This window comes from Liolophura sinensis, chromosome 1 (genome assembly GCF_032854445.1).
Source record: "Liolophura sinensis isolate JHLJ2023 chromosome 1, CUHK_Ljap_v2, whole genome shotgun sequence".
Classification (NCBI taxonomy): domain Eukaryota; kingdom Metazoa; phylum Mollusca; class Polyplacophora; order Chitonida; family Chitonidae; genus Liolophura; species Liolophura sinensis.
Genome location: NC_088295.1, coordinates 49,485,871 through 49,630,049, shown reverse-complemented (window position 1 = coordinate 49,630,049; position 144,179 = coordinate 49,485,871). Strand labels below are relative to the sequence as shown.

Genomic DNA, 144,179 nt, shown 5'->3' with positions numbered 1-144,179 from the left:
GTGTGGTGTAAGTTTTGTGAACTTGGGCTGGACCATTCTTGAGATACCATGTTTACAAGCCTTTAATAAAATTTACCTTAAATAATCCCAATTACCTTGAAGTCACTGAAAAACAACAGGGTTCTTCTTCAAGTCCTTGATAAAAAAGGTCAAGGCTGCTGAAAACTGATAGAGTTCTTCCTCATGCCAAGATGTAAGTGTGGTGTAAGTTTTGTGAACTTGGGCTAGACCATTCTTGAGATACCATGTTTACAAGCCTTTAATAAAATTTACCTTAAATAATCCCAATTACCTTGAAGTCACTGAAAAACAACAGGGTTCTTCTTCAAGTCCTTGATAAAAAAGGTCAAGGTTTCTGAAAACTGATAGAGTTCTTCCTCATGCCAAGATGTAAGTGTGGTGTAAGTTTTGTGAACCTGGGCTAGACCATTCTTGAGATACCATGTTTACAAGCCTTTAATAAAAATTTACCTTAAATAATCCCAATTACCTTGAAGTCACTGAAAAAAAACAGGGTTCTTCTTCAAGACAAAGTGTACGTGTGGCGTAAGTTTGGTGAATTTGACATAATTGTTCTGATTTCATGTATTGCACGCCTTTTATAAAATTTAACTTAAATGAACCCAGAAAGTAAAAGGTCCAGGTCACAAAATATCAATAGGGTTCTCCCTCATGCCAAGGTGTAACTGTGGTGTAAGTCTTGTGAACTTGGGCTAAACTGTTCTCCAGAAAGAGCGTTTGCAAGTCTTTTATAAAATTTCACTTAAATGACCACAATGACCTTGAAGAAAAAGGTCACTTAAAACCAATAGGGCTCATCCTCATGAAAAGGTGTAAATGTAGTGTAAGTTTGGTGAACTTGGGCTAAATCGTTCTAGAGATAGACACAAACCTTTTTATAAAATTTAAATTAAATGACCCCAATAAGCTTGAAAAAAAGGTCAAGGTTGCTGAAAGCCAATACGGTTCTTCCACATGCCAAGTTGTAAGTGTGGAGTAAGTTTGGTGAGCTTGGGCTAAGTCGTTCTAGAGATAGAGCATTTCGACAGACAGATGGACGGATGCATGCACGGACACATGCTACTACAATACCTCTTGGCCAGTATTGGCAGAGGGGAAAAACATATACAAGCACACATAAAGATATGCCAAATTTTAAGGCATACTTTAATGCTGAAAAGCATATACTTCATGTCATTCATTGTTGTTTTATGCCATACTCAAGAATATTTCACTTATATGACTGAAAAATATATATTTATTTGATTGGTGTTTCAGAGTGGCCAGCATTATGGTGGGGGCAAACAGGACAGAGCCAAGAAGAAACCAACCTGAGCTGAACTCACAGTGACCGCATTGGTGAGAAGCTCCTGGGTCATTGTACCATGCTGGTATGCTAACCACCAGGGCAAAGAGGCCTCAAAAAACATATAAGATTGTCAAAAAAAAAATTAGGATCAATTTTGACCAGTATACATAGCTTTAGAACCTTTGTTTTAAAAATCAACAGAATTACCCACCACAGCTCTGGTGATTTTCTGGGATCCTGAACTGCCTATTATTTCCAGCTTCCCATCTAAGGTTCCTACTGGCATTCGCTTTGTGGACAACGTATTTATAATTAATGCTTCTTCTTGTCAGAGATCGAGGTATGCCAATACTCCCACACATTTTAAGGAATCCATGGTCCAAAGTTCTGAAGAGAAGTACAAATTTAATATCTTAAGAACACCACAAAAGTGACATGTTAAAAGCTGTAAGCTCAACTGTCCGCTTAATTATACTTCAGAGCTAAACAGAATCCTGAAGTATGAGCATAATCATAATCATAGGTTAATTACCACATTCTCTGCATGAATTCACAATAACAAACTAACTTATATGTACTCAGGAGAACTGTAAGCATACATATAATTTTATAAGTGACACAAATATGCTGATAACCTCTAAATTATTGTTGGCTACAGTTTTTAATACACACCTTGACACAGATGAATTATACATAAAACATATACATGTGTACATGACATACTACCAGTATTTGCTCTTTTTTCTGCTATTTTAGCAAATTATTATAGTTATAATAAATGGCAATCTTTTAGCCTATAGTGAATTTCCATGAATAAATCTAAAGTTACATTGTGCCTTTGTAATCCAGTTCTATACAAGTAAATACATGTATTCCTTGTTTCATTTCACCCCATTTGCAGAATCAGCAGGAAGTTTATCATGCAGGGTTCCAAAAATTTCTGATTTCAAAGTGTGTGTTGGCTGGGGTTATTTTACTGACCATACCACAGCCCCCCCCCCCCCCCACCAATAACAGGAAAGGTATGAAACCCACTTGTGCAGGATTATTCTGTACAATTGGATTACAAAAGCTCAAAACTGCCCATCAGTTTGCCATTGCCATATACCAAACCTGGTTTTATAATAGAGGGAAGTCTGTATGAAATTCCGTATTAATGAAAACAGCACAGTAAAGATACTGTGGACACAAAATCTGCCACTATATATACACAGAAAAAATGATATAAGACAGTTATCAGAGAAAAATATGCATATAAATTCTATAAAGATTTGATAGCTGAGAAGATGACGTTCAGCATTGGGGATATGACCCTGAAAGATAATTCACTCTGAGTAGCCATGTTGTAGAAGTCCTTATGAACTTGGTGAATCACTAGCGCTGAATGCGTCACGTGATAATTCGCTGTCAAATCAAAAAACCTATTAGCTCTCAACTGTCAGTGTGGTTTCTTGTTTCTGTCTTGGATAGACAGATATCGATACTATAAATTGGACTTTACAGTTAGCTTAAGTGTTAAACAGATGCATTTTGAGCCACACAATGCGTAGATGTTGGGCAGGAGAACTTGTCTGGGTGAGCTGGCAAGAAAACCACTTTGAGAGAGTCATTGCTTGAAGAAAAAAAAATGTGACAAAAGGGTCTGTTATCAATCAGATGGCTCTGCTATGTTCAGCAAATTCCCTGAATTTGGTACAGCCATCTAGGCCAAATGCTTCCACCCATTCAGGACGAGGATGAGTAGGACCGCTAAAACATGACGCTTGCGTCCACAAACATGGCCCTAAACTAAAAGAGCTGATACTCTTTGGTTGGCTATCAGGTGTTTTTGTTTGTATTTTGTCACTGTCATGTTATTTAATACTGATATGGCATGAGAGAGCTCCTAGGTTTTGTGACGTCACTTTACATAGCAATAGCACAGCAAAATGGCGTCACCAAATGAGTGGATAGGTACTGACGATTGTTTGCTATTTATTTTGTTGATAAGTGGTGTAGAAGTTTAAAAATATTTTTAGAACAATTCTACTTTATTAATGAATTCAGCTTTAGTGGCTCACTTTATGTTCACTTTAAGTAGCTCATACCTTTCTGGTATTAGCACTATGCGGTTTCCACCAGATTCCCATCCCCCGAGTCTTTCTACATCAAAGCGGATGCTAGCCATTTCATTTGCCAGGTTCAAGTCCATTGAAGGAGAGAAGAGGACATGGAAATGAACAGTCACACAGTCTTCTCCTGGTCTGTTATGCACATCTCTGAAAAGACATAAATAAATTTCCCAACTTGTTCTTCATCAGTCCCCAAATTTGCCATCAATGTTTATTTTATTCAACAAACTTCTGGCTTTGGAAGGCTTCACTCAAAGTGCAGATGTTAAAAAGAGTATATACATATAAGTGCCTGGCATGCTAAAAGGGCTCTTACTGAATCTGGATATTCTGAGCATATCCATAGAACCCTAAGAAAACAAACTCACATTTTAGCAGGGAAGAGGTGTATTACAATTAGCTTAAAAATAGTCCAAAATGGAAAGGCCATGGTTTTGTAAATGGAAGAGAAATCTGATAAGCCATAACATGTTGTTGTAAAGTTACAGCGACTAAATTAAACAGGAAGGTTAATACGGCACTAATTTTACCAAATTCGTGAGAGATCAGTGGACACCAGGGCAGTGCTGTCAAATTAGTTTTTATTTTGATGGAAATAAAAAGTATTCCCTCCCAGCTAGAGCCTAGAATCAATAGATTTAAACGGTCTGTTGTGGAGTGAGTATGTGGGCAGGAATATAGTTAAGCAATCTGTGAGACTCTTGGCATTGTTATAATTACTTGAGTCTGATAATGTCAATGAATCAGGCTTTAGCACTACCACGTTCATCACAGCATTATAAAGATCTGAAAGTTTGAAAATTTGTCCAGGTGTCAAAGCTCAGTTTAGGGATACTAGTATTGATTCAGGCATATTACATTCAGCCACAGTTTTAAGCAGGGCTAGTAAAGTCACTGGTAGGAATAAACTTTCATGATTATGGTATGATTTGCAGTATTCAAAACCTTCGTATAAAGCTGGTGTAAAGAAATCTATTGACTTGAGTAGAGTTACAGAATTTTAAAAGGTAAAACAAATAACCAAATTAAGTGATGAAACTGTACTTGAGGTTTCTGATATTGACCTTTCAAAAGCCAAATATATCTACATGTCATCTTCATCCCTTGGCAAGTGTATAATGTAGCTCATTATTGTTTTCTTATCTACCCAGGCACATCCAAGTTTTACAATCAAAATTTCCCTTTCTAACTTCCAACCTACTCTAATGGGGATGGATCATGAAACTGAGGTCAGTGGAATAAAATTCCTTCAAATCTTACAGTAAAATCAATACCATGTCATCAAATCCTGATGAAAAGATTTTCTCATTAACAACACTTGATTCATATTAGTCATCAAACCCATGACACAGAAGGTGTGAAATGGCATGCTGTTGCATGTTCACCTTAATCTAAGTGTTTAAAATGACCCTCTTTTTATTTCAATCTGAAATTTTTTTCATTATTTTTTTGGTCAATAATTATTACATAAGTGATAACTTTCCCAAATGGTCCTCATCAGTCTGTACACAGCTCAGGCTGATTATTTCCTGACAAAGCTGCCAATAAAACATATTTCAATTCAAAACGATATACGTCTGTAATGACTGATTATTTCAAAGGGTAGGTCAGTGAAAACCAGAACCCATTCCATCAATCGATAATTGGAACATGGAAATCACTCTTGCACAAAGTCCTAAATGGAACGCAATGACCAGGGAGCCTATCACCAATGCTGTCGCTGTCAGTTCAAGTTCAGTTCATGCTGGCAGTCAAACGTGTGAAGGTTGTATAAGTGAAATTTTTTTGAGTACGGCATAAAACACCAATCAAATAAATAAATATATAGACTTATCATGGACCTGTAAAGGAGCAACAAGTAACTCTTGGTCTTTAGAAGGTATATTATGTACAACACCGACAGAGCAGGACCAGGGCTGTGTATTAAGTTCTTAGAAGACTATAATTTTGGTTTTATGATAACACAATACCACTACTTGCTATACTTTAAAAGCCATCACAAAAAATCTACTTTCTTTGACTTATGTGTTACAGTAAATAAACCTCTATAATTAAAATATGCATATATAGTACTATAATGATCATACATGCATAAGTAGTGTATTGTATAATTAGGCCTATTTCTCACAATATGTGTATACATGATGGGGTGTTTGTCAGGCAAGTGTACACACAAGGTGTTATCTGACAACAAAAACTGTACTCCTCATTAGTGATCCTATAACCTCTTTACTTAAGACAGAAGTCACTCATCTATTCTTCATTTTCAAAAAGAATATAGGCTGCTAAATTTTGTAATATTAATATAATGAAGCAATACAGATAGCAGAACATAATGATACAGAGCTCTTTTTGAATGATTTTGTCTTCACAGATCTGGCAAAAACCTGCTGAAACATCTTCATTTAATTAAGTTGTCCTACTACATGGTACCAAACAATGCTGCCCTGGTAGAGTTCTGAAAACAACAGTGCTTTACAGGTTGGCGAGACATACATACCTGTAAGACGCCAGGAAGCCAATAAACATTTTACAGAGGTGTGCATTAAGAGGTCCATCAAATGACTGTATATATGCACTCAATACGTTGTGGCTCCTTCTCTTTATAGCTCCATGCACTTATAATAATAAAGTGTCTGTACGAATATTTTAGAGGTATTCCATTTTCACCACCAGCTACCAAATATCGTGCTCAGTTAATCATAACTGAGTCATGCTGCCCAAATCAGGCTAATAAAAGGGTACCCAAGTTAAAAATCTGTATTTGTTCCAGCTATATATTTTTGCCTTGCTTTCCTGTATCATAATTTTCAGTGTGCCTAAAAATCTTTTTTAATCTTATGGAAAAGTATCAAGTCATTTTAATTGCTCGGCCCTTGACATATCACTTTTGGGAATGTGGAAGTTTAATAGACTTAATTATTTTATCTTTATTCTTACCCTCTGGATATCGCTTGCAAACCCGCGATGTTTTCATCTGCATCAAACTCCTTTCTTGCCTTCTTTGCTGGCTATCAAAGACATGAGAAAACAAATAGAACATGTCATCCACACCCTAGATGTACCTAACAAGGAGCTAACACAATAACCATTTTCTCAAGTAAATACATGTAGAAACATTTAACTAGAAGACAGTGAGATACATGTACATGTATACTGACATCACTCTATAACAATCAAATTCATTTCAATATATGAAATAGGCTGGAGTATAGCAAAATATATTGAAGAAATATAATAATTGTTAGAAGAATTAAATGTATTAAAAGGACAAATTTTTTACTGAGTATTAGTTTCTACATTCTCTTTCCATAAAACCAAGACCCACCCCCAATAGAATCAGTTTTAATACCAGCTATTATTGTATTTCACCCAAAGTTAAGCACTTTTGAAAGAGGCACACTTTGCTTGATTCTGACTGATTCATCCACCTTAAATGGCCTCTTGGGTCTGATAATTTCTTGTCAGAAAATTTTTTTTATCATTTTTAGGCCTACATGCCTTTCTGAAAGTGCATCTTTACATACTAAACTTTAGCTGAAATACAGCAATTAGGTAATTTGTTCTTTGTTGAATGTTGTAAAGATTCTACAATGCAAGAAATATAACAACAAAAAATATATGCCATGCACTGAACACTACACCGCGGTGATACTGAAACACATCTGAGTAGCCTACATATAACAATCCTAAGCAAATTTGTATGCGAGTCATACATGTCATAACAAGATGCTCTTCCATCTTTGACAACCCATTTATCTTTCAGAAGTGGATGAAGGTCTTTGAAATCCAATTGGGTTCTTACACAAATTACTTAATTTCATGTTTTTATAAGCTTTGTTATTATCATGTCTTTATATATAGTTGAAGCTCAGTTGGTTAGCGCACTAGCGCAGTGTAATGACCCAGGAGCCTCTCACCAATGCGGTCGCTGTGAGTTCAAGTCCAGCTCATGCTGGCTTCCTCTCCGGTCGTAAGTGGGAAGGTCTGCCTGCAACCTGCGGATGGTCGTGGGTTTCCCCCAGGCTCTACCCGGTTTCCTCCCTCCATAATGCTGGCCACCGTCGTATAAGTGAAATATTCTTGAGTATGGCGTAAAACCCCAATCAAATAAATAAATAAATTATATATAGTTGAAAACATGAGGAGTGTTTACAATGGCATGAATACAAGCTTAAAATATTAGCCCCAAACTGATCATCATGTTCAAGTCTAGCTCATGCTGGCTTCCTCTCCGGCCGTAAATGGGGAGGTCTGCAAGCAACCTGCAGATGGTCGTGGGTTTTCCCCGGGCTCTGGCCAATTTCCTCTCACCATAATGCTGGCTGCAGTCGTATAAGGGAAATATTCTTGAGTACGGCGTAAAACGCAAATCAAATAAATAAATGAAGTACTGAAGCCTTATATATATAGTGATATATATATGGGCCAACAGTCGGTCGATGGATTGAGTTTTTGTCAGCGCACAAGTCTTTTCCAAACAGTCTGCAGTAAATCACAAGGGTGAATTAAATTTATAAAATTATATTTCCTGAATAAAAATCCTTCAGTGCAAAGGAATATCATTGGTCATTAGTATATGCCCCATTTTGCACTATGAGGAGCTGTAGCCTGATCAGTTGTTTACTCATGACGTCATGCGATCCATATCATGCTCTGCAAGTGAGTGTGGCTGTGTTCCGTCCAAGTATTAAACACACTTAAGTGAAATTCGAGGGACTGAATATATTTTATAGTAATTGAAGTTCTGCTGCCAGCAGCCACTCAAAAGGCCAGCTTTTGGGCCAATCAGCAGGCTAATTTAAGATCTACAATAACCAATCACACGGAAGGTTGACCAGGAAATCAAAGAGCAGGCAGTCTCCTCAAGAACCAATCAGATGAGGGCAGGACACTTATAGATCAGACACATGAAGCGTATGGCCCAGCCTATTTAAATATTAAAAAAGAACTTTGAAGGGAAATAGCTAACTGAAGCTCTCAGCATGCCCATCAGGAGGACTGCTCCTTACATTTCTAGTGCTACAACAACATGGGACCAACATTGGACAGGCCAGAAAACTGGACCAGGTCTGAGTTAAGAGCAAAGCCGTCTGACATTGGAGTCACAATATCTTCTTCTGGATTTAGCAAGTCAAAACTAGTTTCCCTGTACAGTTGAACAAGGGAGAAACACGTAAATTTTTTCCTGCAGAGCAAGGTGGGTTGATCAGAGACTCCGAGTGAAGCTGACGGCAGATTTAGCAATGTGCTACTGTACTGAGCTGCTAGGTCAGCTTCATGCACTCCTGGAATGACCCAAGAATAGCTCTCTGTTCAACCTTAACACCAGCCTTAAATCTTAAGAATTGAATCTTAAATAAAACCCTGATCTTGCAGATTTATGCACTGAGGACAGATAAATTATGTCTGCATACATGTTTTTACGTTCTGATCAATGGGTAGAGTAAATCCTTGCTGTCTGACAAAACGTTTTCGCTTCGGCATATGTCTGCCATGTTTGGGCTGCTTTTTGTTTGTCTGGATGCAATATTCAATTTCATGTCACGTGACATCGTAAAACCCCGGTCTTTGCATAACACGGTTTTGCATACTGGGCTACCCCAACCTTTGGCCAAGGGTCACATGCAGTCCAGGCGAAATGTCAGAAGAGCCAGCTGTCAAGTGAAAACTGTATTAATTGCGGCTGTCATTTTGCCACAGCATGGGGACATGTCCAAAGAGTTTCTTTGCACCTACTTGTCAACAAATCAAATGAACCAAGGGATGTTCAAAGTAATTTATTTGTAGCCTTTGCTGTCGCAGTGAAATGATTTATGAATCTGTGTGGCACATAATCAGGCAAAAAAACTGGACGCTTATGATGTTTTCAGACACAATCCACGGGGTCACTTGACAACGAGTATGGCAGTCAAAAATGGTAACCAACACATCGAAGTGGAGGCAACTTGTGTGCTGAAATCATTTGATTTTGTAGTATATATTGGAGTACATACCGAGCATGTTTTTTTTTGAAGCACCACTTTATGTGTTGTTTCTTCACAGAAACCAGTTTTATGCAGGTTAGGGCAAAATAACATTGTTAACAAGCTAATGTTCTGCAGCTAGTTGATCAGCAGCTTGAAGATGATTATGCCCAACTTCATGGCATGGACAATTCACAGAACATTTTCACCCAGCGGATAAGCAGGGTGACGGTGGGAGTTACCACAAGAACCAGTATCTCACATAGGCAGATGTACAGCAAGGAGACATGTAAGAGATACAGGAGCATGGTGCCAGTATAAGTGATTTAGAAGAAAATTCACAGTGTGCAAATGTAAGTGTTACATGAATCAAGTGCTGGAGCAGATGAATCAGTTGAGTTATTTGATTTATTTATTTGATTGGTGTTTTACGCTGTACTCAAGAATATTTCACTTATACAATGGTGACCAGCATTATGGTGGGTGGAAACCGGGCAGGGCCTGGCGGAAACCCACGACCATCCGCAGGTTGCTGGCATTTCCACCTATTGGAAGACTTTCTAATATTGATAGCCCTATATTAGAGGTTCTTTGTACTAGAAATGCCAATTAACGCAACAGTTAGAGTATTTGGGCTTTGTTCTGGACACAGTAAACACGGTTACCTATGAATAAGCCCAGTCAGATTAAAGAGGTGTTTCACATCACTAGAAGGGAGTTACTTTGTCTATTAGGTCATCTTAATTTTGCCAGCAATGTTATTATATCAGTAAGAGCATATGCCATGTGTCATATCTCTTGGAGGTAGCTGTGAGTGTGAAAGAGTTGCATCACAACGATAGGCTGAGTGTAGATGCACATGGAGATCATAAAATGTGGTTGAGTTGCTTCCAGAGATGGAATGGAAAGGGGGTATTTTTGGACTGACTGCCCACACCATCACCGATCCTCACATGCTAGTGAATTAGGTGTAGGATATGCAGGCTGGTACAGAGGTGAATGGTTCGGTTCTACACGGCATGGGAATATTTCAAGTATCAAAGAGTGAGTGAGTGGGTGCTTGGGGTTTAACGTCATACTTAACAATTTCAGTCATATGACGACGAAGGAATCCTTAGAGTGCATGTGATATGCCTCCTTGTTGCATGACGGATTTCCACCACTCTTTTATCTAGTGCTGCTTCACTGAGACGCTTTACTGAAGGCAAGTAAGCCATCCCACCCGAACCTTTACACTGATACAGGTCAACCAGTCACTGCCCTACCCATTTCATGCAAGTATCCAAGATGACAAGATAATAGCCTCATATGCTGTAATATATCCTTTGGTTACAGCAGATTTTCTCTGGGGTAGTCAGCAGTCAGACAAATGTATAGATATGTACTGTGACAAAGTAGCAACAGTACAGATCATTCAGAACGGTAGGTCAAAGTCCACGGCCATCATGCAGTTAATGCGACGACTGGTGTGGTGTCAACCTGTGCATAATTTTATGACTTACGCAGAACTGTTGTCCAACACAAAGAGTATGCTCATTTCTCCGTCTGCTTTGCAGAATCTGGTGTTGGAAGTTCACAGCACAAGTAATTCCATGCTCACATCCTCACCGATTTGGTGTTGACTTTGACACAGCAGTAGAAGAACTATGGCGGTGAACCTTGAGTGGTAACACCCACCAAGTCTATAAACAGGACTTGCTGCATGATTAAGATTTTTAGCGATGAACTGTGTTAAATGGAGCGACAATTTGCCTACATTAAAGGAGGACACGCTGATTTATTTTGCAGCTTATTGCTTCAAATTTTGTGGCTTGAAGTACACAACCATCCGATATAATTTGGCAGGTACATGTATTAGGTTTCCTTACCTCAAGCCAGGCATCCACAACCCCATTATCAACAAGCAGCCACAACCTTTGTTTCGCTTACATTGCCTACTCGATCAGATTGTAGGTAGGGAACACTTGAGACAACCTTTATTTCTAACAGCACAGGGCAATGCTCTCTCCAGAAAAGTTTTTGTCACACATGTAAGAACCATTCTAGCTAGGATGGGGCTCAAGAAACAGTTATACTCAGGTCACAGTTTTAGTAATGGGGCTGCAACAGGTCGCATATGGTTGGCAGATCCTATGATTAAAGCTGTGGGCTGCTGGAAATCAGCATGCTATACCAGATATATCCAATACTCAGACAGGGACAAACATTCAGCATTAAAAAAAAATATGACAGCAAAAGTGGGGTATAGTGTTACTTTACAATTTAGTCTTTATGTCTGAAAGATGTGCTCAGGTTTAGTAGCACAGCCTGTGTAACATTTTATTCTACCTTGGTACAATGTTCAGATTGAGATGTCATTTTCTAGTTTATTCTATTGCCCTATTTGGGAATTTTGTTACTCTTATTCTTGGGCATCATTTTACGCCTGTTACATTCAGTCATAAAACTTCCTTTCCCCAATAAGGTATTTCATGTCAGTCATTAATTGTTGTGTGTGATACACCTTGAAATTGGTCAAGACCATGGCACCACTGACATGGACCGCAGTCCACCACATCATTATGTAATGATCAACTACTACCCACAAGTACATGTCATTATGACCGTGAACCATAATGTTCACTTGTACTGTCCCCAGAGGACTGTGGGCCGCAGACCACCACAAGTACATGTCATTATGACCGTGAACCGTAATGTTCACTTGTACTGTCCCCAGAGGACCGTGGACCGCAGTCCACCACAAGTACGTCATTATGACCTTGAAGCGTAATGTTCACTTGTACTGTCCCCAGGGCACCATGGGCCGCAGACCACTGCACGTCATACTTACAAAGGGGGACCACTGTCCATATACTGTACAATGCCCACATTCTTTGTATAGCATTATGAGTCTTTTCATTACAATAAAGCTCCTCTCCGGCCGTAAGTGAGTAGGTCTGTCAGCAACCTGCAGATGGTCGTGAGTTTCCCCTGGGCTCTGCCTGGTTTCCACCCACCATAATGCTGTTGTATAAGTGAAATATTCTTGAGTACAGCGTAAAACACCAATCAAATAAATAAATAATAAATAAATAAATTACAACAAAGCCTTAATGTCAATCCCACTTCAAGACTTGTGTTTTTATATAAGTCACCAAAACAGCTCATACTCATATAATTTTTGCATTTCTGGTATGAATATGTGTAGTTATGTCCGTTACTAGTGAATTTTGACATTTTGTGCTGTTTGGCCAGTCACCTGATTTAACGGCCATTCTGATTTTTATAGATAAGCTTAAAATATCTTCTGGCCAAACCTATGAAAATAAAAGTTTCATTTGCAGTTTCTTGGTGGATAGCCTTACAAAGATTTCAAAAATGTTTGAGTCTGGTTTGTGCTTGGACTAAAACTGACCAATGAAATTAGCTCAAAAATAGGTCAACTTTAAAACCTGCACAGCTGTATCAAACAAAACATTTCTGAGAATACCTTAACCTCAGGATTACCAATTTCAAACAATTTTTCCGTTCAAGTTCTGGTTTTTCAGGTAACTGCCCAAAAACTTATCAGAAATCAATCAAAATTTTTCTCCAAAATTCAACATGCAAACTTTATGTAAGACTGCATGAAACTTGTCACTGCAGTTTAACATGCCTTATGAGCATCAACATTGCAACAATGTATTCTTTCTGTCTTTTGTACTCTGGCAACAAATTTGCAACCATGTATTGCTTCTGTCTTTTGTTCTTGGGTATTAGCAGAAGATCAAAGCTGCCTAATCTCTATGCTAGTCCCATTGTACCTGATGGCTGGCAGTCTTGGATTCAAATCCAGTGCATTCCTTTCCATCTTTTTCAAATTTTTTTCTTCTTTCTTTGTTCTTATTTTCATTATTCAGCATACAATGTATGCAGTGCGTACAGAGCCAATCCCCAGAATTGCTGTCCACGACAGCTACACTGTATACATGTAGCCCAGTACTGCTATCCAAGAGTAATGTTCACTTTCATTTCACTGGTCTTCACATAAGCCCCTAGAGACATTGTATATGGCTGCCTATGGTTCAAATTCAGATACTTCCTTTTTTTCTCCCATTATCATGAACACAACAGACAAAGGGCTACCTGGGGTCGATTAAACAAAGCTATTTCTGACATGAAATTTAGAATTTCATCGCAACGGTTAGTTTTTGGCACTGAAAGTTAAGATATTAACACATATGCCTCATGCTGACATTGATACAGGGGTTCAAATTTTAATTTCTAGAGCTCAAAAATAAGCTTTGAAATTGTATTTTAGATTTTGACTTGAGTCAGAAAGGTCATGGTTGAACTGGACCCAGAATCAGTAAAATACTAGGAGGATGGACCCCAGCAATGCTGCTGGATAGCAGCTTTAAGTGTGATTTGGGACCACTTTTGTGGCCTAGAAGTCTACTATGAACCTTTGACATTTAAAGTACAGGTGAGTGACCTAGGGCCTGTTCACAAAACTAAGGTCTGTTAGTCAGCTAAGTGTTATTTTCTTTGTGATACTGATTAGACAAAACTGCTCTTCGACCAACTGAGTTAGCTATCTAAGCTTAGCGTATAGACTTTTTGTGAAACAGTCCCCAGGTGATGAATGTTTTGATTATCACACTGAATACATCTGCCCCCAAAACGAGCAATTTTTAGCCTTTATTTACTCAGTATAGGAGATTTCTCTATTTCAGCTCCTGCTAAATTCATAATCTCTGTGTTATCTACTTTAAAGGGTGCCTCAACCATGTGGCCTCTGCCCAAAAGGCTGGCAATCAGTCACCATAAGCTACACTTGTAAATCAATCGGATTTGTTGGCATCACAAGTTAAATACCGGTATTTCTGAGTGAGGAGCATTTTTATGGATGCATATTGCCCTAGGGTTTGGAGTCAAATGAAGAATATTCTGTTGTAATGACAGTGATTGTATGGAAAGTCGACAGACATTGACTCAAATCTTACCTGGTCATCTTTTCTTGTGGCATCTGTACCTGATGCTACGGCTGAAGTTCCACCATCACTGCCAAACAGCTTCTTATGTTTTTTCTGTCTAGTTTGCTCCTTTAGTAATTTTTTTCTTTGCTCATTTTTAACCTTTCTTTCTTCCCTCTTTGCTCTGTCCCTTTCACTTTTTTTGTCTGCAGCTTGATCTCTATCATCCATTTCTTCCCCCCCACTTTTGTCAGATTCAGGCTCAGAATCCTTTGTAGATACCCCTTGCACCTCTGCTGATCCCTCTGGACTGTTCTTTTTTTCACTTCCCTTACTCCCCTCAGATTTCAACTGCTCATCTGGGCGCTCACGATCAGCTTTATTCTCCATTTTGGAGCGAAGAAGTTGGGCATGAACCCGCTCCGTTTCATCTGACAAAAGTTTAGAACTGTTCACACCATCATGGTGACTGTCTGTATGTGTCTCTGAAATAAGATCAATCGGCTTACATGTGGCGTCCTTCTTTACAGCTGTTTTACCTCAAAGTGAAAACATAAACTACATTATGTTGAACGGCATTCCATATAAAACATGTAAATGCAAATACATGGAGCGAGACTTACCACTGCTTACCATTATATAAATAAAGCCTGCAATAATGTTATTATAGCATGTAATCTTTACCTCTCCTCTTCACCACAGCACGTTGTGATTTCCATAGTAATTTGTAGATAGTCAACGCATTTTTATCTATTTATTTGATTGGTGTTTAGGCTATATTCAAGATTATAAGCACAGGGCATCAATGACAGACTATGGGTTGAATTTCATATTACTTGATTGACAGCTGTCACCACTTTAATATGAATCTAAAGGGCCCACCTGATTAACCAATCAGAGTGGTCAATAAATATTTAAATATCTATTTCAGTCCAACAGTTATACATGAATCAAGAAAACATACTTTTCCTTGACAAGTACTGTACAGAAGAGTTTATATGTTTTCAATTCTCAGACAGCTAAAATGTTACAGCAGTCTCCCAGCAGCCCATCAGCACTTGAGGAATGAAGTGGCTTCTCACTATACATGTAGTTCAGCTACCAAAAGATTCCCAGAAGATGCCATTTAGAACAATCAAATTGAAATAAATAAAGAAATTAAGTAAGTAGGTTTATGAACAACACACCTTTGTCACTTGGTTTGTCCTGTGGTTTGCCAGACTGTCTGTTACTCCCACCTGGATGGCAAGACAGTGTTGGAGACAGAGTTAGTGTCACTGATGAGGCAAAAGTTGTTTTTAATGGATGATCATCCAGTTTTGTGCCATCTGTGCTGATGTGAGGCATACTGTGTTCTCCCAACATGTCGCCATTTGTATTTCTTCTGACAGACTGTCCAAAACACTGACGGGATGTGTCACCTGATGTATGTGTAGTACCAGTAACTGATGTGCATTTATCAGTGTCACCCTTTAGAGTAGTAACATCTTTTTCACCAGGTACATGTGTACTGGCAACTATACCCTCCTTCTGGGTAGCATCAACTTTTTCACTAAGCACATGGGTACTGGCAACTATATCCCCCTTTGGAGTATCTTCTTCACTGGGAACAGAGGTATCATCAGTGTCACTGGGTATTTGAGTGGCGCCATTCTTGACGCCTGTTTCATGGCTCACATTAACAGCATCTTGGGCTGGGTCAGCTTCAGTAATCTGCTTCACTGATACCTCTGAATGAAAAATACAACGAAATCCTGATTTATACCAGATCATTGGTTTGTGAATTACATAACTGTTCATACTTCCAGTCCAAAACAATGTTTAGAAACATGTCCATAAGTTCAGCAGATCAAGTCAAACTCTTAATCAGATTGTTGTCTTCATACTCAGCAATGTTATTTATTCTAAAGAAGAATAACACCCCACTTACCACTGAATGTATTGAACTTACTGGGCATGGAAGTCTTGATGGGTTATGCTATATTCGCACCTGTAACTGGCACATTTATGTAAATTGTGCACCCACAGCTAAAGAGATAAATTCTAGAAAAAAAACCTTGCACTCACATCAGTTGTGAAGAGTAATTTGGAGGATTTAGCTCTTTCTATACCCATCTGGTTATCACTGTCCACCAGACAAAGCCTAATAAAACTTGAGCCAGTCCACTAAAGGTGTTTAACAACTGGTCTGCCCAACTTTCAGCTATATCTACCTCTGTATTACAACCAGTATTTATGTTTTTTTTAAATACCAATGCTTTATTTAGAGTTAAAAACTGTACTATTCTATACAGATCACTTACAAAAATGTTACACTGTCAGAAAATTTGCAAGAACTGTAAACGTGACAGGTGAAGTATATGTATGAGACACACACATAACCAAATGAGACAAGGTCAAATTTCTTTGATTTTTGTGAAGTTTTAAGCAAGTGTTGGCTCTCAAACACAAACCAAAGGGCCAATGATCAGGTGAAGTGTTTTACAAAATAACATAAAAATAGTGTGTAGAAATTCAAGATAGAATCTTTTTACGCTTTATGGAATCCATGAACATTAGCATGTTGTTTTTGAACAGCTTACATACAATCCCAAGAGATTTTTGTACATTAATTATCTAAGATGAATTACAAAGTCAACAATCTATGTGGGATATAAAAAGGCCATGTTTTTTTATTACTGATTTCAACTTGGCAGACAGAAACCTGTAAAGGAACGGCTATAACCATACAGACTATACAGACTCAAAAATGTCATGGCTGTTAAACGGCCAAATGCATGATAACCATGCTACAGTCATAGGTCAAATGCATGGTAAATGTGCTACAGTCAATGGCCAAATCACTAAGTAACCATGTAACAAATTTATCCGGCGAAGATTTAGTGCAAATGACCGATGTATAGGTGAAACGCTTCAGCAATGTGAACATTTTATTCACAACCCAACAAAGGAAGATAACCAAGCAGACAAACTTGACCGTCGTCTGCACTTGACCATTGCTGTCCAATGAAAAGTGGAATATTTTGTCTGATGCGGGACAAATTCTTGAATCCTGCAGATATTACAAGGGTAGGATCATGCGATAGAGACTTCTGGGATAGTGCATCAGGAGCAGCACTATCAAAGGTAGGCAACATATATATCAACCAAAGCTCTGCATCATAGGAAGCTCTAGAATTATTTGGCTCCCTAGCTTATTTCACACAAAACTGCCCATCATAAAAACGCCAGCCTATAACCCCATATCTTACTGCAGCAGTCCTTATGGTTTACACACATTCAACAAGCCCCTGAACTTTGTGTGAAAGCTTAATGAAATAAAATACTAGTGAAAATCAGAGCGCCGGATGACCATTTCTCCACCGTGTTCACTTTAAGACTTTGCGCTCACCTCTAGTTTTGACCATTACCTGACAAAAATATTGCCGACCATGCCATGTGGTCTAATAACTCCCCTCTTAACAATAAGGCAATATCCAAAAATTCGTTTTGCCACATTCCCTTAACTGACTGGTGAACTGATAGCCCTGAGTCAGTGATATTAACAAAAGTATTAGGGACTGCCACAGGTAGAAAACTGTGGTCAACAGGCATATGAGCAAAGACAGCGACATTGATGAAGCCGGGCAATCACCCACACCTGGTTGATGTCCAACCTCACTAGCCTATAGAGGAGTTGAAGGAGGAGAGGTTATAGGAGGGTTAATTTGAGGGAGAGACACAGGGTGAACATCAACAGGTTCATGCAAGGAGTCAGATCTCCGAGATTGCTTAGATGCACTTGCTGTCTTTGGCGCCAGAGAGGACGCTATTATACCTTGGCACCGCCACTTCCACTGGTTGCCCTCATCAAATCACAAAATATATGTGAAAACATGAAAGGAAATAAAAATCCATGCAACCTAGAACTGTTCAACTAGTTGCAGCCATTCAACACAATTGATGAAGACAAGTTTTAGCAAGAAAACTAGATTTCATAATACCTGGAATGAATTGAACACATGAGCTTGCTCAGCAAAGGTCAGTCGAGAAAGACCGTTCTACCGTTAACTAATGCATGGCTAAAGGGAGATAATTGTGCAAAAATTTCCTCCCTTTTCCAATATCGTTCCTTTGTCCAAACAGATGTAGAAAATTTCACATTACCCATGGAATCTCCTATTCGTCTCACAATTAACCCAGCTTATCTTTCAGGGATAGCCCATATTATATAACATGCTTTTATTTGACATTTTATTGGCAAAGGCATGTGGTATCTATATTACCACAAGTAGGTCCATTAAAAACATAAAAAGATTTGGTAGCAAGGCCACCAAAGAGAATTAAATGAAGAAAAATGGGAGCAATGGTCATAGTTGATGGCTACTGAATTAATTCAGCATTCTTATGTTATCGTGCCTTAATACATATACACAGAACCTCAGCTCAATACATGCAATACATTTTGAGTACACACGTTTGATGTTTGTAATTTCTGGGCTCGTAAAATTTGACATAGTCTGACAGCTCCTGTAAGGAATCCACCAATGGCTCAGTAGATTTGGAGTTGTTTTGGAGATTAAATGATATCTCCAAAACATGCATTCGGACCACAAAAATGAGGTAAAATAACAATGTCTGACGATGTCCATTTTCATACTGGATGAATCGGTTCTACGACAGTATCTTTTGGTCAAAGTTGACCAAAGCCGGAATAATAGAATAACCCACCAACCTGCCAAGCTACCGCATCCAGGGCAGAACTTTGCTCCAATGGCCAACTCTGTGTCACAAGTCTTGCCGTCAGGACAAATACTGCCACAACGTCGACGAACTATTTCTTCAAAAAGACTTCTTGGCAGCTTGAATCCACAATCTGAGCAGAACTGGCATGTTTGGTCCACTTCAAAGCCACAGTATCTTCCATCAACTAGATTTGGGCATTTTACAATCTTTTTGGTTGTTTTCGTTGTCCTATCCACTGCTTCTCCACACTTAAGACAAAACTTACTGGATGGTGACAATGCCTGTCCACAACACCTCCCATCCACAGTGTTGGAGCAGACATCCATTATGGGCTAAACCTAAAAAATATCCAAGGAAAGAAAATTTCAATAAATGGGAAATTTTCAATAGCATAGAGCTATGTTTATATGTACTCTGTCAAAAAAGTAATTACTATGCAATAAAATGTCATGAAACTTAACAATTTTGAACAAACAAGATTATAACAGCAAACAAGATTATAAAAGCCCATTCCACATTAAGGGTAACGTGCAGACAACATCAGGATACGGAGTGACAGAAAAAAATCTTACGTGTCTGAAGGGTAATGAACTATGTGCCATGGCACAGATGATGTTAAACTACAGTAGTCAAGCCACCGGAATGCTTGACACAACAGGGAGTTGCAAGGCTTTCTTTCTTGAGTAAGTACATAAAGTTACAATCACAGCCCTATCTGCAAGCAGTTATCTCTGTGGGAGTTAAATGATATGCTTTGGCTGGCAAACATTTTTCTGGATACATGACCGACAAAAATCATCTGACATTCACTCACTGTGTGAATGTCCCAGTTAATCACGTGGCAAAACTATTAACTTTTTGGTTTCCCAAATTTGGTAGTTCTTTCAGGAAAACACAACATTCCAACATGGCAAAATGGGCTTTGAGTGTCATGTATCCGCAGAAGATTTGGTCCAGTGCACATTTTAAAGACAAAACATGTCACTAAACTGCCATACATTGGAGGCAGAAATGGATTACAGTCAAGCACATTTTGTGGCAAGGTACGTCAAGCCAAGCCAGCAATTCAGAACCCTTTTTTTCAACATTGAAGACAAATTGCGCCCAGCATGGGAGACCTAATCCGGATGATGAATGACAAAACCATAGGTACCAGTACCATAGAAAATGAACGGTCCTCAATATGAACAAAACAAATGAATGTGAGTTATATCACCTAGGTTGACACTGTTATTACTCTTCTATGGACCAACTACCCTTTGAAGTATAGGTAGGCAAAATATAGTCTGATCTTTTGTATCAGGGCACACAACCCGCTGTCAAAAGCAATCAATTTCTTGTCATTTTATAAGCATCATTGCTTCATATCTTTGCTACACTAGTTTTCAAAAACAACATCATTGTCCATTTTCGGGCAATAAACACAGCCACACCTCCGGATAATATAAACAAGTGCACCCCCTATTATTTACATGTACAATGCATGAAGGTATTTGCCAGGCTACGGGGAAACCGACCTTGACAGATGTTAAAAGTTAAAATGCTGTTCATAAGTAACTTACTTGACAAGCATTCATGCAGTGCCACGCTCATGTTCATTCAACAGTGTTGAATATCTAGAACTTTTAGATCAATGGCATTTACAGATTATCTAATAGTTACAACCGTGGACGCCTTTAGTGTAGATGTCAATGAGGAGAATCTAACCTTTAAAACAAAGCATGAATAAGCTTCATTCTTCCTCTTCTAGCTTTTCCGAAACCGAAAGCACCTTATGCAAGAACTCCCTAGTGGAAAGACGTGGTTTGCATTCAAGGGCGATAACCCCGGTCAGTTATACGTCTAATTGTCACGTGAATAGGAACGTAATAGTGTTTGATCATCGATAATCTGGGTGAGTGAATAGTTAATGTACACAAATTCACATAATTGTCAGAAAGTTAAAAAAAAGCGTTTAATCTAAATATATAACTAATGTCAGCATTATTCCGATCAGAACAAAACCAAACTGTTTTTGGTTTCACTTTGGACTCGATGACGCAATTTGCCTCCTGGATGTGAATGATTAGACTAACAAAATAGAAAATAATTCAGAATCTGTGTTAGACCTATATTCGACACTGGTCTACGTTATGTAAATGTACTGGTCCATAAATGAACTCACACGCCACAACGTGTACTTTATTTCCCGGCTGTCACAATACGTTTTTAGGGTTTTGTCTGCGAAAATATTCTAAGCAAATGTGTCGTTGAACAACAATCAAATAAACAGATACATTTTAAAGACTGCTTAATTATACTCTGTGTACTTAGGCTGTATACTGAAACATTAATCTGATTCTTGCATAATGCTGAAAATACTCTGGTCCCGTGTTAGACCTGGGCAAGTCCTCCTAATTTCCCTTCTATAGTAGGGCCCAGACATTACTCCATGAGCTCCAATTAGCTTTCATCTTCACATCGCGTGTGGTCGGAGCGCTTATATCGCTTCAAACTAGCCTGTGCGATGTACACGGAAATTTATTGGCCCTGGGTACATGCCACCCATTGCTTTGTACATGGGACTAATACAATATATCTGTTATATTAGTCCCAGTTTGTGCATGTGTGTTGGTATTCAAAGCTATAATAACCGTACAGATAAACTTAATTCCATACCCCAATTGTAAAGCCTACACACTATTACGATGGCATTATAACATGCGCGGTTTTCTCTGGCAAGTCATATTTTTCGAGCATCGAGAGTGTATATAAGCATACGCACGTATACCTCCACGTACGTACGTTTGGTCCAAGCTGTTTCGGTTTCGCTTTGAAGAATGACGTATCCCCCCACTCTTTGGTCAGGCCCACAATAATAGCGTGCTGTGAATAAAACTTCTGTCCATGTGCCACATACTTCAGTCTTCCCTGAGGAAACTGTGCAGCCTACATGGCTGAAATAACTGATTTAAGCTATATTATTTAAATTTATACAACCCTACCTCATGGAGTATTGCGCAAGAGGAGCACGCGTCTCGCAGACATAGGCGTATGACGTAGCTGCTGTGCATCTCTTCAGGGACTCCAGACAACTGCGAACTTACCTGGACTCCGTTATCAATATATCCGTTTTCTGATAAATAGTATATACTGCATGGCTATCCATCAATGTATGTTACACTAGCACTTTCTTTATATGCTTCTGTCTATAGTCTTATGTATTTAGTAATTCACTTTTCGGGCGCACTTTGTAAATTTCTCAACACTAGTCCATGTATATAACATAAAAATCTGTTGATCCACCAATAAACTTAGCATAGTGCAAAAGCATAGACACGTATCCTGGAGATGACAAATAATATTTTGTTGAAATATTGAAACTTCAAATATGCGACTTCTGAGTGTTTTTCTGGCCAATGCTATTGCACAATGTTTATTACAACTGAAGGATGACGGCCCAAGCGTCATGCTGGTCTCGTCACGAGAGCATATCTTTGAAGGAGGACGGCCTCAAGCGCTATGCTTGGTCTCGTCACGACAGCGTATCCTAGAAGGAAGACGGCCTCATGCGTCATGCCTGTCTCGTTACAACAGCGTATCCCTAAAGGAGAACAGGCCCACGGTTGAAATCGAAGTATCCCGGGCACTCCGGTTTCCTGCTTTTATAAAACCGAACACAATCGTATATTGCGTCATGCTGGTCCCGTCACGACAGCGTGTCCTTGAAGGACGACGGCCTCAAGCGTCGTGTTGATCTCGTCACGACAGCGAATATCCTAGAAGGAGGACGGCCCCCAGCGCCGGGCTTCTATAAAACCGACCACAATCGTATATTTGAAAAACTCTTATGTATGGCTTTAAACAACAATCAGTCAATCAATCTAAGGCAGTGGTTGAGCTCGCACCTTGTTTTAATGGCACTGGTCTAGTAAATCTTTTTATCTTGTATGTAAGCTCTAGCTACATGTATCCCAATCTGAATAAACTCTGTTGGATATGGGAATATATGAACTTTTCCAAGATTGGTACAAAGCAGAACTTGCTTCAAAACAATAGCCTTATTATTGAAACGAGATAACGACGGACTTATAGCACACACAACATCTGAGATAGCTTACCGGGTGGAAGGTGAACAGAAACTGAAATTTTAACGTTGTGCCTCTATTATGTCTCTATTATTATTATTATTACACTTTAGTAGAACACAATTTGATTCAATCACTTTAAAGAACCAGTTCAGTGACAACAAGTCCACAAACAAGTTGCATGGGAATATGCCTTTGTAAAGTTGCTGTCTCAGTGAATACTTTGACTTCGTTAGTTCAAGTCCAGCTCATGATGGCTTCCTCTTCGGACATACGTGGGGATATGTAACAAACACCTTTAGTACTCACACTCCCTTCGTTTTTATATCACGCGTACTCTTACACAGACTCTTGAGGGTGCTCCGTGGCATGCTAGACTCACACCAGTGTGGTCGCTGTGAGTTCAAGTCCAGCTCATGACGGAATCGAGATAACAAGTAATTGTTGGATGCATGCAATCTCAACATAATTCGCCACCTAAACTTCAATGTTTTAATTAGTTTAGGCAACGTGTGGTTTTCATTCAGCTATATACATAATGAAACTGACATTTTGAGCTCTGACTCCCTTTTTTATCTTTTGAACTGGAGGAGGGAACAGTTATCGCTCCTTTATACCAGAATTTCATACCGGAGTCACATCGAGGGTGCGTGCCAATATCGTCGAGGCCATTCAGAAAACAGGCGAAATGTCATTTTTGAGGACTGGTGGAGAATATTAAAAAGTTATTCTACAATCTTTACTCTGGTCAGTGAACGATAACGCCAATTAGACTTGTCCTTGACATTTACTACATTATGCTTCATCTCCAGTGCAGTTCAAAGATTAAACTTCTGTTAAAAGCTATCGCTGCCAGCCGATTTCTTTGAATCGACTATATTTAATGTATAGTGAGTTGAATGTTTGTAGTTCATCTTATCATCTTCTCAATATTCCAATTCAACAGTTATCTTTTCATCATAAAATCAGTGATCTTCATGACCTTACCCAGCACTTACTTATCAGAGAAATGAAAGAAGGCATGAAAAGGCTTAATAGGCGATACGATACCAGAAAGCTATCGTCACCATTGATTAGAGCATGTGCCACAAGCCAAGAGCCAAGCCAAAATTGTTCACTGCGCCTTATAGCATAGCATTTTTTGTTTGTTTGTTTTTTTCTTTTTTCACCCGGGCGAGCTGGTATTTAACACTCTATCCCTGGACCAACTGTATTGCCATTGCGGATGTGGCCATTAGTGATGAAATGAATTCATCTTTTCTGACAGTCCCGTCATGTACATCGAAGACTGACCAAACAAGAAAGTCAGTAACTGTCCACATCAGTTCAGTTCAGGAGAAGCATGTATGCCCAGTGACATGCTACTATTCCACTTGCGATCAAATGATACGTGGAGGCATTCCAAATTGGGGACATAATATCTTACTTTGCCACAAAACTACCAAACTGCGTCATTTTCTGGTCAGATATGCCACCACACCTTGGCATGAGGAGCAAAATACTGCTGCAATAGAGAGGGGGATAACATTGGTGAAAAGAAAGGGGGCAGTTGCCGTCCGTTGGGTTGGGGGTAGAGCTATTCATCACCAAGAAATAATGTGAGAAATAACTGGATCATAAAGACACGATAGTGTAGAACTGTCTGATTGTAACGATATTTTCATCAGTTCCCTTCAAGACATATTAGAATCTCTGTTAAATTAAAATTACATTTTTCCTTATGACTGATTAACCTGGACATTCTCCAACCTCGTCCAACAAACATGGACTTTGTCTACGATTTCCGTGAACATGGTCCACCCTTTTCCATGGTTTCCATTGGCAATGTCCATGGTTTCGATATGCAAAATAATGTGTGGACGATGTCCAGCCTTGTCCATGGTTTCCAAATACCTGAACCCTTCTAGAATTTCCGTGGACTTTGTCCATGGTTGTCCATGGTGTAAGCTTAAATAAATATGCCAAGAGCTCATTTTTCGGCTACGTTTTGTGGGTTGAGAGCAAAGGGACATTAGATGGACTCCAAGGGGGAATTTCCTGCGGATTTACACGTGTGGCTTAAAGATGTGGGGCTTCCTGCATAGTGCACAGGAGGGGCTTCCTGCATGGTGCACAGGGGGCTAGTGCTACATAGGGGTAGGGACTTGCGTGATTGATTTACACACAGGGCAGAGAGTGCGCAGCTAAGTTTTTCAATTACTGACCTTGGGTTATTCTCTAGTGTCACAAAGAGATGTGGGGCTTCCTGCCCAGTGCACAGGTGGCTGTTAAATGGAGGTGTCAAAACCTAATTTACTGGTACTACGCAGGGATGTGGGCTCGCCTGACTGACCACTCATGGGGTCCGGTAGGTTTTGTCACGTATTTACTAGTACTACATAGGGATGTGGGCTCGCGTGACTGACCACTCATGGGGTCCAGTAGGTTTTGTCACTTATTTACTAGTAGTACATAGGGATGTGGGCTCGCGTGACTGACCACTCATGGGGTCCGGTAGGTTTTGTCACTTATTTACTAGTACTACATAGAGATGTGGGCTCGCATGACTGACCACTCATGGGGTCCTGTAGGTTTTGTCACTTATTTACTAGTGCTACACAGTGATGTGGATCGCCCGTTTGGGGTCACGAGGCATGATTATTTAAAGTTCCCTGGGTAAGCAGTTGGTGTTCAACTTGCTCACTGGGATCCTGTCTACCAGAGCAATGCAGCTTTTGTAAATAAAAGTCGCAGCCATATCTAAACTGTTCAATTAACTGCTTGTTGTTAGTTGTCAGTATTGTTCCTCCTGTTGTTTGAGGGTATTTTAACAATACCACTAAACCGGTTACCTCTCACCATAATGCTGGCAGTCGTCGTATAAGTGAAATATTCTTGAGTACAGCGTAAAACACCAATCAAATAAATAAATAAATAAATAAATAATACCGCTAAAGATAATTCAAAGGTACATACACCATTGGCTTAGAACATGAGCACTCGTCATGCGCATATAGAGAATAGATGTAGAGAATACATCTAGGCAAAACATTTACATTACTATTTATTTATTTATTTATTTATTTCATATCTGACCCACCATCATCCGCAGGTTGGCGACAGACATTCCCACGTACGGCCCTTAACATTTCTACAATCCATGCTTATTTCCACAAGCACTAAACATACTGAAGTATATACTCCTTTTACACTATTTAGCATCAGTTCGTTATTGAATGGTGGTCACTGAAGAATAACTTTTTTGCCAACATGGCAAGACATGAAAGGGAAAAATCCGAACGCGGCCACAAAAACAAGACGAGATTTGAGTTCTGGTAATTTGTACTATGACTGCACATGTAAAAGTACCTAATACTGTCAAATTTGTTCATGTGAAATTTGATTTGATCTTCATGAGTTCTTGATTATTTAATTACATGGTGTGTTGTTTATTTTTCCATCTTCTGTCTAGAGGGTTTTAACATTGGTTTCTATACACTCTGTGTGTTTACTATACTCGTTTATATACATGTACCATGCAAGAGCAAAAGACGGCCCTAAAGAGCAATCAACCTGTGTATTTAACATGTACACCCTATAGAAGGGCTCATGCAGAGCCTGGTGATCCCTGCTATGAGTGACATATATGGTCCGCAATGTGTAGGCCTATCGCTTATAATCCGCATTGAAAACACTGGGGAGTCGACTGATATTGCCTACATGTGTACCCATATTTGTATGCATTGCAATGCAATATATATAGTATATAGCTGGGGGGTGTACTGAACATATCAGCCACACAACGGTTTCTACGTGGACCTAGGGAAAAGGACGCAGAACGAGACTGTTTACCAGTGTAACTAACTTCACAAACATCCAATGCCACACTCATTTCATTGAGTGTCTAGGCCTTATATTTTTAGTTCAATGACATTTTGACATTGTGTAATAATTTCAACCCTGGAAGCATTTAGTGCACATGTCAGTGAGGATAATCTTACCTTCAAAAACTAACAATAAGCAAAGGTGAGTTTATTTTTCGTGTCTAGATTTCCACTTCGGCCTTCCGAAAACGAAAGCAGGTTGTGAGGGAATTCCCGGCTGCCCTGCCGGATAGCACTGGTTTGGCTTCAGGAGCGATAACCTGGCTGGTTCACATTCTCATGGTCACGTGAATAGAAACTTAATAGTATGTGAGTAAGTGAGTCCTTGGGGTTAACGTCGTACTCAACAACTTTTCAGTCATTTGACGACGAAGGAATCCTTAGGGTGTATGTAATGGGCCTCCTTGTTGCAAGACGAATTTCCACCGCTCTTTTATTTAGTGCTGCTTCACTGAGACGACTTACCGAAGGCAACTAAGCCGCCCCGCCCGAGCCATTATACTGATAAGAGTCAACCAGTCGTTGCACTATCTCCTTAATAGTATGTGATCATGGACACTCTGGCATGTAGTAGCGCAATTTATCTTTTGAGAGTATATAGTTAGTATACACAAAGGCGTATATTTCTCAGACAGTTAACAAAATAAAAAAGAAACTGGAATGTTTGTGTTTAGTCTAAATATATAACTGATGTCAGCGCAAAACCAAACTGTTTTCGGTTTCACTTTGGATTCGATGGTGCATTTTGCCTTATGAATTTAAATGACGGGACTAACATTATACAAAATATTTCAGACTTTATTTTATACCTGACATTTTATACCCATAATGAAATGAACTCACACACCACAACACATATAAGCCTGTAGGCCTACTGGTAGTTTATTCTTAAGGTAGGCCTACTTATGACATGCAATACGCGGTCGTCAACGTTACTGGGGCTGTTTGCGCTGCAGTCTAACATTCGTTCAAAACCTCTTCCAATCAAAAGAAAATGGCGAGTATATTAGTGACATAGGAGAGTTAGCTCTTCACATCTCGTATGGTCGGGTCGCTTATATCCCTTCAAACAATCTTGGGCACTACTACAGATGATCTATTATAAGACCGCTAAACACAATACCTTAGGTAAAGCTTGCACACTGTTATGAAGCCATCATTATTCAATCTCGCTTTTCTCCGGCATGTCAGAATTTCAAGCAGCGAGAGTGTATAACCAAACGCATCTATACCTCCACGTACGTTTAGCTAGACCTGTTTTCGGTTTCGCTTTGAAGAATGACGCGTCTGCAGCCTTTGTGTATTGGCCTACGTACGTCACATAGCGTGGACTGGCTGAGCGGCCATGAATATTCTGTCCATCTGCTAGAACTTGAGTCAATCCTCTTAAAAATGTCCAGCCTACCTGGTGAAATAACGGATACATGTATATAAGCCTACCTCATACAGTGTTGTGCAAGAGAAGCACACATCCTACAGACATCGGCGTTTGGTGTAGCTCCTGCACAAAACGAGCCTTATCCATCAGTGCCTCAGGGTAACTGCGAACTTACCTGGATTCCGTGATGAATATATAAGTGTCTGTATAGGCAGTATAGGATCACGTGATATATACGAATGTAGGCTGTGTCATTTCTGGTAAATAGTCTGCTGTGTATGTCTACCTATAAATACATGTTACTCTTGCACTTTTTTAAGTCTATGGACTTATGTTTCTGGTATATAGACTCGACGAATGAAAGTAACAAGCTACATTTTTTCAAAAAACGTGTACAAGGCGGGATTGGTCAAATTAATGCTATATATAGTATATAAAAAAAAACATTTGCCTTATGTTTATTTGACTAGCCGACGAGACTATACGACTCGTGAACATGGCTTAATATAACGATTGTTTAGTGCATCTAACGGGGTTACCCTTCTATAAATTCGCCATTAACATTAAAAACATTGAAGTAACATCTGTTCAGTGAAAATCTAAGCTTGTGCCAAGACCTCTATAAAATCAGTGTAGATCTGAAAATAAGTCCAGAATCTAACAATTCAAAGATCAAAACCGTCAAGAAGATATTTCATGAAAAAAAATTATTTACAGCTGGGACACACTTTCCAAAATTAATTCCATCTTCGATTGTGTCCGGCAGTTTCCGTGACAGTGTTTCCGGTAAGGTAAGAGCCGCAAGTCCAGTGATGATAGAAGCAGCACGGAACACGATGAGCGGTTAGGCTGTCTCCATATCTCCCATCAATCAGTTTGCCCTATAAAACCATAATTACGCAGTACTATGAATATAGAGATAACTCTGTCAATCAACTTTAATCAGAAATCATTAGAAGGCCATCGGATGCGCCATGGGATTAGATCAACGGGAAACACGATGTCGCGTCACTCCTACTCCACATTCATATAGTTAAATGGCAAAGGAAGGAGCGGGTGACGTAAGAGGAAGCAGGTGCGTCCTTGGGTTATAGGAATAACTCGCCAGCATGATTCTTTAAAACTGATAAGATGGCGACGCTTTAGAGTTTCTTAACGTTGTGCGATTTTACTTACTTTGAATCACGGTGTCTCGGTTGTGATACAGCACATAAACAACAAACTATGCTTCCTGCGGGTTATTTTATCCATGCATATATACCTTTGATCTAGCGTTTTCTTTTCGTTTAATTTATTTTTTTAGAATTGTTCTACTGTGAAAAGTGTTTAGTAAAAAGAGATTAAATATGGTGGCTTTTTCCGAAAACATCTGAGAGATGTGACGCCACAACACTTTCTTCACAAGATTTTCCTCCATATAATTTGAGTACAATTACAAAAATGTAATGAATAATTTAATGTACTTCTCGACGATGTTCTCCACTGGCTTTAATTTGAGGCACACTTTATTTTTGACTTTATGTACACTTTAAATACATGGAAAACGTCAACTGCCATACTGTACAGTAAGACAACACACAGCACCAAACCTCCCTTCAACGTAATAGAGATATCGCTCTAAAGAAAACGCATATAGTAATACTTTTTAGAACATATCAGATGTAATAAATACGAAATCTCCATAAGCATAAATTTGCTATCCTCTTTTCTTTGTTTTTGTAGGTATATAGTATCCACAGGGAGATTCTTTCAATTGCATCCATCCGGGGCAAAGCTGTCACAACGCCACGTCAAGCGCATTTTAATGTCATGGTGACGTATCTCCCCACTATATGTTGTCATGAACGTTACACCAGTCACGACCGTTTCGTAAGACGGGCCCCAGTCCATGGCATTTCTATACAGAGAGCAGCTATCTGATAATACTGATAGCACTATAGCCGAGCCTACATGTCACTAACCTGCAGCAAACGTACTCAGAGATGGTTTAAAACAAGCGATATTAATGGCGTTTTAGTGAAATCTGATGCCTGGTGCAGAATGACGAACCAGATCGGCAATGAATAGAGCAATCATACCGCCGACTCTGGTAATCATACAGCTGGCGCCCATGCCGCCATTCCTGATCATGGTGGGGAAAAGCTCAGAGGAGAAGACGCAGATGACGGCGAAAGCTGCCGAGGCGCCCATCTTACCCACCATCATCTGTAAGAATACATGTACTACAACATTAAACACTCCAGTATATAACAATCAGGATACACAATGTTAAAAGGAAAACACGTGTCCTTCCACATATCCAATAAATAAATAAACGAAAAGGTAAAAAATCGACGTCTTTTACATGCACAACGTCTTACTTCTTGTTTTCAGAGGTCAATTCTAAAGCCAAATGAGCAGTTCCACCATTTACTTTGTCCATTGTCTAAAGCCCATTCACTCAGGTAAAGCGTTAAGAGTATACCAAACCATATCATAGCCTGACATAGCCTATTGGGCTAGGCGCTCTGGGTGACTGGTCGCATTTTGTCTACTTTTTTAAAATGGGATTAAACTAGGTTATGTAGTTTTCTACAGATGCTATATCAACATAAACATATTCTACCCCTGAATTATAATTACACTCAACTTGCACCATATATTTTGCCCGAGTACTTCACATGTTAATTTCTCATGCGCAATACAAAAAAAGAAATCTTCGTTTGAAATGAAATTTAAATGAGTCTATAAATTCCTTGAACTTGACACAGTACAACTCTAAAATGGACTCTCTGCAAACACCACAAGGGAGGTAGAGGACTGTGAAGACAGAGCAGCAGCTGGCGATACCACAAAACAGCACGGAGGCGCAGAGGAGCCACTTCCGTCCCAGGCGGTGTAGCAGAGGCAGACAGAGAAGGTAACCCAGAAACTCCACGACGATGGACAGGAAGACGTTCAGGTAGATATTACCGTCACTGTTTAGAGACAGGCAGTAGTAGGTCAGTGTCACAACAACCCTGCAAGTGAAGCAAGGCTGAAAGAAGTTAAACTTTATTGTTAAAGATGGTAAATTATGTGAATTAACAATGGAATATAAGCTGATGGCAATCATTCCTGTTATACATTGTATTAGCAAGGTTAACAACATTATACAACAGCAATAAGCAGTTATAAACATTGATCGATGTGGTTTTTTTTTTAAACGAACAGGCAGCGGAAAGTCACTGTGCTATCAGGCAGTAACGGTGATAGCGAAAGAGACAGAACAGCCGATGGATGTAGCCTATGTTGTTATTGTTTCGCCACTAATTTCTATCGAGCCTATTTTGCCTCAAAATGACCGTCCCCTCGATGTACAGAGAGATATTTTTTGCACTAGCACTTCTACGTCTAAATAAATTTATTGCATACACCGCATATTTCTCATTACAGCCACATCCCGTGTTGTTTTGAACTCCTGTGAGTGTCAATAACTAAGGTGGAATCTGATTGGACCATGGATCATGCATATTTATGAAGTTCAGAGCGTTGAAGCGTTATTGTGGCCCAGTAAATCAAAGTAGATGATGTCGGACACCACAAACCTGATTACATGAAGATGCAAGAAAAGTGATAGGAATCTACAAATATACCCTTTCCAAGACCGGGTTTGAAGCTGGACCTCATCTGTCATAGCGATTAAAAGGCAAGCTACTTATCAGCACTCGGCCAGGTATAGTCGTATAGGTGTGATGTTAGACATGCTTGCTGCTATTAAAGAAGTTGTGGACATCGGCGATAAAGGGCCAAATGATAAATATGGTTTTCTCGGAAACTGGACATACGGGAAGAATATTTCTTCCACTGCTTGCCTATCTACAGATGTTCGGCTTGGTATTTCCTGGTTCAGGTTGTAGCCTCCGGAGGGTTTGTACTGTTGATTTTGACCCCAACTAAGTGTCAACGAAATTACAATAGGAATGTTGTATAACTAGATTCATGCTCGGTTCTGAAACAAATGGAAATAAATCTAATTACCACTGAAGCAGATCTAGGCATTCGACTGTCGCTGGATTTTATGTTTTAGTTTTGTGGTGATGATTTTAAGATGAAAACAGTCCTGACTTAGACGTCAGAGAAAGCAACTTGGCTTGAACTCGGTGTTGCAATAATTTTACTGTACTCTATAAAAGAAAGTATAAAAAAAAAACATTCCTTGTATGCGAGAAAGACGAAAGAGCAAAATTAAAATTCTTCACTTGTAATATATTTAGAGAAAAAAGTTATATCATAAAGATTTTTAATCAGTTTTAAGCGTTATCCGGGGAGATGGAGTCGAACCTAGCTTCAACATCCCTAATGAATCTTGTACTCACTCGGATATTTGTTATTTAGAAACTGCTGACTAAACGCTAAAAAGAAAGACAAAACATGTATTTGGGGAGATAAATGTGGTTTGGGCCGAGACGGCATGCTACTCTCTGACATAATTTGTGATATCATCGCTGAGATTACACGGCTTGTAAATCAACTGATGTTACGCCTGTGGTGGTCCATAAATGATACAGACCTGTCCCACAACACTTTGTGAAAGGCTTCGGCTATACACGTAACTAATTCGTTGTAAATAATCTCAAAATGATGTCCTATGCAGTACTTTTGTGTTATCATATGTCCACATCATGGAGTGAATGGGTAAAGGCTACTTCACAGATTAGGCCGCGCAATCTGATAACAACGTGTTTGATTGAACAAACTTCTCAAGATGGCTGCCTCGACACCATTTACGCAGTATTGTCATTTTGTTTTTCATGTTATTCGGGGAAATCTCATGAAATAATAAGTATGATACTTTTTAGAAAGCATGAGTATCCTGCTTTGGACTGAAATATGTTTTAACCAGGCACTGTCTTGTCCTTAAACGTATTCTGTGGGACATAAGTTCAACGAAATTTACGACCGAAATGGACAAGAAAGTTTCTTGTCTATTTTTGGTCACTGTTCTCGAAAATAACCTTGACAATTTCGTTGACGGAGTAACGTTACGAGAAATTTGACTTACAAAGTCTTGCAAAAGTGGTCTCTATGTTGAAATGACTGATCTGCCCAAGCAGACCTAGTGGCGAAAGTGTCTTGCGTACTTTAAAACATATTAGTATAAAAGTCCACGGCATGGAAGGTAAATCCGGAGCAACATCGACAATGTGACAGTTGCCAAATGGTCACGCGTAACCTGTGAAATACGGTCCTCTCGTCAGTCTGCTTCATTTAGGGTTTTCATTGTAAACTTTTTATGTGTGCTTAAATAGTAGCAACTTACACTAACCCTATAGCACCATGGCAATCAGAATTAGGTAAAAAATGCAGTAATGTGAATTGCAATTCAGTAAAATGTCACTGGTCTGTGATTACTCAAAAGCTGTGTTGCCATCAGATTTAATTAAAAGTAAATGAAAGCAGCCCAGCCCCAATTTCCAGTAATTTTTCTTACCACCAGAGCTACTGACACAGACATAGCCAGCTGCAGATGATGCCAGTCCGGAACAAAGTAAGCCACGAGCACAAGAAGGGCTTCTAGAAAAACTCGATTCCCATTCCCGTCCATTTTCGTTTTGAAGGTCTTTATCCCTGGATTGTTGAACACAAATACACGCCCTTGATGTTACATTATTACATGTCTATTTTCTCGACTGTTGTCCTACTCAGAAGAATTTGACTTTATATGAGAATATTACACCAAAATACGACTTGTAGTTCATAAAACACTACAGTGGTACTCGTATGTTATAAAGCGACATGAAACATGATGGGAAATAGATTTTTGATTCATTTTTCTATGCCAAAACGGTACATGTATGATTGTTGTCGATTTGACATTTACATGGCCACATAAAACCCATGATGTATTGTCTATATGAACCGTATTTCACCACTTTCTTTCATCCATGGTGGCAGAAAATCGACAGTGTAGAGATTGTCGAGCTATTTTGCGCCACTTAACTAGTTTTATATCTGTGTACATGGTTTTAGGAAATGGACCTTTTTCACCACTTAATTGCTTTATATCTTTTTTGCATGGTCAAAGATCATAATGCAAAGGCTCAATGTGAAAACATTTTCATCACTGCTGTGGTACATGTCAACAATACATACGTTCACTCTTTGCAACGTATATTTATTCATTTGCTTGATTGTTGGTTTTAGATCGTATACTTATGAATATCTTGCAAAGAAGCCAACAGCTAGATTTATGACTGGATGAAACCGACAGAGCTCATTAGCATCATGCCCCATGCAGAAGCTGTATGAGAACCAACCGGAGATAGATATAAGTACGTACCAGGTCCGTGATGACAGAGCCAATAAGGGGCTCTGTGTACAATATGGAATCACGCAAACTTATCTCTGAGAAGCATGAGAAAACTTACCAGTGGTGAAAGCATTGATGTAAATGCCTGAGGTGGAGGCCCCGTGAAAGAAGCGGAGAATGGCGAAGCTGATGAAGTAGGGAACAAAGGCTGTTGTTACCCCAGAATTCAGTAACAGGAGCACAGAAAACACAATTTCTTCCACCCTAAACTAAATACAAAATAAACCATGGGAACAGCAAGAAAGTAGAAGAGACACATATATATATATTTTTAGAGTTTATTTATTTGATTGTTGTCAAGGCACCACAAACAATACATGCAGTGAATCTATAAATGCCAATAAATCAGTAAAGGCACAAAACTGTTAGGAAGGGTTCACCTACATGTCCCCAGAACGCCAAAGACCAAAGACCCGGCCAGCTTGCCCAGCATGAAAGCCATGGTAATGTGGGATCTCTTCAAAAAGTCATTACACACAAAGGACATCTGAAATCACAGTGAAGTCCGACGTTAGACGCAAGTTCCATCATTTTATTTTCGATCAAGGAACCACACATTTGTTATCATCACGTTATACATAAAACACCTACAAAGCCTTGGATACCTGACAAGAATTTGTTGATCAAACAGACTCACCTTTGTGAAATATTATGGCGAAAAGCGTGGGGTTTCTCCAGTCTCTGGCCGGTTTTCCGCAATAAACTCAGTAAACAAGAAAATACAACATCATTGCGGCATATATACCTGCGTTGTGCCAGTTATCAGAAAATCCGATTGGTCAAAAACCCATCTGTCACATCCAATGGTTTCGTTGGAGTGTATGAAGCCCGGACCCCAAGCAGTGATGTTATGCATTTCGCATTCCAGCATATTCTGAGCCTGAACGGGAGTCTTTTACAGGAATGGTCACGTTAACAAGCCATTGGTGAAAGTCATTCTGGAATTCGTAAGAGTCGTTGTCCAAACCAGGGATAGAACACCTTGGAGAAAACAAAAAGATGATGTACACAAATCATTCCCTGTAAGAGACAAAATCTGCACAACTGCTATCTTAATCTGGATCCCAGTATATTTCTGGATAGAATATAGGCAATATAAAATGACCACGGTTAAACATTTTACTTGCTCATTCGATTTATCGGATTTGTGCCTCTTTGCAAGGGCATTGTGGTGTATACCTATAGTCTTGTACAGTGGGCCCAGTGAGGGATGGCATATACGAAAGCCACGACTATACAGTCTGTCTCTTCTTGATCATATGCCCTTTGGTAAAGTGCAGTTAGATTACTTTTTCTAATTTATAATGTATGCATGGTATATCTGCTTGTGGTTTTACGTCTTAACTTTTTGTCTTATTACAATGAAAAGTAATTGGGTGTGTTTACATATAATATGCGTGCCTTGATAAGCTGATTTCCTGGACGAAGACTTCATTGCCCCGGATAGCACAGCTGGTAGAGCGTCCGCTTCGGGAGCGGTAGATCCAGGGTGAGTCCTGGGTCGAGTCACACCTAAGACTTTAAATTGTAAATTTAAAAATTAGAAATTTGTAACTTCTTCACTTGGCGTTCAGCATGAAGGGGATAGTGCAACGACTGGTTGACCCGTATCAGTATAATGGCTCGGGCGGGGCCGCTTACTTGCCTTCGGTAAGTCGTCTCAGTGCAGCAGCACTAGATAAAAGAGCGGTGGAAATCTGTCCTGCGACAAGGAGGCACATTACATGCACCCAAGGATTCCTTCATCGTCATATGACTGAAAAATTGTTGAGTACGACTTAAACCCCAAGCACTCACTCACTCATTGCCTCGGATTACATCATGACTATTTAAAGACAATGGCATGCGCAATAGTTGGGTGTGTCCAGTATGTTTTGACGTTATGGCCGAGAGCGACACCAGAGGCCTCTCCCTCAAAGCGATCGTAGCCTAAGCTGACGGTAACTACTATGGCAATATATGCTTTTAACATGTGCCGCCATGTGTAGTTACAATCAACTTAGCCAACGATTGTTTTGTGCAAGCGGCCCAACTTACCTAAATTGCTATCGATTTTACTCTAAACCCTGTTTCTGACAACTGCTATATTTGGAAATGTTTAAATGTTGTTTCAAAGAAATTTCGAGAAAAGCTTATGGAATTTTACATAATGAATCAAAAAGTATCCTAACTACATTTAATTTGCAATAATGTTGATAAAAGTGTAGAGCTTTTGGTAGTAGGTGTCACTGATGAAAGGCAATTTGGCAGCCAGTAAGCCTGGTTTTACAGACGGCTGTATATAGGCAACAGGTTAAAAGAAAAACACTATACCATTCGAATGACTGTAGCTGACAGCAGCGAATGTGGGATACTTGACAAGGAATGACAAAAAAGAAATTATCCCAAGTAAGAACGAAATATTTGGCAATATTCATGTTGTCTTATATTTATATTTTTTTAATCCAGTGTGAGTGGACAACAGTGGTGGAGATTAAATGTGTTTATTAATTTCATTTATTCCATCGTTTTAAACTATTATGGGAGGTTCGACTCTTGAGGGACTTTCCTATTCTCTGTCATTACAAAATGAAATGATTAATGTACATGTATTTCTTAATTGCTTTTTAAGTGAGTTTCGATTTTCTGGGAAAGGGTGACTCTTGAAATTATTGACTTTCTTCCCATCTATACACTGTGTTTTTGACAATAGTTTCCTTTTTTGCCAGATTAAACTTAAACAAGCTCACAGAAACAGATTTATTGTTTAAAAAAGAAAGTTGCGTTTAGTTTTTGGACTGAGTGTGACACAATCTTACTTTCAAGGGCCGATCATAACAAAGACTGGCCATACTAAAATTTTACTTGTTGCTGCCTCGCTTGACGCTCAGCAAGGTTAAAGCAAGGAAATAGGACTGATGTTGAAATACTTGTTTTAGGGTCACTTCCCTTTTGAATATCGTGGTCCGTCAAATCGGCACTTTTATAAATTATTTAGATTGGTAATTGTTTTTTGTTTGTTTTACAATGCGAATTATGTATTTACATATTGTACATTAGTTTTATGATTGCTTTTTATGACAGGACTGATTGGCCCGCTGTCAGCATATAATGTGACTGGGTTAGTTGTCATGTCCGGTGTCTTCGGCATGATTGCAATCAGTGGCATGGGCTCGCCTGCCACAAGGAGAGAAGGTATATGTAGAGACACCCAAATGACTCCTCGTCGTCACATGACTGAAAAATTGTGAAGTATGACGTAAAACCTGTTTCATACATACATATATATTCAAGTGCAATTTATTTAGCCATTTAATTTAAGTGCTGGAGGCTAGATTGCCACTCATCCGATCAATATACATAGTCTGTTACCTCACAAACACGGCCAGTGATATAGCTTTAAGATGCAGAACACTATTGTTTTTATTTTAAACGTTTGCGTCTTCGATCTAGCTTTATTATTTAACAGTACATGCACTCTAATATCTAGCATGTGAAATGCATGGGCTCTTACTTGCGGGTAATGCTGGCGACATAAGGTACGCAAATTCTCGTTTAACCATTGTTGAGATCAGTCGCTTGGTTATGTAGTGGTCGTTTGACACAGTGGGGAAGCATATAAATTGTAGCCTTGTAAAGTGTTATCGTAACATAGCTCTGTTAATTGCATATATGGATTCAAGATGAAGACAAATATATATATGAGTCGTTTTTAAACTTTGGAAAAGTTTGATATCGTCGGTGACCACTTTTCTGGAACGCTTAATTCTATAAAGGGATCATACTACCCTGACATTTTCTTCTCACGGGACATCTGTTGAAACTGAGCCTTTGAGAGCACTGCTCTTTTAGGCAATTCAGTATATAAAGGCGCCATATACAACTTAACAATTTCGTTCATGAGGCCACGTATTGATTCGCACATAAATCAAATGAATATGTAAAAGACACTATAGCTAATAAATTCGTCCTCCGTGCCTTGGTCACTAAGCATTAGGCGATGATGGAAATTTTTCTGATGGAAAATGTAGACATTTGTGATAATTTCGTTCTCAAGGTACCGCACTTCTGTGATAGCCATCTTTCATCGGACACTTAAACTTTCGACAGGTCAATTCCAACGAAGATATTTTTCTATGAAAATCTGGTTACTTCATAAGAACTTATTCTCAGAGTACACATGCTTTCTGGACAATTATACTTCTATGGACAGCAACCTTTCTCAACATATCTGTAGCACCATGGCTGTGTTTGACGTTTATATTCTTGCAAGGAAAATGAAGTTAGAACACTCTTTCTAATTCATAATGTTTCGATGGCAAGAACCAATTGCCTCATGCAGGTGAGGTCAGAATAATTCAACAACTAGGGGCATGCGGGATATTGGGCTGAGTTCAACATGTTTTGACGGCGGGCGACACCAGTGACCTAAACTGCTATGGACTTTACTGTAACCCCTGTTTCTGACACTGCCATGTTTGAAATTGTTTACACGTATTTAGTATAACATAACTTTAATAAATGAATATTACTTTATCTCTTGTAGTATATGATCTCACGGCGGTATGGTTTCAGAGATGGATGTTAGGTAATTAAAACGAGGTAGTCTATTCACAGAGACAGTAGGTTCTTATTCCGTGGAGTTTTTTCTAACATGGAGGTGATATAGTGTATTCTACCTCCCTGATTCTAAGCGCTTGTTGGCGCAGCCATTGTAAAACAAATTACTCTCCACGCTTACTCGTTTTTTAAATAATTATGACGTCACCAGAGGCAATAAGTTCTCGGTGTCGAAACTAAGCTTATCACTATGTAGTTTAACATTACGAATTAGAAAAAGTATTCTAACTGCATTCTCTGTGTAGCTTGTATACGGACGTCCAACATACCAGTGTGTAGGGCTTGCATGGATTATTACATGTCATTGACTAAAGGCAATTTTGGTAGCGAGTATGACTGATTTTACAGATAGCTGAATATAGGCGACTATCGAACTTTTTTGTTTCTTCCATTTCGTCCGGGGGAAAAAACCCATCATTGCATTGAAATTCACACCAAATATTCAAGTTATCACCTATACACACACCTAAATTCGCCATCTTGGACTTGATGTCAGGCATTGTGCCTGTTCGTACAAAACTGATCAATACTCTGTACAAGAACACCCTCTAATTGTTCTACGTACTCGGTGATGAAAGCTTGGGTTAGCGGATCCAGTCCCTTCTGTTAAAACAACATAAACGGATGACAAAAACCAGAACTGAATTTGCCAAGGAGAAATTTCCATACGATGTCCTTTAATGCAAAGTCCGCGTTAAGAGTATTAATCTCCATTTTATGTAATTAAATCTGCTTATGGAGGAATGACTGACTTATTTTGTAAGACCATTCTGAAGTCCTTTTCATTGGAACGATAGAGGTCATTTATATGAGAGGAGGAGACCGGAAACCTATAAAGGAAGGAATCTATATATGGGTGCGTGTGTGCGTGTACATGTACGGGTGGGTGCATGTATATGTGTAAGTAAGGGTAAACCTTTCGATTTTCTCCACATCCTGTCATCTGATGAGCTTCCTATTTGTGGACCCATGCAAGTGCCGTGTCGAGTATTGGAGACTAGGTCATGATAACGCCACGGACGAGTACCGCACTAGCTGATATATAAGTAAGAAGTATGTAGATAACAGGATCACCAGCTTGCTCATTCATTTGCAAACGTACCTGAGACTTGGCCTGTACGTCTGCCTGTTGATCAGCGATGATGTCCCCATAATCAGCCAGTTGGTCAGTCAGCAAACCTCTTAACCTCTGCACAGTCTGCATGACGAAGAAGCTCAGACTGACAGAACTGCCCATATGAATGTGAAATAAATAATACTGCCATGCAGTGGCTTTTGGGGCCGGAACCACGAGAGAATTTTTACGACATACTGTATGTGGCCTTAATAATATTTGTAAAGTGTTCCTAATTTTAAGCGTTTAAATCAATCCTCGAACCTTGACTGAAATCCAAACGCGCTTTGTAGAATCGGTTCTTAATTTGTCTAGTCGTCATGTATACCAGGTATTATGATCAAAATATGCATGCTAGAATAACTGAAATTGCTCTGACTTATTTTTTAGACAATACAACAAAGTATACCTTGTTCTCACCCTTCAAAGTGCTCATATTTATGCCGATACCCAGTCTTCGGAAAACTAGCAAGATAGGTTGAATTTATAGTTATGTTATAGTCCAGATATATATATATATATATATATATATATATATATATATATACCGAAAGTGTCTTTCGTTAAATGTTTCCTATATTAGCTTATTATACGTACGATTTGTGAAAGATTCTCCACGTCCTGTAAGGAAAATTCCCCATCTGTGTCCACATCCAGGGACTGAAACAACTTCAACAACAGAGTGCACACATACTTGTACTATCACAAATCCATTCTTTTTTTTGTTGCTGTTTTTTTGTACATGCACATATCCTGGGTATGAGTTTTATTGAGTTGTCAAACTTAGTCCAAAATTTTACATTGTCAGCTAAAAGGGTGCAAAGACACAAAACCTGCTACTTCCATAAAAATTACGACAGTGCATGTTGTCATTCCTATAATAATTTTATGAAAAGTATCGTGGAACTAAAATTTCTTCATTAATTTTCCGTTCATCCGTACCCAAGAAGCAATTCAATGTGTACAGTTTTGCGATGTGAAACTCGCGATGTAAACAAGGCGTGCATCATAGGTCCCCATTTTGGTACACATTTAAAGTATAACGTCCGAAAAGTACACAAATATGTTTATGCAAGGTAAACATTATAATGTATGCGTATAAATGTGTAACAATTTACAGTTACAGTCTTGTGTATGTTTTCTATTTACATAGTTGCTTTAAGAAAGTAATATGGCACAATACTTGTAGACTTAATGTGTGTACTATACTAGTATGCTATGCTGTCACTACTGCATTTTATAATGATCTTCGGACGATGATGTAGTCGATCGTCGGTGGGCCTCAAAGGAACAGGCCACATGCCTCCCATGGGCCTCTCTGGCCCCAGTAAGCAAGCACAATGCTGTAGTTTGCCTAGCATGATATTTCTGGAGCTCGGCGGATTTCCTGAAATCTATTGTCAGGTAGGCCTGTTAATACTTGTCATATGTTTGTACCTCCTGTGTGATGTCATCAAACTCTTCCGTCCATTCCGTCATATTGGCCAACAGAGAACGATCCTGTCACATAGTTTGAACCAGAAACATACATTACTCAGAAAAATCAACCATTTATGGGCAATAAGAAAAATCTTTTCTCTATCTTTTTTTTCTTGTTAATTTTAATATTTTTAAAAAATACACATTAAGCGAAAATAACGTACATCTTGTAATATCGTTGAGTTATCACAAGTGTTTTATATTTGAATATATAATTAATTGTTTGAGCTTAAACCAACTAGTGCGTATAAGACATTTAATTACGACATGTTTATACATATATAATGCTTTATCGTTGGGGGTTATTTCGTACATTAACAATAGGATAATGAGATACATTTTCCCGCGCAATGACGGCTCAGGTTCAAGCTGTGTTGACCATTCTTCTCTTCCATTGCATGGGTAATACGCTAACAGTTTACCCACAAAAACGTCATCGCAACAACAGGAATGAACAATATACTTGAGGCCGATTTCGATTTAAAGTCTAAATTTAAAAAACTGTGTACGATGCTTAGTTTTAGTTGAAATTTGGATACATTTGTCTTAAGACAACATTGATTAGGAGAGCAAAATTTTAATTTCTAAAGCCCAAAAACAAGATTTGAGATCGTAAGTCAGAAATGGATTCTCGGAATCGGCCCTTGGTCCGGAAATCACCCCGATGGTTTTGTGACGAATGATCACACTGGCGTCCCTACCCGGTTTTTGCTCTATGTACTTTAAATCTTCTATTATATTGCTTTCATATAGCGATGCACGTGGTTGTTTCCTGATGGTCGCACAAAGGAATTACAATAGAAAAACAAATTAAACATTATCCTCCTTTTGGAATGAAAGTTATCTTCTTCAAGATGTCCCGGAAAGTCGCATACTGCAGCTTGACTTTGTTCAACACGTACGTAATGAAATGATGTCTGTTTACATCAAAATGAAGAGAAAAAAATCAAGTTTCATTGCATTAATTGAACGGTATATATGGATTTATGTCTTTCGCCGTTTGCTACGATAAATATTTTATGAGGAGGATTTAGGGCCCATGAATACTACAACATATGTCACCTGTTTTTTTTTTGTTTTTTTTTTATGCCTTATACACAAACGTGAACATAAAACTGCTGACGGCATCTTGCTTTTAAACATCAGCGGTCTGCAGTCAAAGTGTATGAGTGGCTAACAGATATGACCTCAGCGAGATTGTAAGACTTCGGATGACTCACAGAATGATGTCTTGGTCGGTAGTGTAAGGCAAAAGCTGATCCTGAAAGTGGTAGTTTCCTAACGTCTGATTGGCTGAAAATCCGTGTCTTTCTCCGACACGGACTTATCATGGCGATGAAGTGTCACGTCTACCGATATTGTTCTTCCGTACGAGTTGACTTGCTGAAACCTATATAACGGTTACAGAAACAGTTAATAATACATTATACAACGCCAAAAATATACTGGATATTAAATGTGCATGTACAGTATTTACATGTACACATAAATAGAAGTATTAATGTGTATGCAAGTGATACGAGGACATTGGGAATCTGCTTGTGTTCACTTGCCCTTTAACGTTAACCTCCATGGTTTCCATGGAAATTGCCGTCGTAGTAAAATTCCAAGCGTTATGAATACATGTGCAAACGTACATAGAGATGAACGTGAGAGAACTTCGTGCAAGTGAACCCAGTATACTGTGGGCATTTTGTCGCGATCGCTCTTAAACCGGTTGTAGTAACGCTACGAGAGCTTGCAGACTAGCTATAGTAACTGTTGTAAAAATAAGCCTGTACATACTCGCGTATAATTGTACTTACCACTGAGCAGGTAAGTAGATGCAATCTCCAGGACTAACTGAACTGCGGACAAACCCCACGTTCCGTAATCCTGGAAATCGTGTCAGATTCACGCGTTTGACGTCAATGGTACTGACATCGTCTGGCATCTAAAATGACAGGATTTTTTGTTTGGTCTCTTTTTTTTCAAGATTTGCTGGATTAACTATGATGTATGAACAGTCACTTTACAGCATTAACTCGGACAAAGATTCAAACTGAGCGAGTGACTAAATCTGCAGTCAGTGGGGACAAGCCGCAATATTTATTCCCAACAGATGGCGCTTTCAGGATGAAGTTTATTAAGATCTCATGCACGTATCTGATTAAAACGTGTTGTGAGATGTGATGGACTGCAGAACAATGACATAAAGGTCTACATTCTTTGTTGGACGTTAATTTATATGCATTTAATGGCATCTCGATATACAAGATGTTACACATACATATAGCCGGGGACTCCGTATCTCAGTTGGTTAGCGCGCTAATGATCCAGGTGTCTCTCACCAATGCGGTCACTGTGAGCTGAAGTCCAGCTCATGCTGGCTTCCTCTCCGGCCGTAATTGGGAAGGTCTGACAGCAACCTGCGGATGGTCGCGGGTTTCCCCCGGACTCTGCCCGGTTTCCTCCCACCATAATGCTGGCCGCCGTCGTATAAGTGAAATATTCTTGAGTACGGCGTAAAACACCAATCAAATAAATAAATAAATACATATAGCCTGGGCGGGTCTCTCCATCTACTCCAAAATTAAGAATGTGATATACATTGCTTATGTACTAACAAGGATAACTCCACAAGAACCCGCGCATATACAGCGACAACTGGGAAAGGAAAGAAGTCTAACAAGACTTGTTCACCATGATATTTTGTATAATTATATATATATAGCCTGAATATGTTAGCAACATATTTTTGTATACTTCTAGTCCCACCTTTTGCGAGAATTGGGCTGGATCAACCAGGGTGACCTCTACAGTGCCAGACATGACGCATTTCATACCGTCTTTGACCCGTTGCACAACTTGCTGACAGCTGTCTCTCCCAGAGTACCATAGAAGCTACAACACGCGGAAACTTTGTGTTATAAACATATACAACCTTTAGCGTACATAACATGACGGCCATTATCTGTGGTAATGTTGTGTTAATAGATACATAGATAAACATTAAGCGGAATCGTACCAATTAAACAAAGTGCATACACATTAATCGCATTTCTACTTCTCCATATTGTAAACAGGCTACTTTCACCATTATATGTGATGCAAATGTGAGAAGATGCCCAAAGTCATTTATAATTTATACTGAGTGCCTGGCGAAAAACCACCGATCAGGAGCAAGTTACTGACAAACATTCAAATACGTGACCTACAGATATGCACACCATATTGGTGGAAGCGCAAATGGCAATAGGAGTGTCGTGGACCGCTTGTTGTCACCAAGGCAACACGAACAGTGAGAGCGGGGAAATCCACAAATCCCATGTACAAAGTAGGCTATTACAATGACATGTATTGTGGCTACTTTATAAGAAATCGCCCGAAGTAAGCAAATTGTTACGTTTGTCACTCAAAAAGAACATCTAATCCACTGACAGATAACATGTCTTATTCCGGTATATATTTTGTTTATCTGTATGTGCATTTTAAAACGCCGTACAAAGATAAGCACAATAATACCCTCGCCCCGTCCCAAAGGTCTCTGCCACGTTAATCTATACTCACGTTTTGAGACATCTGCTTCATGACAACGTTACATATCATACAGTCTGGCAAGTACATGTCGTCCCTGCAATCACAAATGCTTTTCTTTAAAGATGTTAAATATACTGGAAAATTTTTGAAACGCAGTGATCAGCGCAAATTCATACTATTTTCTGCTCAATCAATTACTTTTAACAAAATATCTACATGTACATCATTTGTGCAGCTGCATGCGTGTTAGCCTTCAAAATCGGTAACAAAGCTCGTAAAATTTATAAAGCGGGTTGCTTACAAAGTTTTTCATACGTTAGAATCAATTTAACACCAGGAATGCGTACATGTACGAGTCTGATAGTTACTGAAAAACATTATAGCGAACATAGCCTCTTTAACGGGCTACCTCAATGGTGTTTATAAGTCCATGACGAAATGAATACTCTTAGAAACCAGAAAAAGACAGCACTGACGCATGGTTCACTGACGGTGTAATTCCTTGCTTTGTTTCTTTCTTCAACCCTAGTTGTTTGTTCATTTAAATATGGCCTCTAGTCGCTGTCGTATAAATAGATCGCAATCCAGCAATGGAATATTCTGTGTGGGATATGGTAAACTCAGCTGACATGCACGTTTTAGGTCCCTCGTTCCTCGGGTTTATGGTGCGGGTTGTTCACTCATTGTGCAATGGGTGTTCATCCGAGCATTCGGTCATTAATGCACATTATATTGTTAAAGGGGAAAGAGGTAGATTTTTTCATGCATTTTTGTCACCCTGTAGAGCTTACAACTGTCATGGTGGTCGCCGTGTTCGTCTTTTGATTTGGCTAACAGATTTGTCATATCTCTTTTCTGCAGATTTATGTATGTGTGGGACCACTGCCGCTTAAATGACCAATCCGGAGATCAAAAATAAAGAATGGCTTATTCATGAATTCCTTTACATAGCCACATGTTCCAAATTGGAATTGAACACCTTATAATCAAGGGGAAAAGAAAGTAAAACTTAGCAAAACGAAAAACGAGCGACGTTTCAGTACAGGTGCTAATACCGTTAGCAAGCAGACGGTTATTGCGTGATAACAGTATTGGTACCTAAACTGAAACGCCACTCACTGAACAAATAGAAGTGGTGATCCGCATATTCGTTTTATTATCCAATTAAACTTCTAAGTGCCATTGAAAGAAGTCATTTGTCAAACTTACCACATGAATAGCGGCACTTCGGTATTTATGTGCCAGTTCTTTTTAACGTATCTCTGCAGAAAGTTTCGTACTGTGACTTCGCGTTCCGTGGAGGACTCGTCAAGGGCGCTAACCCATGATGTAAAAGCCTGTGGTCGAGAAATAAGATGGTCGTTCCTTTCCCAGAGGTCAAATGCCGGGAAATGCCGACTAGATCCTTGGAGGAGAACGGGTTTCCGGGCCAAAACATATTCATTTAAAAACTTATGTGGTTTTAAGTCGGGTGAAACAGACTCAACATCTTTGACTGTACCACTTGCCCCAAAGAAATCCATATGTCCCGACTCTAAAGTCTCGTCGGCACCAGACGAGAGCTTATCACGGGCCTGTCCATTGTCCGTCTTGTCGTCTGCCGTTGTCGATCTCTGCTCTTCTGCTGCAGATATATTACACACTAAAAAACTAACAACAATGATACCTGTTAATAACAATAATATTGGCACAGGCACGCCTTGCTTACGTGGCCCATAGCTGGGTGATAAATATGTTCATGTAGCTCCAAGACTAATAGGCCAACCTAAAACATGGTGGACTTGGGAACTTGACACCTGCATGGTTTCTGTCTATACGCTCATCTGGTTTCGGGAGATGTATATAGATAGGCATATAGATAAGCCTGTTCCACTATACCGATAAATTAGCCTACATTTACAAACATATCATATACATCCGACGGACAAATATGTATATATAATTTGTGTAATAATAGCTGTGGTGATAACAGAATACATTCCCTAACTTCACTCACACAACGGGCTTGCTGTTTACATGTATCAAATTAGTTTTTTTTTCGATTAAGTTGCCCTGAAGAACTCCCAGTGTATAAGATTGCAGGTGTTTTTTTCCGCGGAAATCTCCATTTAAAATAGTAGCGAGAAATGAATATATATTCCAAGTTTTGAATGTTTCATGCATTAGGCGTTTGCATACTATTCTATATCTCGATTCTACTATCTCGATATTTGTTAGTACACAGGTAGCGCATGTAAGAGCGGCCTCGTTGAAATGACGAGGTTATATAAAATATCTTTGTCCAATAAAAGCTATGTTTCTGTTATGAATCTGTGGGACTCGTATGTGTTACGTATACATGTAGACATTGTATGCACGTTTGTGGTGTACTTTTAAAGTAGATCCTGCATGAAGCACTGATGCGTTTGATAGTTTGATGTCCCCAAATCAATTCCGATCATTTAAAGCACAGAAAACAGAAAAAAAAGGCGGCAGAATTTGGTTTCTGAGAAAGCACACTTGTAATGGGGTTACTGTCAGTAGCGATTTGTGTTCAGGCTAATCCTTTCCAGGGATTCTGAGCGTACATAACACTGGCACAGCTTTATACATGCCGTAGGGCTACATTACCCGGTCAAGGCTTTGCAGCAGACAGGATGTAGGCAGACGATCCAACTTTATATTGAGTTATTGTTTAAGTGGAGCTGGTTAACGTTTTATTTTATTAAATGCATTTTACTGTTTAATGTGTAGGGAATATTTAATGTGAAAATATGGGCGTTATAGATCTCCTTTAAGAGTGTGTCCAATTATTTTCGTGTACCTCGCTTTTGCTTTCACGCTTTCAATCCTAAAGGTCAGATTTTAAAATACCCAATTCTATATACAAATGAAAGATCCAACACCCACTTTTCAAAGTGTAAACCCCCAGGTCAGATCTCTCCCCCTGTAAAAAGGACACGGGAAGCCTCCAACTAGAGCGACGTGGTCCACTCAGCCAAGAAGTCAAGTGCGTGCTGCCAAGTTAAGCACTTGCCCACTCACCCAAGTAGATACTCCTGTGGTACTCCATGGACAGGACACTTTAAAAATGATGATTCCTGTTATTTTCCCTGGTATCCGGAGAATCACTGCTAAGGTCCCTGTCTTGTGCCACCGTCACACGCACTCGCTTTGCTTCCTGGAGAGTAGGTACTGTGGCCCTCCTTTTCATTCCAAGGGCCAGCCATAGGTTTGGACAGTTCTTCTTTTGCCTGTCCTTCTGGGTGTTGGCCTGATGACTGAGAGCAATGTACAGTCGGTTCTCTTTCGCGGTGTTCAGGCTGGGTGTGACAGCAACGCTCTGTGCCTTGATGAGCTTGGTCACCTCAGTAGAGGGATCAGATGCATGCGCCGCCGTCGAGGGTCTACATGGCATATGAACCATACTGGGCATACCAGCCGGGGGTTCGCAAGGCCTGTCGTCCACCGTCGAGGGGCTCGAAGGCCTTGTGGCGTCCACGAGGGATGATGCGCCATCTCTGTCCCCTGTGGGCTGTGGACTGTCTCTCTTCCTGAAGATGTCCTTTAGTGTCCTTACTAGGCAAGCTCTGGCTTCATCTCGCTCTCTCCGGAATACTCCAATCTCTCCAGTTGGACGTTGAGGAGTTCAGCTTTCAGGGACTGGATCTCTAGCAGTAATGCTTCCATATTGACCTGTAACATAAGAAAAGCGAGCCAGATAAAAAGAACAAAGCATGTCAACATTGCCTACTAATGGTCCTACATGTTTTTTTAAAGACAATGCATAGTGCACTATATAGAGCATATTTAAAATTTTAGAAGTTTTATATGGAAGGGAATGGTACTTATTACCAGACAGAAAAAAAAGGGGTAATGTCAAAATTGTGTACTTTATCAAGAGCGATATCTATTATTACCCAAAATTCTACAAAAAGTAACATCAAGGACTGGGTTGCCCTGCTCAAAGCACCCATGTGAGAGTTTGCTCAGGTTATACCCAGACCATATACTTGCTGTAGGCAACCCCGTATGGATCATAAGTGAACCTTCGGGGAGGTTGCCTCTGGCGCTCGGAGCGTCTTATGGAGTCCCGCGACGTGGTCCTCACAGGTAGAGGGATGTCCTCGTCCATCTCATTGGGGGCTCGTCCGGGACTGATGTCATTAGTTGAGGATGTCTGCACCGTCGAGGGCATCGCTGGTTCAGAGTCCACATTGTCTGCCACAGGAGTACTATCCATTTCACCTTGCTGATCTGCCACGAGGGTTTCCACTGGAGGATTTTCCAATGCTTCAATGACTTGATCAGGTCGTAGGTGGAACGTCTGCTGTGGAACAAACTCTGCACAATTCCAGTTTGAAAGCGTGCATTCAAAATGCTGTACACGTTTGGGTTCCGATTGGTCCTGCGGAACTGTGTAAGTCGAGTTTGAACGATTTCAGTCTGAGACATGGGCTTTCTTAGTCTGAGCTTTTGAAGCTCGACTTCAAGCCGTATCAGGTACTCAGATGGTAACTCACTGGGAGTCGGTGTCAAAGAAAAGAATTGCTTCCAAGTGAGGACATCATCTTTTTTTCCTCTGTACAACCGTCTCAGGTAAGAGGTCATTTCGTCTGGCTGCTTGTTCTCCCCAAGACCTAGCACCATATCAAGGGCTGGTGACAGCAAACTGCTCATCAAGCGCTGACGTTTGGATGATGCAGGCAGCGTCTGGTCATCCTGAATTATGCGCATTTGTTGGCACCATTCTTCGACAGAACTTTCCCCACTCTTCACCGGGTAGGTTCCAGAGAATGGCTTCACTCGGTAAAAGTGGGGGCTTGGCCTTTCCAAAAGATGGGCATTTGCTGACTCCCTTGAGGGGCTTGCATTGGGCTATATGCCGAAGTTGTATGTTGATCAACTGGTGTGGCAGCTGCTGAGTGAAAATGGGTTGCTGTCACATATGAGGTCTTCTGCCGTAATACCTCAAGGGCAGGAGTTGGGGCAGATGCTAATGGCTGGCCATCAGCCACTACAGGTGGGGTAGGTGTTGATGGCTGGATATTAGGCATCACAGGGGCTTCCTCACTACAGGCAACCAAACAGGCATTTTTCATTAGCTCAGTGATCTGCCTCATGAGCACTTCCAAGATTTTTGTTTTGCTAGTTCCTCCTGGACATCTCTAGAGATCCAAGATTTTTGTTTTGCTAGTTCCTCCTGGACATCTCTAGAGATGCCTCCTTTGGCAACCGATCCAGGCAGTCCACTGGCTGAAATGTTTTCCAAAAGTGGGTGTGGAGGGGGTAGTTGATTGATTGTGACCTCCTCTTCCCTAAACAGCATGGTATGACCCACCCTAAGCATAGTATCCTGGCTGGCAAATTCCACCAAGAAGGTGGGAACCACTCCAGGAACATATATGACTTTAGACGTCGTACCATAGAGCTCCTCCACTCTCTCCTTAACGTCAGCCTCTCTTGTGTCTTCAGGCAGGTCAGTTAAGGCCACTGACTTTGAGCAGTCTATATGCCTAGACTTCATCAGTTTTTCCAAAGTGCCCTGCTCAATACCAGCCATGATATGTGGCTTGGTGTAGCTAATCTGAAGAGTGAAGCTTGTCAGAGTGGAAAGAGACAGTTAATCACTTCAGTGCGAGCTCAACGGGAGTGTCACTATATGATTTACTGCTGGAGGTAGCTGTGAACAAGAAGACTGACAGACTGTAGATTACATGAAATGGATGTGAACAGCTGTTACTACAGGGTGACGTAGAGTGGCAAGAGGTCACTGCTTCTCTGTCATGAAAGTGTCTCAGCAATATTTAATAACACCAAAGCGCAATCACGATTATCCCATTTCGGGCGCCAAATGTAAGACCTGTTTTGTCTGCGGTTGAATCACCTGCGAGACTATCTTACGTTGTCGGGTGGACACGTGACTGGCTTTTGGAGGAACAAGTGTTAAATATATGCTGGACAAAGAAACGCACTGGTGGATTTTCACAAGTGCCACAGCCTGAGAATTTATTCTCTGTGAGACAGAGGTAATCAGTATAAGAGTAGGAGTATCTGTAAATATGTTTCTTCCCTTCCTTCCTTCCTTCTGAGTTTGGACAGTGTCCCCGCTGAGGGACTCACAAGGAGAAGCAGCCTAGAGGGTAACGTCTGGCAGTCAAGACGGTACAGCACCTGGGTGAAATGTATGAATGAAGACTGGCTGTGATCTTGGCAAAACACGTCTTGACTGCTCGGCTGTCTTGGAGGGAATCGGGAGCTACTAGAGCTTTCAAGTATTAATGAGTAAATAATTCAGAACTTAGCTTTCAAAGACTTAATAGAAGTGCCATATGGTCATAACAGGTAAGTTAAACAAGTTAAGGTGTTGGACATGATTATTAACCCAATTATATAATAGGACATGTTACATATGTGTCCACATGTATACACAGTGACCTGTACACATATATGTAGGTCAAGGTAGGTTGAAGTTGAGAGGTCAGCTGACAGTCAGACCATAATGCATGTAACGTTTAAGCATTGGCATCTAGAAACCAAGTGACATCATGCTAACAATGATTGCAATATAGTCAATACTAGAGAGGCCAAGGGTCACAGGTTTACCGGTATCCTGTTTAAGAGAGGCATCTAACATAATGTCGAGTACGTTGCCAGGCTAATAAGGGGCCAGGCTCGCATTAGAAATTTAGATGACTCAGTGTATCCACATGATGGGTACAAATGCATTTTATGATGCCAGGTCATATCTCATATATAACAAGGACATACTGGTCTATGCCAGCTGACCTTCACCTCCAACCAAAACATAACATTCGTAAGTTACTCTTTCGATCATTTAACATGCAGGTTACAAATCAATAGTGTAGACAAATGTATGCATTAATAACCTGCAGTGGTACATTTTCATGCTAGGGGCTGTATACATATTTCACACCCCAGAACGGTTACCGCATGAGGAACAATGATACGGGTCATGCATGATTAACCACATTTATGTGATGCATGTGATATGCCATTGTATAGTATGTGCTGGTAACCCTTGTTCTTAAGGTAGTCAAAATGTCAAATTACGCATTTAGGCAGAATAACAAATTATAACAGAAACATTTAAAATTGATAACCATTTATCAGTGAGATATATGTATGCAATTCCTCTTAAGGGAACAATAATTGACCAGGTCTACATCAGTCAAACGATATGACATCAACATGATTGTCAGACGGGATTTTGATAATATCTATAAACTAAACACAATATTACCACGCGATAGCCTATATGCATATTAACTGTATATACAAAGTTAATATCTATATATATATGTATCTATCAACAATAAAAACAAATGATTACTGACTGGTCATAGAGAACATGTACACTGGACTCAAAATGTCTAAGTCCAAAAGCATGATAAATTCCAGTATATGTGCATCTGCAGTGATATGTAATTTCTGAGGATTGTGTTGTGTTAGAACAATCACAGGCATAACTAAATACAAAAACTCAGAACAGTTACAAGTGGTTGCTCTTGTACTGAGTTTTCATTTGGCCTGTGTACTGCTGTGTGCAGCCATCTTGTTTAGCCACTTGATAAAGGCTGGGCTGATAGGATGAGATTAACCAGCAGGGGTCATCAGGGGCAATAAATGCCAAGGAGAAGTTAATCCATTCCAGATGTGCTGCCACCTTGCTTACATACACTGGGGTAATACACATGTTTGTAGCTACTGGAGGCTGGCATGGTCAGCTCAAACAAAGGAATTAGGCTTGACCATGTGTTAACCAGTGTAAGAGGAACTATCTGCTTTGGAAAGTTAGGAGGTCAAGTTAAGTTTAGGCAAAAGCTAGTAGTTGATACGTATAATCCTTAAATTCCAGGTTAATTTAAGTAAACAGTGGTCACTTTTTAAACTAGTGAATTTAAGTGGGTTAATAGTTCCAATGTGGATGTTTATCCCAAACTAACACAGTTAACAAAATATTTTCACTGTAAACAGGTTGATGGGAGAAGCAGTTATCCCACCTGTTTCTTAGTGTAAATTCCTGAAAGCTATTCAGCCAATCCTTTTAGAATGTGTGTATCTCTTTGCAGAGATCACACTAACTTGTGAATGACTACCCGAAGTAATAACTTAAATTACTCAAAAAGATGTGCATAATATATCCTATATGGCACAGTCAGATAAGTGCATATGTAACAACAATTACATATATCAGTTTATGGAAGTGTTCTGAGACCACAAGGGTTAAATTCTTACCTGGGTGAAATGTATGAATGAAGGACTGGCTGTGATCTTGGCAAAACACGTCTTTGACTGCTTCTTTTTGTGAGTCCCTCAGCGGGGACTCTGTCCAAACTCAGAAGGAAGGAAGGAAGGGAAGAAACATATTTACAGATACTCCTACTCTTATACTGATTACCTCTGTCTCACATAATAAATTCTCAGGCTGTGGCACTTGTGAAAATCCACCAGAGCATTTGCGTTCTTTGTCCAGCATATATTTAACACTTGTTCCCCAAAAGCCAGTCACGTGTCCACCCGACAACGTAAGATAGTCTCCGCAGGTGATTCAACCGCAGGACAAACAGGTCTTACAAAAGCACAATTGTTCAAGTCTGGAAAACATTGTTTGCTATGGCCATTTTGGTACCTTTGTGTAGTGTTTCCATGTATGGTCTGATATATAATTGTACAAAATTTGGTAGACTGCCAATCTCATGTAACCACAAGACGCAGGAATTGAAAAATACACGTACGAAGACCTTAAAAGAAAACATGCAAAAGTTATGAATATATTGAAGATAAGCATTTTGACACAGAACAAATGTGCAGTGTCCCTTGGCTTCTTAATTTGATTTAGTCACCAGAATTCGCTTAAAACGCGTCTTTGGCTACCTGAATGGTCAGATCTTCGCGCAGTTGCATGAGCCCTCGTCTGTTGCATGGACTGAAATCGCCAATTCTTATTCTTTACACAGGTCCATTATTGTAGTTTTATGTGCTGAACAGTCTACAGTGCACATCTGTGAGCGAGTGAGTGAGTGAGTGTTTGGGGTTTAAAGTCGAACGTAACAATTTGTCAGTCATATGACGACGAAGGAATCCTTAGAGTGAGTGTGATGTGCCTCCTTGTAGCAGGACGGATTTCCACCCCACTTTTATCTAGTACTCCTTCACTGAGACGCCTTACCGCAGGCAAGTAATTTGCCCGGCCCAAGCCATTATACTGATACGGGTCAACCAGTCGTTGCACTATCCCCTTCATGCTTAACGCCAAGCGTACTTCCTCTTTTAAGGTCTTAGGTGTGATCCGACCCAGCACATGTGTGAGCATGGGCCTTCAGTTTGTTGGTTGCCATTAAATTAGAACAACTTTACATTAGATTTATTTATTATTATTTTTTACTTTTTCGATTTTTTAAAGGAAAAATGGTACAGTCATGGACATGCCGGTTGTACTGCTTCCGACGCCACTGTGAGCCTAATCAACAACTTTTCAGTCATATGAAGACGAGGAGTCAACATAATGTGTAAAATAAACGTTTAATGTATGTATGTACAATTCTATTATATGTATGCACAAATCGTTGTACATATAAATGTATTTTGTGTGTGGAGTACCGATACAAAAGATTTCCACATACGTTTAATGTACCGGTATAGGCCTAATTAGCCTACATGCACGTAGGCCTACATACACAGGCCTGCTTCGGTAGGCCTACTTCGGTAGACCTACGTCATTCATGTCTGTATGTAAAGGCGGTGGCCTACAAATAACCCGAAACTTTTAGACAAAGACATATTTGTACATATTGGAAAGATAATTATACAGTTCTTTCACAAATCTGTGTAATTAGCGAAGACTGAAACATCTATAGCCTTGTTACTTGTAGGCCTACATATTATGGAACAGTGAACGAGAAGTAAATGCGTCCTACAAAGCATGGCACTCGCAAGGCATTATGGGTAACACAGGCAGGTTCCGCCTGAGACAAGCGGGGTATAGTACAAGAAGAAGTCAAGATGACGGATGCTGGGTTTTTTAAGGTATAAATAAGTGCCATAGGCAGGGACAGTTGTGGATTTTATGCACATGATAATTGTTTTTTTACTTGGATCGCATATGGGGAAAAATAAACTCTAGTCTAGCCAAATAACCAGGCACGAAGCCACCCAGTCTCGATGCTCACCGAATCCAATATGGCGCCGATATTATAATGCTTGTATCGTGGACGCAAATGATTCGACATTCCCAGTTGTCGTGTCTGCTGTAAAAGATGTTTTCAGGAATTATAGAATTTAGTGCAGTACTCAAAATTGTATCACGTGATCAAGGATAAGAAAGCACAGGTACTGGGTCTGCAAAAATCTGGCCAGGGACTCAGTCCTAGCCCAAGACTCGATCTAAGGGTGGCTTACATATAGGCCTACTGATACATGGGTACAGCTGGCCACCCTTAGCTGGAGAGCTATGTGGACTCGATTCCGGTATGATGCTTACAAAGCCAGCTTATCAAAACATAGCGAAATCGTGAAAGGTCAACCATGCATGCGCGGGGAGCAACATCCCAGTTTATTAGGTCACCATGTCGACACGGCATGTGAGCGTAAGTCACAACTGTGAATTATCCAGGATTTACAGTGTGTAAAGGCTACAGAATGTGGAGAAAATTGGCAGAGGAAGAGAGAATGTTTTGGTGAACATAATTTATTGGATTTTTGCCCGGTAAATGCGTGTATTGGTTCGTTTTGCACCAAATTTTGTTGCGTGGAGTTTCTCCGCGCTAAGCTGTTCTTAAATGCCACTATTTTAACCAGGATGACTCCTTGGCTGTGATCTATGCCTAACACCATATTAAAAGGTAACAGCCGAGATCCTTGGCTATCCTAATCCTAGCTGTTACAGTACTAATCCACGAAGGCAGAGATGTAGGTGATAATTTTTTTTTTTTTAAAATCTGCAATGAAACAGGTGTAAACCACCTTTTAATTGCCTCTATATCCAAACCTTTCTAGCCCATCAAACTTAGACATGGGCCTAGCCCAGAAAGATTCCAACTCCTTTTGTTATACTGGCCTAACGTCGTTGCAATCTCGACGTTTACATTGTGAATTTCTTACTCAAGGAATGTCCAGGTCGATTGTCTTTGTTATTGAACAAGTTTCTTGCAAATAAAAGACAACAACCTAAACATCTGCTGTTTGCACCAGTTATCAATAAAATTGTTTCAGATATTGGTTAGAATCAGTTTGTGTATATTTGAGTCTGAAGAGTGCCAGGACCAAAACACAAACCCTTCAGCCTTTATCACGAGTTGCACACCACAGTCACTGTTTAAAAGCAGCCATGCATGTTATTCAAAGTACAGTTTTTGATTGAATTAAGATGTGTTTCAGAGTACTAGTACTGTCATGGAATGAAAAGAAGGAAGGCAGTGTTTGGCCACAGAACCATGTTGATAAATTTTGGGCAGCAATGGCATATATCATGTACATACTTATAAAGGTCTGTCTGAAGTTGCTAAAACATGGCACAGCTCCAATAGCTGTCTGTAATGAGTAGTTCCGTAATGTGGCTTGCTGATTCTGAAGTTTCATGTTTGTTTTCAGGGGACTAGTGCGGACCAGGATAATCGGTTTGCGGACAAGAAAAAAAAGTTGATGAAGTCGATGAGATTTGCTGATGGCTTAGAGAAAAAGGTGAGGCTTATACAGAGGTTTTTAGGCTTTCATTTTGCGAATATATGACCAAAACTATCTTGTCTAATCCAAATCATCTAATGTAGGTCAAGCCGTGTAATGCATAGATCAGATCATTCAATACACATTACTGCTGGTAAGAAACGGTATCTTCTTTCACACACCATCTCATTGGTTTAGGTTGACACTGGTCAGTGATGGATTAATATGAAGTCACTGACAATCAGTCAATCCAAAGCCAGTTATTTATTGGATTGGGGATTAGCAGAGGAGCTCACAAACAATTGGTGACTTCTCCAACTGAAGTTAAAGTTTGTTTTAAAGCAAGATAAAGAAAATTACAAAGATTGAACGGGGCAAGTTTGTTATACCGTTATGAAAACAAACATGTAAACATTTGTATCTCTGTGATATTTTAAGAACATGAAGTAATCAGAGAATAAAAGCAGATACTGTACTATATATATGTTAACAGAAATAAGAACAAAAACTCCCACATAGAGTACCATAATCCATGGCACCGCCAGTCTGAGATCAACAGCAAACTACTACTCCGTCAACTCTCTCTCAACTGGTTGGGCCAATTAGTAGGACAATTGAACTATAGATACTGACTAGCCAGATCATTGACTAAGATATCATTTTATGCCTGAATACTGGTTTGGTTTTTCTATTTTTTGCTGTCCATCATAAACCATTGACATATGTGTCTCTGTATTTATGTTCTGTACTAAAATCTAATTGTACAGTTATGTTTTTATAAACAAGAATAAATACCATCTTCCTTCAAGGCAATGACGTGTTATACGTATATTCCCATAACCCAAATAACTTATGGCCACTTTCGTGATTTTGTTGTTAGACTGTCGATACAGGTGTGTATTCTGTTTCTGATTTTGGGGTACAGTCAAAGATTTACACTACACATGGGAGAGTTGTGAGCATGTTGTTCATAGGATAAAACAGTTGTATGGACGCTAGCGTGTGGATTTAGTCCAGGCTCCAGACGGGGATATGTCCTTCACTCAGTGTGGCATTACACACAAGTCAAATAAAGAGATAAATGTTAATCCGTAGTATTTGAATGCTTCTTGACCAGCCCTGACGGAAGTGTATATTTTGTACCTGCATGGTTACAGGTGGACATGAGCAAGGTGAATGTGGACACCATAAAACCCTGGATAGCACAAAGAGTCACAGCCCTGCTGGGATTAGAAGATGATGTTATTGTTGAATTTGTATATAATCAGTTGGAAGAGAGAGTGAGTATCTGAACACCCTCTGGTGTGTTGTAGTTGAATTGTTGAAACTGTTTGCTGTTCTGTTATTATGCTGTATGCTGTTCATTTTCCGGCAGATATTGGTTATTTAAACAAGAAAATGTACTACATATATAATAAATGTTCTCTTTTAATGATTTTTGAATTGTAATGCAACAAGTATTGATATGTTTAAAAACATTTTTTTACATAAAATTTGATTTTAACAGTTTTTATTATTCATTGTTTTCAATTCACTTCCTCTTGAATAACAGAATGTGCTCAGTCCCTGCAATGCCACTAAGTTGCACCTTTATGATGGTTTAGGAATTGGATTATTACAAAGGACCTGAATTCTTTGCTAACGGTAACAGTCACTATCTTCTATTGTAAAAAGTTAGAAAAAGCCAACAGTTGAGAACATATAAATTTTTACAGTAATTGTAACATGTAGAGAGCTGTGACTTATTCTCGACTGTTTCCTCCCCCTCAATTAGAGAAGATCAAATAAAATTCGCCTCGCACCCCTGAATCTGAATTCAAGCCAGAGCTGGTCATGACACAATGCAGGGTTGATAGTCTAATAGCTAAAATCTGGAGGCAGCGAGGCAGTACATCATGAGCCCTGACAATGCGGGTGTGTATCCTCTTACAAGCTAAGTGAAGTTTTCTTTTTAACTATTTCTTGGCTATAAAAGACCTGTGATATGATTGGGTGAATTATCTGGCTGTTCTGCCCACGTTGTGACTTGTGTTGTACTGTAGTGTAAAGCATGACTCGACGTTCTACTGTTACCTTATAAGAAGCCTAATTCACCAAGAAACCCACAGGCAGCTTCCTATCATTGGTAGTGTTTGGTCTGCAATACAATTCCATTTCATTGTTCTTGCAAAACACCAATATTTAATTTTGAACAGCGGACTTTAAAGCGAGTTTAAAGAGAATTTGATGGTGAAACAGTCAAGCTTTTAGTCAGGGATTTTGAGGATGCGTGACATTTCAACCTGTTATCAGCGATAAAACAGCCATAAGGTTATCTCAAGGAAGTAAGTATGGGACAGTTGATTATAATACTCTTTACTACACAGTAAGTATTCTCTTTGGGTCCATTGCAGTTACAGGGCTGATGACTGCTGTTATACAGCTACGAGCGTTAATAGAAATGCATTTGAAGTGAATTTAATCTTTTTGTTGAATGCGTGTTATGTTTAAACATTTCTCTTGTGTGTTATTCTGTTTCTGATACACACTAATATGTTTCTGATACGCATTTTTTCTTCGGATCCCCTGTGAAACTTTATTTCTTCCCTGTATGTTACTGCAGTTCCCTGACCCCAAAGAGATGCAGATAAACCTAACAGGTTTCCTCAACCCTAAGAATGCCCGTATTTTCCTGGGAGAGTTATGGGACTTGCTACTTAGTGCTCAGGAGAACATTGGAGGAATTCCTGCTCAGTTCCTTGAGCAGAAGAAAGAGGAGATCAAAAAGAGACAGGTACAATTTTGACTTCTTGTTTTGATCTGTTTTTCCTACACTTTGTACTCTAAATCCTTCTTAGACGTGTTCAAAAGTCATTTTGCTTAATACTGTCATAATTATGACTACAACCTAAGTTAAGACAAGTAATAAATCACTAAGCACCTCACTGAATTTGAAGCACATGCACAAGTTTGTCATTATCAATTATAGAGAATTGAAAAGTGATAAGTTTGCTGATATTGTTGAGGATGGTGATGATCACTGGCCATGTGGATTGGTGGGCTGTGGTTTCAAGTTAGAAGGTTTATCAGGTACTTGGCAAGATAAAGTGGTTTCCTGCACACATAAATCTGAATATCGTGTGTTTCACCAAAATTTTCTTTCAAAAGGACATTTAGGCCTTTAAATGATGCTCTTGATGCCAGTACTTAAGGTTTTCTGATAAGAAATTAATCAAACTTCACAGAAAAAGTCTCCCGATATTAAGGTGAATCAGTCGGTCAGAATCAAGCAAAATGTTACTTATAAATGATTAACTTTGGGTGAAATACAGTAAGAAATTCCTGAGTGTGGCACAAGCATTGATCCAATTGATATAATTATGTTTTAATAACGAATGACCACAACAATCAACAAGCTGTCCAAGTGAAGCTGAAATCTATGCTTACCTTGAGACATTTTTACCTGATGGCGTAGCTTATGTCGTGCCCTGAGTATCAGCGTCCAGTAACGGGGAAAGCAGTGTTAAACAAAATCTTAAAAAGTACTGCAGGTATTGAGGTCAGGGTTTGAACACTGCTAGAGCATTGTATGTTTTGATGAATTTTGTATCGTGTATTAAAATCAACGTGAAACAAAATGTTGGGGATGGTATCTCAAAAAGTACTGCATTTATTGAGCTCAAGGTTTGCACACATGTAGAGCCCATTAACACCAGGGGGATATTCCATCATAAATATGGTGTATGCATATTAAGTACCATAAATTACCAAATTCCTGACAGTGTATTGTGTATAATAGAATCAGAGTTAAACAGCCTTGCTACCAAATTTAAGTTTAACTTTTGAGAAATTTTTCAAGTTTGCAAATAAATGTGGTGTTTTTTTTTCAGGCAGAACATGAACGGATACAGGCCAGCTTAAGGAAAAAAGAAGAAGAAATCAAGGAAACCCTGATGAAGGAACGTAAAGAAAGTGACAAAAAAGACAAAGTTAAATCCGAGAAGTAAGCATTAATGAATAAGTGATGGTGTCCAGTGGTCATCTTCAGCGCAGGTTGTACCTAGATTGACTACAAATATACAATGTAGCTGCAGCCGGTTGTTCAGAAGTGTTTTAAAAATTAAGCCAGGCTTAAACCTAGATAAGTCTTCGCCTAATACAAAACTAAATGGATTATAGTCCAGACGAAAGTTAATACAAGTCTTAATACATGCTAATACACTTTTGAACAAATCGGCTCAGTGTAATGCCACCCATATAATACTTCAAGTAACGGTTTAAACACAAGTGATTTCCTTACTTTTTATATGTTAAGTGTTATGATCCATCTGTTAATTTTTCCTACATTCATATCACAATCATGACATGACAGTGAAAACCCTAGAATGTTTGCATTTCTCACAAATCTCTGGTTTTGTACACTGATACAGAGATGGAAGTGTATCCCCCAGTAAACAAGAAAATGGGAAGGACAAGGATGTGGAACCAGGCCAGCATTCACCACAGCCTGCGTCAAGGCGATCTAGATCACAGAGCCGCTCCACATCTAAACCCAAATCTGATGCAGAGACTTCACCCAAACATGGGGACTCAGCAACAAATGAAAAGTGAGTAGAAGGTGTTTCACTGCGCTATTAGGATTTGTCTTGGTACATTAAATAGTTAATGAGTATATAAAATTAGAATGTAGCAGTTTTATCTCTGATGGTTTTAAGCACCTTACCAATCTCATTAACATCATCCTAGCATTGACTAATGTGACGGACTTTAAATTGCAACCATTCAGTGTTGACAGCCGTGGATGTAGAATAACGAAGATAAGAAAGCAGTGTAAAATTTTCTGATCTGAATGTCAGAATTTTGTCAGTCAACACCTTGGGAAGAGCTTGGCTTATCTCTGTTACCTTCTTAGAAGGAGTTGAATCATTCAAGTTGATAGATTGTATTTTCACATTGTTACGCTTCTCTTATTTGGTATAAAAAGCATAAGCATGGCAGATCTGATCTTTCTCTCGAGATAATTTACTTATACACAGAGATTTCAGGTGACCTCGCTCTCGTTCAGCGTTTTGACTGTTAGAATACATGTTGTGGAATATACACTGTAGACTGGAGTGAAGTCGTGAAAATAAGGTTAAACTTGCTGGCAAGCAAACGTTCTTCATTCTGCAGTTTTAAGTCAGTTTCGCTTTTGTTTTTGGCCTTTACTTGTAAATTTTTTTTCTTCTGTTTTTTGTGAAATGACTTAATAAATAGAATTATGAAAAAATTAATTGCAAGTATGTTTATTCTTCCTTCCAGGGCAGAAGAGGATAAGGAAAATAAAGTACAGGTTGATGAGGCAGGAGATAAGAAGGTAGAGAAGAAAGAAGATGATTCAAAAAGGAGTAGACAGAAACGTTCTCGCTCACGCAGCCCTCGCAAAAGTCGACATCGCAAATCTCGGTCCAGGTAAGTTGTGCTCATCTAGCATTGTGAACTAGAAGGTATGTTACTTTGCATTAACCAGTATGTGTACATAGCTGGTTATCACAATCGTCGCAATATGACTGACATATTGCAAATGTCCTGTTGTTCACTTACAGGTTGCCCTTGTATAAGTGAAATATTCACTGCTTAAAACACCAATCAAATAAATTAATCAATCAAATAAATAATCAATCATAAATGTGTGAAAGATTCTTTATTACGCATTTAAAGACCAATAAATAAATAAAAGAAGAATACAATAAATGCATATATATGTATATATATATATGTATATAGCCCAGAATTGACTGGCTGTTCTCTGTGAGTCAAAGTCAAGGCCTTGATTAAACTTTCACTTTTCTTCCAGATCCAGGAGTCCTCGTAGGAAGCGTTCATCTCGTTCTCGCTCACGGCGTAGGTCAGGCTCAAGGTCACCTGGTCGGTACTCGTCCAGACGACGTTCTCCTGCTCGTAGGGGTCACTCCCCCAGGCGTCATTCCCCGAGGAGATACTCTCCACCCAGCAGAAGGTACTCCCCTAAGCGACGCTCATCCCCGAGGCGATCTCCACGCAGGAGTCCATTACGCAGCAGAGGGCGCCGAGACCCGCCCCCTAAATCTAGGAGGAGGTCAGTTTACTGCTCCAGTGCTTCAGATAATTTTTTTTCAGAGGGAGCATGGTACTCCCGACTTTCAAAAGAGAGTATGGTACTTCCGACTTTCAAAAGAGAGCATGGTACTTCCGACTTTTCAAGTAGGCCCTACATGGTACTGCAGAACACATTTTATCAACACTCAGCAGTGCACTATTTTGGGTCATGAGTAATTGCTACATCTACCTGTTAATTGTAAAGGCGATGGAGTGAAGAGGGGCTGGAGAAAGGACATGGGTGTGCATACATGTATACATGTACATAGGCCGACATGTGCAGAGATAATTCTTTCCTGTGTAGTTATCTAGGACTACATGTATATATCAGAAAGTGGACCCTTGATGATACTTTAACATTGCAGACTTTACTGGCGATCCATGGGGAATTGAAATCAGATATTTGAGAGTGATATTAGGGTAATTTTGTGGAGAGTAATAACCAAACAGACTATTTTTAAGCCTTTGCAACATCTTATTCATGGCAAACACTCAAGTATGTCACAAAGACAATTGTCACGGTAGTCATTCTCTACTGCTGTGGGTGGAGGCACAGAAGCTTTTGCTGTAGCCTACAGTGTCTGAAAAGTAACACATGGTAGATAACATCGAGCACATGGTTTGCTGCGGAGATTTACTTTTCATTCTGACAGGGCGCTCTGCTTTAAATCTCACGTGTATGCTGGCTTTCGGGAGTACACACAAATCTCTGGCGTATACAGTATATCTGTAGCACTGTGCTCTGTTCACCCCGTAAATATTTTAGTAAAATTGTGTACCAAATAACCATTAAACAGCTCAAGTTCATTTCTTGTTTTAGATATAGTTTTTGTCTAATTGAGTTCATATTTTTAGGTCCTCCAGCTCAAGCTCTAGTTCGTCACAGTCTGGGTCCAGAGAACGAGGCAAGGGTGTCGTCAAAACTGTCCCCAGGAAGAAGAAAGAAAGTTTCACATCAGATTCCTCTTCTTCCTCATCTGATGAGGACAAAGTAGGTTATCTCCCTTGGTTTGCTGTCCATAACAAGATTTTATTAACACAGAATGAGAAGAATATGAGAATTTCTATAAATCTGATGTGCTGACCTCTATCAATAGTGAAAAATTATTGAGTAGATCCTTACTCACCAATCAGATGAATAAATAGTTCATAAGAAAAAAGAAGTTACATGAATCTCCACTAATAACTCATCTAAACTGTGTTTTTTTTGTGTGTGTGTTTTTTTGTCAGAGAGGTCCAGGTAATGATAAATCGCCGGAGAAGTCCGGTGTACAGCAGAGACGTCACTACAGGACACACGAGGACACTGTAGAGTCCTCCAGCTCAGACAGCGAAGACCAAAGTAAGTCACACACAGTACACTTTTTTTTACATCTTCATGAAATGTCATGAAAGAAAATGACATGTCATATTTGTGGTTTAGGCAGGTAGGAATAAATTCAATTAAAATTGTTTTATTTTTTTTGCAAAATTTTCAAATAAACCCATCAAAACTGCTTGCGGTTCATGTGCTCTGTATAAAACACCTTCATAATGTTTTGCAGTGCTTTTGTGACAGTGTATTGGTGAAATCATGTTTAATGTTTGCAAGTGCAATGAGGGCGTACTGATTTACCGCATGATCATGTGTATTTTTCCGTGTGTTGCTCAGACTTAATTTTTCAAACATTCCTGGATATTGGATTTTTGAATTTTGCACACTCATCTTCTTCAATGTACACATAACCTTTGAACAGGCAGACAGTGGTTTTGCCATTTCATCTTCATTTTCACAGATTTTTGACTTAGTGTGCCTGAAGAAGGAGGATGTGTTGTATAAACACTCACAAAGCATCTTGTTATAATAGCTCTGTGAATTTGTGTTTTTCTGGCGTCTTACCCAGTCTTAAGTGGGAATGTCTGTCAGCAACCTTTGGATGGTCGTGGGTTTGTCCCTCCCACCATAATGCTGGCTGATGTCATAGAAGTGAAATATTTTTGAGTCAAATAAATCAATAAATTTGTTCAATTAGGTATATTATTTCATCTTTATGACTTTCAGGTTCAAAGAACAAACGACGAGGGTCGCCACGGAGACGTCAGAGAGATGATCGGTACCCCTCGCCACGGAGAGGCAGAGCCTCACCTGGTGGCCGAGGACGAAGGCTTTCCTCCCCCCAGTCACCAACAAGACGTCGCCGAGGATCACCTGGGATGTCCCCAGGACGTCGAAGGCGCCGATCGATATCTGGCTCACCACCACGAAGGCGACGACCTTCCCCTCCTTACATACCAAGGTCAAGGTCAGCAGAACTTATTTGTTTTTTAAGTAACATAAGTATAATGATACACTCCTGATTTTGCTGTGTTGGCTTGGAAATCCCCTACTTTATCATGTGAACAGAGGGATGTATTGCCCAGTGGACAACGTAGCAAATGTTAATAAATGGACAGTTTACAGTATCTGGTGGAAATTCAAAACATTTATCAAATTATACATATTATTCAAAGTAGTGAAATTTTGAGGTACTACTAGGGAAGTGTGTTTAACTTTGTAAGCAAATAGGCTGTATATTGAGTGTTTATGTCTGGCCTTATACTAGAGATATCTGAAAATTTGTCCTGGCTAAAGTTGTGATGTGTCTTCCTACAGGTATTCTCCAGTCAGAAGGCGGCCATCCCCCGACCGGTATCGTGAGACTGACCGCTTTTCTCCACCTCGTCGTAGAGTTTCCCCCAGCCCAAACTATAGGTATAATTAAACTGCAAGCACTGATGCAGTTATACGGTAACATATGTGGTCAGCCAAGCAATGATAATTTTACAAAGATGTGCAACTTTACACATCAAGCATAAATTATGTCGCTTGCATTTAATTAGCTGAGTTTATTTGTTTGTTTTTTTTAGGGAAGTTTTTGTGAAGCTAAATGTATGTTTTCCTTATCTGTGTAAAGTACTTGTTACAGAAGACAACAGTTATGCTGAAGTAAGGCTTTGGTTACCATTTAGGAAGAGTGAAAAAAGATATCTTTCACTTCCAATCCACTGTGTCTACCTTTGTTGGTAGGAGATGCGTTTGACACACGGAGTAGTTTGTGTGGAGTAGTATTTAGGTCCTAAAAAGTGAAATATATAAGAGGACAACCAATGAGTGACCACAACAGACTATATGGACTCATTGGTTCATGTGTCAAGTGATACACGGTTTGTTAATATGAGTGGATAGCGATGTATTAATTGTTACATGTAACTTATGTATGCCCTTTAAGAGTCAAGAAACTTGGCAACAGAGTACAAATTGTCCTTTCAACAAATTCATGGTGAAACTGCTTTACACGTACCATAGACAGTTTCTACATATGAAACATTGTTATATGCTGCCTACCCAAACAGAAATATCATTGTGATTCAAGGCGATATCCGTCTTAGCTTTACAACGGCAATGATCTGTTACAGCTTACCACCAGTACATACAAAGTAGCATGGTTGTTTCCATGGTCAGACTGGATTATGTTAAATAGCTATATCTCTATATCCCTATCAGAATTTGCAATATGTTTCAGCAGAGGATAAATAGATCAATAGCTATAGTCCTCTGCCTAAGGAGAGTAGAAATGAGTACACATGTAAGAAGTCTCTGATGTTTACAAGGATCTAATATTAAAGTTTCCATTGTACCTAGTTGATAGCTGAATGGTCACTCATAAAACGTTATATGGTTTATGTTACAGGAGTCCAGTACGAAGGAGAACCCCATCCCCATTTGTTCCCAGAGACAGACGAAATGATCGCCCTCCAGTCAGGAGAAACTCCAGCTCAGAGTCAGAGTCTCCACGTCGCAGACACTCCCCTCCTCCCACAAGAGCTTCACCATCAGTATCCCCACCCCCCCGGAGGAGGCGACCGTCACCCCCATCCACACAGAGGCGGTCCTCTTCCCCTCGTAGGCCTCCACCATCACGTAGACGAAGCAGTCCCTCTCCAGTACGCAAACGCCGCTCCTCGTCTCCCCCAGTCAGGCAGCAAAAGTCGTCCTCTGAGTCAGAGTCTGGATCCCCACCCCGGGGAGCACGGGCTAAGTCCTCTTCAGGGTCACCACCCCGCCAGCAGAAGGACATTCAACAGCGGAGAAGTCAGAGGTCCCCTGAGGTGGCTCCCAGAAAGATCAAGCGTTCACCCTCCCCAAGGGGTGACTGGTCTCCCCCTGCTCAGCCGGTGAGGAAACAACAACACCGGTCATCTTCATCATCGTCTGAGGGCGAGGACAGAGCCGCCAAGCGTCCCACTCAGTCCCGACGGCCGGTGTCCGTGGACTGGAAAAAGGATCGCCCCTCTCCATCACCCAGTCGGGAGTCTGCCGGGAGACGGGCAGGACGGCATGGAAGCCCTCCGTCCACACGTCCCTTAACAAGAGACAGCTCTAGCCCACGCAGGCGAAAGCGACCCTCCCCTGAGGCAGATATGTCCCCTCCTACTAGGAGACGGCACTCTGATGAGCGAGAGAGAAGTGGATCTCCTGTCCCTGCTCGCTCTACAAAGGCCAGGCGAGATCGAGCCTCCCCAGAGCTCAGCAGAGGCAAACGCCCCAACGGCCGCTCAAGTCTTTCCCCAGTCCAAGATAAGGGCAGGAAGAAATCCTACTCATTGGTGAATGATGACGATGAGCCACAGAAAGTTAGATTGTCTCCTGAAGTGTCTCGTAAACGAAAGGATATTGTCCCAGACGTTGAACTGAGTGATAGAGTGAAGAAAAGCAAACATTCCAGAGAACGATCTACTAGTGGTGAGGTTGAGGTGAAGTTGATTGGTGGGCTCCGCTCAGAGGAGGACATTGATAAATCCAAACGCTCACGGTCAGTGGACAGACAAAAAGCTGGGGAGGAAGTGAAGAAGAAGAAGATGAAAACTGAACACAGTGAATCTGGCAGCGGATCAGAGGTGAGTGCTGTGTAGAGGTTAAGAAGTGAGTCGTGTGTTCAAGTCTTGTTCCAGCAATCCAGCTGGTTTTGTTGGATCTTGTTTTATACAATGTAAGCATCAATCAAGGATGGAAAAACAATGTGTAATTGTCATAAATTTTATAGGTGTGGAAATGAATATTTTTCTTTTATCTGTTTTATCTATTAATCAACCTGTCGAGCAGCTTGCTACTGACTGCAATTTCAGACATTTATAAAAAACATAACTTGGTGTTACATGTAACAGTACTCCATGTCTCTGACTAGACTTCAAAAGTGATGATTATTGTATTTTGTGGAATCACACCTTTAAATCTTGGTGGATTACCCAAATTTCTGTCGGTCTGATCACTTTCAAAATACCAATTTTTACCTCCAACCACCTGAGGTAAATGCTACTGCTGAGGAAGTGGGAACTGGATTTCAGCTTGAACCTTATCAGACAGCTGAAATTTTCCTCTTTGTGACTCATAAAATTGGTTTATATACAAGTTATGAAATTATAGCAGAGTAAGGATACAGATATGACCTGGTAATGCAGTCAGAACATCTCTTGGTAAAGTAAACTTTGAGTGCTGAAATACCTCGTGGAAAATCAGATGGAGTTTCCTCTTCTCTCTACATTTCTTTTTCCAGTCACACTGGGCTGGTCAAGGCATCTGTATATAGCTACATTGTGTGAAAAGCATCTTGCGTTTGTTTTACAGGGATCAGAGTCTGATGCTGGGAAAAAGAAGAAGAAAAAGAAGAAGGAAAAAAAGCACAAAAAACACAAAAAGCACAAGAAACACAAGCACAAGAAAGAGCTGAAAGAGGAGGAGGTAATAACTAGTAGGCTTATTTCATGAAGTAAGTTTATTGTAGTCTCTGGTCCCCGGGGTTCACATAGAAGTATATGTAACTTGTTAAATACATGTTTGTGTTGAGTATTACAGCCCCACAAAAAAGCTTGGATATCTCTCTTATAATTAAATTCCTCATAATTAAAAAAAAGTTCTATGCAACTGGTATTACGATGATCATTCCAGTTTCATTCACATTGAGACGTAGTTTTGCTTGTTTCTATGAAGACAAATGCTGTACTGGTATTGACATGTAGATTTCTTAATAGATTATTACGTGTGCCTCCCTTTTGTTCTGTGGATTTCCTTGCACCCATAATTGCCATGGCACATGTACAGTATGAGCCAAGAGTATATTCATCAAAGTATATAAAGGGGCCTCTGTGGGTCAGTCGGTTAGCGCGCTAGCGCAGCGTTATGACCCAGAAGCCTCTCACCAATGTGGTCGCTGTGAGTTCAAGTCCAGCTCATGCTGGCTTCCTCTCCGGCCGTAAGTGCGAAGGTCTGCCAGCAACCTGCGGACGGTTGTGGGTTTCCCCCGGGCTCTGCCCGGTTTCCTCCCACCATAATGCTGGCCACCATCGTATTAGTGAAATATTCTTGAGTACGGCGTAAAACACCAATAAAATAAATAAATAAATCAAAGTATATAACCATGAAGACTGGCATTGTATGTCTTCTCTCTATTTGTTTTTGACGTCAATATCGTGATTGTAAATGTTCTAATTATTATTATTTTTTTTTACCTCTCACAGGGTGACGAATCAGGGATGGAGGGAGAGAAACTAGATGATTTAGAGAGGTCATTAAGGCAGAAGGCTTTACAGTCCATGCGAAAGGCCAAGGTGTCAGATGATTAATGTGCCATCTGGATTTGATCCTAATCTTTATCAATGACACTGTTCTAACATGGTGAACTTTGCCACATTTCTTATCCTGAAGAGTCATCATGTTTTCTAGGGCCGTTTTGATGCATGTTCTTGTACAGTTTTCATTTATTGGAAAAGTTTGGGCTAACCTCTTGCTCGATGGTCATAATGCTTTTAAATTTCTTTCTGGAAATATGCATGCAAAAGTAGGCAACCTGTCTGACTGTCAATTAGATTGACTAAATGACAGAGACATTATTGCCATAGCCTGCTCTGTTTGCAGGACAATGGAAGAAATTATTTTGTTAGCTTGACACTATATATATTCGTTCTATACACATTTTATTCTAACTGAATCACTGTAAAACGTCAACTGTTTAAGTATAAAATGTCACCAGAATATCATCCACAAAACAAAAGCCACGTTGACATTAAATGTGTGAAAATTTAAAGTGATAGTTTGGTCTTCCTTGTTGTTTGTCTTGGTTAAGGGGAAATGAAAAAAAAAGAAAAGTGTTGTGAGGTTTAGAACAACTGAGCTAAAAGAAGTGAATCTTTCTGAGGAGATTCTGTTATTCTTACAGTTGGCGAGACGCACTGTCAGCTCATCACTTGTAGTGCAATTCATCACATACATGCATTTTTAGAGGCAAATAAATGTCACAAAATATTATATTTGGTGCTGAAAGTTACAATTTTCCAGTAGGATAATGTTCTAAGTTAACCTCAAAACATCTATAGAACTTTCAAAATCAGGAAAAATGAGTAAGTTGTGGACGAAATTTAGGGTCATTTACGGTAGTTCAGCTCATCACATGTAGTTCAGCTGAAGCAGATTTTTCTCGTAGTTCTGTGAAGAAAGCTGTATAGTACAAGACGTATACTGGGTACAATGAATGCAGCGTGCAACATTGACTTATGCTAGATGGTGTTGCACTACTGAGCTCTATTTGGCCAAGTGATAAAATACTTGTGTGCCTCGTGCCAGTTTTGTACTTTCACTTGCTGTGGTTTTCGGCTGGGCCCAGTTTGAATTTCCCTTAACCATGAAATGTACTGCTAAAGTAAAATATTCTTGAGCATGGTGTTGTAATAAACCATTTTAGCCTGGATGACAATTTGGAATTGGTAATGAAAAGATAGTTCTAAGACACCCACTTTCAACTGTTACATGTATACTTTGTATTTGTTCCTTCACTGTGACCTGGTTGACTGCGCTGTTCTGTTAAATGACAAGCCCTGGACTAGGCTGAAAATTAGTCTACGGTGTGTCATTTAACTGACGAGATGTTGTGATTTTCTGCAGGCTCTACTCTAGTGCCTGCACCTAGAAATCCGAGTATTAAGTAAAGCTGTAGAAATCAGGGGAGAAGTAAGCCTGAAATTCTGCATTTTGAGATGAAAATAAATGTTGTGAAGTATTGTTTTTGGCGCTGAAACTTAAGTTTTCCCAGAAAGATAAATATCTTTCTATATGATTAGTAGAGCTAATAATGATGCAGGATGTGCAGTTAATCGTGGTGGGGTGTCCTGTCATTCATCATAAATACACCAGTGTTGATTACTACATGCAGTAGGCACTTCTTTTAGTATGTATTTAGTTGATTTCACTGTACTTCTTGCGTCCTCAAAACAAAATGAAGAAAACTGAACATTTTGAGGTTTATATCTTGCTTTCTGAGCTATTTTCGACATGCTTGATGGAGTCATCAGATTGACTAAGCTGTATATCTCATGGTTTTCATGGAAGTAAACTTTCAGTGAGATGATTTCCAACTAAAGAGGATCTTTCAGATACCACATGTAGGTCACATGGGGTATGGGTTTAACCCTGGTACTTGAACTGGGCATTTGTGGATTCCCATGCTTACCATGGGGAGAGTGAGTTGTCCTGATAAATATGGCTTGACGTTAGAATATGTCAGTTATACTCACAAGACACATTTGTGGCATGATGCATTGTCACCTGTTACTATATATCCACCAAAAATTATAACCGTTCTTTAAAAACCACTGTGTGGACAGACAGTCATACCTATGTACAGTGCATATTGAGTTTTCAAGTTACTTCATTACAACAACGTTACCCCTTAGTGCAAATTGATGTTGCCACTTTAAAGCATGGTAAGGCAACTTGTCAGGGCGGCCTCCTTGGCGTAGGGGGTTAGCATGACAGCCCAGCGCAACGACCCAGAAGCCTCTCACCAATGTGGTCGCTGTGAGTTCAAGTCCAGCACATGCCTTCTTCCTCTCCGGCTGTACATGGGAAGGTCTACCAGTAACCTGCGGACGGTCGTGGGTTTGGGGCCCGATTTCCTCCCACCATTATGCTGGATGCTGTCGTATAAGTGAAATATCTTGAGTGCAGCATAAAACAATCAAATAAAATTTAATATGGCAGTGTTGGAGTCTGGATTAATATTTAAAACCCAGATCCATCTGGGAAATTCAGAAGATTAACCTAATGCTGTTTAGTATGTCTTCTATTTCCTGTGTAACCAAAGACATGAGAAATGGTACATGCTACTGCCTTGCTTGGCGCTCAGCGTTGAGAGGTAAGAGTTAGGAAGCAGAACTGAATGGCCCGGTGTCCGTATAATGTGACTGGGTGGGGTGTCATGTCTGTTGTCTTCTGCATGATACTTCAGTTGTGGCAACACTTTGGCAGCATAGACTGGCAGCACAAAAAGACACAATATTTGTACGTCCACACACCTAAAAGCTCCTCGTTGTCATTTGACAGAAAAATTCTTAAGTATGACATTAAACCCCAATCATATAATATACATACATACATATATTCTGTGTACCTCTCCATGTAAAAATTGGTAAACTCTCCCTATGCCATGAAATAAGGAAGTGTCGCCAAGTGACATTGCTCTGTTATAGCAGAGACAAAATCAAACCACAGGCGGTAATTTGTACGGTGAATCCAGAGAAATTGGACGTCTTGGCAACTACCCACGATAGCAATCAATAGTTCTGTTTGACATTGTTTTCCCCCATTTACACTTATTTATTTTGCTTGGTGTGCTATTAAGTACTCAAGAATATTTCATTTCACTTATAAGCTGCCAGCATTATGTTGGGGGGAGGGGAGCCCGGGAGGGGGGGGGGGGGTAGCCTGGGAAGCGTCTGGTGGGGGGGGGAACCAACGACCATCTGCAGGTTGCTTGAAGACCTTCCAATGCACTTTATATATAGAAGTGAGTGAGTGCTTTGGGTTTAACGTTGTACTTAACAATTTTTCAGTCATGATGACGAAGGAATCCTTAGAGTGCATGTAATGTGCCTTCTTGTTGCAGGACGGATTTCGACTGCTCTTTTAACGTCCCTAAAATGGACCAATCCATCAAATGTAGTTTTGTCCCCAAAATCAAACTGAAAATGTGCATACGGTGCACTGAAAATTGTTCATTCACATGCGAAAAGGTTGAGGAATTAGGGTACGAATATCAAACCGTTTATGAATTTCGCCATCAAATCACAATTGTAATAGAATAGAACATTGACCCAGGTGTAGTGTGGCAAAATCTGGCATCTCTTCACAATGTCTTTCACTGCCTATAAACTGGACCGCAGATGAACAGGTAAGAATACTATTAATACTACTAATGAAACCACACAATTGAGCATTCTCACTTTCTCTATTATTTCGAACAAAAGCTTACTCAAAGGGTACAACCAAACAGCCTCTGTTCATGCTTTAAACTGGTAAATAAATATGTCAACATGCACTTAAATAAGGAAACAAAACAGTCATTATGTTTTTGAAAGAAGTACATTTATATATTTGCTATGTGCACAGTGCATTCACATACAAAGGTTACGACTTAAAAAAAAATCAGAAAAGACTTGGCAAGAAAGAAAAATGTAAAAAGTACATGAAAAACATAATTCAGGCAGTGCCGTTTGAATGGCTAGGTCCACCTTTTTATAAGGCCTACATACCAATGTACATATAATTGTGAAATGATTCCCATCCACTGGTGCTATTACACATATGGAATATGCTATGTACATGCAAATTAATGCTGACCATCATACAATCTTGTAACCATGTGGACTTTTTGTGTGCAAAGTGAAAAGTTTTGGAAAAATAAAATGGAATTCAATGAATAAATAACTTAAGAATATGGGTAAATATAAAAATGAACAATGCTCCTTAAAAAAAAAAAATCATTTCTCACATAATAGATGAATTTGTGTACATGTACAGTTAACTCTCGTTAGTCAGAGGCAGTAGCCCTACAATCTAGCAACCATAAAACAGACAGAGGTCTGTCATAGAGAGAGTAATGCACAGTTGTATAACAAAAGGTATTTGCTATCTAATATTCCAGCCAAAACCAGCTCTGACTGTAGGAAACATTCTTCAAATGAAGTTTTCAACTTTTAAATCTTATTTTTCTTTGTTTCGCTGAATAATTTAGATGTCTAGCATACTACCCTCCAAAACATACTTAACAGGTCATTTCAATATAATGTACAGTATAGAAAATATTTTAGTAAACTCTTATTACGGTACTGGTAATAGAGCTCACAAGTCTTCAAATATATTCTAGGCCACTGAACAAGATCACACCACCAAGTAAATCCAGGTCATGTCCCGTTATCAAGCTAATATTTTCTCCACATAAACACACAAGAGAAACACTGCTGATAAATCAATTGCATACTACCAGGCTCTTTGTAGATGGTACACGTAGCCAAAAGATTAACTAATGACTTTGTATGATTACTTCTTAGTCAAACGGACACTTTGAATGTTTTCTGCATTACATTCATTATTTGGTGATGTATGTGTAAAATCTAAAGTCCTCATCTGAAAAATGAATGTAGGGTTTGCAAACCTGTGACCAAAAATAGGGTACATGCAAGTTGCAACTGACATCATGGTTTCACGAGCTCTACCGATCGTTTTCATTCTGATCACTTACTCTCCAATAATTATCACTTGGATGGATGAATTATGCTTTCAAATTTATTATTTCTGTGATGTTAGACTTGTCGAACATCAGAAAAACGGAAGGCGTTCTAGTATAGCATTCATGAAACAGAACAAAGGTAACTTTGAGTATTAACTGATGTCAAACTGTATTTGTGTCGCCAGATTTGAGCCATCATCAGGATTACCTCCATGATACAAATGCAGTCCTCGAAGAATACTTTGACTGGCTCCAATTCTCAGAGTTACATGAAAAATTTCTTCTTCGTTATTCTAATCTGAGCAAAACTGGTCTCTGAGATTAACAATGTTCCTAATTCATTTTTTTGTGACTTTCATACACAGGACTGACATGATACATGTATGGGAAATTTCAAAAACAAAAATCTCTTCATTCTGGTGTGAGGGATGCTAAAATGGACATACATGTATCTACAGCACTGGTTGACTGATTGACAACAAATTGAAACCTTCACACGACAACATTTCCACCGGACAAGATGTAATCTTCAGATAAATTCAACACATCTATCCTTTCTAACTTTTGAATTTGGAAATAAAAAATGCAAACTAGAACTAGAAACTTTCACACTCTATTTTGAGAACTTGCTAATTTGGTACTGAGTGACCTGAACATTCTGATGACAAAAACATGTTTGAGGTACGTGACATGTTACTTTAAAAAAAACAGCTATGGTAAATGCATGATCATATATTAACTATGACTTGAGTGATGACTTTATGTCGCTGTCAACTCACTTGATGCGAGACTTGACACGACAACAAAATGACTATGACAGGATTTAGTGTGGCAGATGTTTGAAGTCTCACTTCGGAGGACCGGAAGAAGCTGCCTCTGTTTGGTTCACTTGAATCACTTCCTGTACCACCAGGTCAATGGAGTCTGGGGTGCCCAAGTCCACCTCTGGTAAAATGATTCGCAACAGTTCACGCACATTTTTCCGCAGTCCCTCCAGTTCATTTGTCCTCTGCACTAGCAAATGATGAATTTCACTTGGGGCTAGTTTGGAGAAGTTATACGAATCAGTCAACATGCCCTTAATTTCCACAGGTAACGTCTGAACTCCTCGTGTTTTCACAATCTTACTCAGTTTAGGTTTGTTCTCAAAGTGTGGACCTTTCCCACCCGCTGCTTCTCCATTGGTGAGAGATTTCACATTAAGTTTCTCATCTTTAATACTGTCCGTTTTCTCTTCACTTTTCATGTCTTTAGCATCACTTTCAGGGACATTAGATTTCTTGTCATCATCCTCCTCTTTTAGTTGCTCTGATGTTTTCTCCTCGCTGCCATTGTCATCTTTGTTTTGACAGTAGTCTTCATTTCCGTTGGACTTCTGATCTTCCATATCCCCTTCCTGACCTTTTCCCTCCCTACTCTCCTTGGATGTCCTTGATGATGCTCTCTCGGGGTCATTGGGAGTTTCTGAGTCTCTCAAAAACTCATCACCCTCGTCATCCTCCGGGAAATCGCCACCAAAGTCGTCATCGCCCACATCGTCCAGTTGACCTGCAGCTGAACCTGCTGCAGACTCTTTCCCTGCTTCAGACAGCGTCTCTGTGTTGGCTGTCTTGGCGTTCCCCTCGGCATCTTCTGTTCCCTCGCTTGCCCCTGTGTCCATAGCCTCATCCCCCTCCCCATCTGTCCCTGCTGCCTTCACACACTGCTCTGATTCCTCACCACTGCCACCACCAGCCTCACCCACTTTGGGCTCAGCATTCGAATCACCTGCTTCAGTGAGGGATTCTGTGGCTGTTGGATTAGAATCCTCTGCTGCCTGAGTATTATTGTCCTCCCCATCAGTCGCACTGGGTGTGTCCATGCCTTGCGTTTCACCCTCAGCTTGTGCCGATTCAGAGGACTTAGCAGCCTCCGGATCATCCACCATGCCCATGGCGCGCTGTGCCTCCAGTATCCTTCTATCCAGCTCATCCAGGTCCGGCTTGATGTCTCGCTCCTCCTCTGCGAGTGTTGTGAGCTGTGCCGACCCCTCCTGTGGTGCCTCCCCGGACAGGCTGTCAGATTGCCCTGCTCCAGTCTCTGTGTCCTTCTGCTGCCCACTCTCCTCAGCAGCTTTGGCTGGCTCCGCCTCGTCGTCACTGAGTGTGAGATCAATCAGAGGTTTGGGTGTGTCATCTCCCTGTACCACATACATCACTTCCCCATCTGATGTCACCACACGGACACGCTTGTTGGAACTGTCTTCTTCAGAGTCCAATGGCCTTTTCTGACCAGTCCTAAAATCAGCAAAAACAAATATGAAACATCTACTTCTGAGAAAATGATACTGAAACTCAGAAAGGCTTATATGTAACTGTCTGCTATATTTCACTTTAACAGTGGTGGAAACTGTACAGATATCACTAACATTCACAGTCTATTTCCAAAATGAAACTCTTAGGCTGAATATAAATACACAAACATACATAAAACCAAATTTACTGCACGGGACAAATCCCACTGATTGTAAACGTCTTTTGTCTTGCAAAAAACGTAACAGTACAAAAAGTTTAAGTGTTTACTGGAGAATCGTTACAAAACCATTAACTATTATTTACAAGTGCCAGTAGTTTGGAATGGGTTTCTGTCCTTCTGCACTCATTTACTTCAGCTCAGATGCAAAGAGACACTTTAATGTTAAACATTTGATTTTCACCTGGACCAAAAGAAGTAAATTACCCATGACCATCAGCATCTTAAATTTTTCTTCAAATTTGTCATCAGAAATCCACTCTAACCATATCTAAATGTACCTCTGGTATAAAGCTGTGGCTTTAATCATGGAGTCATGACATACTATGTCAGATATCTTTATGTCCATGTCATTTGTAAATTTGTCATATGGTATTTAACGACAAAAATGCTTAAACATGTTTATTACTCACCCTCCAAACTCCAGAGTTTGATTGGGTCCATTGGATGCTTCCTGTAACACAAAGGGAATGAATAGATGATTAACAGTCTTTAAAACTTATGCTGTCACATAACGCCATCATGCTTGATTGTAGCTAATGAATAACAGATCATCCCTTATATATATGACTGTTATTGACTCAATCATAACAGAACTTGTCACACTTATTTTATACTTACTGATTGTGATTGTTATCTTAAAGATCACAATTAACTCAGCTATCTTGTATTCGCCTGATTGCGACTGACTCAACAATCAACAGATCCTGTCACACTTACTGTGTCTTGCAAGTGATTGACTCACCTATCTTGTATTTGCTTGATTGCAATTGAGTCAGCAATCACCAGATCTTGCCACACTTACCGTGTCTTGTATTTACTTGATTGCAATTGATTTGGCTAGAACAGATCTTGCCACACTCACCATGTCTTGTATTTGCTTGATTATAATTGACTCAGCCATGAACAGATCTTGCCACACTCACCATGTCTTGTATTTGTTTGATTATAATTGACTCAGCTATGAACAGATCTTACCACACTCACCGTGTCTTGTATTTACTTGATTGCGATTGATTCGGCTATGAACACACCTTGCCACACTTATAGTGTTTTGTATTTACTTGATTGCGATTGATTTGGCTAGAACAGATCTTGCCACACTCACCGTGTCTTGTATTTGCTTGATTGTGATTGACTCTGCTATCTTCAGCACATCACGCTGTTTCTTCTCCAGCAGGTCTTTCTGCTGCTGGAGCTGTTCTATAAGCTGAGTCTGTTGGGTTTCTCTTCGCTTAGCCTCTGTCAACTCTCTCTGTGCTCGCAACAAATCAGCCTCATCCGGTTTCACATCAATCGGCTAAAATTTTACAAACAGACAGAAATTAAAAACTGTCAATCAGCATTTTGCCAACAACAGAATACTATATTTCAATTATTTGTGAAATTCTTTTTGTCACAGGATGTTGTTTCCACTGTCTTGAAGAACAGTTCCAACATGTGTCTGTCAGAGCCGCTATCAAGACATGCACAAGCCTTAGAACAATGACATGTACATTTTAGTTATTCTGATGTAATCTCTCTGAGGTACAAAAAGGCTTTTCTATTGAATGTGACATAAGCACATCGTGAGGGAAGGTCAAGCCTTACCAGCCCTACTGGAGATAACTCTCTTGACTCTTGTACACAGCTAAAACACATGTGGATGTTTTCATCCTATTTTCAAAACCCTTAGGTGCACATTGGATTTGATCGCATGAATATATATATCATGCTAGTAGACAACATTTGGAAGCAACATTGATGTGTCCTAAAAATTGCTCACCGTCATCTTTAAAAATGTGCATTTCAAATACATGTATACACATTATTTTTGTAAGGCAAAAATATATGATTAGTTTTGTATTCTCAACCTTCTTGCATGAAAATGAAATATTTTAGCACAAATTTAGGACGTAAAATGCAAGGTGACAGGGCAAAATCCTTAAAAATTGCCACAACATTGCAACACCTAATAAGGTAAAAACAATTTGGTTATAAAGTAACTTAAGTACCTCTGCTGAATTTGATGTGGTTGCCATGGTCGCAGGGGGGTTTGGCAAAGTCGGTTGAGCAGGATTTGCAGCATTAGACATATTCATTCGCATCCTCTTCAACTCTTCCTCTTTCATTTGTAACTGTTTTTCTCTCTTTTGTAGTTCCCTTAATTGCTGCAAAAGTAGAACCAATAATGAAACCAACAAAAAATAAATAAAAAAAAACCCCAAAGAAACAAAAAAAAAAAAACAACAAAAAAATAATCAAAAGCAAGTGTTGAAGTCAGCGGTAGTTTTTAATACCACCAGAAAATATAAAGAGAAACATCTCAGGTCCAGCTAAAAGCAAGGGTAATTTATTTATTTCATTGGCGTTTTCTGTCATATCCAAGAATATTTCACCTGTATGATGACAGCCAGCATTATGCAAAGGTAATTAGAAGGGCAAAGCTCAATATTATAACTTATGTGAAAAAAGGTATGTGGAAAAAGAAAAAACATAATATGACTAAAATGGTCCGCAAATTGACTATGAATGATCTTTTGCTGAAGTCAGACTTGGCTGCCACCAAGTTCTAATTGTATGCACAACTGTGTCAGCACAGGCATCCATCAAACAAAAACGTAAAAATTGTCACTCTTTAGATGTTGCAAACTGGAAGCATTGTAATACATCAATGGTGAGATGTTGACACTGTTGAACTGCACCACCTCTTCAGACGGCACGAACAACATATGTCGGACGAGTTCCCTTCGCGCTTGACTGCTGTTCTTGGTGTCTGGGATGTCCAGAACTGTAAAACGAACACCTCTCAGGCCATCTGTTTCTTGTGTTATTATAAAGTGAAATTGCCTCCTCCACTGATTTGCACATAGAAGCAGAATAATACTATTCTATATACAATACTTACTTGACCTCTCTAGCCAAAATGTGGGCATTGCACATGCCAGAAACAGGCACTCTGTCTGATCTAGTTAACAGTAGTCAGACACAGTACGCTGTGACCACAAGATGTGATTTTAGTCAGACTGATTTTCTTTTAGTCAGACTGTGTTCAGCTTACCTCTAATCTGTTTAGTCTCTTTCGTTCTTCCCTGAAAACACACAGATATACAGTTTTATACTGAACGCTCTCCGACAGATTTTAAATTAAAAAAAATCTAGTCCTTTGATGAATACACTGTCATTCATGATAATATGTTTGCTAAATTCCTTTCATAACAATTTTGAAAATTTAGACTTTAGCACAATGCACTAAGGATACAAACAAAACAGCACTATGTCTTAACCTTTTTATATATTTAAGTTTAAGAACGGCTAGACATGATTCATCTCACAAAGTGCTTACATCTGTTTCTTGTAGGTTTTTTCATAGGAAGGTCTCATCAGCATATCCTCATCATCCTCAGCTTCCTCTGGTATGTCACAACGGCTGTAAACATAGAACATCAACTCATATAGTAGGCATGCTTTACATCATACCTGAAAAAGTTCACCTCTGATGTTAAGCTGACAACCGACCCAGAAGTATGTCAAATCTGACGAATGATGTTTCATATTCTTATATGAGGTTAATAACTGATTTCAGCCTTTCACATTTTAACGTTTGTTTGTATATTTTCCAATAAACTACAACATGTGTCAATACCACTTTCAGACATCAAGTCATCCTGGTGTTTTGAGAGTCCAACCTTTCACTCAGCTGTCGCTCTCGGTGATCAGGCCATGACTTCTGCATGTTGTTTAGCAACAAACCTGCGTACAGTTGGTGTTAGTGTATGAACAGTCAGTGTGCCTCTTAAACCAGTAGTTCTTTAAGTCCTAACCTGTGATGATTCTTTCTATCAGTACATAGCTTCGTTCACCATTTAAGATTCACATTTTTTATTCCCGTCAAAAATACATTTTACTCTTTAACGCATAGACAAGTCTACAAGGGTCACTTTCGGACATGACATATTCATCTGTAAAAGATGCTTGTGCTTCCATGAGACGGTTTTATAATCACCCTTTTCTGGTAAGATTTTCTCCATGTTCACTGGAATCATTTATTGTAGAACTATTGCAGCACATGGCATGTATACGTATGATGCTGTAGCACATAAATGAGGGTCTTGCTCTGACAAGACATGCAAGATCAGAAAAGCCCAATTCAAGACCCTGTGACCTGGTTACTGAGTACTTACTTGTGTGTGGCATCCAGGTTCATGTGACAGAACCACTTCTTGGGCAGCTCTCCCTCCCTGATGGTAGGGGGCATGCGTCTCCACTTGAGGCATTTGTCACACTGAGCCCACAGCCAATCTGGAGGGCGACTGCAAGGAGAAGAGACATAGAAGAAACATTACATAATATACATACGCACTTTGTTTTCAACCTGGGGATGGTCATGGTTTCCCACGGGCTCTGCCCGGTTTCCTCTCACCATAATGCATAATGTGCCCGCTGTCGTATAAGTTAAATATTCTTCAGTAAAACATCAATCAAATAAATCACTTTGTTTGCAAGACAAACCTTTCTTTACATATAGTGGTAATAACACGAGAAAACAATATATCACAAAATGGGGCATAACTTGTGAAGTCTTCGCCGTCAGGATGTTTTTTTAGGCAGATACACACCTTACCTTTAAAACCATTATGAAGTTAATTAGTTCTGTAGATAAAGTGTCAACGCCAAAATGTTTACAGACCTACAAGCAAACATGTAGTCAACCAAACCACATAACGGAATATGACTCGCCATTACTGATGGTGGAGTATATAAACTGCTGGGCTGATAAAACAGACTGTTGTGGTGCTTCACACATGACCTGACCTGACCTGACTGTGACTAGATTGGATTTGGGTAGTTAAGTAATCAAATCCTCACCTGCCCGGTCCCATTAACCTGTTACCAGCTGTTATCCCCTTCATCTTCTCATTCCAGTACTCGTTTAACTTCACCCCCAGGGCATTGATACAAGAGCTGAAACACAACAAAACACACAATGATGGCACGTTATCCAAGGCTGAAAATATACCGCAGATCCACGTAATCAATAGGTTAATATTACTTAAATCAATGCATATATTATGGCCATGTGAGTAACATGAATGTTTTGCCTCTTATCAAGTCAGGTTAAAACACAGGTACACAGGAGTTGACGTAATTACATATCTGCATGCCCCTGACACGGTAAATTTCTTCAAGGCAAGTGGTCTTCTCTGTCTTGGTTGGACTTGGGCACATGAGCTCTTTTCCAAATTGCCCCTGCGGCAAGTGGTAAGAAAAAACTAATTTCGATCCTTGGGTATGGTAAGCAAACTTGGGTTAAATAAAAATTTTCTTAACAAAAGCCAGGTTCGCAAAACGCTACAGGATCACACAATGGGTGGAAAGGTTGGAGGAAATAGCATTTAGAAATGTTATAAAATGACAATTTCAGGATGTTTCTGAAGAAACAAACATAAAAAAAAGCTTCTGAGGGCATGCTTTATGTACACACAAGTACTTACTTGTACTGGGTTGTTTTGTTAAAGTCCTGTTTATTATGAATGGGCTCCAGGAAGTTGAGTTCTACCACCCCTACCACACCTACTCCAAGCTCATTAGCCTGTGGGCATAATGAAAAAACAATACCCATATTATTCAGGTGATGGAAGTTAGCAACATTTATACATGTAAGATAGTTTATTTGCTCACCTGTCTGACGATTTACACCTGTACTTCCTCATGTTAAAAGTATCATGAATGCAAAGACTTTTTAAACGGAGACAGAACGGCTAATTCTTTAAAATTTATTTATTTGTGGGTGGAGGAAAGAGCCTGGAGAAAAACCAGCTATGTCTGCCAGAAGGTCAACTTATTTAATTCATAAAATAAAATTCAACATCATTCTTACACAGTAATTAACAGGACTCCTATCCTATCATACCTGTGTCAAATCTTACTACATTTTACTGGAATCCTTTTCCATCAACTTTTGCCACAATCTAAACATCTTTTCATAACCTGTCTTACACGAAGCTGCGGGAATCAAACTTTAGATTCCTGTATACACTGAAATTGTTCTTTAATCCTTTTTTGTCAATGGAAATAACTGTTATATTGTAAGATGTTTCAGAGATACTACTTCATTCTTCAGACACCTACACATCTTACTGATCAGTTGAATAATCATAGTTTTTATCGTTTCTAATCCATATAGATAACCATGACTTTGAATAACAGGAATATTTTGGGCATTCCTGATGGAAACTGAGCCATGTTTTGGAGTCATTATTCCATTTACACGATCCCTTACCTGTTTTTGATAGCCCACTTTCTCATACGCTATGATAAGACGATTTCTGTGATACATCAGGATTCCGTAATCTTCCACTTTACTGGGACTGAAGCCAAATATAATTTTCACGGGTCTTGGCTGAACAACGGGTTAAGAAATATAGTCACACAACTGTTTACTGTTACTACCACCAGTATTCGAAACAGATTACGCTGTGAGTTCAAGTCCACCTCATGGTGGCTTCCTCTCCAGCTGTACGTGGGAAGGTCTGCCAGAAACCTGCGGATGGTCGTGAGTGTCCTCCGGGCTATGCCCGGTTTCCACCCACCATAATGCTGGCCGCTGTTGTATAAGTGAAATATTCTTGAGCAGGGCGTAAAACACCAACCAAATAAATAAATAAATAATTCAAACAGATTACATCACATGTTGTTTTGTCTTTGTTATGCGTCGCACATTAAATATGAGAAAAAGTATGTCATATCCTGGGCATAAACACATGAATGAGTACAGCTACAATATAATGCTAAGCTGACACGACGAACATTTCACAAAATTCTGGCCTGACACGGCAAACAGTATGGCAAGTACAGCCCATGGGTGTTGAAAGAGCAGTCCATAGGAGTTAAGTGGCAAAAACCTGATGTGACGTCACCGGTCTCAATACGTGAAGAACGGGTCACCATAAAATCTGAAGTTTTAAATGCATTTTGCGAGGTTATTTTCATAGACAGTGTTTAACTCTCTTTCATCTGAAATATACTTCAAGTTAATATTTTCTGTACCTTTAATTATGAAGCCTCAGCTATTTCATTTTTTTCAACGTATATCAAGTGAAAACTAATGAATATACAAAAAAATGTTTTAGCTAAAAACAATTTTCCGAAATCTAGTCCATGAAACATAAGATCAATCTTTTATTACATCATGTGAGAAGAATTCTTCAAGAGCTGAAAAACTGCAAAAGGATACCAGAAAGTGTGGTTTATAGACATCTTTCTCCGTCCTGGATAAACTCTTGGATACCAGTTTTGTCTTGACCTTTTCACCTCTCAACATTATCTTCATTCTTGGTTTGAGGTACAAAATGCTGCAATATTCCTAAAATACACAATACAATACAATAACTTAACAGGTCTTTAACAACTCAAATCATAGTTTTACCCATACTGTAAATCTTCAACCGTTCAACCACTAAAGCACTTTTTTCAGGGGGAATTTATGCATACAACTATTATGAAAAATGATTTATTTGTGTCACTAAAGCGGCAAGGTTTGTATAAAACTGTGCAAATTATTTCTCTACACTCAAGCGTTTTCGGAGAATGTTTGAAAATACTAATAGCAGTGGTGGTTGAAGAATTAGGGTGCATATATAACATGCCAGGCCACTGCCTGTCTTTATGTACACATACATGTAATTACCAGTCCTAATGCACAGGAAACTGTTGTACAAGACGATAGAATGTGGTATACATATAATTTCAAAAATTGCAGATCAGCTACCACAGGTGTGGAATGAAATACTTTCATAATAAACCATATGTCTTAAAGTGAAAGAAGACTAGAATATGAAGTAAGGTTCTTCAAACAGACACCTGAAAACTACATGTATGCGTAAAAATACTTTCACTTGTTTTTTCAGATTTTTTTTGCGAGTGTGGAAAGGCATTCAAATATTTGAAAACTATGGTGGGTTTTAAGAGCCATACTGATGCTATCTAAGAACTCTGATGTCACATCACCTTTTTTCCCCAATATTAATCAGAAGGAGGGAATTTTAGGGAACATTGTTTCAGTAATCTTTCACTCAAGGGTAAAAAGAGTTATTCTAGTATTCAGTGTCAATATTAGAGTTGAAAAAATTTCCTGTGACATCAGAATTCCTAACCTCTGATAGTATGGTCCATCAAGCCCACCTTAGAAGTCAAATGTTTGAGCCCCTTTAACTCTTTTCATGAAAATCTAAATAAATAAATGAAAGTATGCATAGTTTTAAGTGGTCTATTTAGTGATGCCTACTTCGATTTTTTGAGGTCTTGACCTTTAAACAGAAGACTCATCACCACTACCAAAACAAATTAACCCAGTGCATACATTAGTGCAATAAAATCAAGTTCTCTGCCAATCATAAAACGGGGACTTGTTTTTCACTTAAGAGCCCTTTGAGCCATAAAAAATCTCATAAATTTGCCCACCAATTTAATTAGTAGATAAACTGTCTGCTCGCCAACTTGGGAGGTGAATAAATACTGAAAATTAAAATCCACTCAAAAGCTTTTGCTATCAGTCTGGTATAGGCCTATCCTGGTCATATGAGGACTAGTTTGATGTCACTGCACTCAGGCTAGAAACCGTGTCCTTCACTCACACAGCCAGATGTAGCACTACAATAGGGGGTGTGAGAACAAGCAGTGTTTTACCCTCAGTGATCTCCTGAATGCTGGACTAGGCTCAGCCACTGGACGGAACATCATGCTGCGGTCCACCTCCAGAGTCTGAGGGTTGAGGATGTCATTTGGGTCGCTCTCAAAATCCAACTCCAGATTTCCACGCCGATCCCTGCGAAATTTTCATAAGGTTGAGGATAGCAGAACAAAACATATTATACTGACAAGTCTTTCAGTCGGACTGCTCTCATCCTACAAGCCATCTCATCCATAGCTTCTGATAAGAGCAGTACAACTAAATCAAATATACATGTACGTGCATGTTTCTACAGGGTTATCTCCCATCTAACACAAATTTTGGAATATTTTAACTTAAAGTTTTAACCTGTGCAAAAAAAAACGACTTTGTAAGATTTATTTATGTTACAAATACTTGCGGTTTCAATGTCAAATTATGAAATCATGATGCAGACAAACTGTTAAAAGTGTGGCACACAGTTTGTTGCTGTCGATAACTAGACCATCCCCGCTCTCGATTTCTCATCCATAGCGACATACCTTTTGAGATTGTAGATGATAATTTCGGTTCCGCTGTGCCCTATACAGCCTAAAGCGTCCAGCTCCTGTATAATACTTCTCTCTGTTCTGAAGATGGAATGCCTCAGGATTTCTTTCAAGCTGGAATAGCATTCTTGTGTCTGAACCATTTGTTGTGGGCAGTGTTAAGGAAGCTCAAGTGTTTACTTTCAAAGCATACAGTTAGATATTAAACTAAAATAATAAACTATGCCTCTACTTGATTGAGACTTAGTTTTCAATCATATATGCCCATGTGGATGAGACTTAGGAAGAACAGAGAGTACCTGACCAGACACAAAGTCTCCAAAGTATTTCCTTTACAGCATCCTCAACCACACAGTGTCTTTTCCATAAAAAAATAATAAGCACAACTACAGGTTCAGAATGTTTGAAACTCTTCATATAAAGTGACATGATAATGTTAAAAGCAATCAGACAAAAATCAAGAGTAATGAGGGCCAGTGGAGTTTATCCTGGAAAGATGTCTTGGTGATAGCAAAAACAAAACAATCTCTAACAAAATCACAAAATCTTTGTGAAAAGGATATTTGATGGTAGCCTCCATGTGGCAATGGGAACAAAGACTGTCTTGGCATTGATGGCCTGTAGATAGGACTGGGAGAGAAATCCAACGCTCATGGTGCCTCTCTGGCGAGTGAACACCAGCACATCTTTACCCAGACGCATGGAGCCAGATTTGAACCCGTTACCATACTGGCCGATTGGGCGATGACCACGGATCTCTTGCTTGTCAGAGAACCCAAAACTGAAAAAGACAAATATGACATGCAGGGTTAAAAGCAGAACTGCAGACATCTCAAAACTGCAAAACACATATCCATGAGCATCATTTGTATTTACGCTACATTGTACACTATTTTGTGGCAATATTTTGTTCACTTTCACTTATAAAAATATATATGCCCTACATAATACATTGTACATGAATCTTTTTGCGACCATCACATGATTTGCAGAGAGTCAGGATTTTATTTTTAAATTTGTTTATCAGATTGGTGTTATAAGCTATACTCAAGAATATTTTATTTATACAATGGCGGCCAGCATTGTGGTGGGAGAAAACCCAGCAGAGCCCAGGGGAAACTCTTGATCATCCACAGTCTGCATGTATGGTTGGAGAGGAAGCCAGCATGAGTCGGACTTGAATTCACGGTGACTGCATGGTGAGAGGCTCTAGATTTATTGTGCCATACTAGGAGACTAATCACTCAGCCACTGAGGTCCTGACAGGACTAATGTTAATTGTCTACCATGACATTATACATTGTCAGATATATGCCTCTTAATAATTGCTAATGAAAATGACAATACACTGAGCAATATTCATACACTACCTGAGCATTTTATGTAGTCTATCCGGGTTCATCCCGTTTCCATTGTCGACAAAGACCAAAGTGACTTGGCCATTTATCATGCGCTTTTCTATCCATAACTGAGTGGCTGCAACGTCTGGGTCATAGGCATTATCTGTGTAACAAACACCACACATTACTGGTCTTTGGTAGTCTATATTTTGGCCATTTTCAGGAAAATACATAAACAACAGTAAAGACATTTTTTTTTTTTTTTTTTTTTGACTCTCAAAAGTTGAAGGTTAAAAGGTTTTCCTTTGATAGTTTGTCTGGCTGAGAGGCTTCCCTCAAACCAGCAAAGCAGGATTCTTTATATTTTTGAGCCAAACTGAAATTCAATATTTAATACTTTGTCTGTACCGTTATGTCATTAATGGTAAAGACAATGTTAATGTATAGACAAACTGCGACAGGACACTGACCCCGGGGAGCAGAATGCGGCCAAGTGTTTATTAAAGGAAATGACCATGCAAAATGAAGTAAGCTTCATGAGAAAGGCGTCTCTAGAAATGTATTTATGTCAAATGTCTGAATTGCATGGTGGGTTATATGAGACGATACTTTTCTGTCATCACATCACCTTTTCAGCTCACCTTACAAAGTTATTAAGGAGAGGTATTGTGAGAGTGGGATCAGATGCTGGCGGTGTCGGTGTCCAGTGTGGTTCATGTGTTTGGCCAATAATAGCATTGCTGTCGCCACCCATAGCACACAGATAACCAATCATCGGTAGCAATTGCTAAGGAGGTCAACATTTTGCTCATCTATTTATGGGGTTGCAATTGCCTCCCATAGTACATGGATTGCCGATGCAGTTCACGATTTAGATATCAAAGACCTCTGTGGTAAAGTTGTGCATTAACCCCCAACAGTATGTTTTACTACCATAATGATTTACAACTCCATAACATATGAAGTCAATACTCTGCAATCCTTACCCATGATATGATAAACAGTGATAGTTGAGACAGTATAATAATTTTGGTCTTTCTTGTTGATTTAATGGTAAGGCAGTGCCAATGACAGTGCCAATGAATCTACTTGTACTTTGTGTTTGGTTTAAAGATCAATATTTGAATGCCTTGTTTTCCTTTACATTCATGTACAAGCCAATTATTTATGAACATTATCAAAGTAATCTTTCTACTGTCAGTAAACAAAGCTATTCCATCATTAAAAACTGTTTTTTAGAGTGGGAAAAACTGCTCGAGATGCTTGTGTCCCCCAACACCAGTTATATAACATAGTTCATAAAGCCCATCACAGAATTCAGATATTCAGATGCATTCTAAACAACATGTGAAAGTTCTTTTATGCATACTTTTGAGCTGACTGTTGCGAAGAGAAATTTTGCTGAAAAACAGAGACAACTGCATACTCGGTGGTATAGACAAAGACGTTCAGACTATTCAAGTGTTTGATTGCATTTAAGTCTATTTAAATGCAAATTGCAAAAACAAATGGAAGTACAATGTTTTCGGCTGTCCATCATTATTTTTTTGGCTCTCTTTAAATATAAAACACTGTTTACCCTGTCCTTGGACAGAGAAATTGTGGATTCTGCTGGACTTCGTGACAATTTGAACTGGCCCACAATACTGGTGAGACCAATTTAATCTACCGTTCGTTGAAATCTGTCTTCATATAAGGAAAGTTAACAGTATCTTGTCAAAGGTCGGTGGTTTACACAGTGCACTCTGGTTTCCACTACCCATACAATTGATATGATTGGTGTTTTACGCCGTACTCAAGAACATTTCACTTATACGACCGCAGCCAGCATTATGGTGCTACCCACAAAATTGACTGCTATTGTAAAAGTGAAAAATTCTTGAGTATGGTATTTAACAACCATTAAAAAAACGAAACACTGGGCTGAGCTGATTAGTCCGTGCACCAATCTCTTAATGCTGAGCATCAAAAGAGGTTGATGTTCTGTGGCATGGCACAGGACTGAACCTGAATTACTCGACTTTAAGGAGATGTCCCAACCTGTGCTGCCATCATAGTGGTGGAAATGGGGAAGAACACGACATGACAATGCTGACTTCGCAGAAAAATAAGATATAACAGATACTGAATGTAACTAAATGTAAGTCAACTAAGACGTTTGTCAGCTACTGCAAAAAACAATAATCATTTAACAGATCTCATCTTTTTTCCTACAAAAAGTATGCACTATTTATCTTTGTAGTCTCCTGAAAATCATACAGTGCGAAAATAAATTCAGTGTTTCAGTGACATTGTAATTTTCTCTACAAGCTTAGTATGTGATACATGTATATTAAAATATGGATTATACAACAATATCAATATTGAGTTTAGTGTTCCGGTTGTATTAAAGTGGAATAATCACATCTGTTTTAGGCTGAACTTTTAGACAAGTGAAAGAAAAGTGTTGCTCTGAGCCTTACACAGGCTGTTTCAAGTGAAATAATGTTGACGCCAGTAATTCTTTACAAAATGAAGATTATGGTGATAGTGTCTCATATTTTAGGCTGAAACAGTGAAATCAAATTAAATACTTTTGAGGGTTTTTTACTTATTACATAAGTGATATTAGAAATGTAGAAGATTGTTAAGAAAATTACATGAAGAAACCGTAGATGTTTATTAACATTAAACAGGCATCAGTCTTTGCTGTTACCACTGTTTGTCTTTGCCGTTTCTTTAATTTGTAACGGTAAAGACAAAGTTTGATGACAGTAAAGACACATTTTGTCAGAATTAGACTAATGTGGAAACTTAACTGTATCAATTAGAGCTTATAATCTCTCACGTATGCATTGGTAACTTTTATAGATACTGTAAAATGCAACAGTTCTGAATAATTCAACCTATGTTGAAATCGGTAAAGACAACCCATTTGCGTGACATTTCATACAAATGCAGTTTTGATGTTGTCATGTGCTGTCTTGTGAGTGTTCAGGAACAAAATGGTTGACTAACATCCTGGTGCTTCAAAACAAATACAATAGCTCCTATTGTCTGCAATTAGTGGCTTAAATGCCCTTGATGACTAAAATCTTAACGGTAAAGACAATCCAAGGTCTATCAACATTTTTCAAAGATTTTGTTGTCAAAAATATGTCAAAAGAGGAAATACTCATACTGTTATAGATTTAAATTCATGTTTAATGCATCAAACATTTAGGTTTGTAACGAATAAGTTTTTATTAGAAGTTACCACGTTTTATGTCATTTTTACCATGATAACGGTAAAGACAACTGTCTCTTCAGATCAGAGTATATGTTATTAAATGAGTAAACAAAAAAGTATTAACAAAATATGTAAACTTTGTTTTCAGCATTTCACACTACACTAAAACTAAACTACACTAAAGTTTTATGTAAAAATTTGAAAATTCATTTGGAAATGTCTTTACTGTTATTTATGCATTTTCCTGAAAATGACCCATACCCTCGATTGCTGTGTAATACCATATTCATACTTTAAGAATGGTGATCGGTGAAAAATGTGCCATGGGAAAGGAACCTTTGGCAGAATACTTTCCCACATATAATGTATAGATATGCATAACATACTGATGGAAGGTGAGTCGTCTTCTTAGATTGCAAAAACAACAACGTGAGTGTCCCCGTCGACCACTTACTGTGCCCAAGGACCCACAGTGACCCCCTTGGCCAGGATCCTTTGGCAGTAACATATCCATGTCCATGTGCACAATAATGACACCTAGCTTCTCAACCTATATACCTATGTACAGTGGTAGAAAGCTATGATTTCTCATTTGATAGCTTAGAAGATAACTGTTCTCACATAATCCATACTGTTGCATGCAATCAAAAATAGTTGGGTGACCTTATTCATTACATACGAAAATTAAATTTACCTGGCATTCGATTTACAACTATAAAATATTATAATGTATAATATCACAATGGTGATTTGTGGGAACAAAGATATTTACATTACGTAAATCTGCCTCAAAACCTAGTTTATTGATTTATTGATTCATATATCTAGGTTAGTCAATGCTCAGTGTACATACTTTGCTAGTGCACCTCCTGTCAGCTATATGTTTATATTATAATTACATGCATGTACCCTTACCCTCTAAAAGACTGTCATATTAATTCTTTACATCTGCATGTTGACTCCATACCCCACCTACTGTGGTCTAGGCAGAAATAAAGAAAATTGAAAGTTACTGAAGCAAAATTGTTTGTACAGAATTTCACATTCCTTTGTTATTTTGGTTTCCCTATGCGCCTTGCACATTAATTTCTAAACCCAATTATTTTAGGAACTTAACTAATCATCATATTCCTGCTACTCACAATTACTGAAACAAAAACATTAGCGCAGGTTTACATTCAATTACCTTCCTTTAAAAAACACTTTTCAGTTCAAAATAAGCCATCTTCTTTGTTGAATAAGATCAAATCTCCAATTTTCTTATCAGAATATTTGAAAAAATTACTTGTTCTAGCTAGGTTATTTACACACCGTGACACATTGAACTATGCTCTACTTTAATACATGACATATACAGGCTTCCTGTATAGATGTCACTCAAACTACTTTCCAAACGCATTCATTAAGTTCAAAAAGAGACCAGGATCATGTTATTTCAAAACAAACTGTGGTTATCTGACTGTCGTTGCGATTCAATTGCAATTTCCTTATTCTATGCAGGCCCATTATTGCATTGATATTTACAAGGTACAAGGTTTTCAGAGAACAATACAAATTCCAGCTCCAAATACAACCTCTTTCGTCTCAATTAACTAAGCACTGAAACATATCAAAATAAAATATAAAAATGGCACGTTAATTGAAGGAAACACCTTTTGAAAATTTCAGTCCCTTCCACACTTGGGCTTGCTTTTGTCCTTTTCATGCATTTGTGTCAAAACAAATGGCATTTTCTCTCCATAAGTAAGGGATTTATGGAGAGAAAATGCCATTTGTTTTAACCTTGAGCTCAGTCTATCTGTTGTTAAAACTGTAAGCCCTACATGATGTCTGAAAGAACACAAATACAGTTCAACCTGCTGCAAACTGTTCGAAGTGTACGCATTAATACAGGCAAAAATACCTCAGAGCTGTTAGTCTTACTGGGTTTTTATGGTGAAATTTGCCATATTTGTTTTTTTTTCTCAGTTCTAATTGTTTTCATTTTTACACCTAATTAGTGAATCACATTTTCCTCACTGAATATTGTCTCCTTGCAGACATTTTCTTTTTATCTTCTGATTTATTTTCGTCTTACGCCTAAAATGCATGTATTTTCTTCCTGACAGGTACATGTAATATGACCTCAAAACCATTTTCTCATTTTCAATAAAAAATGCACCAGCTATTATTCTCTTCCGCTTGTGAAATGCATGCTGCATTTTCAAAAGTAACAGTGTGTAAATTAGTTTTGTAGCTTAAACATTTGATTCATTTACATTTTAAATAAGTCATTATTAATATACATGTCAGAAATAGTGGTTTCACATTTCTTTCACCCTGCTACCCAAATATGAATTCTTTAAAGCAATAAAATGGCATAACTGTATCTCTAATTTAACCACTTGAACCAAACTTTCTGATCAATTACTTTAAGATATCAAAAAAGTACAAAAGGTAAAAATATAAATTCAATGTGGATGGTAAAGTTATCTTTTAGACTACCCTGAATTCCCAATTATTTCCAGGATTATATAAACTGAGGAGAATTTGTCCTGAGCATTGACTTGGACTGACTCAATGACTGTCACTAGCTATAGTGGAAACAAAGTCAAATGACGACACTCATTCAAAATTGATTTTATTCTTCACCCAGGCCCTGGTTATACTGAACATTATCCCCATTTGTATTAAGAGAGAAAAAAACAGAACAGAGAAATCATTTCTCCACCACAATTTCAAGACATTTTTATTTCCTCATGTACAGCTCGTATGAACATAATTTAAGGCCACATTATTCAAATGAAATACCTCCATGTTAAATAAATTATAACATATACAGATATCTTGGTTATTTTCATTTCAACCTACATTATGTTAAATATTTTTATTTGCTACACCATCAAACAAATGTAGTCATACTTGTGTAGCCCTAGTATTCATTGCCTCAGAGCGTTTTTATACACGAATATTTGCCGCTAGGTCTGACCTAGTTAAAACCCGCAAACACTTAGCATTAAGGCTGACAGTAGTCCCACATTAACAGGCCCACGGGTTGCCGACACCTTCAGTGTGCGTAAATATAGCTCTACGGTCCTAGGCCTAGCTAGCCGCAGTACTGTATCACAGCCGACAGTCCTATATCCGCGGCACAAAGGCCCCAGATACTCTACGCTATCCTATTCGTGTTGTGGAGAATCAATAACTACAGCGCAGTGTGGCTAAAAGTAGGTCAGACAGCAAAACACACCACCCGGTGGAGTGTGCAGTGCGAAGAAAATGTATTCGCTCAGCACACCCGCACACACCCAATAAACAATGAATCAAGCGAGATAACTCACCGATCAGCTCAGCGATCGCACTGAAAATCCACGTGTGACTGGTTGAATTCGCATGAAGAAAACTGGGATTCACCTGTAATAGAAAGTATATCGTATTGAGACCCGTCTCGTTACATGAGTGATACGAAATTCCGAGTGTACACGTTAGAAATGCCCATACGATACCTCACTCGCGCGAACCCCACTCAGCGACCGAACCGCCATCTTTCTTCATTTGGTCACGTGACTAAACCATGAGACTCGTCGAGTCGTGAGGCATGTCTCCTCAGCAGTTGCTCCATGCATGAATCGATTTTCTGCACTTCGGGTCAACCAGAAACACAGCGCCCAAATAGTTTTTCGTGTAATTCGTTACATTAGGCCAGAATCTCGGCTCTCAACCACAGTACGGTCGTTATCGATCGCGTTCTCTGCCCGAGTCTCAATTCCGAATGATGACATGAGGTTCTCACTTTATTTGGGCACTCCTCATTCCGAGTGTAGTACTTGTCTGGCCAGACGGCAGTACTCGTGGTAGTGCCGAATGTCATGGCTGAGTCGACTTGCGGGAACGGTACATGTAGGCCTGCGTGCATCCAATCCGCCCAAAGAAAAGGAAGGACTGCGCGTACACGTAGGAAGCAATCCGCCAGCCAGAAATTTCACTCACTATCCCATCAATCTTCCTACGTGAATTTGTTTACATGGTTGAAACGGAAATTCGATTGCCGATTTAAGAACTTAGTGGTTGTGGATTTCCCTGGTGAGGACATGTGGATATGCCAATCATACAATGAAAACGTATTCCACACGTGATGAAATGTCAAATTGCTACAGTAAATTCTAGGCTATTCGGGTCATCGCTTACAGCGTGTAGAATTACATAACTACTGGTTTAATTGTTTCTATCGGAGATGTAAGAGCTGCCTTACATGTGCTCTACGGTGACATGATGTGTATGCTTACATGTAGTGATATACATGTATGCTGCCCGACTGGGACCAATGTCACACATTATATTAGTTCCAGATGTGTATAGTGATTACCAAGGCCATTCCACACTCTAATAAATAATACACTATTTATGTAGGCATTTTAATTAATGTGTTCTTAATTTTTTAGACTAGTTTTAAGGCAATCAAAAATAAGGCTGTATAATTTTGTTTTCAGCTTATAGATTTATAGGCTCAGGTTGGTTTAAGGGTTTAACACCGGCATAGCAGTGTTTGTTGTGTAAACCTATATGAGGTACAAAACAAGGTACCGAGTTACACAACAAACACCAAGACGAAGGTGTTAAAAGTCTATTCAACCCCACAAAATGAAGAAAGTGAGGCAAAAACAGCATATTTCATGCACCTTTTTGCTTCTCCCTCCACATACATTTTAGACCTATCAACAGCAAGCTTATTCCATGGCAATTGACCTAGATATTTCAAAACTGTGTATGTATTACGTCGAATAAATGTAAAATTGCACTGTACAAGTATTGTGACGTCATACTGCATGAGCTCAGATTGGAACGTCTTGAAACAAATGTTTATTTTTCCACATCATGGCGCCAGGGTGTAAACTATCAAAAATGTAAAAACAGAAGCAATGTCTATAAACTGTGCGAAATAACACTTTTATCACAGAAAGAAATTTCGATAGTTGACCTTTATATAAATCACAAAAGCAAAAGTAACAAGTAAACAAACTCAAATTCTTTTAATTGTAGACATGAACAATATGAAGTCATATTACCCGGGGAGGTAGACATACCGGCCGGTGTGAGGCGTGATACACTCTATGTTGTTTGAAAGGTCTTCTCTATTTAATATGCGTGGGAAGGTCTGGCAGCAACCTGCGGATGGTCGTGGGTTTCCCCTGGGCTTTGCCCAGTTTCCACCTACCATAATGCTGGACGCCATCATATAAGTGAAATATTCTTGAGTACGGCATAGAAAACCAGTCAAATAAATTAATAAATCTTTTTAATATGGCTAAGTTGGTTAGTGCATTAGCGCAGCGTAATGACCCAGGAGCCTCTCACCAATGCCATTGCTGTGAGTTCAAGTCCAGCTCATGCTGGCTTCCTCTCCAGATGTACCTGGGAAGGTCTGCCAGCAAAATAAAAAATGACTATCCTGTATCAATATCCCAATAAATTCTTCAGAATGTAAGACCCAACAAGCCCATTTATCATGTTTTCTCCAGCTGTTGTAGACATGAATGAATAACTTATACTGCAGCAATCATTAATGCAGGGTAAATAAATACTGAATAATAAAATACTAAGTAGGTAAAATTTTTTTATTGAGAAATTAGTCACTGTAGACATAGTTTATTTATTTATCTGACTGGAGTTTTAATGCTATACTCAAGAATGTTTCACTTATACAACTGTGGCCAGCCTTAAGGTGGATGGAAACCAAGCAGAGCACAGTGGAAACACATGAACATCCATTTAGGTTGCTGGCAGACTTTCATATGTATGACAAGAGGAAGCCAGCTTGAGCTGGACTTAAACTCGCGGTGATCGCTTCAGTTGATTAGAGGCTTCTGCGTTATTGTACCACTAGGCGACTTCATGTAAAACTGTATCATTCTGTTATATGATAATTTTCATACCAAAATGTCAACTATTATCTGGCATGCCTAAAGGCATATTATTGATTTACTTTGAAGATGAGAGCTCATTAAATAAATGCTCTTACATTTCCTATATTTTTTTAAATAATATCTTCAAAAATTGAGAATGACAAGCCTCCACTTGGTTTGGCTTTATTTTTAAAGCATTGTTTTTTTTTTTCCTTGTTGGTCTCCAGTAATTAACATAAATTTTTTGGTAGCATGACTTCATCTCAAAGGTTTCCCAATGTACACCTGTTTTTAGCTGACTTTCCGTTTAAAAGCTAATTAAGGCCATTTGGAAAGTTCATGTCTATGCTATGTGGAAACCTGTGAATTTCCACACATGGTTTAGAGATATGCAATGACTTAAGACCCAAAATCATGTGAAGGTGGCATGTGTCGCTATATTTATGATAGTTCTGTTGAAATCTCATATTTGTTATAGTCATGTATTTCATGGGCAAAGTTTGTTATATCCGTTGTAGTCATGATTTGTTATTTCTTATTGTCATATTTCTCATTATCATGGATGGTCATATCCCTTATTGTCATGGGTTGTCATATTTCTCATAGTCATGGATGGTCATATCCCTTATTGTCATGGGTTGTCGTATTTCTCATAGTCATGGGTGGTCATATCCCTTATTGTCATGGGTTGTCATATTTCTCATGGTCATGGATGGTCATATCCCTTATTGTCACGGGTTGTCATATTTCTCATAGTCATGTATGGTCATATCCCTTATTGTCATGGGTTGTCATATTTTTCATAGTCATGGATGGGCATGTCCCTTATTGTCATGGGTTGTCATATTTCCCATAGTCATGGATGGTCATATTCCTTATTGTCATGGGTTGATATATTTCTCATACTTAGTCATGGATTTTCATATCCCTTATAGTCAGGTTTGTCATATATATAGGTCATCATATTTCTTATATTCATGGCTTGACATATTCCTTCTTGTCATGGGTTGTCATATTTCTCATTGTCATTGTTTGCCAGGTTGTCATATACATGGTTCCTCATTTTTTGTACTCATATCTTTTCATGTTTCTCATATACACGACTCATATTTCATATAGTCATGTCTTATCAATTTTTTTATAGTCATGACCTCACGCTGTCGAATTTTTCTTGGTCATAACTTGTCATATTTCTCTTAGCTATGGCGTGTTATTTTTCTTCTTGCCATGGCTTGTCATATTTCTTAAAGTCATGGGTTGTCATATTTCTCATAGCCATGGCTTGCTATATCTCTCATTGTCATGCCTTGTCATTTTTCTTATAGTCATGTCTTGTCATTTTTCTTAAACTTTTGTCTCTCATTGGCTTAGTTGTCTAAAGCGCTGGCGTTGCTACAAACATCAACCCCTTGATCGGCACAATGGCAGGTTGTACCACTGGCTGTGCTAGGCTAGGCTAGGCTGACACCCATAAACCTAGACCCTGCTGGCCTCTGAAACTCTGTCTTTATAGTTTTGTGCGTGGTTCAAAGGTGTGCAGTGTCTGCGTAAAACTGACCTCCAATTTGTCATGTCAAGACCTAACTAAATAAATCAATACCCTAAATGACCTCAAATTTCGTTGATGACTAACTTGCCCATTTTTCATGATTCTGAGAGTTCTACTGGTTTTAGAAAGGTGTTTTGAGGTTTGCGAGGAACATGGGATGATATTCTACTGGAAAATTTAAGTTTCAGAACCAAAAATAATATTGTGTGTTATATCTATTTACCTCTGAAAATGAACTTTTGTGGGAGAAATTTTTGGTCATAGAGGGTATTTGTTGGCATGCTGCTAAGCATCCACTGGTTTAATTCCCAGCTGATTACAATAATCAGGACCAAAAGTATGAAAGAAGAAATTATAATATAACCTGTTCAAATCAGATTACAAAACATGCGCTATATCTGTGATGGAATTTGTTGATCATTTAGGATATTTAATATGAAATAAGTGTATTTGAAATAACCACATCTATGTGGTTATTTCAAAAAAAAAACAAAAAACAGGGGCCTCCGTGGCTCAGTCGGTTAGCGCGCTAGCGCAGCGTAATGTCCCAGGAGCCTCTCACCAATGCGGTCGCTGTGAGTTCAAGTCCAGCTCATGCTGGCTTCCTCTCCGGCGGTAAGTGGGAAGGTCTGGCAGCAACCTGTGGATGGTCGTGGGTTTCCCCCGGGCTGTGCCCGGTTTCCACCCACCATAATGCTGGCCGCCGTCGTATAAGTGAAATATTCTTGAGTACGGCGTAAAACACCAATCAAAAAAAAAAAAAAAAAAAAACAAATCAAAAAAACATACATTTATGTTTTTACACAATTGACAAGTAAATTAGAAGCATCTGCCTGTTTGCCTCACCCGAAATATAGTAAGTATTTGCAGGATATTTATATAGGTACCTTATATTTATGGGGCAGTTTTTTGTTGGTTTTTTTTGTATTTAACAACTATTTAAAGGATATGCTTGATCTCATACATAGTGCACATTGCATCTGAAGTTGCCTTTATGGTAAAAATTGAAAGAAAAAAAGATAAACCTATATGTACGTGTATATAGCCTATATGTTAAACTACATTGACTATGACCCTGATATCAAACATCGCTAATATCTGTTGATAGGAGTTGTTTCAGCATTTTCAAATTCGGTATTCTATGTTACAGATACAGGCAGGGGCTTAATGACCACAGTTTCTCTCAGTCCAGGGAACAAGATCATATCACTACCTATAGAAGCGCTTGTAACTACAGAAACAGTCTTGGCCTCAACGGCTGGACAATTTATCAAACGGTAAAATGTGTCATTATTTCTCCATTCTATACAACTGCAGAGACGAATTGTTTTTTATTTCTCCTTTATTTTCATTGATACCATGTATAATGCACTATTATAGGAAAAGTTCTTCTTAACTACCTGTTCCATGACAACATGTCTTTAACACGCGTGTTCTAAGGGCTATTACGATCAACTTATCCCACATCTACATGTACTTTGTTCAGGAACCTAGCCCTAAACCTTGTCTTAATTTTGTTTTTATTTTTCATTAAACTTCCTGAATTCCTTGGAGAATGTTACCATCATGTTTGCTTCTTTAAGCTGTGACCACAGTTTTATGATGAACCATGCTGATAACATTTATCGTTATGGTATCTCATAGTTACGTGAATGATTGTGATTGTGGTTTGCTAAACTACTATTTGATATCAAAGTTTAAAGTTTCACTGGTCACCCCCACATGCTAAGCAATCTAGCTTCCACACCTTTAATATTTTGGGTGTTTCTGCCTGGGCTTTGCCCGGTTTGTTCTCCCACCCTAGTTCTCACGCCGTCATAAAAATGAAATATTCTTGAGTATGGCGTAACACACCAAATAAATTTAGTATTTTGCCGGTTAGAACATTATTCATCATAATTTTTGATATTTTTTCTGTAAAGTAACTCCCATTAAGGGAATAAAAAAAATCAATATCGTGAAAATTCGTAAAAAATTTTTTCATGAAAAATAAATTCAAGATTAAAATAAATTTTAATCTACTATTTGGATATTTTTGTGGTTCGAGGAATAATTTATGCATGTTCTTTTCTGTTGATGTGAGTGGACGATTATGGCTAAATGTGACAGTGGCACTATTTCAGCCATATCACAATAGATTATAGTCATTCATCCTGTATCCAAGTCTTTTTGTCAGTAGAATCTGTCAAATAAGTTCTTTTTTAAGTTGTAATGAAATTTTAAGCTGAAGTGGAACTGAACATCGCTTAAGAATTCTTCACTTGTACAAAGTAGGCAAATACAAAGAAAATACTTAAGCGTAATTGTTCTGGTATATTATTGCATTCAGGTATAGGCCTAAGCTGACGGCACAGGAAGCTCTCTGTGTGTTCCTTATGTATGAGAGGCATCTCGGAAAAGCTTCAGAGTGGATGCCCTACATCAACCTACTTCCTGAATCCTTCTCCACACCTGGCTACTTCAGCGAATCCGAGCTGCTCTCACTACCCCAAAATGCAAAGGAGAAAACAAGAGAACACCTGAAAACATTAGATAAAAGTTACAAAAATGTAAGGCATTTCTTTTATGAGTGCTGGGAAGAAATGCAGCCATTTTTATCTAGGTCGGACTTTCTCTGGAGCTGGTATGCTGTTAACACACGGAGTGTGTACCTAGAGTTACCTCCCTCTAGTCACCTTCAGGCTCAGGACCAGTGCATGGCTTTAGCACCAGTTCTTGACCTGTTGAATCATTCACCTTATACTCAGGTATGGCTGTGGTTGTAAATGTAAAATTGCACATACCTTCTTGTACAAGCATGACACAAGGCTGGTTTCATTTATAATTGAAAGACCTAAACAAAAAATCTTTCAGTTGTCAGTTGGAAAAATAAATAGGTTTGTTGATTAGTGGTTAGGTAATGGAAATGTCAGCAAACTTGAATGGGCGCATCACCTTTTCTTTTATATTGACCTACATGCATATTTTTTAGAACATTATTTTAGTTATCTATTATGTGGGGTTAATAAAGGCTGTTTCAACATTAATGGCTGTTAGAACTGTAGAAAACATTTGAAAGCATTCAACTCTCATAAAAACATATTTTACACATGGTTTTCAGCTATCCATCTGTTGAACCTTTCTTTGTTTTTCTGGCTTTCTTTCACTTAACCTGATTCTCTAGCTATAAGTCAAATATGCTACAAGTAAAACACCAATAAAATAAATGGTTTAAATAAATGGTCTGTCAGCAACCTGCAGATGGTTGTGAGTTACCTCTGGGCTCTGCCCGGTTTTCCTCTCACCATAATGCTGGAGTACGGCGTACAATACCAATCAAATCAAATAAGGAACTATACAGATCATTATTTAGTGGGAACAGATGGCTCATTTTTTAGATGACATTCGCATTACTTGATTTTATCGCAGGTCAAAGCTGGATTAAACAAATCCAAGAGCCATTTTGAGATTATAACTTATGGCTGTTACAAGCCTTATGAGCAAGTGTTCATTGCCTACGGAGCCCATGACAACGTGAAACTGTTCTCAGAATATGGCTTCACGGTCCCTCGAAACCCAAACAATGTCTTTCAGTTTTCTAAAGGTGAGTAGTGTTTAATATTTGTATGAGCGCTTGATAACAAATTTTTTAAAGTCATAAATTATACAGTGTAAACAAAACCTGATCATGTTATCAGTTAATTTGTCTCCGAGACTCTAATGTCTGACAATTCTGTGTTACACAGGTGTTAATTTTGGCTATTTTACTGATACTGCACATGGTCATCACTAATTGTTTCACTTACGCTTGGCTGTGTTGACATGGTTTGATTTGTCTGTGGTATTTGGTAGGCTTACACTTTGCTGATATGTGAAAAAAACATAACAAATATCAGGTCTTACGCCATTAAATTTGTTTGCTTGTTGTGGTAATAATTAAATACATGTGTTTATGTATGTATTTATGTACGTATTCATGTATGTACATTTGATGTGTCTTTAAATTTGGATTATTTGTAGCGATACTGTCTTATTTCAGAACATTTGAAAGCTTTACTTACAACATTTGATGTGTCCAATCTGCCTGAAAAATCTACCTGCATACGAGAAGCCCAACTGAAGTAAGGAACTGATATGTAGTAAATTTGAAAGATTTGCATTTGCTCTTACAACCTCAGTTCAGTATGGGGAAGAAAGATATATTGTCAGTATGTGACATGGGATGTATCAGAATTACATAAACTGAAAAGTTTGCTAGTGTTTTATATGGTAATTCACTGGTCTGATTTCTTTTCAGGTGTCTCACTGCAAATGAGGATGGGTTGTCATGGAAACTTGTTACATTTCTGAGAATTGTATCAATGACATGGGATGAATTGTAAGTACTTGTTGTATTCTATACAGGGGGGCATTGTTTTTATGGCAGTTTGAAGAAGTAGAGATGAAGACTATGAGTTCTTAATTCTAACACATTGGTTGATTTTTTAGTCTAGAAAGCATGGGAGGGAGAGGCACAATATAATGGGGCCTCCATGGTCTAGCAAGCTAGTACAGCACTATGACTCGAGAACCTCCATGGTCTAGCAAGCTGGTACAGCACTATGATCCGAGAACCTACATGGTCTAGCAAGCTAGTACAGCACTATGACCCGAGAACCTACATGGTCTAGCAAGCTAGTACAGCACTATGACCCGAGAGCCTCCATGGTCTAGCAAGCTAGTACAGCACTATGACCCGAGAGCCTCCATGGTCTTGCAAGCTAGTACAGCACTATGACCCGAGAGCCTCCATGGTGTTGCAAGCTAGTACAGCACTGTGACCCAAGAGCCTCCATGGTCTGCCAAGCTAGTACAGCACTGTGACCCAAGAGCCTCTGTTTTGGCACTTTACTACTCTGCAGCAGCAGTTAGCAGACAATGAGATAACATGGCAAGGTAAAGGGACATGAACGATATTAAACAATATCCTGATCCATTTTATGGTGTGTGTCATTTCTTTAATAATTTTCAGACAAAACTGGAAGGTCGCTCTGCAAGGAAATCCTGTGTCTATGCAAAATGAAGAACTTGTTAAAAAGATGGCAATGTGGCTGATGAAAAGGGCAATGGATGAAAATCAGTCCACAAGTAAGGTAAGGTCATCTCTATGTCATGCGCCAGATTTATATCAGTGTAGTGTACTCAGGTTTCTGATTTTTCGGTGTAGATTTGTTTTGCCAGGCAAGTAAATCAGTCCAAATCTTTTTGCTTTCTACAATCATACAAAGACCTCTTGCACAAATTACCAAAAATACAAATTGAATAATACAGCTAATGCTGTTATAGGATGCTGTTTTTCATCGAAGGTTTTTTACAGTAAGAATGCTCTTTTAGAAGCACAAAGTCCTTAAAATGATACTTTTGATGCCAACACTTCATAAAAATTCCCTATGTGCTGGATGAATACATCAGAAATAAGCACAAAGTGTTGCTTGAAAAAAGCAACAAGCAAAACTCAGGTCCAGATATATCAGCAACCTTCAGCCTTCAAGGTCACATGATCAGCTCCTGCTGGCCATGTTATGACCGTGCGCCAAGATGTTTGTCAAGCTCCTGCAGGGGTAAGATGGTTTCCTGCAGCTCTGGCTCATTTCCTAAACCAAGAAACTTATGATACTGTGATGGGAAAGAAATATTCCTTAGTGCAGTGTCAAACACCAATCAGATCACCATGTGTGTTTTGTACCTTGTTGATTGGATAAGCTGTTTGAGGATGTAACAGTGTCTCTCCACCCTTCACTGTTTGCAGGGAGATGATTGCAGTCTGAGAATTCATCAGCAGCTGGTCAAGTCTCTGCATGAGGATGAATTACATATCCTCCAGGTGTGTCAGGGCTTACAGATGTCAGGGGAGGAGGAAGATGCTGGCTGAAGATGTCAGACCATACTGAGTTACCTATCCTCCAGGTGTGTCAGAGATTGCAGATGTCAGGGGAGGAGGAGGATGATGGCTGAAGATGTGAGCCCATACTGAGTTACCTATCCTCCAGGTGTGTCAGAGATTGCAGATGTCAGGGGAGGAGGAGGATGCTGGCTGAAGATGTCAGACCATACTGAGTTTCCTATCCTCCAGGTGTGTCAGAGATTGCAGATGTCAGGGGAGGAGAAGGATGCCAACTGAAGATGTCAGACCATACTGAGTTACCTTTCTTCCAGGTGTGTCAGAGATTATAGATGTCAAGGGAGGAGAATGCTTGCTGAAGATGCGACACTATTATGTATCCTCCAGGTGTGTCAGGGGAGGATGATGGCTGAAGATGTGAGGCTGTACTGAGTTACATATTCTTCAGGTGTGTCAGAGATTGCAGATGTCAGGGGAGGAGGAGGATGATGGCTGAAGATGTGAGCCCATACTGAGTTACCTATCCTCCAGGTGTGTCAGAGATTGCAGATGTCAGGGGAGGAGGAGGATGCTGGCTGAAGATGTCAGACCATAGTGAGTTACCTTTCCTCCAGATGTGTCAGAGAATATAGTTTTCAAGGGAGGAGAATGCTTGTTGAAGATGCGACACTATTATGTATCCTCCAGGTGTGTCAGGGGAGGATGCTGGCTGAAGATGAGGCTGGCTTCCAGGCCTTAGGTACCAAGTACTGCCATTCCCACGTCCTATCTGCCACAGCCACCTCCAGGTCTTATCTACCACAGCCACCCCAGTCCCTATATGGCACAGCCACCTCCAGTCCTTATCTACCACAGCCACCCCCAGGTCCTATCGACCACAGCCAACTTTAGGTCTTATTTATCACTGCCACCCCCAGTCCCTATCTGCCAAAGCCACATCCAGGTCTACCACAGCCACCTCCAGTCCTTATCTACCACAGCCACCTCCAGGCCCTATCTACCACAGCCACCTCCAGGCCCTATCTACCACAGCCACCTCAGTCCCTATCTACCACAGCCACCTTTGTCTTATTTATCACTGCCACCCCCAGCCCCTATCTGCCATAGCCACCCCCAAGTCCTATCTGCCACAGCTAATTCCAGTGCATGTCTGCCACAGCCAGCTCCAGGTCCTATCTACCTCAGCCACCTTCAGGGCCCTTCTTCCGGGCCCATTTTCCACAGACACCTTCAGGCCCTATATACCACAGTCACCTTCAGGCCCCATCTGCCCACCTCCAGGCTGTTTCTAACACAATCACCCTCAGGTCGTATCTACCTACCTCCAGGTTCTATTTACCACAGCCATTTTCAGACCCTATCTGCCGACCTCCAGGCTCTGTCTACCACAGCCACCTCCAGGCCCTATCTACCACAGCCACCTTCAGGGCCCATCTTCCACAGACATCTTCAGGCCCTATCTGCCCACCACCAGGCTCTTTCTAACACAGTCACCCCCAGGTCATATATACCCACCTCCAGATTTTATCTACCCCAGCCACCATTAGGGTCTGTCTACCACAGCAACCTTGTGGGCCATAATACCATAGCCATCTTCAGGCCCTATCTACCTCAGCCACCACCAAACCATATGTGCTACAGCTATCTTTAGAGTCTGTCTACCACTACAGAATGCTATCTACAGGTTTGCAACTAAAGGTAAAGGACAGATGTAGAGTATAGTGCCTTTTATTATAACACGTAATGCTATGTAATAAACTTAAATACTCATGCTGGCTTCCTCTCCAGCCGTATGTGGGAAGGTCTGCCAGCAACCTGCGAGTGGTCGTGGGTTTCCCCTGGGCTCTGCCCAGTTTCCTCCCACCGTAATGCTGGCCGCAGTCACATAAGTGAAATATTCTTGAGCACGGTGTTAAACACCAATCAAATAAATCAGTAAATAAATATGTAATAAACTGCTGCTGATGGTAAAAGTGTTTGAGTTTAATTTGGTACTTTGGTTTTCCTTATAAGACAGCAATATGTAAGGGGAGACCACTTTTAACGGCCAATTACTGGATGCAAACAGGTCTTAAACTTTAAGTTCAACAAAATAAAGTGAAAGACTTACGTGTACTTAGGATAGGAGAATTTTAATTCCCTTTGTTTCATTAAATTCAAAACTTTCATGCAGAAAGAAAGGCAGCAGCTTAATACAAGTGAATTTTTGTATTTCATTAACGTTTCGAAACTTTTCATTATTTTTTTCTTGTGTTATACAACAAAACGTGCCAGCTTTTCTCACTTTGGCTCTTGAACTTAACTTCACTTTTGTTCTGTATTTTTATTTTCAGAAATTGTTCTGAGTGGCACCTGGATATCAGCAGCAGTGAAACCTAAGGAAGCTAATGAAGATCATACGATCCCTGCAATCACCAACAACAGATTTAATCAGTTCAATCTCATGTACTGGAATTCTACAAGCTTTTTCTTTTTTAAGGTGTTCATACAAGCATATTCTGAAGGCATTGTTTTATGTTCAGTAATAAAATTATTCTTTTTATGAAGCCCTGAAACTGGCCAATGTTTTATCTCCAAAATCATATCCATGCAGTGGATGCGTCTTAAGATAGCAGATGTCAAACCCAGTGGATGCGTCTTAAGACAGCAGAAGTCAAACCCAGTGGATGCGTCTTAAGATGGCGGAAGTCAAACCCAGTGGATGCGTCTTAAGACAGCAGAAGTCAAACCCAGTGGATGCGTCTTAAGACAGCAGAAGTCAAACCCAGTGGATGCGTCTTAAGATAGCAGATGTCAAACCCAGTGGATGCGTCTTAAGACAGCAGAAGTCAAACCCAGTGGATGCGTCTTAAGATGGCGGAAGTCAAACCCAGTGGATGCGTCTTAAGACAGCAGAAGTCAAACCCAGTGGATGCGTCTTAAGACAGCAGAAGTCAAACCCAGTGGATGCGTCTTAAGATAGCAGATGTCAAACCCAGTGGATGCGTCTTAAGACAGCAGAAGTCAAACCCAGTGGATGCGTCTTAAGATGGCGGAAGTCAAACCCAGTGGATGCGTCTTAAGACAGCAGAAGTCAAACCCAGTGGATGCGTCTTAAGACAGCAAAAGTCAAACCAACTGGATCATTTATTTGAACTTGCAGCCCACGCAATCACATGTTAAATGACATAAAATTTCACCCAGTGCTTTTTTAGAGATAAATAAATGTCACATTAGTTTTGGCGCTCAAAGATTTTGCAGTAGGACATCATCCTATCTTCCAAACCAACCTCAAAGCACCTTTCTAAGATCAACAGAGTTCTCAGAATCTGGCAAAATGGACAACCTAGTTGTTAAAAAAATGAAATTTTATTTCATTTACCTGATCTGCTTTCATGTTAATCATAAACCACATAGGTCAAAATCCGCCAGTCTTAATTATGAGATTGAAACTCTCTACTCTTGTAAGAAAAGAATAACAAGACAATATTTCATAAAAGACCTACTTATATCTGTCAAAAATACTGATCTATGGGCTCACAAACACGACAAGTCAACTCTGATGTCATACATTCCCAAAAACACATCCATTTCATGAACAGCAGTGTGCTAGATTACAACGAAGCAGAACTTGAGTAATTGCTCGATACTCGTACCCATATTTGAGCTCTACAAAGGACAAAGATAATATTTACATTACTTGATATACTTGTAACTGTTCTTCATTAAGTGGACATGGCGTGCTCTCACAAGCCTTCTTGAATGGCGTTTCCTGGTTTAACAAAAAATGATTATCTGCACTTCTTGCTCTGGTTTCTCGAAAATTCTTAAGTTGTTTTGCTTAAGCAAAAGTGTTTTGCTTAAGCAACATAATACTATACTAAGGAAGCGTTTAAGTTTTGCCGAAAAACACTCCATCCTGGACTTACGCAAAAAACTCTGACTTTTTTTTCTGCAATTTACTGGACATGGGAAGTTTTGTGAAACTGGGGCCTGGGATTTCGCTGTATTTACCATATACCTACATGAATTTATTTTTTCGTTCGTTGTTTAAGACCACACTCAAGAGTTTATCAGTTCTACAATGACAAGTAGTTGGAGGAGAAAACCAGAGTCCCCGGCATAAACCAATGACTTTCAGCAAGCTACTTATGATCTTTCCCACATCTGTAGATATGCCCACCATATTGATGGAGTACAAGTGATCATGAACCAACATTACAGTACTACAATGCTTTTTGTCACCAAGGCCCCACAGAACTAGGCAAATTCCCTACCCAAGGTCGGCTTTGAACCTACAAATCATTTGTTCACAGCTATATAAAGCTTTTACACTAACCGTGTATGTTCTCAATATCCTGTATTTCAGACAATGAATAATAATCAATTTTCAGAGACATAATCACCCTACCCTGACATTTTCTTTTAAAATGTTTCACTTTTGACCACAGAAAAGATTTCCACTTACAGGAGTTATGGCAAGAGACCATGCCATTTGAATAGCACAGGTACAGCATGTCAGTCTCTTCATCTTTGAAATTCTGATTTATCAGTTCATCAAGAAAAAAATTTCTTTCTACAAAGCAAATTTCTTTTTCTCACATCATTAGTTCACAGAATGTGTCAAACAAACAATGTCAATTATCTTTATTTTGTATCTGTGCCAGAATCTGACAATAAGATTTTAAACATTTTCAAGATTACCATTTTCCGGCAAGGCAAATGGTAATCACATCTCAACTCTTTGCTAGTAATACCATGCTTAACACTTTTCAAAAAGATTTATCTCAATTTATTTATCTCAATTTATCTCAATTATTTATAAACAAATGACACTTCTTCACACTATCACACACAACACCACTGAATGGCGTATTTTTCTCAGCAGACAAAAGGACTATGAAATCCACCTTAATCCGTGCCGAGATACATAAATGGCTGCTTGTAATCTTCCATACGACTGTAAATTGTTTTTCACAAGTTCTACATTCTGCTGTCATCAGGATGATGATGATGATGGAGGTTTGTACACTTGCCGACAACGTTCATAGAAAGCCTGCCAACAAAAGAGAAGAGATTTCTGTTAGATGTAGTACCTGAAAACATCAACCACTGTATCACATACATTATAACCAATTTTACAAACATCATGTAAATTAATTTATTACATTAGTGAAATCCCAGTATTTCCTTCACTGATAAAACTGATATCTTCACTAGTTAGATACCATTTTTGTTAGTACATTTTGCTATTAAACTGCTAGAGACATTGACCCATGACCCAGAGTTGACCTTGCCGGAACTATTTTTGTACATGCCCTCTGCTACATTCAATAAGTCACTCCACCGTGAAATCTTTGTGGACCGCATCACAAGACCATGCACTTCCGAGTAAAATATACAGTTCGCCAAAAAAAAAGAGGTAGAAATTCGTCCTGTGCTTAATTTACGTAAATACCAGTAATGTATTAGCGTTAAGCACCTTTGTAGAATGTATAATTACTTACAGTGTTTAAAACTGTAAAAAGGTTTTGTGTGCGCGAACGTGAACGAAATAGCAGCGCGTATGAATACAATCAGAAATACGATGAAGATGGCACATTGCTTATTTTTTTTTTTTCAGGTATGCAACAGATAAACAGGTTGAATACCATTAATATTTTTCTTGAAAAAGGTAGAAATGGCAACCCACTGGACGCTTTGCGTCTCTTGGGCATCACTTAAAAAACCACTTAATACTATGCATAAATACACTTTCATTTTCTTTTTAAGATTTTTGTGAAGAGAGTTAAGGGCGATGAAACGTTTGAATTCTGAGGTGGGCTTTATGGACCATACCATCACTTTAGGAACACTTCTGCCACAGGAATTTCTTCCAAGCAAAATCACGACATTGGATGTCGTAGTAACTCTATTTACTCATGAATACATAATTATGGTACCAGTATTGAAATAATGCTCTGCAAAATTCCTTCCTTCTGGTGAACATGAGGGGAAAAAAGTGATATGATGTCAGAGTTCCTAGATGCTGTCAGTTTGGCTTATACAGCTCACCACAGAAGTCAAATATTTGAAGGCCTAAAAAGAAGATCTAAAAAAAGAAATGAAATATTTTTATGCATAGTTTTGCAGTTGTCTGTATGATGAACTTTACTTTTAGTTTTCTTTTACTTTAAACAACAAATATCATCCTGAATTTTGATGTCTGAACAGAACACAACACAACACAACACATGCATATAACCTGAAATTATACCTTAAATGAAAAAGCTATACTTAAAGTTAAATAAATTATCTCAATTTACTGCCAGCAGTGCTTGTTATTTGAGAATTTAATAGTTAAACATCAAACTCTCTTTTAGGTCGTCATTTTAACAAATTACACACGCCATCATGCTTGGCTTTGCCCAGTAGATATTCCTGGCAGGGCATTCCAGGGCAGTTAACAGCCACGCATGTAGGTATAATGTGGCCTCCAGTACATCTCAAACTCTTCCCTTTTAGTTGCCTTTCACAGACTTTAAAATCCATAATTATCACAATATACGTACATATTTAAACTGAGACTGGAAATGCATGTTAATCATATGGTAGGAGTAAAACCTTAAGCAGAGTGACGTTGTGCAATGAATATTCAACAGGAGGAAAGGAGACTTTCATTGGACAAGCGTAAAACATGGCGTGACTTTAATGCTTCTCAAATTGGTGGATTTTGTAGAAAATGACAATGTTTAAAACCATTTTTTCCTTCTTGCAAAATTTTAAAAAAAAGCATAGAATGTCATACAGTTTGTATAGCTCTTTCATTTAAGGTATAGGTTGTATAAATGTGTTCTTTTCTTTTAAGTCTCCTGATCAGATATTATCACAAAAAAGTGATATCTCTGAAGTGGCCTTATACATGTAAGGTGGATGAAATCAATAAAGAAAATGAGTGAAAAAACGCTAAACTACTGGCGAAATGTAGGTGTTGAATGTTCCCCAATGAAAAAAAATTTTCTTCTATTACGGCAGTCACTGCCCGGGTTCATGACAAATGTAACAAGCAAAAATTTGAGGCCGTACCAGCTGGAGATGGATTTGAACGTAAATGTGTAAAAGGTGCGATTAACAAAATCGTCATTATGAACCGACCGTAACTCATACCGGTCAAACCAGGATAGGAACTCAAAATTTCATGATCCACAATCCAGTACTCTTACAAACTCCGCTACTTCAATGACGTAAGCTTTTGACCATGGCGACATTGCACATTTTGTCTAAATCTGAGAGTTGTGCTGGTCTCAGACAGGCGTTTTGCGGTAGGATGAAAAATTTCAGTGTCAAGATCAAAAGTGATACTTTTTGACAATTGTTTGCTGCTAACGATGCAAATTTTGACAATGTCATTTACCGTAAGCTAAATTCCCACTAATTACTGCTAGTATAAGCATTGAATACCTGCTCCCATTGCTACACAAGGTATTTATCCTTTATATAGAAATCGCCCCAGTTAAACCATGATGCATGATTTTTTCATAGTTCTCTTCTCACCTTTAAGCTCCTATCCTTGATAACTTCTTCTACGCTTAATTCTGTCTGCATAAGTCGAAGCTGGAAGAAAACCACACAGTTAAGTCAATATCATCCGACTGGTGTCTTATGCTGTACTCAAGACAAGCTCACTATTATGACAGCGGTAAAGTATATGTTTGGAGGAAGACGGTTAGAGAGGGAGGAAACCCTTAGCAGAAAAGTCCTGACTTCCCCTAATTCTTCAACCTTTTCATATATGAAAGAGCAACTATAAAAGCAAATTTTGCACATTTTCAATTTGACTTTGCAGCCATAACTACATTGGTTGTATTGAACAATATGAGGGCTTCACAAGCAGTGTAATTTTACCAGTTGACACAGGATAATTTCTTCAGAATATGCTTCCATACCTTACAAACATGCGCAAAGGCTGAAAAATTACAGTAACAATGCATCCAAGTCAACAAGCACTGGCCTCTGACTTATCATCATTTATTTCAGCCACCAGTGACCATACCTACATTTATGAATCATCAGAGAATATGGTTAAATTTATTTATTTGATTGGTATTTTATGCTGTACTCAAGAATATTTCACTTATACAACAGCCACCAGCATTATGGTGGGAGGAAACTGGACGGAGCCCGTGGAAAAACCACGACCATCCACAGGTTGCTGGAAGGCCTTCCCACGTACGCCCGGAGAGGAAGCCAGCATGAGCTGGACTTGAACTCGCAGCAACCACATTGGTGAGAGGCTCCTGGGTCATTACGCTGCGCTAGTGTGTTAACCAACTGAGCGAATATGGCTAATGCCTATTGCTGGATGCAATATACATTTACACGGACATAAATCGTTTGACCATCGTGGTATCGTCTTTTAATACTGGTTTTATGCACATAAGCCCGAACCGAGTTTACACACTGGCTTCATTATTTGTCGCTAGACATTCATTCTATGTTCAAACTGGTTTGCTAGCAGATCACAGCTTTTCAAGTGACGTGTAATGGGTGTTCAAGTGACGTCATTTACCTGAAGAACCAGCAAATAATAAGGCAAACGACTAGAATTCAAAGGAAGCCGGTAACTTAGCAACTGAGATTTTGGATTTAATTTCGACCCCAGCGTTGGGTGCTGCATTCAAACACACAACCTAAATCCAGAAGAACTCATTATATTGCCGAAAGCCAGCCATAAGCCCATCCATGAATATTTCAGTCACCAGTGAATATCATCGCTGTTGTTTGGTGATAAATACTGTTTAGTTTTACTTACGCTAGTTTGCTGTTTCCGTAAATCTTTCATCACACTAATATCCTCTGTGTCTTTTTGACGTTTCTCCCGTAAACTGTTCACATTGGTGGTAACTTCTGATATGCATCTCTTGATAGCTTTTTCTCGACTTCCATACGATTGTTCTAACTGTCAGAATAAGATGTGATAGACACAAGATAGAGGCAAATTAATTTATAAAGGGGGAATGTTAAATTACACTTATTCTCAGTATGTATAATGATATAATCCATTAATACTATGCATAGTTTGCAAGAAATAGGAATGATTTAAAACAAAGAAGCATTGTCCACGTCCATGAAATTTGGCTTAACATTGCTTTCATCAGTATCATGTCTCAATACTGACCTAAGATGCCTCCACAAAAAATCTCTATAAAAAGAGAAGACCAAAAACATATCCATAAAGGATCCCACACAAAGTTTAAAAAGCATATCTATTCATTTTTGCAATGCTGTATAACCAAGATAAGGCAGTTCAACGTCAGCAATATCATGCACACTGATAAATAAGGTGTCAAATGATGCCATGTTATCAATTTCAACCAATCAGACACAAGGTTTCTCTATGACCAAATGTTTGCACTGACATCATGCGAACCCTGTTTGGCCTTGTAGCCATGAGTGCAGATGACGCCACATCAAGTTTCTGTTCACTGTTACATGACACATTCCATAGGCTCTTAAGAATTCCAGGTTAAAAGTTAATTTACAGAGCTACCAATCGCGTCAGAAAAAATGGCTGTGGCCATCTATGTCTGTTTTCACCACTTTTCCGAAGTAACTAAGATTATATTATTTGTTGTATTGTCTTTTAATACTGGTTTTATGCACGTAAGCCAGAAAAAAAGTTTACACACTGGCTCCATTATCTGTCACTAGTCATTCATTCTACGATCAAACTGGTTTGCTAGCAGATCACAGGTTTTCAAGTGACATGTACCGGGTGTTCAAGTGACGTACCAGAGGTGCAAGTGATGCGTATTGGGTGTTCGAGTGTTGTGTATCAAATGCTCAAGTGACGTATACCAGGTGTTCAAGTTACGTACTTATTTCACAGATTCCACTTAAAAATTGGCTGCTTCACTCATTGGGGTTTGAAATTGGATCTCTCTGTTTGTAGTCCAGCTCCCTACAATCTGAGCAACTGGGGCATTTCTCGTTTGCAACTGCCAGTATAAGCACTAGAAAGCTGGTCCCGTTACACTTTTTCATGGAAGCAGGGTAGGCTATCATCATATCATCGTACTATTTTTTCTCGGTACTGACACACTCTCGGACAACATCAACAACACTACGTCAAGCATAACGCCATTTGTCCCAACTAATTAACACAACTAAAGATAAATATGTTTCCATTTTCAGTGTAGCGGATTAAATTTTATGAACTATTGCATTTGTTCTTTCAATCAAATTTTTTATTTGCAATAATCAGAAAATATCTATTAAAGCTTCTAAATGAGTTGTTTCATGTATCTGTACAAATTATTTATCAAAAGCAGTACTTAGAACGTTACTGGAGATTCTTTTTTGACCTGTGGTATTTGTTTAGAGAAATTGCTGTGCTGAGAAATATCATTTTCTTTGTGTCCCCCAACAGATCAAGCTCTGCTGGTAAAAAGTGTTTGAAGGCTATATAAACACAGAAATTTGTAGAATTTTTCATACTAACGTAAATTAACTTACTGGGTAACTTTAAAACTCTGTTTGAAAACTTGCTAAATAAAAGATAATACAAAGTAAACGTATGTGGTATGCCTATGTAGTTTGTCAAGGCACCATGTGTAATGGATAGCATCTTCAGAGCATCATATAAAACCACATCAATATCGCTAATATATTAGTGAAATACATAGTTTTACAAGTCTATACATGTGAGTAGAATACATATTAATTAAAATGAATTCTAATGTTGAGGAAATCTGTCCAACTTAGTCGCTAAAACGACGATTTCATGAAACGAATGACTCTTGCCAAACAACAAAACCACTGTGTAAGTCAGTTACCGCCTTGTCTTCGGTGTCCAAGCTAGATGACCACAGTCTTGGCCGTCTTTTGTCCCCTCAGTCGCTTCGCGATCTCTGTGACAAAAGACGGCCTCGACTAGGTGTCATCTAGCTTGAACACCTCAATCTCAGGCAGTAACTATAACATACCTACCTCTTCATACAATTTTTTACATTGGTCTGCAGCACTGACTTGGCCAGCAAATGAGTCAGTCGGAATACTTGTGTTTAAAGCATGTATGATTCTATCATCGATCATTCTCGACTTCTTTAAAACTTCCTGTTAATGAAAGGAAAAAATGACATTTTAAGATATAAACCGAAAGGTCACAAGAAATTATACACTTGAATCGAGATGACTGGATTCATAACTTGAATAATATATGTTTTATACATCAGTTAAAACACTTGGAATACATACAAATTCTTTCCGAACCATGCAATTGGTTTCTTTTTTAAATTAAGTTTCATTCATTTTCTACTACAATTTAACGAATGAACCTGGCCATGTACTGCAAGGTGTTTACATGAATAGGCAAGTTGTCAAGGAAAAGGCTTTCAAAATATTTAATGTTCTCCGTTTTCAGAAACTCATCAGTGTAGGAAGCTAGAGTAAACCGCTACCTTCATCAGATCAACAAAAACACAAGAAATGTTTTTAAGTTCATAAATGAAACTTTTCATCATAATTTTTTTTATGTTCCTGTTTGATATATAAATGAACAGCTCTTTTTAACTAACTAGAAAACCAGCTTGTTTCCTTCAGTTTCATCATAAGCAGTATTCAGGGTCAAAATGTTTGATATTTTCAGCTTTCAGAGTGATGATCTCAAAAAATTTTAGGTCACCCCATGTGATTTAAAGGTGTGAATTGAATCATATTCAATTTAAATCATTGTAAAACATGGAAATGTACAAAATAACAGTCATATACGTGTCTGAAATTATAAGTATTTGCATGGTACAAAGTCACCTTTTTAATGACCTGGGCACAATTTGAGGTCACCATTTTTCATTTGAGCTCAGAGAAAACGAGTGAATGACCAAACATTTTGACTCCTCAGTATACAGGGCGCCTCAGAAGTCATGCACAATCCTGATTTTCATTTTTTCTTCTTCTGTGTTTCAGATTTAATACTGATTTTAAATTGTTTTCTCTCTTTCAGAATTAATTATGGCTAATAAACTAACAGTACAAGAAAGAGTTGAATTGGTTTTTATGTTTGGAAGAGATTGGGCAACGCACCGCTCTGTAGCTCAAGCATTCAACCTCAACCTGGACAGTGCGTGACTTCTGGGACACCCTGTAGATACTGATCATTTTCTTGAAAAAACTCTCCTGTAACTGAGGTAAAACCCATGGTTTTGCAGACTTTGAGGGTTGTTATAATTTTTCAGTGTAAGACAATTGGACACAATTTAGTGAATGATCCTCTCCATACAGGGCATTATCGGGTCGTGTTATCGTCACTGCCCTGTCCTGCAGCATGGGCTGGTGCTGTTGAGAATGACAACCAGCACCGTAGGCGCTTCTAAACTGTGCACATCTCAAATGCATTGATCAGTAAACAGATTTGAAAAGACTTTAATGGACAACAAGTCAGATGGGGTAGACAAATATACGAAAAAAAGTGCAAAAGATCGTTCTATTCACAACGTAAGTTACGTTGCCTTGTTTGCCTGCTGAAGGCAGACAATGCCCAAGCCAGAAATTTACATAACCGTCACTTATCTCACAGTACAATAGCTAACACACTGTCGTCAATCGTGAGCGAATGCGTAGATCTCCACTTTGACTTTGTTTTACAATGTGACATAGATCAAAAATACAGTTGGCGTGCCACAACTATATTTAATTATGCAGCGGTCTTTTAAAAAGCCTTTCATGTACCTGAAATTCTAAAATATCGTTACAAACTATGTTTTCCACCGCATGTTGACTACTGGCGGCCGCCATTTTGTAATTACTAATAACGTTACAACGAGATTCAGAGAGACCACTCTTTTTCTAATATTAAAATCAAATCTTTCCGGGTGGTGGGCTAGATGTTTCCTGTTCTGCTTGAAAACATCGAAATAGTTACATAAAAATGGGCGTGAGTGACGGAATCACCTTCCATTCCGTCTTTTGCCGGAAATTCCCGAGGATGTAACGCATGCTCACCTTCTCGGGAAAGGGAAACGAAGGAGAGAATAAAGGAGCACGTTGTGTTTTTCGTAAATTTCTCAAAAACGTGATTTACATCCTTCACCCGTCTAATGCCTGCGGAAGTAAGTATGCCTTGTTGAAATAACACATCTGGGCTGCTGAAAGTTTGTTGGGGATTTGTGGGAAATGATGTCTGAAAAAATGAAAGTGGAGTCGTAATAGATAACCGGCGACAGTGGCTGTTGTGATGTTCTTGCCCTTGAATATTCTAGCAGCCACTGGTTTTGTACTGATGTGACAGGTTGTTTAAACATCCTGTACAGAAAAGAGTTACAGTTATGTACTGTTGAGCTGAACCGAGCCCTTGATTTATGGCTTGACCATCGTTTTCTTTCTTAGTATTAGAGATATATGCCAGGCAACGTACTCTCACTTCCGGATTTTAATCATGGACATAAGTCTACTCGCCCAACAAAGTTACATGTAGACATGAATTGTCCCACTGTTAGGTGATCACCAAGTACACTAACCGATATTCGTGGAGTGCAGGTGAAATTATTGAGCTACATGAAATGGAAAATTTAACGGTTTCACTATGAACATGTACTTGTCTTGTATGAACAAAGATTAAAAATCATAGCACTTTCAGTTGTGTGCTCTAGTTAACTTGTATAGGCTTACTAGTAACTAGTGAAGATAAGGTTTACTAGACACTGGTGCTGCAGTCAGTTCTGAAGTAAGTTTTAAGGCAGCAAAGACATAAGTTAAATGTTTTAAGGGATATCTCCTTGCAGGGCTCATGGTTTGGAATGTGTACAAATTGATGACTTCACTTTGTAGAGGTTCACTAGCTGTGGGTTAGAATGCTTTTCCTTTGGCAATACAGTTGCTGTGTTCAGGAGAGTTCAGGGCATGAAAGTTTCAAAAGAAATAAAAAATTGTTACCATTGTTGCCATGGTAACTTTCTTTTTTTCAAATGCATTTAACTCCATAACCAACTTCTTCAATAAAACTATTATTAATCCCAAACCCAAAAATGACTCATCACAGTTCTTAAAAGCATGTTTTCCAAGACTAGTCCTTTGCATTTGAATTAGAACTAGCGATGTAATAGTATATCTGTAATCTCTGAGAACAAAGGTGATCTAGTGTGTAAAAGGCCCTTCAAAATTGTGTAAAAGTGGTAACCAGAACGTTCGATGTATATTTTCAGACAAAGCTGGAGAGCCTGAGATTATGCATACTGAGACTAATTTTTGTCGGTTTAATCATGCGTAACATGTTGTCCTGTGTTGTGTGTTTTGGAGTGCAAATCTAACCCAGGAAACATTAAAAGTTATTACTGAAACACACTGATTTGCATGACGAAACAATGCATAGTTTTGTAAGAATATGTGGGCTGCAATGCTGACATTTCATAACACCCAATGGTTTCATTGTTGCAGATGTCTGACTCAGCTAGTCCAGCTAACCACCGACTTAAGTCTTACAAGAACAAAGCCCTAGACTCCCAGGAATTACGCCGGCGACGTGAAGAGGAAGGTGTACAACTGAGGAAACAGAAAAGAGAGGAACAGGTGGGTGTTGAACCGATGACTGTTAGTTAAATCAATGCTAGAACAAGTGAACACTCAGAGATCTCTAGGGACAGACCTGTCACACAGACACGAGAAGGGACTCTCTACAAACAGACCTGTCACATTGGCATGAGAAGGTAAGACAGTCACACAGACCTCTCTACAAACAGACCTCTCCCACAGGCATAGAAGGTAAGATTGTCACAGAGACATCACTACAGACGTCACTATAGACAGACCTGACACATGCTTCTATGTACATGTGGCCATATGAACACTTCGGAATGTTGAATAAGCACCCATATATATGAGTAGAATGTTCAGTAATTGACTAAAGTGACTGTAATTTATTAGAAATTTAGTAAGGCGAGTTTTTTCGTACTATATATGTACAAAAAAAAAAAAACAGGAAAATTTATCAGTTGAAACTGACGTGAATCAGAACGATACATTTCTCTGAAATTATCAGTCTTTTGGTGTTAAGTACTTGCATTTCAATCTTTCTGTCGCATGAGGTTCAGAGCTGGCCCTGGTCAGGGAATTGGTACTTTCCCTTGCTTTCAATATTCTTGGTTCTTCTAACAGCCAGTGATGACCATATGACATTTGTGCAGCAATTTGTTGAAATCCACTTGAATTTCATGAATATTTTATATTGATCACTTTCTTTCTACTACAGTTTGCAAGCAGTCCTTTTGTTGTGGATCTAATGAATGATTTTCTTCCTTGTTTTGATAGTTGTTCAAGCGTCGATTTTTACCACTTCCGGGAGATGAGAAAGATGATGCGTTTGATGTTCAGGAAGCGTTTGTCAGTTCCACTACAGCTCCTGTAAGTTAACACCATGGTGTATTGTTTTCTGGTTTGGAGAATCATCTGCTTGTAATTTATTTCCTTGGACGAAGATTTCGTCAGGATTTAAAAGTAAAAAGTTATGTTTTTGATATTTTATGAAGAAATGGTGGTTTAAAGAATAAACCTATGGACAGTTTCGACCATACATGCATACCTTCACTTTACACATCAGTTTCCACCATTTATGCAACTGACTGCCATCGTGTTTATTGTTTTGAGCACCTGGTTTCTTCGCAAGGAGCGAAAGTGCTAAATAACATGAGGCTAATTGATATGAAATGATGATTCTCAAGTTTTATGTATTACACTGGAACTATGATATTTCAAGGCCACGCTGCGGCATATTCTGGTTAATTTTCCAGAAATATTTTCTCAGGAGTCTCAGTCTCCAGGAGTGAAAATTTTTTCAGTATGGAATTTAAGTATTGAATCAGTCACCATTACAAGTTATGTCCCCTTCTATGAGAATCATTTCATAACCCCTGTCTCTATAATATGGACTCTGTCTGAAAAAGAGGAATATATTCATCTGGAAAGTAGAAGGAAACAGTATTGAATTGGCAAGGAATTGGTTTCAAAAATAAAGTTTTAACCTATGGCATATTGTTTAAAAATGGCCAGTTGCTGAAGATTATCACGAATGAAAATATAACAGAAAACTTCATAGTTTGTGTGCAGAAAGGAAATGGTCAGATGATGGGGCGGTGGAGAGCGGCAGATGTTATTACATATATTTCTGTTAGTTTGTCAGCACCTATATAGAGTGTTAAATCGCAAAGGTCATGAATTCTATTGGTTGAATTCGTCTAGTTGCCTAAAATTTGAATTTGTTAATTGTTATTTAATATCTTTTGGACAACTTTATGTTCATGTTTTATAAAATTTCAGCAGTTTTAAGTTCAGCAGTAATTAATCGAGATAGTTGTTGTTGTATGGTATATGTTTTTGTCTGGTGTACAGGGTGGAATTTCGCCTGACATGGTCACAGCTTTGTACAGTGATAATCCTTCAGAACAGGAAGCTGCCACACAGCGCTTCAGAAAGCTCTTGTCTAGAGGTAGGCGGACATTCATTATATATTAATTTTGGCCATTTCAAAAAAATTGTTACTTTTAGGTGAAATGTTCAATCTTTACAGTTGTGGTATTGCAGTTTCCTCAAGGCCCCATCTAGGGGATTTGTCAAAAGTCCATTTATTGTGTATCAGCTAAGGCCAGAAGGTGAGACTAAGACTGGTTTCTGTCGCCCAGGCCATCTTTAAAAACTTCTTTTTCTGGCTATTTAAAATGAAAAATTCCTCTCCGGCCGTAAGTGGGAAGGTCTTCCAGCAACCTGCGGATGGTCGTGGGTTTCCCCCAGGCTGTGCCCTGTTTCCACCCACCATAATGCTGGCCGCCGTCGTATAAGTGAAATATTCTTGAGTACGGCGTAAAACACCAATCAAAAAAAAAAAAAATGAAAAAAATTCCATCAGCCCAGTAAAACTATAGGGCCTGCCCCGATGGGTTAGTCACGTTACCCCCCAATGAATATGTATTTAATGATGAACCCAGAATTGCGAACAAAATTATACCACGATTGCACAAAAAAACACATCAAAGGCATATACGAGTAAATGTATACTGAATTCTGTTATGTAAGGTAAGTTCACTAGAAGGCCATTTCACTTGCATTATGAATTAACTGTTTACATAACATAAACTAAACTTGCTGCTTTTCTGTATAGGAGCAAGTCTTGTATGAGTGTGGAGACTGTAATTGAAGCAAAACACTGACAGTTTGTGGCTGATATTTTGTATTGCTTTACAGAACCAAATCCTCCCATAGATGAGGTCATACAGACTGGAATAGTTCCACGATTTGTCGAATTTTTACAGAAAGAAGCTAATTCTGTGTTACAGGTATGGTTCAGTAACTTTTTTCTGAAGATCTGGATTGTGAAATTTCTGTGGGAAAGATGTACACAGAGCATGGATAGTACTAAACTGAACAACATATAGGTTTTAGAACTGAGAATCATCCTAGTGAATACAAGCAATGGTCATGCTATATTTTTGTTATTTCAGTGTATACAAAATGTGGCTTTCATTTAGTTAGAAATAAGCTGCAAAATCCGGATAGTCTATAAGATATTCAAAATGCCATGGCTTGTTTTGTAAAATTGTGGCCCCGATTCACACATTTGACTGTCACGGACATCACAAAAATTGTTAAATTTTTCGAAAATATAAACATAAATGTCAAGGGCACCACCAATCATCATCACAACATTGTAAAAACAAAGGGATAAGCGGTGTGTATTTTCTATACGACATTATATTGGACATTTATAAGGATTCATCCTAAAAATACAATTTAAAGCTGAAAACCGTTCACTTTTAAAGATTGTATTTTTTTGAAAACTGCATGCAGATTTTTCTACCAAGTATTGATTAAAAGTTTATGGTGGGTTGTATTGATGTTAAACTTTAGGGGCTTATGTACTTAGCACTAACCTGGAAGCCTATTGAAAATGGATCATGACGACAAAGAAAGTTCTCTGTCTTTTTTTGATTCTGTGGTTTTTCTTGTCCGTATTTTTATCTACAGAACTGTTTCACTTTAAAGCTTTTAAACTAAAGGTGCATATATACTGTAAATTACCTAAAATATTTCATTCATGATCTGATATGTTATAGCAGAGTTTTATTTACAGCTGCTGTGCCATGTGATCTGATGTGTGTGTGTTTTTGTGTTTTCAGTTTGAGGCAGCATGGGCCTTGACAAACATCGCCTCTGGCACCTCCATGCAGACGCGGGTTGTAATAGAGGCAGGGGCTGTCCCAATATTCATAGCTCTCCTCAGTTCACAGATAGAAGATGTTCAGGAACAGGTAAGTGTCACTGGCTCTCACCAGAGCCTGGTCCCCGCCAGAGCCTGGTCCCCGCCAGAGCCTGGTCCCAGAGATTTTGGGTGGTGGGTTTAGGGTCCCAAATGATCATAGTTTCATATTTTTCAGACTTTTGTATTTGAAAAATGGTGAAATTGACAGCTTTGCCACAAAGCTACCACAATTATTCAGCTAGATCATGCCCTGACCACATAATTAAAAAATATCCCAATAGCTTCCGTTGTTCAGATACCACTTCAGTGATGTTAACCTGATGGTTGTCCTCTGTAGATGGAACTATAAAGTATAATAGCATGAAACCATCATTGAAAGAAATACTTCTGCGAGAATATCAAGATACTCTTTGAAGATATTGTATGTCATTTTCTTATACTTTTTCATACTTGTGTGTGTTTATCTGAGCAGATTTGGAAGTATTTAATCAGGTGTCTTTCAAAGTTGGATGTTGCCTAATTCCATTTCCATAAACCTGATTTCATTCAATTTCATGTAAAAAACTTTTCTTGAGTGAAATTTACACCCCTTATTAAATAAACATTTTAACGAGACAGAAGTTTACTGAAAATGTCATGTGTTGTGCAGGCGGTTTGGGCGTTGGGCAATATTGCTGGCGACAGTGCTGAGTGCCGGGACTATGTATTAAACCAAGGCATCTTGGTTCCTTTATTACAGTGAGTATTTGGTACACATTTCAGATGTGCATCAACATGTATGCTTTTCCTGATTGTCTTCCATTTGGAATTCATAGAAATATTGATCATCTTTCAAAGGTTTAATTTTATCTTTTCCTGAACAGTATCATTTCTTACTTGTTTTAAAGAGTACATGACAAAGGAAACAAAGATTACAGTTTTGAGAGAAATGAAGGTCTTCTTCTTTTTTTTTTTTGTTTGTTAGGCGTATTTTATATCTGTGAACGACCTCTTCATTCTGTGCATACTTTCCTTCAATGATAGAAAATTTTTTGTAAATGAAATCATCACTGAGGAGCGCAGGGCTAGATTAGTGCCGCCATTTAAGCTCTTCCACCCAATTTTTTGACACCTTTCACCGCTGGGGCCTTCATGAATAATGTAGTGCTGTAGAGTTAAAAACCAAATGTTTCATGTACCCATCAATTATGTGCTTCCAATATAGGCTTAGTATTGAATGAACTAAGACTCCATTTAAAACAATACCAATATTTTTATTCTGTTTTTCCAGGTTATTAAGCACCACCACAAGTCTATCCATGACAAGAAATGCAGTATGGTGTTTATCAAATTTATGTAGAGGGAAAAATCCACCTCCTGAATTTGCCAAGGTGAGATGTAGCCAGATACTTAAAACATTTCCATTTGATAAAATTTCATTATAGTGTGTTTCAGTGAAGTGATGCTGAGACAACCAACAGTTTTTAAATTTAAATTTTTTGCCAAAATGTCATGTCATGTGATTGCATTGATGTTAAATGAGCAGTTGGTGCCTCAGTTTAGTATGCTGCATTCCCAATTTCGTTGACTTTACAGCTGGATATGTAGAATATTATCTCCTCAACCCAAGTCAGTTTATATTTCTGTGACTTACACATATTAAAACTTTCATGTTCAGGTTGAAATTATTTCATATATTCAGATATGCTTTTTTAAATGAGGGCAAGTTTTGTTCAAAATTGATCAATTTCTTATTTGTCCAATTGTCACTCAATGTGAGGGGATGGGCCAAGTACTGATAAGGCAAGTTGTGATCTCTTTGGCATGGTGTTCAGTGAGGCAGCACTATATGGGCCAGGTACTGTTAAGGCAAGTTGTGATCTCTTTGGCATGGTGTTCAGTGAGGCAGCACTAAATGGGCCAGGTACTGTTAAGGCAAGTTGTGATCTCTTTGGCATGGTGTTCAGTGAGGCAGCACTAAATGGGCCAGGTACTAAACAGGGACAGCACTGTGAGACAGCACTATGAATACGTTACTGAAATAAACCTTCTACAAGGAGGCACCATCGTGTTACAGCCAAATTTATGTAAAATACAACATTTACCCCTCAGTGAAAACTAGAGCAGTATTTATACTTGTTTTCAGGTTCTGCCAGCCCTGCCTGTGTTGGCCCGCCTCCTCTTCCACACAGACAAAGACGTGTTAGCAGACGCCTGCTGGGCTCTCTCCTATTTATCAGACGGTCCTAATGAGAAAATACAGGCGGTCATAGATTCAGGGGTTTGCCGGAGACTCGTGGAATTGTTAATGTAAGTATTTGCTTGCAGTCTAGTGAGTGAGGCTTCTGTCTCCCTCTCCGGTCACCCACAGCAAGTTCTGCCAGCAACCTGCGGATGATTGTGGTTTTCCTATCCCACCTATATGCTGACCTCTGTCATATAAGTGAAATGTTCTTGTACAGCATCAAACATTTAATCAAGTGAAATAATTTCTTTTACATGAAACTGACTGCTGTGGTGCACGTGAAAAATTCTTCAGCGCAGTGCAATAAATAATGTATGAACAGGCGTGAGTGAAGAGGTTTTAATGAGTAAAAGGGGTTTTTGTGATATTTCAAAATAAACAGTTCGGAAAGTTGATAATGTGAAGAATTGATTGGAATAAAAACAGAAATACACTAATCCATCAACCTTTTTCACATTTGGGAAAGGAACTTTCAGCATGATTTGTGCACTTTTTCGATCTGACTTTGAGACAGAACCATATTCCTTAGTTTGGCCAATATCGGGGTACACAAAAATTTTATAAGTATACACAGAACAGTGCCCTCAGAAAAATGGTCGAATAAACATGTTGAAAACAGGTGAAGATGTTAAAAAAAAATCACTGTGTGTCTTATATAAGTAAAAAATGCATTTGTATAACTAAAAACTTGCTGACTTGTTTGTGTTTAAGGCATGGGAACCAGAGTGTGGTGTCTGCTGCATTGCGCGTGGTGGGGAACATTGTCACAGGAGATGATTACCAGACCCAGGTGATACTGAACTGTTCAGCCTTACCCTGCCTCCTCCACCTGCTCAGCAGCTCGAAGGAGTCCATTAGGAAAGAGGCCTGCTGGACGATTTCAAATATTACCGCAGGAAACAGAATGCAAATTCAGGTACATGGTTACTGGGGCCTTCACGTAGTCAAGAACTCTCAGACTTGAGCAGTGTCCTAGATTCTCAGTAAAACTTATGTTAATGAAGTGTGCTGCAGACTTGCATCAGGGTGTTTTTACCACCTCCTGTAAACATTCTTGACTTTGGTGTGAAGTATTAATTAATGAAATAGATTCTTGAACACAGCACCCAGAAAGTTGTGTATTGAAATTGAAGTCTGTGATTCTGATGGTTTCTAAAAAGACATTGATCAGTCCATTACGCACAATATTTGGCTCAGTTTAACCCATTTATAAAAAATAAAAATTTGATCTCTTCTTGAAGATAGTGAAAATAATTGAGGGGAAAAACTAAATTGTTCAAACTATTTAATATGGTACGGCCAAACCCATTTAAAGTCTTGCTTTATAAGCAGACTAAAACTTTTTCCAATGTAGGAGGGTATAAATATAAAGAAAAACTGAAAAATCATCTAATTTATGGCAAATGTGATTATCCCAGCAATTTTCCTGTTGTACATTGAACATTGAAAATCAGGAAAACCATAAAAATATCATAAAAGATGATAAAGACCATGAAAGATATCAAAGAACAAAATAAAATTCTGTTTTGAATTTATTCCATTTTTGGATTTTTTAGTGTCTGCTGACCCATAAGATACAAAATAAAATTGGCATCTCCGAACAGTAAAAATGAAAACTATGAAAGGCGTATTTCACAACTGTGCCCAGATGAAATAACTAAAACTTGTTCTTTATTCACACATGCAAGCTAAGCTAAGTTTCTTGTGCATACTGTTTATATGTCTACATATGTTTAGATTTGCTTGTACTAATGTCTTGATTGTTTTATCTTTTTCGCATAGGCTGTCATAGATGCAAACATTTTCCCAGTTTTAATAGAAATTCTCGGTAAGGCTGAATTTAAGACAAGAAAAGAGGCAGCGTGGGCGATAACCAACGCAACGTCCGGTGGATCACCTGAACAAATTAGGTATGTTAACTATGACTTGAATTTTCTTCGAAAATAAATTATTTACATGTAATTAATTACTGAAATAGTCTTAAGTGTGACATAACAGCTGTCAGATTATAAATACGAGGTATCATAAGTATTTGTATAGGCAAAATGGCTTTTTGGAGGGTGCAAGACTGGGATTTCTTTGCTGCTGGACCGAGAACTCCAAATGGCTGGTCAGTACCCATGTTAAAACATTGTATCCCTCCACAGTTATATACAGTTCTGTAAGTTTCTTGCATTTTCCGTCCATCATCATGACTCTTGAAGGTTTACATGGATTTTGCTTTCTGTGGATGGATCCAACACATCTGGTGTCCCACCACACCTTCTCGTGACAACATTAACTTTGCATTCCATTCCCGGTGAAAGCAATTGTAACGCCATGACGTCACAGAATGAACATTTGTAACCAGTGTATGGGACATCTGGACAACAAGGAGATTTTTAATTGTGCAAATATGGAAAATTTTACACAATGTTTAAACTGGAATCTCAATACATTTCACAGTTTTACAATTCTAGCAATTCAAATGCTAGTGCAACGTAATGACCCAGAAGTCTCTCACCAATGCGGTCGCTGTGAGTTCAAGTCCAGCTCATGCTGGCTTCCTCACCGGCCGTACGTGGGAAGGTCTGACAGCAACCTGCGGATGGTCGTGGGTTTCCCCGGGGTTTGCCCGGTTTCCACCCACCATAATGCTGGCCGCAGACGAATAAGTGAAATATTCTTGAGTACGGGGTAAAACACCAATCAAAAAAATAAATAAATACTTATGGGCGAAAGTAGCAAAGTGTTCAGTGCAGATTTTCAGCACTAACATCCCTATCATTATGCCTGTAGGTTTCTGGTGGAACAGGGCACCATCCCGCCCCTGTGTGACCTGCTGACTGTGATGGATGGGAAGATCGTCCACGTCGCCCTCAGTGGGCTGGAGAACATCCTGCGCCTCGGGGAGCAGGACGCCAAGCTTCACATGGCCACAAACCCTTACGCGGTCACAATAGAGGAATGTTACGGTGAGTAGTGATGGGTAGATGTGTGAAAGGGTTAGGGTTGAAACACCAGGCTCTTAGTTTGGACATTTTGCCATTACCTTCCAAAATCCCAGAATATCTCTGGGAGGAGATATCCTATCTTCATTTGTTGTGGGTTTGAAGGAGGCATTGCTAATTTAACGAATATCACTGTAACTCTGGTAACTGAAGAGAACTCAGAAACAGTCTCAGGCAGTTTCCATAGAATTTGCCTGTTGTGGCATGATAATATTTCTTATGTTGAATCAGGCAGATATGACGTTGAGTAAAAACAGCACAGCTTCATTTGTTGCTATGCGCCAAGGATGGGTGTCGCCATGGAGACCTTAGAAGTTCTATTATAAAGCAGATACATGAGGATTATATGCAGCAGATAGCACCTGACACATCAGGAGACACAATAGGTGCATATATGTCTATTATCACAACTCTCACAAAGGCCATCTACTTCTGTAAGTCAACTGACCACTGTTCACCATTTAGACAAACTTTTTAATATGAACTTATTATCAGTAAGATGTAAAATCAGAACCAATTGCCTCTCAAACTGTTCTGATTCACAAAGAAGGGTGTCAAACACTGGGAATTCAGTTGGAAATATTTTAGGATAATTACGTTTCTTGCGCAACTGAACCAGATTCCCTTGCCGGTCAAACGTGGGAGGGTCTCTCAGCAACCTGTGGATGGTCATAGGTTCCCCCCAGGCCCTGCCTGGTATCCTCCCACCTTAATGATGGCCACCGGGGTATAAGTGCTATATCCTTGAGTATGGCGTAAAACACCAGACAAATAAATGAATTTCTCTTAAAGCTTTCACATTTAGTGAAACACTGACTGAAAATGAATTTAAAGTGGAAGCTCTCAAATTAGATACTTTTGTGGAATTTAATTATGTGAACCAGTATTGTCAGTTTGCTTTCTATCAGAACAAATCATTAGGTGTGATCTTGCAGCCTGTGGGAGTACATATTCTGGCTGTTCGTATCCCAGAAACTAAGTGTTCATAGGCACCCAGTTATTATGGGTATCTATACATGAAACATGTTTTTATGTGGAAAAGTGCACCTCTGGAATTGTCCAAATCTAAGGGAGATGCTATTGTGATAGGACAAAATTACCATGCTTTTCATATTTTCAAATAATTTGTTACATATTGATTGAATGTTTTAAAAAACTTCAGGTTACACTTTGAAACACATGCACTTAAATTTGTTTTTCTTTAGGTCTGGACAAAATTGAATTCCTACAAAGTCATGAAAATCCAGAAATTTACCACAAAGCCTTCGGCATTATTGAGAGGTACTTCGGTTCTGAGGAAGAAGACAAGGAAATAGTCCCAACGGTAGATGAGAACAACCAGCAATATAATTTCAATGCGGGAGAAAATGCACCAATGGGAGGTTTCCAATTCTGAAGGGTGTGTATATGAGACAGCGAGAGTCACAAATCTTTTCCAGTTTTTGCACTGGAGATCTGAACCCTGTCATCACAGACGCTGCTGTGGATCGTCAACTACTCTGGGTTAAGTTACAGGTCTGTGATGCATATTTCAGATTTTTTTTTTTTGCCAAAATTATGTAATATACCATCAGGCAAAATTTCGTCTGTTACTGAAGCCCATGGACTAGGTAGCAAATGTCACTGGTTTATTTCTTCACAGACTTGAAGTGATAAACGTTGTCAAGTGACCAGTTGGTACATTCTGAAAAACAGTAAAGATGGGTTGTTATGAGATCAGTTAGTTCTTCCCCCACCCCCTCCCAAAACCAAATTTTGGGCAGAATTGCCACCATATTGTAGTCTCTTTCAAATATCGAATACCCACTGATTATGTAGGATTTGTTATCTGGGAACTTAATTGCTGTTGTTGTTGCTTCCCTTGTTACCACAAATTCCTGCCTAATCGAGCTGATGTAATTTCACAGCTTCCGTCTCTCGAGCCATTGATCGGTGGTTGTAGTTTGACTTTTTATGAGTGTTAATTTGTGGCCAGATTCAACATCTGTACCATGAACCTGTTTTGTTTTTTTTTGTTTTTTTTTTTTTCGCAAGATGTTGAAAAATTTGGCTTACCAGTAATTCATGTTGTCACCTTGTAGTCTGCCAACATTTTGCTTGAAGAATTGCCCCCAAAAAAGGCGTCTTCGTGAAATTGAGGCAACCTACAGTTTCATAATTTTACTTGTGTATTATTCTTTAGGGTGTTATTCAATACCAGGAGGCATTGTGCACAAGAAAATACTGACATCCTTTTTACCATGAATTGTGATGCCCAAAATCCATGTTTGACTTGTACAGAGTGTCCTGTGAAATCATGTGTTAATTTTAAACAAAGATAAATGTAGCTGATAACAGGCACATTGCTGGTTGCACTAGATACAAAACCATTTAAAGCTTCAAGTTGATCTTGACTTAGTTGTCATAATTACTGAGAATCATGCCGCAATGATCATAATACCAAGCTGATACACGGTGGATCTTGAAAATAGTTTCTTATACCAATTTTTTTCCCAGAAGATTGAATTTTTTTTTAGCTTACTTCTTAGGCTTTTTGTGCAATTTATAAAAGTATTTTTTTATACAAATGGATAATATTTGAAGAACTGTAGGAAAGAGAAGAGGGACTAAGGCTGGTGGTTTCTTGGATATGTACAAATTTTGTAAATTATTGATCTGATGTGTATATTTTCTGTCACACCATGGAAATCAAGAGTACTTTGTGATGAGATGAGCGACTGAAAAGCTAGTTTATATTTAAAAGTTTGGATAATTTACTTTAAGTTATTTTATTTTTACTGAATATTCTGCTGTTCTGACCATATTTTTTTTTCTTAGTCTTTGCTTTGATTCCTGCTTTTGTGTGTACATGTACAAGGAAATTCCGTTTTCATGGGATCCTGAAGCTGAGAACCAATAGTATTACGGATAAGTTTGGGATAAGAGGTGGAAAACCAGAATGTTGCAGAGGGCTGCCAACACATCTAGAAACCTTTTCAAGATCCTATTAAGCAAAACTTAGTGGAAAGTCAGGCCTGGAAAAAGCTTTTAAAGTTTATACCCTAATTCTTCTCATTTTTGGGACATCTGATGTGCTTTTTTTAGCCAATATCCATTTAATTGTAGTAGGAATATTTGGGATTTTTTTTCTCACATGGTTAGTTCATCTAATGCACAGCATGTTTATATCTTCACTTATCCAAAAAAAACAAACTGGAAGAGAAATGTAATTCTTTGCTTTCAGTGCTACTAATGTCTGTGCTAAAAATTAGAAAAATTAGGGTAGATACAGATTTTGGCCACAGGTTGTCATATATTGAAAATCTTGACATTTTGCTAGACCCGCATCACATTCATTGCCATAAAGAATCATGGAGATGCAATTTTTGCATGAAAATGTGCTATATTCTAACAAAAAAGGTTGAAATGGCTTATTATTACTGATATACTGCTGCTCAGAGTATGAAGATAGTTTTGCAAGTCTTCCTGAAAGTCTCAGTTTGGGGTGACTGCTGTAGCAATCATGGCCGACATTTATTGTCTGCTCGGGATTGCTCCAAGTTGTAGAATTGCTTTGTCATCATTCAAGAACATCTAGCATGTAATGTCCATTTCTGTTAATGTTCATGTTTGGTGTCTGTTTTGAAAACATTAGTCTAATGAAACCTAACTCAGACTTGCAGCACCAAGGACTTGTCCTCAATTCCACTGTGGTGCTAAGCATTGACTATGTTTAAAGTTGCTTATTACCAGAGGATTTGGTTCCTTAATCTCCGCTTTAGCTAGAAGTGCTTTGGAAGCGTAACCTGGTATAAATTAGTGACACATCTGGTAACATGTGTACATCATTATTAGCTCTATGAATTTGAACATGACTGTAATTAGGGATGTTGCCTAATCTGATCTTTGCTTTGGGAGGTACAGCTTTCGCATGGAACATGAAACGCGGAATAAGGCTTTAACTGGTTAGTGACATTCTCAATGTTGTATTCATCCCAAGCTCCTGTAAGTACTAGACAGGAAAAGGTACAATGAACTTTTGAAATGTATAATGTTTTACTATTGTTAATACCATGATGTAAGATATAAGATAAGATATTATGTTTTTGATTTAAGTTAAACATTACTTTTTCCCTCCTTTTTTTGTTTAAAGTGGCTTTAGGTTGCATTGTTGTTAGATAAGGTACAATGAATTATCAACCCCGAGTTATTGTCCTTTGTTTGGAAAATCAATTTACTGAGATTGACTGGGTTATGTGTTGAAATACAATATGGCTAAATTTAATGCTATACATTGTGTAACATCGGTAACTGAATGTTAAATCTTGGGAGGTTCTGGGATGATGGAAAGTTAATCTATTATGGAAAGTTCAGCTGTATTGGCGATGTTATCCAGTGCATCTAGATCTTACAATCCTAGCAAATACCTGTGATTGTTGGTAAACCGTAATTGCCTTTTTCTTTTGTACTGCTCTCTCTGTTTCATTCTCTGAAAGTACTTTTTACAGTAATGTGGTTATGTTATTGTCAAGTTAAGTACACTCTTAGATTGTTCACTTTGTAAGTAAATATTAATATTGTGAGTACAATATTGGCCACCATATTGGGGTTTGAGGTATGGCAATCAGGCTTAATGTACACTATGACTGGAGTGACCACTTCCGATTGCCATTACCAGGGAAGGTTTTGTAAAGACAAAGAATTATGTGTCCCGATATGATGGCCATTTTGTTTTTTGCTAATGTACAGGTTTATCTCTGGGTTGTTCTCTTATGCCCTTTATGTCTATGAACCAGCCGCACACACTACAGTCATGCAGATTGCAAATACACGGAATGCAAAACAACAACAACGGACAAGTATAAAGCATACATGTAAAATGGACATTACTACATGAAAACACAAGGTATGCGAAAGCGATAGGATTTTTCAGGACCTGTGCGGAAATGTGGTCGTGGTGTACTAAACCTAGTTCTGCTGTAGTTGTGAGTGTAGAAGGGAGAACGGTTTGGGGATGGGAATAGGGTTATGGGTGGGATGGGACATATTTAGTGATGGGGCAGATTTAGTAATGACTAGTGAGCTGTAAAAATTTGGGAGGAAAACAGGGTGACATGATAAAGATTGATGTCGTTGCAAAGGATGGAGATGGGGGAGCCTGTGTTGAGATGGGGTTTTACAGGAGGGTGAGGAGTATTATAAGGGGCTTGGGGAGGGGGGCTTGGCAGGGGGGGTGCAGGGATTTGTTATATACATTTATATACACTGGGGAGTGTGTACGATGGAGTGAGTGAGTGAAAGTGTGATTGTACAGGATGAGTGTGAAAGTGGCATATTTGGGGAGTTGCCCTTCGACTTGCCGCATGGTGCTAAATAATTTGGGCGTATTTTTGGTAGTATTGTTTATATACTACAATTTTTTGTGCAACGGGTATGTTTCGATGAAGAACATAGATCTTCTGTTATTTTACTGAATTTATCGTTAACGGTTTCTCTCTCTCTTTTTTTTTTTCTTTTTCCTTTTTTTTTTCTTTTTCCTTTTTTTTTTCTTTTTCCTTTTTTTTTTTTAACCTCCTGCCATACGTATGTACATATCAACTGTCTGCGATCTCAGTCATTCCTTTTGATGCCGTGTATTCTGCATAACTATCGGGATAATTTATTATACTAAGAGCTTCCGTTTATTTCCCAAAGCGTACAATAATCTGATGAAAACAATAGGGACAGGACAAAGAAGACTGGAGGGTGAAGTCCACAACGACATACCTATTTGTGAGCTCGTATCATGGTTTGTCTGAGAACTACCTGAAATCTTCCCATGGCTGCTCATTATATGTACCTTTTGACTGCATAGGGGACCTCAGAAGTTTACTCACAAGTGTCTCTGATATTAATCCATGTATGGAGTAGTGTCTAGCCAAAATGATCTTCCTGTGATGCCCTTGTCAAAGTTAAAAAAGAAACGTGACAGTATTTGTTGTGGTTTCTTCAGCGAATTAGATACATGTAGTTGTCTGGGTAGAGTTTTAATAAGTGGTAAGTGAACATGTTCGGTAGATAGGTGGGCAGATTTTAACTTTGCTAGTCACAAGAGATAATCTACTACCAGTTACCACTTACACCCACCTGCCCCTCTTGCTCAGATTAGCGGTTAAGAACTGATCTGTCCCTCTTGGTTTATGTATCCTCAATACTACAATTGTTTGATTCAAAAATCTGTTTTACTTGACATTTGAACGCCAATGCGCGCAATTGTTGGACAGCTTTGACAACATTGCATTGCAATCATTCAGATTTTGGTACACGTAACATTACTTGTGGTGAATTGTCATACAATTCAATAAAGTTCTTTTGTCTTACTTTTCTTGACAAAATTATATGACCCAATTTTTTAAAATTTTAAAAAAAATTTTTTTTTTTGTCTTTTTGGTTTGTGTAACAGTTTTAGTCCCATGAAGACTGCTGGTTTACAAGTTAAGTATCAACTGTTAGCGTCTAGTCTGTGGCTGTGATAATTTCGTTGACTTGCACCAAACGGCCATGTGGTGTATTAGTCCATCACTTCGTAACACGGTGTACCTGCGAGTGATTATCTCGGCTTCTGGTCAACTCCTAACACTGTCTCTACTACCCTGAGTTGTCTTAGCAGTACGGTAATTATCTCATTCCACGTCATAATTTTCTTGGTTAATCCAGATGCCTGTGATATATAGAAGCGGTTAAGATTTTGAATTTTAAGACGTACACTAGTTGTTCGCTCAGCTGAATGGCAAAAATAATAAAATGACACCTGCAGATAGCTGTTCCAAAATGGTAAATTTGCAAATGTGAAAGATGGTATTGTAATTTTTACATACACTTTGTTCACCATTCAGTGTCCTTCATTCTTGCTACTGGAGATTGATTACTTTCTGGAAGATCGCATTTGAACCATCCCTCAATACATAAATAAATGGAATTTGTATGTGATGAATTTTGAAAAAGTTTAATTCTAGCTAAAAATATTGTCACAGGCTTATTTTGTGACTGACGACTGCAGTCTTGCCGTTGCGTCCTCATGTAGGTTTGACGGTTATTTTCGATGACAGGCAATTCTTCACGTTTAGGCGTAAATCAGTGGGGCGTGGTTCGGGGGCACCATTCAGGGTAGTGTACGGGTGTTGTTTCGACTGCGTGTATGTGTGAAAGTGAAGCGGTTTGCGTGGTCAAGGTATGACAATATGCAAACGCCAACAGTTTTACAAAACGAAATCGTCTCTACATGTACATAAACACACATGCACACAGACATGTGGACTCTATTTTGAACATTTGTACAATGGACAATGATAACTATTACATTGACATTCTCTTTATGTGAAGTTACTTACATATGTACATAAAACAAAGGTGGTAATATGCCTATATATTACTACAATACAGACGCTGGCGCATTTGTACAAAGCAAAAAAATATAGTTTCAATAAAGCTTGTATTCTTTGTGAATTATTCGTTTTCCCTTGTCTGTTCATCTCAAGAAAACTAATGTCCTCCATGACAACCTCTTATATTGAGCTACAGGTTAATTGGCCTAACCCTTCAGCCAATCGGCTTTTGAACCATGTCGTAAAGTTCGAATTCAGTACTCGTAAGTTGGGCTGGAGCTTGAAAACAGAAGTTTTGTCAAGTAAATGGGTTAGCCGGGATTTCCACCAATAGCCATGTCCATATTAAATTCAAATTCTTTTGAGCACACCAATCCATTAAAATGTGACTGTGAAAACAGCATGAAGGGAGATAATAGTGTATTACTTGATGAAGCACAATTCAATGATGTGAGATAGAATTGCTACAGACGACCATCGAGTATCTGTAAATAGGCTCAACCTTCCTGCCTTCGCTAAGACTTTTTTAATGGTCGTCTTTTTTGGGGTTTTTTTCTTTAGCTGCGGTGAAGAGTCATGTCAAAAGGGCTACTATTATACTAAGACAGCCATTAGGACAAAGCCATATCCATTCTGGCTTCCTCTCTGGCCAAATGTTGGAAGGTCCGACAGCAACCTGCAGATGGTCGTGAGTTTCCTCCGGGCTCTGCCCGGTTTCCTCCCATCATAATGCTGGCTGCCATCGTATAAGTGAAATATTCTTGAATGAGGTGTAATACACCAATGAAATAAAAAATGAATAACTAAATAATTCAAAGCCATACCTGATCAGGAAAACGATACAGAAAGCAACATTGTATCATAGGAATAAATACAGTATACATGAAGTGCACAGCATCCACATGGTGTACGCTATAAGTTTTGTCTCGTACCTGGGATTTCTTCATTCGCTGACCCATGAAATTGACCTTAAGAACGGCATTTAACACCTTTCGAACAGTTGTATCTGGACAGTTCAAGAGGTTTTCTGAATTCAAGCTAGAACAGTCTTCGTGAGTTTAAAACGTCAAACCCAAATCGTCGGCTGTGCATGTCACATACTGTTTGAGGCGCCATTTTTGTATCAAATACACCGTTATACATGAAGGATCTCACTTGCAACAGCATTAGCCCACTAGTTGGTTCTGTGTCTGTATATGCAGTAACTGGGTGGAGCATCATGGCTGATGTCTTTATATCTGTTGTCTTCGATTGACCTTTACCTCTGGTGTATTCCATTGACCTTTATGTCTGGTGTCTTCGGTTGACCTATAAGTCGGTTGTGTTCGATTAACCTTTATGTCGTCTTCAGTTGACCTATGGTCTGGTGTCTTCGGTTGACATTTATATCTGGTGTCATCGATTTCTCCTTCCAGTGTGGCAGCAAGAGATAAATACCGCCATGCAGTCTACAAAGATGAACTTTCCCCAGTTTCCTCTCACCATATAATGCTGCTATAGGTGAAATAGTCTTGATCATGGAGTAAAACACCAGTCAAATGAATAAATAAAGAAATCGGGCAGAATGCTGTATAGGTGAAATAGTCTTGATCACGGAGTAAAACACCAGTCAAATGAATAAATAAAGAACTCGGGCAGAATGCTGTATAGGTGAAATAGTCTTGATCACGGAGTAAAACACCAGTCAAATGAATAAATAAAGAACTCGGGCAGGTTGGATCAAAGCAACGTTAATTGTCTATATCTCTCGGCATGTTTGGCGTCAAATGTTATCAATGTCATCTTTATTTACATGCCTCGATGTGGTACTACATACATGTCATTTGATACTTGGTATTCTGAAATAGTTATAAATTATATTGTACCCTACGGAACCATGGAAGTGAAACGCAAATACATCAAGGGAGAAAACCATTTTCTTTTTGCATGTAAAAAGAATTATTTACTCGTAATTTGTATCGTTAAGGAGAAAGTGTTTTCTTCTTAAAGGCGCAGGAGTAGGTTCTAGCATGGATTCTTCATATACAATGAAGAAACTCATAGCTTACCTGAGGGATAAATCTTTAAAATCAACCCCATACAACTCGGTCGATGATACTGCTTATATGTTCTGTATGAATAAAGTCACTGAAATGCCTAAATTGGGGGATGAACAGGGTTCATTGCAACGTATATATAGCTCTAGTTAGGTAATATATAGGTAAGGCACCGGCTCCAATATCCCGTATATTAAACAATGGATGCTTTGCTTGTACTTGTAGCCATGTAGCATTCATTATATGTATTTAATCTTTTTGACTATTTTATTTGTTGTGTATATTTCGTCTGGGAACATGCGTCTTTGTCCTTAACTATTGTTGCCTTGTTCTTCTAATCATAACACGAAAGTGTAATATGTATAGTAAAAGTATCGCTTTGAATTTTTTGTTTATATCTAAGTCAAAAATAGTTCTACTTATTACGAGTGGTCTTGGGTTCCCACCGGGCTATGGACGGTTTCACCCATCAAATAAATAAATAATAATTACTAGTAAAAGGGGGAATTTTACTTTCTCCTTAATGTCACTTCAACAGTTTCATAACATTGCTATACGTGTAAACATGCAATGCTGATGATTATCATTGGTGATCTTGTCAGCGTCTCTTACAGCGAGTCTCAATCCTGACAACATTCGCTCGGTGCCTTTAGCTTAGACGCATTTGATTTATAACAGTAGTCCTTGAAAACCGTACATATAGTCATCGGACACGAGTTCGATTCCAGCTAATGTTTACCATTTTCTGGCCTAAAAATCAGAAACCTCAACGGCTCCTGGGTGTTTCCCATGCATGTAAAGTTATACACGCACAAAACCAACGTATATGTGTGTGTATATGTATGTAACGTTTCTTACTGCTACAGTAGTTCGTACAACATTTTATCAGTCTGACGATCGCAAAGAAAAAAGAACAGGAAGATTTAGTATAATATACCATCGCCATATAGTTCATGCAATAAAGTTAAAAAAAAAAAAAAAACCTTCCACAGGCAGGCCTAAGTGGTTGATAAGTATCCTTATGTACACAAAGGCCTACCACAAACGCTTTCGTTCTGTAATGTGACATTTAATCGCAAAAAGGGGTCGATCAGAGATTTAATCTAGATCTGAGGATCGTGCCATGCAGTGAAAAGAACGTTGTCACAGGTACACAATGCAGCCTGCCAAGAGGAATCACGCTTAACGTGTCTATTTTTATGAATTTACATTCATAATGGGGTAACATTTTCGTATTTTTTTCTTCTGATTGCTGGATGTTCTTTAGATAGGTTAGCCTGGCCTGTATATCAGTAGATAACTGAATAAATGTCATGTAATAAGCCGCCCTTATCGATAGAAAATGCGTATTCATTTATGTATGAATATTTACACACATGTACTTATGAAAACCCAACCCTTGGCATAACCGGGTCGATGGTTTGAATTTAAATTCACTCTCCAAGCATATGCTCCTAACCTAATGCACTATGTTTAGCCCGTTGCTACGCTGTCAGGTCGACCTAAGCTCATATGGGAATTATAAAGGACACACAAAACCTCAGCCAATGTGCAGCGGCTTAAGTGGGTCTGTATATTGCTATTAAATGTTCGCACACAAACAGTAGATCTTCGCGAGCTTATATTTCTAAGCTATAGTGTTTATTTCACGAATGGGCTAATCCCTGGAACAAAAGGTGGTGGTAAGCCCGTAAAAAGACCGTCTTTCAGGTCTGGCACAGGTTCGCTGTAGGCAATTGTTTACCCTCACGGTTCATTGGGCAAGTTTATACTGACAGAACTGTGCAGTGCCCAGTGCGAAAAGCGCTTGGTAAGTTTGTCGAGTTTGGACCAGAGGTTCTGCACGTATAGGATTCTATTCCATACAAATCTGTGTGCTTGATATATATAACTATGGCACATCAAACAGAGCACACAAGATAAATCATATATTGGGACAAGGATTGTCCTTCCATTTTGTGATCATGAAAACTTGTTAAACGTGACTGTCATATGACACAACAAGTTTCACAGGAAGACGGGACTTGAGCTAGTGTGGAGGGGACGAGCGATTTACTGTTTCCCCGCGGCTGGATCAAAATGCAAACCATGGTGGTAAGCTATACTAGAGAAATGACGGACTTCTGCGAAGTCGAATGGCGACGTCAAAAAACCTTCGACGCCATAGATTGTAAGACATCTACGAAAAAGCCTCAAACAGCCACACCCGTCGTAGAATTGAGGCCTTTCAGACAGAAAGAATGGTCCCGAGAGACAAGTTTACCGTGTGCAGCCGACGTGACACCTCGTGCTGTCGTGGACACTTCCGTGGTTCCAAAGTTCACTCTTCCTAAAGATCTCGTCCACTCCTCCAGTGATTTACCTCAAGTTCACGTTATAAATCTGGCAGAGCAAACGTTTCCAAAGACAAGTGGTTTACACCCGCACGTTGACGTGCGGCCATATTGGAGGTACCAGAATCATCATGGTTTCACCACCTTAGGCGAACGCACCAAAACGACACTGGAAGACATCAGGTCAGGCAACAGTGTGTCGAAATCGTTCAGCTGTTCTAAGCAAGCCCTGACACCAAAAGATATGAGTAAGATCCAAGAAATTCGTCTGTGTGGTGCAAAGATGAGAAAAGATATTGGAAAAAGGCGTCTTCAATACCTAGACCCTTGGGCAAAGTATGAACATAAAGAGTTACACACCGCTGGGGAGCATCGCAAATCAAACTTTTACAAGGACATTAACCTTGCTTGTTTTTCATTAGAAGGCATGTCTCAGGCTGTGGTTTACGACTCTTTTGATTTAACCGGAAGTTTACCCTCTTTACACATCAATCATCCTACATCCAAGAGTCATAGGATCAGAGGATCCAGAAGTCGACCAGGGAAGCGCGCAGACGGTTGGCATAGAACAGGTGGTATCAAGAACTCATTTCAGATCATGAGTGAGCATGGGCCACCAGCTACAATCGAAAAACAGCTGACCATGGAGCTGGGAATTAAATTAGAGAAACTTCGGCGAAACAGGGAGATGCCTATCAACGCCTGCACACAGCCCCTGAGGCGCTTCCAGCAGGTGACGTACAGGAGTGGACCAACGGCAGGAGAGGTTCACCTTCAGAGAGGACTAACATTGAATTCCAGGCGAAGTCGCAGAGATGTGGACGAGTTTGTGGACATGGCGGAAAATCTAGCGTCGCGTTCCACTACACACACGAAGACGGAATGTCGCGATTCAGGCATACAGAGTCCCGTGGATACAGATGACGAAGAGGAAGACTCCGTCAGCGTGAACAAAGAACCACCCAAGCAAAATTCCGACGACAATCGGGCGTCCCTATTGGCAGAGCAAAACAATGTGCAACCGCGGGAAGTCACGGAAACTGAAAAGGGGGACGACAGAGTGACAGGTGACGAATCCCATGCTCGTACCTCGCAAGATTCGACCAAAGCAGACCCGAGACGTAAAACATCCAAGTCACTTTCAGAACCTGGAACACCTCTGGACGACTCTCTCACTATCATGACCGTAGCTCGAGAAAATTTGTCCACCACAGAACGGGCAAATGACCCGGGAAAACCAATTTTGCACCTTCCAGAAATAAGCCCGTCTGCAGTTGAAATATTATAATTGTATGGCCAATTATTTCGATATAATGGTACCAGTGTAATGGACTAGGACTTTTCGCGTGCATAGTGAGACAGATGCTATGTCTGTCCTGTATAGAATCACTGCGAGTACCGGAACTTTTTTTGCGATTTTTAATCGAATTGTCATCAGAACTATAAAACGCTCAAGGACATGGCAACTTAAGATTTGCAAGCAAGATGCATTTTTGACACAAATTGTATAAACTGTTTTTTTAAACACTAAAGGTGTGTATCTTCCATGAATATAGTGTGCAGAGTGTGTATACCGTGTTTTCAACACAATTAAACACGTGGCATATAAACATTTCTGAGCCAATGTAAAATACATGCCCGTGTGAAGAAAATCTGAAATATTCTAATTACTGGATACCAGATACATGAAAGTATGATTATGATGTGGTACCGATACTGACCTTTAAGCCTAAGATTTCTGTGAATGGTGTGTGGTGACAACACAACGATTGGTTGTACCCGTGTATTGGGTAGGCCTCTGCTTGCAGCGGCTGCCCTCCGCATCATATAACAACGATGCAACCACGATCTTTAAGGCATCAGTTAAATTTTCTGGGCTTCGACAGAAAATATATGAACAGATGACACGTGTTTCACAGTGTTATGATATTGATGTGAAAAAATTTGGAGCCTTGCCAAGCGTACTAGTATATCTGACCTTCTATAATGTGTCATACAATTAATCTCAAGAACTTTTCCAACGGTATATTGGCCTACATTGCAATATGAATAGGATTTTGTAATGAAATGAATGTTCCCTATAAAATAAAAGCAAGAAACGGATGTGTATTTGCACTATGTGTATTCCTGCATGTAATGGCATGATTTGCGCGAGGGCGTATACTGTTTTAGACAGTCTGCTTATAATTGTTAACAGCACTGGAATGACTTTCAGGGCATATACATATACCCCCACTAATGACTGACAAACAATCAACTGCATGCATACAGTTTCGTAATACAGTTCGGCAAAAATATCGGAAAACGTGCCCTCCTTATCTTAAAAGGAATGTCGAATCATAATGAGTACGTTTTCAATTGCGTATATAGATTTACCACTATGCCTGTATCAGATAAGGCGGTATACAAGCTGGAGCAAGATTGTTTCAAGGCTGGTATTTCAAGTTGATGTCACTCTCCGCTTACACCAGAGTAAGATTTTTCAATGTCATGAGCTCCCGATCTCGCCCAGTGCATGTTTAATCTATGTTTACAAGCTGACCATCGAGTGCTAAAGGCTTAATAAAAGTATACAAACTATAAATGACGTTCATATTATCTCAATGTTAGTTTTTTTTATTATACTTGAATGAATAAAATTAAGGTATATTACATACATGCCGGCTTCAATTATTTTGTAACCATTCCCACATATATAACGCGATATATCCCATGTAAAATTAGGAGGCGCAAGGGCCGTCATCGAGGTTTAAGTTTACGGACTCTGCCAACCTGAATTAAGCACATCTGGGGACTCGTATTCCAGCATGGATTTTTAAAAAAATAATAATACTTTGACAGAAAATGCTATATGAATGATTGAATAAATTATGGTACATTCAAGCGAAATTTTCGAGCCAATCCAGTAAAGGATACCAGTAAGTATTTATTTATTTGATTTATTTATTTGATTGGTGTTTTACAAGGTGCTCAAGAATATTTCACTTATAACGACGGCAGCCAGCATTATGGTGGGAGGAAACCGGGCACAGCCCGGGGAAAACCTACGACCATCCGCAGGTTGCTGACAGGCCTTTCCACTTACGGTCGGAGAGGAATCCAGCATGATTGCTGGACTTGAACTCACAGATGTCATTTCGGGTGTAGGCCTATAGACTAAGAAAAACGTTATACATACATCTTGCATACTACAGGTATATAGAAATTCAGCAATAATTTTGCCCTTTGAAACTTGTCACGTTTTTTCCTTTGTAAGTCTTTAGACAGAAACAATTTATCCTCGAGTGGTAGCCCTAGCAAGATATGAAAACGATGAACATTCATGTTCACTATAATTTTCTCATCAGACCATTTACAGCAAGATAGATCCTGACATCCCATGGCAATCGTAATTTACATCAAAAATAGCATTAATTTCAATTTAAAATGTAAACTAAAAATTGGGGCGTTGTGATCTTTTATATTGCGGGGTGATATCAGACACACAACCTTTAACTTTTACTTGAGTGTAACAAATGGGAACAAGAAACGAATCGGGAGATTCATTATGACCAAAAATGTTTAAATTCAAAATCAAAGCAAACATGCAATAAGAGCTTTCGGAAAGCGTAGTTATATGTCGCTTTCATGAGCGTATATCGGCATGTTATAGGGGACACACGACGTCTCAACAAATGCCGAGGCCATTCTATTAAATAAATGTGCTGATCTTGTCAGCCATGTCATGGGTTTCCACTCAGTCTCCTTTGGCTTGCCAGTTCGTTTGTCAGATCCTACTAGGACAAACTGTTACATTAGTCCCAGGTTAATATGATATTCATATCCAGGCCGATGATCACAACTTTCCAGGGCTAGGTAGATAGGGTTGTCTTCCAGGATTCGCCATCGTGAAGCAAAGGTCGCATTTCTCATGCAGTAGTGCATGGAAGAAGACAATCAACTTGTAAAAAGTACTGCCATGGGTGTGGACGCTGCCATCATGGTGCGGGATACCGATACATCCGCGTATACGTTCGACTTATAGTATAGACTAGTGGGAATCGACGAAACAGCAACTTTCAGGACAATTTATGCACATAGGGACTTCAGGGGGAAAAAAGGTACAATTTTATCAGTCAACACAGGATAATGCCTTCAGAATATTCTTGAACAAACACCTTGCAAACATGCGAAAAGGCTGAAGAATTACAGTAGTATATTAAATCGAATGATTCAGATTTGCATTCCACTGGATCTCATTTGGTTTTATGCCGCTGCGCACTTGCATGGCCACAGAAAAAGCAAAACAAGATCAACTTGGGTTTTCCATTGCTTAGCCTTTGCAGGCGGGATTTTTTTTGTCTGTGCTTTTCGCAGAGTTGAAACACAGTGCATGACGCCAAATGGTAGGTAATTCTGTGTTGGAGTTTTCGCGACACCTCGACCAATTCGACTGTCGCATGAAGATAGAATACGATCTTTTCTTTTTTGTTTCTTTTCCCTCTCGCACTGTCACTCTGATAAACTGATACTCTGTCATTCATACGCTTCCACTGGGTTGAATACTACTAGTCGATACTACAAGTAACAACATGCAAACTTTTTGGATAAACTACAAAAGCGGGAGGGGTGCTGGGGGATGTGAGGGCTTGTTTACTCGGTGGTCTAGTGGATAGCCTGCCAGCTCGGTGCATTAACCCAGAAGCCTTTCACCAATGCAATCGCTCAGAGTTCATTTCCAGCTCATGCTGGCTTCCTCGCCGGTTGCACAGGGGAAGGTCTGCCAGCAGGTTTTC

General features: G+C 39.1%; 7 protein-coding genes across 15 annotated transcripts; 3 read left to right on the top strand and 4 right to left on the bottom strand.

Moving 5' to 3' along the window:
* Positions 1-5,153: 5,153 nt before the first annotated feature.
* Positions 5,154-28,549, bottom strand: LOC135474041 (uncharacterized). 2 transcript variants are annotated; one of them, XM_064754030.1, is made up of 5 exons: positions 28,416-28,549; positions 19,035-19,383; positions 15,508-16,050; positions 14,351-14,805; positions 5,154-6,431 (listed from the first exon to the last, which is right to left on the bottom strand). In XM_064754030.1, the coding sequence occupies exons 2-5, from the start codon at positions 19,369-19,371 to the stop codon at positions 6,357-6,359; spliced, it is 1,410 nt and encodes a 469-aa protein (XP_064610100.1). In that variant the 5' UTR covers positions 19,372-19,383; positions 28,416-28,549; the 3' UTR covers positions 5,154-6,356. The 2 variants fall into 2 exon arrangements, with proteins under 2 accessions (XP_064610100.1, XP_064610108.1); XM_064754038.1 differs by lacking the exon at positions 28,416-28,549 and adding an exon at positions 28,099-28,401.
* Positions 28,550-29,795: 1,246 nt separating this feature from the next.
* LOC135461778 (solute carrier family 22 member 15-like) lies at positions 29,796-31,927 on the bottom strand. The gene is made up of 2 exons (XM_064739010.1): positions 31,033-31,927; positions 29,796-30,590 (listed from the first exon to the last, which is right to left on the bottom strand). The coding sequence occupies exons 1-2, from the start codon at positions 31,511-31,513 to the stop codon at positions 30,367-30,369; spliced, it is 705 nt and encodes a 234-aa protein (XP_064595080.1). The 5' UTR covers positions 31,514-31,927; the 3' UTR covers positions 29,796-30,366.
* Positions 31,928-55,351: 23,424 nt separating this feature from the next.
* Positions 55,352-70,221, top strand: LOC135469723 (serine/arginine repetitive matrix protein 1-like). Of its 7 annotated transcripts, XM_064748292.1 has the most exons (15): positions 55,352-55,424; positions 56,988-57,077; positions 58,217-58,339; positions 59,662-59,832; positions 60,929-61,041; positions 61,469-61,645; positions 62,340-62,489; positions 62,875-63,135; positions 64,011-64,146; positions 64,386-64,497; positions 65,197-65,437; positions 65,788-65,886; positions 66,866-68,072; positions 68,800-68,913; positions 69,690-70,221. In XM_064748292.1, the coding sequence occupies exons 1-15, from the start codon at positions 55,401-55,403 to the stop codon at positions 69,792-69,794; spliced, it is 3,123 nt and encodes a 1,040-aa protein (XP_064604362.1). In that variant the 5' UTR covers positions 55,352-55,400; the 3' UTR covers positions 69,795-70,221. The 7 variants fall into 7 exon arrangements, with proteins under 7 accessions (XP_064604362.1, XP_064604412.1, XP_064604396.1 ...); XM_064748342.1 differs by lacking the exons at positions 55,352-55,424; positions 56,988-57,077 and adding an exon at positions 58,612-58,703 and having other exon boundaries at positions 58,215-58,339; XM_064748326.1 differs by lacking the exons at positions 55,352-55,424; positions 56,988-57,077 and adding an exon at positions 58,612-58,703 and having other exon boundaries at positions 58,215-58,339; positions 59,255-59,832.
* Positions 70,222-74,591: 4,370 nt separating this feature from the next.
* Positions 74,592-94,586, bottom strand: LOC135464740 (MORC family CW-type zinc finger protein 3-like). 2 transcript variants are annotated; one of them, XM_064742267.1, is made up of 17 exons: positions 94,474-94,586; positions 94,309-94,381; positions 87,811-87,943; positions 87,004-87,221; positions 86,435-86,588; positions 85,910-86,048; positions 84,459-84,587; positions 83,505-83,624; positions 82,717-82,814; positions 82,091-82,186; positions 81,406-81,534; positions 80,568-80,651; positions 80,283-80,313; positions 79,237-79,392; positions 78,351-78,542; positions 77,656-77,696; positions 74,592-77,007 (listed from the first exon to the last, which is right to left on the bottom strand). In XM_064742267.1, the coding sequence occupies exons 1-17, from the start codon at positions 94,510-94,512 to the stop codon at positions 75,579-75,581; spliced, it is 3,261 nt and encodes a 1,086-aa protein (XP_064598337.1). In that variant the 5' UTR covers positions 94,513-94,586; the 3' UTR covers positions 74,592-75,578. The 2 variants fall into 2 exon arrangements, with proteins under 2 accessions (XP_064598337.1, XP_064598348.1); XM_064742278.1 differs by lacking the exons at positions 94,309-94,381; positions 94,474-94,586 and adding an exon at positions 93,957-94,067.
* Positions 94,587-94,787: 201 nt separating this feature from the next.
* LOC135464749 (SET domain-containing protein 4-like) lies at positions 94,788-106,638 on the top strand. The gene is made up of 8 exons (XM_064742290.1): positions 94,788-95,050; positions 99,570-99,696; positions 100,749-101,166; positions 101,828-102,002; positions 102,438-102,519; positions 102,696-102,776; positions 103,410-103,530; positions 104,187-106,638. The coding sequence occupies exons 1-8, from the start codon at positions 94,837-94,839 to the stop codon at positions 104,307-104,309; spliced, it is 1,341 nt and encodes a 446-aa protein (XP_064598360.1). The 5' UTR covers positions 94,788-94,836; the 3' UTR covers positions 104,310-106,638.
* Positions 106,639-109,067: 2,429 nt separating this feature from the next.
* On the bottom strand, positions 109,068-117,029 carry LOC135464757 (protein MIX23-like). The gene is made up of 5 exons (XM_064742301.1): positions 116,964-117,029; positions 115,227-115,352; positions 113,050-113,196; positions 111,792-111,851; positions 109,068-109,314 (listed from the first exon to the last, which is right to left on the bottom strand). Exons 1-5 carry the CDS (start codon positions 117,027-117,029, stop codon positions 109,258-109,260), a joined length of 456 nt encoding a protein of 151 aa, XP_064598371.1. The 3' UTR covers positions 109,068-109,257.
* Positions 117,030-117,239: 210 nt separating this feature from the next.
* On the top strand, positions 117,240-129,686 carry LOC135477267 (importin subunit alpha-7-like). Its single transcript, XM_064757457.1, has 13 exons — positions 117,240-117,343; positions 118,668-118,799; positions 119,538-119,630; positions 120,615-120,711; positions 121,464-121,555; positions 122,396-122,527; positions 123,128-123,216; positions 123,749-123,848; positions 124,604-124,767; positions 125,414-125,618; positions 126,485-126,612; positions 127,481-127,656; positions 128,898-129,686. Exons 1-13 carry the CDS (start codon positions 117,332-117,334, stop codon positions 129,086-129,088), a joined length of 1,611 nt encoding a protein of 536 aa, XP_064613527.1. The 5' UTR covers positions 117,240-117,331; the 3' UTR covers positions 129,089-129,686.
* The last annotated feature ends 14,493 nt before the right edge of the window (positions 129,687-144,179 follow it).

Excerpts from the sequence above, each read along its gene's own strand:
- LOC135464757 (XM_064742301.1), bottom strand. The coding sequence starts at position 117,029 with ATGGCGGCCGCCAGTAGTCAACATGCGGTGGAAAACATAGTTTGTAAC. Across the intron at positions 111,852-113,049 it reads TACGGAAACAGCAAACTAGC|CTTCGACTTATGCAGACAGA; the intron begins GTAAGTAAAACT and ends GTTTTCTTCCAG. Across the intron at positions 109,315-111,791 it reads TCAAGGATAGGAGCTTAAAG|GCTTTCTATGAACGTTGTCG; the intron begins GTGAGAAGAGAA and ends TTTTGTTGGCAG.
- LOC135464749 (XM_064742290.1), top strand. The coding sequence starts at position 94,837 with ATGGCTGAGTCGACTTGCGGGAACGGTACATGTAGGCCTGCGTGCATC. Across the intron at positions 95,051-99,569 it reads AGTGGTTGTGGATTTCCCTG|ATACAGGCAGGGGCTTAATG; the intron begins GTGAGGACATGT and ends TCTATGTTACAG. Across the intron at positions 101,167-101,827 it reads ATCATTCACCTTATACTCAG|GTCAAAGCTGGATTAAACAA; the intron begins GTATGGCTGTGG and ends ATTTTATCGCAG.
- LOC135464740 (XM_064742267.1), bottom strand. The coding sequence starts at position 94,512 with ATGGCGGTTCGGTCGCTGAGTGGGGTTCGCGCGAGTGAG. Across the intron at positions 86,589-87,003 it reads CACATGGAGGCTACCATCAA|AACAAATGGTTCAGACACAA; the intron begins ATATCCTTTTCA and ends AACACTGCCCAC. Across the intron at positions 78,543-79,236 it reads CCACATCAAATTCAGCAGAG|CCGATTGATGTGAAACCGGA; the intron begins GTACTTAAGTTA and ends GTAAAATTTTAG.
- LOC135461778 (XM_064739010.1), bottom strand. The coding sequence starts at position 31,513 with ATGTTTATAACTGCTTATTGCTGTTGTATAATGTTGTTAACCTTGCTA. Across the intron at positions 30,591-31,032 it reads AAGATTTCTTTTTTTGTATT|TGTTTAATGTTGTAGTACAT; the intron begins GCGCATGAGAAA and ends TATATACTGGAG.
- LOC135477267 (XM_064757457.1), top strand. Across the intron at positions 124,768-125,413 it reads AGACTCGTGGAATTGTTAAT|GCATGGGAACCAGAGTGTGG; the intron begins GTAAGTATTTGC and ends TTTGTGTTTAAG. Across the intron at positions 126,613-127,480 it reads GGATCACCTGAACAAATTAG|GTTTCTGGTGGAACAGGGCA; the intron begins GTATGTTAACTA and ends TTATGCCTGTAG.
- LOC135469723 (XM_064748292.1), top strand. The coding sequence starts at position 55,401 with ATGACGGATGCTGGGTTTTTTAAG. Across the intron at positions 61,042-61,468 it reads GACAAAGTTAAATCCGAGAA|AGATGGAAGTGTATCCCCCA; the intron begins GTAAGCATTAAT and ends ACACTGATACAG. Across the intron at positions 68,914-69,689 it reads AAGAGCTGAAAGAGGAGGAG|GGTGACGAATCAGGGATGGA; the intron begins GTAATAACTAGT and ends TACCTCTCACAG.
- LOC135474041 (XM_064754030.1), bottom strand. The coding sequence starts at position 19,371 with ATGGATGTCTGCTCCAACACTGTGGATGGGAGGTGTTGTGGACAGGCA. Across the intron at positions 16,051-19,034 it reads TGGATGCGGTAGCTTGGCAG|AGGTATCAGTGAAGCAGATT; the intron begins GTTGGTGGGTTA and ends TTTTTCATTCAG. Across the intron at positions 6,432-14,350 it reads CCACAAGAAAAGATGACCAG|CCAGCAAAGAAGGCAAGAAA; the intron begins GTAAGATTTGAG and ends TGTCTTTGATAG.